The sequence below is a fragment of the Kogia breviceps genome, chromosome 4 (assembly GCF_026419965.1).
Source record: "Kogia breviceps isolate mKogBre1 chromosome 4, mKogBre1 haplotype 1, whole genome shotgun sequence".
Lineage (NCBI taxonomy): Eukaryota > Metazoa > Chordata > Mammalia > Artiodactyla > Physeteridae > Kogia > Kogia breviceps.
Genome location: NC_081313.1, coordinates 112261951 through 112372678, shown reverse-complemented (window position 1 = coordinate 112372678; position 110728 = coordinate 112261951). Strand labels below are relative to the sequence as shown.

Sequence of the window (110728 nt, the reverse complement as noted above, 5' to 3'; positions counted from 1 at the left end):
CGGCAATCGGGGCCGGGCGGCCAGCAGCACACCCTGCGCCCGCCCAGCGCTTCGTTCCCGGTTCAAAAAGGCCCGGAAGCGTCCTCCTGGAGTGCCCCATCCAGTGTCAGATCCCTTTCCTCACCCATATTATCCTTCCCAGGTTGCCAGATAAAACACAGGATGCCCAGTTAAATTTGAATTTCACATAAACAACGAATAATTTTTACTATAAGAGACCGACCGAGGCTAGGCTGCGGTAGTTTTGCTATAGTAAATTTTCTAGTGGTTCCAGGAGGATCTGACACAGTGGACAACATGGGTGGAAGAGCCCACGTTCTTGATCACTACATTCATCTTTTGGCCAACAACCTCCCTCTCCCCCAACAGTGTAGTAGCAAATATTTTCTTCTTTAAATTATTCTCTCCCATACCCTCCATACTGGTTTTGAAGTTCATGATAAAGCCAATGGGACAGAGGATTAAGGGGATTTAGGCTTAATGTAAAGGAGGCTGATTTGACTCACCTGCACACTCTAACGTGGATGCTCTGTGGTTACAACTCCTTTCTTTTAGTTATGTCCTTTTCCCTCTCTGTGTTTGTGTTTTGGTTGCTTGTTTGGACAGATGCACTTACAGATAGATGTTAGACTTGTTGCCTTTCGATAAATACTATATATACACTCTCTGATGGAAACTCAATAAATACAGCCAACAGGATAGAATGCGAATTTGAATGTCTCGCCACCAGATGGCACATGGACTTATTTGCAGTGAGAAAATTGCATTCAGGTTTGAAACTGATTTTACTTTCGTTTCTGGGGGTAAAAAAGTTGACATCATCCTCTTCCTTTGGCTGAGATGAACTCTAGGCACCAACACCATACAGCCTGGGGATTGTTCATACAAGAATCTGATAATAATTGGAATTGTTCTTCACAGCTACACATCTGCACTCCTGGTGTTTTGTCCCCCTTGATAGGTTTGCCTAAATTTTTTTAATCTATTGAGTCATGAGGACCTCTTTGTCTCTCTCCCTCCCTCTCTCTCTCAGCAACAGACAAGTATTTACTTTCATTTAGATCACTGTGGCAAAGTGTATTTTCCAAAGCTTGCCACGAAAATATTCCCTATCCCATATGCTGCTGTGCAACGTAATTTTGCCACTGCCCCATCAATAGGTAGAATCTAATTCCCCTCCCCTTGAAGCTGGGTGGTCCCGTGATTCACATATAACCAAGAGAATGTGGCAGTGTATGAAATGATCCTGTATGACTTCTGAGGCGACACAGCTTTATCCTTTTTTGCTGGAAGGTTTGCACAGGCGTTCTGAGCCACGAGATGGGCTGTCCTGAGGAGGTATGCTCTGAGGAAGTTCAAACTAGCTTGCATAGGGAAGCCGTGACACTTCAAGAAGAGAGATGCCCACCATCACCAGCTGAGCCTGGCCCCATTCAGTTGCAGCTTCGGCAACCATTGGACTACTACTGCCTGAGAGACCATAGCCAGAGATGCACAGCTTGAGCTCTTTCCAAATTCCTGACCCACAGAAACAAATTTTTTAAATGTCATTTAAAAAATGGTTCTGGGGCTTCCCTGGTGGTGCAGTGGTTGACAGTCCGCCTGCTGATGCAGGGGACACGGGTTCGTGCCCCGGTCCGGGAAGATCCCACATGCCACGGAGCGGCTAGGCCCGTGAGCCATGGCCGCTGAGCCTGCGCGTCTGGAGCCTTGTGCTCCACAATGGGAGAGGCCACAAGAGTGAGAGGCCCGCGTACCGCAACAACAACAACAAAATGGTTCTGAAGAACCTAGGAGCAGGACAGGAATAAAGATGCAGACGTAGAGAATGGACTTGAGGACAAAGGGAGGGGGAAGGGTAAGCTGGGATGAAGTGAGAGAGTGGCATGGACTTACATATACTACCAAATGTAAAATAGATAGCTAGTGGGAAGCAGCCGCATAGCACAGGGAGATCAGCTCAGTGCTCTGTGTCCACCTAGAGGGGTGGGAGGGAGACACAACAGAGAAGGGGATATGGTGATATGTGTATACGTATGGCTGATTCAGTTTGTTATAAAGCAGAAGCTAACGCACCATTGTAGAGCAATTATACTACAATAAAGATGTTGAAAAAAATTGTTATTTTAAGTCACAAAGTTTTTGGTGATTTTTTAAATAGAATAGATAACTGGATTGTGTTATTTTGTAATGTAATACCTTTAATCTGGAGAGGATATTTAATTAATTTAATAAACCAAAACTTTGGGCATGTATTCACATAGTTATTCTTCCAAGCTCCTTTCCTGTCTTTATCATTTTAATTTTGTATTTTGATGGACTTAAGATGACCCAATGTACTCATTATTATTTCATCAATACTGGATATGCTTTGCAGTTATAACAAAAGGAGATTAAACTAAGCTCCTTCAATAATTAAGTAGCCTCCCAAGATATTAAGAGACTTGTGTCCTGAAGCACAAGGTAGATCAGGCAATATATAATAGTTAAGAAAACTCTAAAAAAAAAAAATCACAGGCCATACCCTAAGTTTCATTCCTAATCAAAACCATGCTTTACTTTGATGTACATGAGATGCTACCTGGCATAATCACAAGTATAAACCTCAACTGTAAAACAAGGAGACCTCTGCATTTCTTTTTGTTTGTTTGTTTTCTTTTTTAAAAAAATTATTTATTTTATTTATTTATGGCTGCGTTGGGTCTTCGTTGCTGTGCGCGGGCTTCTCATTGCGGTGGCTTCTTGTGTTGCAGAGCACAGGCTCTAGAGCGCAGGCTCACTAGTTGTGGCGCACGGGCTTAGTTGCTCAGCAGCAAGTGGGATCTTCCCGGACCAGGGCTCAAACCCCTGTCCCCTGCATTGGCAGGTAGATTCTTAACCACTGCTCCACCAGGGAAGCCCCGACCTCTGTATTTCTGAGCTGGGTATTAAGCCCTTGGCATTTATGATTTCACTCAGATGGCTTTCTCCCAGAGATATCATTCTTATTTGACTCATTAGGAAACTAAAGCCAGAGAAAATGGCTCAGTGTCACATAGGGAGTTTCTGACAGAGCTGAAGCTAGAATATCAATCTGAATTCAAAACTTTTTACACTGATATACAACCAGTAACCCATTTCAAATGTTATCACACTGTTAACCAATACTTCATAATAGCTTGTGTAATAAATATTAGATTTAACTAAATTGATTGTGTTTAAAAGCAAATGAGAAGGATCCTACTGAGAGAGGTTTCAGATACAGGAGAGAGGATAATTTCTGAGGAAAAAGTACGGTGGGATCCAAAGAGGGATAAACTAGAGACAGTAAGAGGAATATTTCCTCCATTGTAATAGGAGGAAAGGATGAATGCAGATAAGCTATTTTCTCTGTCAAAAAGAAAGGTGGTCTGCTGAGAGAGAGCATGTGGTTATCTAAGTATCTAAGGAGAGTGGAGAGTGGAAATCTGAAATAACCTAAATAAAGAATGGCATGAGAGCTGACTAAGGATACTACTAAGACAGTGTTGGGGATCCAGCTGTGGTTGCAAAGCAGGAATTTATAGTGGCAAATGGCACAGTTAAGCATTTTTCTCCAATAGCATTTAGCAGCTCTGGAGTGAAAGGGAGCCAAAATTAGCCCAGAGTTAGTGTTTTGCCAGGCTTGCATGATGGAAAGTCCGCGGCGGGGTCTAGGGGGGAGTTAGTTGAAGATAATGATAGTTGCTAATGTCCTTATCGGTATAGTTGTGTCTTAACAACATTTTGAAAGGGAAATCTTATGAGTTGGTTATTCCTTAGGTACATGAGTACTTAGTATCACCTAACAATCATGTACAATCAGTGTATTGATTATCTAGTGTTGCATAACAAATTACCCAAAACTTTGTCTTAAAATAGTAATAATCATTTATTATCTCACACCATTTATGTGGGTAAGGAATTCAGAAATGGCTTAGCTGGGTGGTTCTAGCTCAGGATGTCTCATGCGATTGCAATCAAGATGTTGGCTTGGGCTGCAGTTATTTGTAGGCTTGACTGGGACTGGAAGATCTGCTTCCAAGATGGCAAGTTGACACTGACTGTTGGGAGGATGGCTCAGTTCTTAACCATGTGGATCTCTCCATAGGGGAGTTTCTATGTTCTAATGATATAACAGATGGCTTCCCCCAGACCAAGTGATCCAAGGGAGCAATGCTAAATGCAGTCTATTATGTCCTAGACTCAAAAATCACACATCGGGACTTCCCTGGTGGTGCAGTGGTTAAGAATCCGCCTGCCAATGCAGGGAACATGGGTTCGATCCCTGGTCCAGGAAGATCCCACATGCCACAGAGCAACTAATCCCGTGTGCCACAACTACTGAGTCCGTGAGCCACAACTACTGAGCCCGCATGCCACAACTACTGAAGCCCATGTGCCTAGAGCCTGTGCTCCACAACGAGAGAAGCCACTGCAATGAGAAGCCCATGCACCACAACTAGAGAAAGCCCGCACACAGCAACAAAGACCCAACGCAGCCAAAAATAAATAAATAAAATAAATCTTAAAAAAGAAATCACACATCATCATTTCTGCAATATCTTATTGGCTATACATTTTACCATGTACAATGTAGGAGGGGACAACACAAGGACACAATACGGGAGGTGAGGATCACTAGGAGCCATATGAGAGGCTGGCTTACCACAACTGAGTAATAAGATGTGAATACCTATAGTATTAATACTTGATGATGTTATAATAAGAAGAAAATAATGTAAAAAATACTTATCCAAGCCATTACCTAATGGTCAATTACCTACTTACCTAATATGTTCTTCCTCCCCCTTTCAATTCATTGAATCTGATTTTTTTTTGAGATGTACTTGAGCTTACAACAGATTTGAGAAGTTCTGTTTAGGAAATGCCAAATCCTCAAGCAACAAAGAAATCCATAAATTATGATTCAACTTACTGTGTTTGATAGTATACCCAACATAGCATTTGGAGATACTGATTCACTAATCCCACCTTCAAAATATTAAAACTGACATCAAAATGGTGACTATAAAAAAGGACAGGGAGTTCCCTGGTGATCCAGGGGTTAGGACTCAGGGCTTTCACTACCATGGCCTGGGGTTCAATCCCTGGTCATGGAACTAAGATTCCACAAGCCCCACGGCATGGCCAAAAAAACCTAAAAGGACAATAAGCTATATATCTTTTGTTTTAAAAACAAAAACATGCTTTCTAGCACATGTTAGAATACTCTTTGACATAAATTATAGCAATATTTTTGGGGGGTCTATTTCTTAAAGCAAAGGAAATAAAAGCAAAATAAACAAGTGGGGCTAATCAGACTTAAAAGCTTTTGCAGAGCAAAGGAAATCATTAACAACCTACTGAATGGGAGAAAATATTTGCGTATGATATGATTGATAAGGGATTAATATCCAAAATATATAAACAGCTCATAGAACTCAACATCAAGAAACAAACAACCTAATTTAAAAATGAGCAGAAGACATGAATAGACATTTCAGAGAAGACATACTGATGACCAACAGGCACATGAAAAGATGCTCAACATCATTAATCATCAGAGAATTGCAAATTAAAACTACAATGAGATATCACCTCACACCGGACAGGATGGCTGTCACAAAAAGACCACAAATAACACATGTTGGCAAGGATATGAAGAAAAAAAGAACTCTCATACACTGTTGGTGGGAATGTATACTGGAGCAACCACTGTGGAAAACAGTATGTTTCCCAAAAAAACTAAAAACAGAACTACCGTATGACCCAGCACTTCCACTCCTGGGTATATATCTGAAAAAAACAAAACCACTAATTTGAAAAGATACATGCACCTCAACGTTTACAGCAGCATTACTTACAGTTGCCAAGATATGGAAGCAGCCTAAGTGTCCATCAGCAGACAAATGGGTAAAGAAGATGTGGTGTATATATATACAATGGAATACTACTCAGCCATAAAAAAGAATTTTGCCATTTGCAACAACATGGATGGACTTGGAGGGTATTATGGTAAGTGAAATATGTCATACAGAGAAAGACAAATACTGTATAATATCACTTATAAGTGGAATCTAAAAAATACAACAAACTAGTGAATATAACAAAAAGGAAACAGATTCACAGACATAGAGAACAAACTAGTGGGGAGAGGTAAGGGGGAGGGGCATGACAGGGGTAGGGCATTAAGAGGTACAAACTATTATGTATAAAATAAACAAGCTACAAGGACATATTGTACAATACAGGGAAGATAGCCAATATTTTATAACTATACATGGAATATAACCTTTAAAAATTGTGAATTAGGGCTTCCCTGGTGGCGCAGTGGTTGAGAATCCGCCTGTCAATGCAGGGGACACGGGTTCGTGCCCCGGTCTGGGAAGATCCCACATGCCGCGGAGCGGCTGGGCCCGTGAGCCATGGCCGCTGAGCCTGCGCGTCCGGAGCCTGTGCTCCGCAACGGGAGAGGCCACAACAGTGAGGCCCGCATACCACAAACAAAAAAAAAAAAAAAAAAAAAATTGTGAATTAGTGTCATACACCTGTAACTTATATAATACTGTACATCAACTATATCTCAATCTTTTGACAAGTAAACAAAAAAAGAGTACATGCAATTCTTAAGAAGGAAAATAAAATCATTCAAGTCTCGGAAATATCCTTACAGTCAAGTCTTCCAAGCAAGAATAACTGTGCAGGGACTACCCTGGTGGTCCAGTGGCTAGGACTCCGAGCTCCCAATGCAGGAGGCTCAGGTTCAATCCCTGGTCAGGGAATTAGATCCCACATGCCACAACTAAGATCCAGCATGCCACAACTAAAGATCCTGCATACCGCAACTAAAAAAGATCCCAGAGACTTCCCTGGGAAATCTGGTGGCACAGTGGTTAAGAAGTGGTTAAGTGGTTAAGAATCCGCCTGCCAATGCAGGGTACACGGGTTCGAGCCCTGGTCCGGGAAGATCCCACATGCTGCAGTGCAACTAAGCCCATGCGCCACAACTACTGAGTCTGCACTCTAGAGCCCACAAGCCACAACTACTGAGCCTGCCTGTCTCGAGCCCGTGCTCTGCAACAAGAGAAGCCACTGCAATAAGAAGCCCGTGCACCACAACGAAGAGTAGCCCCCACTCGCTACAACTAAAGAAAGACCTCATGCAGCAATGAAGACCCAATGCAACCAAAAAGAAATAAATAAAATAAAATAAATAAATTTATTATTTTTTTAAAAAAGATCCCAGGTGCTGCAACTAAAACATATCCCTCATGCCACAACTAAGACCCGGCACTGCCAAATAAATAAATATTAAAAAATACAATAATAACTGTGCAGAGAATTCCCTGGTGGTCCAGAGGTTGGGACTCCGCACTTTCATTGCTGAGGGCGCGGGTTCGATCACTGGTTGGGGAACTAAGATCCCACAAGCCTCAAGTCGCAGCCAAAGGAAAAAAAAAAGAACAACTCAGCATCAATTGATGTTCCTCTTCTTTCTCTTGTCCATTCCCCACTCCAGATAATCTTCAGATAATGTGAAGGTTAAAGGAATATCTTGTGATATTCCCTGATGTACTGCTAATACAGATAACAAAACGCCCAAATCAATGGGCATGTTTTACAAATTTGAAAATTCAGCTTCTGCTTTCATTTTATTAAGATACTTTTATGTTAAAAGACCTTTTAGAATGTATAACAAAAGTTAAAATTATCATACTAAAATATGTCAGGTGATGGGTTAAGTATTTTAGTTTGGTTATATATCCCATATAATTCTTGCTATATCTCTGGCATAGACATTATATACATTTTTTAATGAAGAAAATAAAAGAGTAAGTAATTTGCCTAAGGTCCCACATTAAATGGCAGAGCCTGAATTTGAACCCGAAACTAAACTCTGTCAGTATGCCAAATTGCCCAAATGCATTAGTAAGTCCCCTACATATGAAGGAGTTCCATTCCGAGAGCACGTTCGTAAGTCCAATTTGTTCCGAAGTCCAACAAATTAGCCTAGGTACTCAACTAACACAATCGGCTATGTAGTACTGTACTGTAATAGGTTTATAATAATTTTCACACAAATAATACACAAAAAACAAACAAAAAATACAGAAAACATTTAAAATCTTACAGTACAGTACCTTGAAAAGTACAGTAGTACAGTACAACAGCTGGCATACAGGGGCTGGCATTGAGTGAACAGGCAAGAAGAGTTACTGACTGATGGAGGAAGAGGACGTGGGAGGTGGTAGAGCTGAAGGATCGTCAGCAACAGGAGATGGAGGGCAAGCTGCAATTTCACTCACGCCTGACGCTGATGGCACAGGTTCTGGTTCCTTGCTACATTCAATTCTATCTACCCGATCCAGTGATGTCTGGTTAGTACTGTACCAGCTACAACACCGCTGCTTTTACGCTTGCTTCCAGACATCCCGGGCTTGAAATAAAGATGCTGTACTACTGTACTCTATACAGTATTGTACAGTATATGAAAACACAACCACTTGTAGAGGATGCACGCATGTGACAATGTACACCAGACATGTGAACTAACTTAAGTGATTCAACATGCGAATACACGTTTGCATCGTTGAAAGTTTGCAACTTGAAGGTTCGTATGTAAGGGACTTACTGTATTCTCATTTAATTCTCACTACAAACCCATCTCTGAGGCTTAGAAAGATTAAGCAACAACTTGAGAAAGGTCATAAACTACTGAGTGGCTGTGCAGGGACTCAAATCCAGGTCCATCTCTAAATCCAATGTGTTTTGCTATAAACATAGAAATTAAAAGTAACACATATTATAAATATCAAATTAGGAATATGAAACAAATAATTTACTGAAATAGGCAGTGAGTGCCCTAGAACAACACTTTACCAGTAGTCAATATATCTATTCCAAATCAGGGTTCAAACTTTTCACAAACACCAGATCAATAATATCTAACTTCGGGCTTCCCTGGTGGCGCAGTGGTTGGGAGTCCGCCTGCCGATGCAGGGGACGCGGGTTCGTGCCCCGGTCTGGGAGGATCCCACGTGCCGCGGAGCGGCTGGGCCCGTGGGCCATGGCCGCTGGGCCTGTGCGTCCGGAGCTTGTGCTCCGCAACGGGAGAGGCCGCGGCAGTGAGAGGCCCGCGTACCACACACACACAAAAAAATCTAACTTCATATAAGCTAACTGCAACAAAAGTATTACTTTGTCAAATGCCATGAAGAGAACAAATCTTTATTCAAATACCTCTGTTCTCATTGGGAAGCTGCTGTGTAGGGTGCTATGGCAGGGGTGAAGGGGAGAGAGAAAAAGGTTTAGAGGATGCTTTAGAAGAGCAGGAAACTGGCCATTGGTATGACATCCGTGTGCAGAGAAGGACTATAATTTGAAAACAAAAGTAATATGTTTAACCATATTTCATTCACACTTCTAAAGTCTGCTCAAAAGGATACCCAAGAATCTGAAATTTACTTGAAACAGATCTCAGGCCAGTTGTACTTCAAACTAATGCCTTTTTGTTCTCTTTGCTTTCCTTCCTCATCCCACCTTTCTTTAAATATCCTTTGTTTATAAAAATCTTTTCAAAGATAATAGTGTCATTGTAAGGATTCTTTCAAACAGTTTAAATATTTTGTAAAATAGCAATTTTAGAAAATAAAGAAAATTCTTCTAAAACTCATACACCCTAAAATTCAAAGTAGAGCACATTGCTTCCCTAAATTGCCTTGCTAAGTCAAAAGAACCTTTTTTGTGAGTCTGGGACATCTTGTCATACTAAAATGCAAGGAAGCAGACAAAGAATACTAGGGCTATGCCAGAATGATTGAGGAGCCAAACTGGCTCCTACAAGCCAAAGATGGAACAATTTGAGCATAAAAATAAATAATTTCAATAGAAGGAGATGTATCATATATGTTAGAATCCATGATTTCATATTGAAAAATATTTTTTAAACCTTTAATGAACCAAAATTATGTCAGTGGTTCTCAGTTTCTGTTTGGAAGTAGAGAAATAATGATTATTTGACTGGTTTCCCTATCATTTCATGAACTAGGTGTTCTCACCTACACTGTCAGCCAGGTTAGGTCCTGCTGTCTCTTGAGTGAGGCTCATTTAGGTCAAAGCAGCCAACCTATACTGAGAATGTGGGGCTCAGAAGTCTCCAGCACCCTCAGCTAGTGACCGGTGAAGACAGCATGCTCACTGTTGCTGAAAATGGAATGAAGGAACTTCTAGGACTTAATAACTCCTTTAAAGAGAAACACCTGTATCCATGTCTGGAACAGAGCTCACACTTCAATACTGATCTGCAAATGAGTATGGTTTTTTGGTTTGTTTGTTTTTGTTTTTAATTGAAGTGTAGTTGGTTTACAGTATTATGTTAGTTTCATGTGTACAACATAGGGATTCAACATTTTATAGATTATACTCCATTTAAAGTTATTACAGGACTTTCCTGGTGGTCCAGTGGTTAGGACTCCATGCTTCCACTGCAGGGGGCTCGGATTCGATCCCTGATCAGGGAACTAAAATCCCACGTGCTGCAGTGCAGCCAAAAAATTAAAATAAAATAAAAAATAAAGCTATTACAAACAAAGCAGAACACTCTGATGTAAATCACAGCAAGATCTTTTTTGATCCACCTCCTGGAGTAATGAAAATAAAAATAAACAAATGGGACCTAATTAAACGTAAAAGCTTTTGCACAGCAAAGGAAACCATAAACAAAACAAAAAGACAACCCACAGAATGGGAGAAAATATTTGCAAATGAAGCGACCGACAAGGGATTAATTTCCAAAATATACAAACAGCTCATGCAGCTCAATATAAAAAAAAAAAAAAACCCAATCCAAAAATTGGCAGAGGATCTAAATAGACATTTCTCCAAAGAAGAGAGACAGATGGCCAAAAAGCACATGAAAAGATGCTCAATGTCACTAATTACTAGAGAAATGCAAATCAAAACTACAATGAGGTATCACCTCACACAGGTCAGAATGGCCATCATCAAAAAATCTATAAACAATAAATGCTGGAGAGGGTGTGGAGAAAAGGGAACCCTTCTACACTGTTGGTGGGAATGTAAATTGGTACAGCCATTATGGAGAACAGTATGGAGGTTCCTTAAAAAACTAAAAATAGAACTACCATATGACCCAGCAATCCCACTACTGGGCATATACCTGGAGAAAACCATAATTCGAAAAAATACATGCACACCAACGTTCATTGCAGAACTATTCACAATAGCCAGGATATGGAAGCAACTTAGATGTCCATCAACTGAGGAATGGATAAAGAAGATGTGGTATGTATATAGAGTGGAATATTACTCAGTCATAAAGAGAACAAAATAATGCCATTTGCAGCAATGTGGGTGGACTTAGAGATTGTCATACTGAGTGAAGTAAGTCAGTCACAGAAAGACAAATATCATATGACATCGCTTATATGTGGAACCTAAAAAAAAAGGGTACAACTGAACTTATTTACAAAACAGAAGTAGAGTCACGGATGTAGAAAACAAACTTATGGTTACCAGGAGGTAAGGGGAGGGATGGCGGGGAGGATAAATTGGGAGACTGGGATTGGTGCATACACACTACTATATATAAAACAGATAACTAATAAGAACCTGCTGTATAGCACAGGGAACTCTATTCAATAGTCTGTAATGGCCTATATGGGAAAAGAATCTAAAAAAAAAAAAAAGAGTGGAGATATATATATATATATATATATATATATGTATAACTGATTCACTTTGCTGTACACCTGAAACTAACACAACATTGTAAATGAACTATACTCCAATAAAAATTTTAAAAAATAGTCATTACAAAATAATGGCTATATTTCCATGTGCTATACAATATAACCTTGTTTATTTATTTTATACATAGTAGTTTGTATCTCTTAACCCCATACCCTTATTTGCCTCTCCCACCTTCCCTTTCCCCACTGGTAAAAAAGAAATTTTAACTAACTAATCACCTTTGGAAGATGCTAGAGAACTCATTATTCTGAAAACTGACACGTAAAAGGAAAGAATTAGGTGCTTATGTGTCCTTCCCACACAAAGTTTATTTAAGGGTAACCAAATATTTGACAAGGGGAAGCTTATTTGTATAGAAATATTTGAGCCAATTAAAGAAACAATAGAATTTTAAATTGCCATTTAGCAGCCCCTAATGAAATAATGAAGCTAGGCCATCATCAAAGGCTACTATGATGGTTAATTTTACATGTCAACTTGTCTGGGCTAAGGGATGCCCAGATAGCAGGTAAAACATTATTTCTGGGTGTGGCTGCAAGGATATCTCTGGAAGAGATTAGCATTTGACTAGGTAGACTGAGAAAAGATCACCCTCACCAGTGCAGGTGGGCATCGTCCAGTCTGCTGAGGATTTGAATAGAAGAAAATGATAGAAATAGGGCAAATTTTCTTTTTAACTTGAGCTGGGACATCCATTTTTTCTTGTCCTCAGACATTGGCGCTCCTGGTTTTCAGGTCTTTGGACTTGGAGCGGGACTTGCATCATTGGCCCCCTGATTCTTGAGCCTTTGGACTGGGACTAAAACCACTGGCTCCCTGGTTTTCAGGCCTTTAGAATCAGACTGAATTACACCACCAGCTTCCTGGTTCTCTAGCTTGCAGATGGCAGATCATGGAACTTCTTGGCCTCCTTAATCTCATGAGCCAATTCCTGTAATGTATCTTTATCTATCTATCTATAGCTATTAAAACCATTAAGTGAAAAGCTGAAGAGGAATTTTTAAATGGATGAATCAGGCTAAGAACACTTCAATATCACTATAAAAGACAATCAGTTATTATGGACAAACTAATATGATGAAATAGGAAGTGCAAAACACTACCTAAGATGGACAAAAAATCAACATGGAATCTCATCACACCTCTAGAGCTCACTACCAATTTACAGAAAATACAGGAGTTAGAGAACTTCAAATAACACCATGGGAGGGACTTCCTGGTTGGCACAGTGGTTAGGAATCCACCTGCCAATGCAGGGGACAGGGGTTTGATCCCTGGTCCAGGAAGATCCCACATGCCGTGGAGCAACTAAGCCCATGCACCACAACTACTTAACCTGCGCTCTAGAGACCATGAGCCACAACTACTGAGCCCACATGCTGCAACTACTGAAGCCCACATGCCTAGAGCCCATGCTCCACAACAAGAGAAGCCACTGCAATGAGAAGCCCGCACACTGCAACAAAGAATAGCCCCCGCTCACCGCAACTAGAGAAAGCTCGCATGCAGCAACGAAGACCCAATACAGCCAAAAAATAAATTAAAATTTTTTGAAAAAAATAATAAATAAATAACACCATGAAAATGCAATCAACAAATAAATTACAAGAGGGGGAAAAGAGAAATGGAATCCATAAGAGAGACTTAAGAGACATAGAGATTGAATGCAGCTGGGCACCTTGTTTAGATGGTAGTTCTAACACTTAAGTGACAAAAATTATTAAGAAAATATTAGCAAAAATAATCCAGCAATATATAAAAGGAATTATAAACCATGGGTCCCAGGAATACAAAAATGGTTTAACATCCAAAAAATCTATTAATGTAATATACCACATTGAATAAAATAGAACTATTTGTAGAATAAACCACATGATCAATGGATGCAGAAAAAGCATTTACAAAATTCCACACCCAATCATGATTAAAAAAAAAAAAACTTTCAAAAAACTAGGAACAAAGGGAACTTCCTCTTAAAGGATATCTACCATAAACATACAGCTAACATTACACTTAATGACGAAAGACTGAATGTTTTCCTGCTAACAACAGGAATAAGGCAATGATGTCCACTCTATTTCTATTCAACACCGTATTGAAGGTTCTAGCCAGTGCAGTAAGCAATGAAAAGAAATTAAAGGTATAGAGTTTGGAAAGTAAGAACAACTGTCCTTATTCAGAGATGGCATGATTTTGTATGTAGAAAATCCTATGGAAGCTCCCCAGAAAACTATCAGAAATACTATGTAAGTTTAGCAAGGTTACCAGATACAAGATCAATATAGAAAATGGACTGTATTTCTGCATACCAGCAACAAACAATACTTAAAGTGAAATAAAGAAAACAATTCCATTTATAATATCATCAAAAATAATAAAATATCAGGACTTTCCTGGTGGTCCAGCAGTTAAGACTCCGCGCTCCCAAAGCAGGGGGTCCGGGATCTGATCCCTGGTTAGGGAACTAGATCCCGCATGCTGCAACTAAGAGCCCGCGTGCTGCAACTAAAAAAAAAAAAGGATCCCGCATGCCGCCACATAGGATCCCGCGTGCTGAAACTAAGACCCAGCTCAGCCAAATAAATAAATATATTTTTTAAAAATAATAAAATATCTAGGAATAAATTTAACAAAATAAGTGGAAGTTTTATACACTGAAATCTATAAAACACTGCTGAGAGAAATCAAGGAATACCTAAGCCAATGGAGAGATATACCATGTTCTTAAATTGGAATATTGTTATGACGGCACATCTTTCCAAATTAATCTATAGATACAATATAATCCCTAACAAAATAATGGGGATTTGTAGAAACTGACAAATGTATCCTAAAATCTATAAGGAAACATAAAGACCAAAAGAGCCAAAACAATTTTAAGGAAGAAAAACAAAGTACGAAGACTTACACTATCTGATTTCAAAACTTATTATAAAACTATATAAATCAAGGAAGTGTAGTGTTGGCATAAGTACTAGCATATAAATCAATGGGATGGACAAGAAAGGCCAGATATAAACTTATACATTTGTGGTCAACTGATTCTCAATAAACATGCCAAAGTAATTCAATGGGGGAAAGGATAGTCTTATGGTGCTGGAATAATTGGTTAGACATACCAAATACAATGAACTGTATACTTACAATGGGTGAATTTTTTATATGTAAATTATACTTCAATAAAGAGACAGCAATTAAATAATTTTTTCTTACAATCATCAGAAAATTAGGACATTTTTTTTGTTTTTGTCCACACCATCTAGCTTGTGGGATCTTAGTTCCCTCACCAGGGATTGAACCGGGGTCCCCGGCAGTGGAAGCGCTGAGTCCTAACCACTGGGCCACTAGGGAATTCCCAAATTAGGACAATTTTAACACTGTCTGGATACTTGGTGATATCTAGGAATTATTATTTTTAAAAGTGTAATAATGGTATCACGCTTATGTGTTTTAGAAAGTCTTTAGTTTTAGATTTATGTATTGAAATATTTTAGGATGACATGATATGATTTGGAGAATTTGCTTCAAAATAATTGAGAGGAAAAGAGAGTGGGTAGGGATATAGATGAAAAAACAAAAGACAGGTCTTGAATTTTTAGTTACTAAAGCTTGGTGATGGCCTCCTGGAGGGTCATTAAACTCTTATTTTTACTAGTTTTGTGAAAGTTTGTAATTTCCAAACCTAAAGTTAAACAGAATTTTTACAAAGACTTCTTCTGTATGTGCTGTTTTTGTTAGTCCTACAGTTACTCCAAAAAAATCATGATCAGTTTCAGTCATCAACCATTCTGCACCTGGCACATTGAGGGTGCATAACACTTTGCAGTTATTATTTGTTTCTTTATGTGACAGAGGGAGCACAACAGCCATAGAAGTAGCTCCCAACATGATCTAAAAGCCAGCATCATCACGATTTATGAATGATCTCTCATCTGATACTTCCTTTCTTAATTTACTTTTTACTGAAGTATAGTTGATGTACAATGTTGTGTTAGTTTCTAGTGTATAGCAAAGTGATTCAGTTATACATATACACTTTTTCAAATTCTCTTCCATTATGGTTTGTTACAGGATTATCTGATACTTCTGAGCTTATAAGAGAATAAGCACAATAACCAGTTTTTCTGCGGAAATTCATCTAAAAACAAGCCTAAAGCTTAGGACTAAGCAGATGGGCTGGAGTTTCACTGGCTCTGTGCTAAAATTAATTAGCTAGTTTGAGAGATAAAGCATGTTAAAATATCAATTCAGAACAAATAAAACTTGCACTACATGGTTTAAGTTCTACATATTAAGACATCTGTTTTCTAGTATGCATTCCTAGAGGTTAGGGACTTGTGTCTTGTTCAGTATGTGAGCTGCTGCATTGTACAGGAGATGCTCAACAGTTACTAAGGTTGTTGAATTTATTAGGTCAGTTGAAAGCTTGGGAAAATTACCAATTAAAGTGCGGTCTTTTTACCTAAAATATAACAAATTCTTTATTTTCAGAAGTGGTCCCCACATCGTTAGAATGGCTATTATCAAAAAGACAAGTAACAAGCATTGGAGAGGATGTGGAGAAAAGGGAACACTTCTGCACTGTCAGTGGGAACGTAAACTGCTGCAGCCACTGTGGAAAACAGTATGGAGGTTCCTCAAAAAATTAAAAATAGAACTACCACGTGATCTCGTAATTCCACTCTGGCTATTTATCCAAAGAAAATGAAAACATTAACACGAAAAGATATATGCACTCCCATGTTCACTGCAGCATTATTTACAATGGCCAAGATATGGAAACAACCTAAGAGTCCATTGACAGAAGAATGGATAAAGAAAATGTGACATCTAGAAATAGAAATCTATATATCACATTTATCTATACACCAAAATATTATTCAGTCATAAAATAGAATAAAATCTTGCCATTTGCGACAACATGGATGGACCCTTAGGGTATTAAGCTGAGTGAAATAAGTCAGACAGAGAAAGACAAATACTGTAAGATCTCACTTTTATGTGGAACTTAAGAAACAAAAATCAAAACCAAGCTTACAGAGAACAGACTGTTGTGTGACAGATTGGTAGGGGGTGGGGTGTGGTCTAAAGGGGTGAGTGAAGTCAAAAGGTACCAACTTCCAGTTATAAAATAAATAAGTCATGGGGAGGTAATGTGTAGCATGGTGACCATAGTTAATAATATTATGTTGCATATTTGAAAGTTGCTAGATCTTAAAAGTTCTCATCACAAGAAAAAAAGAATTCTGCAACTATGGATGGTGATGGATGTTAACTAGTCTTACTGTGATCATATCACAATATATACAAATAGTAAATCATTATGTTGTACACCTGAAACTAATGTGTAAAAAAAAAAAGAGTAGCTCCTTTTGGCCCCACACCCTCTACCAGCAATAAAAACAGTATTTGCTTTCATTTACAAAGGGATAGATCTTGAGCTATACCAGGAGAAATGTAACCCCTCGATATAGGCAGGGGCATCTTAATCCATCGTATGTATTTGGCTTGGATATACTCTTATCTAAACAACTCCCCCTACCATGTGCGCATGTGCATGCACACACTCACACGCTCCATAGCCTACTTAATACTATGTCACCACTCACTGACTCCTCTCTTTCCATTACTGACACCAAGTTTTATTAACTACCTATTTCAGATCACAGTCTGTCCACTTCTCTCTTCCTCACTGCCTGATCTTAATCTGAATATCTCACTCAAATGAGACTTTACCACTGTGCCTGCCTCTGATTTTCCTCCTCCAAGCCAACCTAAACTACAACTGCAAAGTGTCATTCCCTTATTTAAAACCTTCCAATGGCTTGCCATTGTCCTCAAAAGGAAACAGAAACTCTTTAAATTGATTTTCAGGGCTCTTCTATGATCTGGTCCATTTCATCTCCACTTCTCAACCCTTGTTCACCACCACCACTTACCATACACAATAATTTGTTTAAAGAATTTCATATACACAATTCTTCCAGGTTTGCGTATATGTGTATGTTGTTTTTCCTGTCCCTAATACTCTCCCCCTCCTCCACACACCAATCCATACTCATCTTTCAGCTCCTAGCTTAAATGTCATTTTGAGCACTCTCATGGCCCCCCATCATTTACCCCAGAAACAGTATTCATCATATTGTATAATTTTCTTTTTTTAATATAATTTTCTAATTACTTGTCCAAATCTTTCATTAGACTACAAACCAATAGGCTAGTGCACCCAGAAGAGTGTTTGGCTCAATGATGGTATGCAACTCTTCAGTAAATTAATAACTTTTTTAAATGACACCTAATAATGACTTAAATTAGCTTCAAAACCCTCAATTTGGTTTCACATAATCTGTAGGATTTTGCTTCTTCATTCTACCCCCAACTTCAGCCCACAACCATTACTTACCTATAGAGATGTGGGAGAGATTGCCACTAAAATCCATTCTCTCCTGGCATAACTAGACCTGGCTGCCCAAGTAGAGACTACACTTCCCAGTGCCTCTTGCAGCTATATGTATTCATGTGACCAACCTACTGTCAAAAGAATGTGAGAAGTTATATAACTTATTTACTTAAAACGACTTAGACTTCCAAAGCCCATCAATTCAGGGGCTAAAATGAAAACAACTGAGTAATCTCAGAAGCCATATTTTGAAAACGGCAAAGTCAGTTAGAGACCAGGTCCTTGAAAAACTCCATGGAGGACAGCACAGGACACTTAAGTGGTGAGAAATGTGCTAGCCTTATCAGAGCCATCACATTTTGGGGTCTCTTTGCTACAACTATAACTACTATAAGGCCTAATACACAGGATACAGAAAGGCAGATGAAACGGGAGATTTGAGATTTTCAGAAAAACTACATAGACCTAATAAAGATTAAAATTTCCAATATCAAAAACAGATTACAAACCAAAAGTCATATAAACATAGAAACTAATAATTTTTGAAACTAGTTAAAAATATCTTCCTTAATGAGAAATAATTGATATGTTGGGACTTCCCTGGTGGCGCAGTGGTTAAGAATCCTCCTGCCAATGCAGGGGACACGGGTTCGAGCCCTGGTCCGGGAAGATCCCACATGCCGCAGAGCAACTAAGCCTGTGCGCCACAACTACTGAGCCTGCAATCTAGAGCCCACATGCCACAACTACTGAAGCTCACGTGCTTAGAGCCCATGCTCTGCAACAAGAGAAGCCACTGCAATGAGAAGCCCGTGCACCGCAACAAAGAGTGGCCCCCACTCACTGCAACTAGAGAAAGCCTGGGCGCGGCAACAAAGACCCAACGCAGCCAAAAATAAATAAATAAATGTGTGTGTGTGTGTGTGTGTGTGTGTGTGTATACACACACCCGTGTGTGTATACACACACACACACACACATATATATATAAAACAATTGATATGTTATCTGAGGCAAATTAACAAAATCAGCAAGTAAAAACAATACGAAAGAGACAAGGAAAAAGAACTTATGTGTCTGTGGTGCCCACAGGTCATGTGCAGCTGCTACAAGTCAGCAACTAGGGTGACTGCCATTCTACATGCAACTTCTTATCCCAAGAAAAGCTAGCTCAAGGATAATGGGACAAATGATAGACAACAGATCACAAACCAACTTCAAAGGTCACAGACCAGCACCCAGCAGCTCAAAGACAAAATGGGCAGATTCTGTACTTAAAAACATGCCCTGCTCACATGGAAATAAATGCCTAACAGAATGAAGATTTTGAAAGATCTCTGAAGATTTAAAAACTTTAAAGATTTTATGGGGGACTTCCCTAGTGGGCCAATGGTTAAGAATCCGCCTTCCAATGCAGGGGAAGCGGGTTCGATCCCTGGTCGGGGCACTAAGATCCCACATGCTGCGGAGCAACTAAGCCCGTGCACTGCAGCTACTGAGCCTGTGGCGCTACAACTAGAGAGAAGTCCACACGCTGCAGCATGGAGCCCGCGCACTGCATTGAAAGATCCAGTATGCCGCAACGAAGGTCCTGGGTGCCGCAACTAAGACCCAATGAAGCGAAATAAATTTTAAAAGCAAACAAACAAAACCTTTAAAGATTTTAAAAGAGTAATGAGAAACATGACCGAGAAAACTTTAAAAAAAAGGCTCTGTCACCCTCCTTACAAAGAAGCTACCTCGAGATCCCTTAGGTTCTCAGAAAAGAATGGCCACTGGCAAGGAGACAAATCAAATTAGAATTCCATGGCCACATTTATCTATTTCAGGGCCAGCACAAAAATATTTACTAAAAGGAGAATCTCTTTTTTAAATTTTTCCAATGCTGAGTAGAAGCTTAAGAGCCCCAGTTTTGCATGGGTTCAGATGCTGACTCTTACCACTTACTGGGTGTCATGACTCTGGGTAAATTATTTAACTTCTCTGGGGTTCAAGTTTTCTTACCAGTAAAGGGATATTCCAACTCCTTTGACACCATTCAATAAAACTGCAATGGTTTAACAAAATAAATCATGTAAAGTATTTATTATTTATGGCAAGCACTGTACTAAGAAGCCATTATTACTGTACCTGTTTATACTTTCACTCCAATGGGGTTTTGTACTTTGTTTTTTAGATAACATTTATAGTTGACACTGATTTTGAAGCAGCTACAAGTTTCCTTTAAGTCAGGAACCTAACTTAAACCTGAGTTTAAGACTCAACTACTAGAGCCACGGAGGAGAGCGCAGTAACAGGGGTGTGGAGGGCAAAGCAGACAGATTCCCACACAGAGGATCGGTGCCGACCGGCACTCACCAGCCCGTGAGGTTTTGTCTCCTCACCTGCCAGGACGGGTCGGGGTTGGGAGCTGAGGCTCGGGCTTCGGTCGGATCACAGGGAGAGGACTGGGGTTGGCGGCGTGAACACGGCCTGAAGGGGTTAGTGCAACACAGCTAGCCCAGAGGGAGTCCGGGAAAAAGTCTGGAGCTGCCGAAAAGACAAGAGACTTTTTCTTCCCTCTTTGTTTCCTGGTGCGCGAGGAGAGGGGATTAAGCGCGCCGCTTACGAAGCTCCAGAAACAGGCGCGAGCCGCGGCTATCAGCGCGGACCGCAGAGATGCGCATGAGACATTAAGGCCGCTGCTGCAGCCACCAAGAAGCCTGTGTGCGAGCACAAGTCTCTATCCCCACCTCGCCTCCCGGGAGCCTGTGCAGCCTGCCACTGCCAGGGTCCCATGATCCAGGGACAACTTCCCCGGGAGAACACACGGCGTGCCTCAGGTTGGTGCAACGACACGCCGGCTTCTGCCACCGTAGTTTTGCCCTGCACTCCGTGCCCCTCCCTCCCCCCAGCCTGAGTGAGCCAGAGCCCCCGAATCAGCTGATCCTTTAACCCCGTCCTGTCTGAGCGAAGAGCAGACGCCCTCAGGCGACCTACACGCAGAGGCGGGGCCAAATCCAAAGCTGAATCCCAAGAGCTGTGCGAACAAAGAAGAGGAAGGGAAATCTCTCCCAGCAGCCTCAGGAGCAGAGGATTAAATCTCCACAATCAACTTGATGTACTACCCTGCATCTGTGGAATACCTGAATAGACAACGAATCATCCCAAATTGAGGAGGTGGACGTTGGGAGCAAGATACATTATTTTTTCCCCTTTTTCTCTTTCTGTGAGTGTGTATGTGTATGCTTCTGTGTGAGATTTTGTCTGTATAGCTTTGCTTTCACCATTTGTCCTAGGGTTCTGACCATCCCTTTAAAAAAAAAATTTTTTTTTCTTCTTAATAACTATTTTTTTATTTTAATAACTTTATTTTATCCTACTTTTCCCTTCCTTCCTTCCTTCTTTCCTTTCTTTCTTTTCCTCCCTCCCTTCCTTCCTTCCTTTCTTTCTACAGTGCTGGACACCCTATGCCAAACAACTAGCAAGACAGGAACACAACCCCATCCATTAGCAGAGAGGCTGCCTAAAATCATAATAAGGCTACAGACACCCCAAAACACACCACCAGACGTGGACCTGCCCACCAGAAAGACAAGATCCAGCCTCATCCACCAGAGCACAGGCACTAGCCCCCTCAACCAGGAAACCTACTCAACCCACAGAACCAACCTTAGCCACTAGGGACAGACACCAAAAACAATGGGAACTATGAACCTGCAGCCTGCAAAAAGGAGACCCCAAACACAAGATAAGCAAAATGAAAAGACAGAAAAACACAGCAGATGAAGGAGCAAGGTAAAAACCCACAAGACCTAACAAATGAAGAGGAAATAGGCAGTCTACCTGAAAAAGAATTCAGAATAATGATAGTAAAGATGATCCAAAATCTTGGAAATAGAATAGAGAAAATGCAAGAAACATTTAACAAGGACCTAGAAGAACTAAAGAGGAAGCAAGCAACAATGAACAACACAATAAATGAAATTAAAAATACTCTAGATGGCATCAATAGCAGAATAACTGAGGTAGAAGAACGGATAAGTGACCTGGAAGATAAAATAGTGGAAATATCTACTGCAGAGCAGAATAAAGAAAAAAGAATGAAAAGAACTGAGGACAGTCTCAGAGACCTCTGGGACAACACTAAACACACCAACATTCGAATTATAGGGGTCCCAGAAGAAGAAGAGAAAAAGAAAGGGACTGAGAAAATATTTGAAGAGATTATAGTTGAAAACTTCCCTAATATGGGAAAGGAAATAGTTAATCAAGTGCAGGAAGCACAGAGATTCCCAAATAGGATAAATCCAAGGAGAAACACACCTTGGATTTAACATATTAATAATGCCTTGGATTTAACATATTAAAATATATTAATTAACATATTAAACAGATTAATCAAACTATCAAAAATTAAATACAAAGAAAACATATTAAAAGCAGCAAGGGAAAAACAACAAATAACACACAAGGGAATCCCCATAATGTTAAGAGCTGATCTTTCAGCAGAAACTCTACAAACCAGAAGGGAGTGGCAGGACATATTTAAAGTGATGAAAGAGAAAAACCTACAAACAAGATTACTCTACCCAGCAAGGATCTCATTCAGATTTGATGGAGAAATTAAAACCTTTACAGACAAGCAAAAGCTGAGAGAGTTCAGCACCACCAAACCAGCTTTACAACAAATGCTAAAGGAACTTCTCTAGGCAAGAAACACAAGAGAAGGAAAAGACCTACAAGAAAAAACTCAAAACAATTAAGTAAATGGTAATAGGAACATACATATCAATAATTACCTTAAATGTAAATGGATTAAATGCTCCCACCAAGACACAGACTGGCTGAATGGATACAAAAACAAGACCCGCATATATGCTGTCTACAAGAGACCCACTTCAGACCCAGGGACACATACAGACTGAAAGTGAGGGGATGGAAAAACATATTCCATGCAAATGGAAATCAGAAGAAATCTGGAGCAGCAATTCTCATATCAGACAAAATAGACTTTAAAATAAAGACTATTACAAGAGACAAAGAAGAACACTACATAATGATCAAGGGATCGATCCATGAAGAAGATATAACAATTGTTAATATTTATGCACCCAACATAGGAGCACGTCAATACATAAGGCAAATACTAACAGCCATAAAAGGGGAAATCGACAGTAACACAATCATAGTAGGGGACTTTAACACCCCACTTTCACCAATGGACAGATCATCCAAAATGAAAATAAATAAGGAAACACAAGTTTTAAATGATACATTAAACAAGATGGACTTAATTGATATTTATAGGACATTCCATCCAAAAACAACAGAATACACATTTTTTCTCAAGTGCTCATGAACATTCTCCAGGATAGATCATATCTTGGGTCACAAATCTAGCCTTGGTAAATTTAAGAAAATTGAAATCGTATCAAGTATTTTTTCTGACCAGAACGCTATGAGACTAGATATCAATTACAGGAAAACATCTGTAAAAAATACAAACACATGGAGGCTAAACAATACACTACTTAATAACGAAGTGATCACTTTAGAAATCAAAGAGGAAATTTAAAAATATTTAGAAACAAATCACAATTGAGACACGACGACCTAAAACCTATGGGATGCAGCAAAAGCAGTTCTAAGAGGGAAGTTTATAGCAATACAATCTTACCTTAAGAAATAGGAAACATTTCGAATAAACAACCTAACCTTGCACCTAAAGCAATTAGAGAAAGAAGAACAAACCCCCCCCCAAATTTAGCAAAAGGAAAAAAATCATAAAGAACAGATCAGAAATAAATGAAAAAGCAATGAAGGAAACGATAGCAAAGATCAATAAAACTAAAAGCTGGTTCTTTGAGAAGATAAACAAAATTGATAAACCATTAGCCAGACTCATCAAGAAAAAAAGGGAGAAGACTCAAATCAATAGAATTAGAAATGAAAAAGGAGAACAACTGACACTGCAGAAATACAAAAGATTATGAGAGATAACTACAAGCAACTCTATGTCAGTAAAATGGACAACCTGGAAGAAATGGACAAATTCTTAGAAATGTGCAACCTGCCAAGACTGAACCAGGAAGAAATAGAAAATATGAATGAAAAGACTCAACTACTGAGCCTGCACTCTAGAGCCCGTGAGTCACAACTACTGAGCCCGCATGCCACAACTACTGAAGCCTGTGCACCTAGAGCCTGTGCTCCGCAACGAGAGGCTACTGCAATGAGAGGCCCACGTGCCACAATGAAGAGTAGCCCCCACTCACCACAACTAGACAGAAAGCCCATGCGCAGCAACGAAGACCCAATGCAGCCAATAAATAAATAATAAAATTAATATTTTTTTAAAAAGCCATCACTAGACTTCCCTGGTGGTCCAGCGGTTAAGATTCTGCACTTCCACTGCAGGGAGTGTGGGTTCGACCCCTGGTCAGTGAAGTTCCACATGCCGTGTGGTGTGGCCAGAAAAAAAACAAACCCCAAAACCATCACTTGCTCAGGTTTTGAAATTCAATTTCAAATTGTATTTGCTGTTTCCTACTCCAATTTATCCTTCTAGATAAGGGGGGTCAGCAAACTTTTCTGTAAGGAAAGGAATAATCAGTAAATATTTTAGGCTTTGCAGAACTTACGTCACAACTACTCAAGTCTGCCACTGTAGTGCAAAAGCAGCCAGAGATAATATGTAAACAAATGGGAATGGCTAATCCAATAAAACTACAAAACAGGCGGTGGGTCTTAGTTTGCCAACCTCTGTTCCAGATGATATGCAGGATTCAGAGAAAATGGAAAAGGTAATTAGATATTCAAATAATTAGGAGAAAGTATTTTTCTTTTTATATCTCCAATATTTGACAGTTACAAAATATGCACATGCTGCTATTCCTAAGGTTAACACTAAAGAAGTTAGCCACGTTTAATATCTAAACTTTTCAAACTAAAAGGATCTATCACATTTAAATGTAAACCTTTAGGGCTTCCCTGGTGGTGCAGTGGTTAAGAATCCGCCTGCCAATGCAGGGGACACAGATTCAAGCTCTGGTCTAGGAAGATCCCACATGCTGTGGAGCAACTAAGCCCGTGAGCCACAACTACTGAGCCCACATGCCACAACTACTGAAGCCTGTGTGCCTAGAGCCCATGCTCCACAATGAGAAGCCACCACAATGAGAAGCCAGGGTACTGCAACGAAGAGTAGCCCCCGCTCGCCGCAACTAGAGAAAGCCCGTGCGTAGCAACAAAGACCCAATGCAGCCAAAAATAAATAAATAAATTTATTTTTAAAAAATAATAATTTAAGCCTTTAGTAGAACGAATAGCCTGAAGTATTTTAATAATTGGAAGAAAATGAGATTCACTTATAAGTTAGGAGTTTAAATTACAAACATATAAATAATTACTATTTTGAGAAAAACAAGTAGAGAGAGGCAGATTTCAGAAAGCACAACCCAAGGAAAATACAAGACCACCAATCATGAAAGAGGTTTTACCATTTACAATTACCCTACTTGGAAAATACTTTGCTAAGAAATAAAGTAGTAAACATAGTTGGTTTTAAAGTAATGACTTTATTAATAAATATACATCCATATGATGATGTAGATACAAATCATGAACACTACTCCATTCCCATACACATAATTGCACACGAGTAGCTCAAGTTCATGGACATAAAAACATACACAGTATCTATTCAGACTTTTTACAGCAGAGAACAGCGTGCTTATATCAGTTAACTGGTAATTATTTTCTCCATAATTATCTGTGGAAAAAGGAAACTGTGAAACTCAAAAAATCAAAGTGGTCTGATTACTATAAATCACACGCTTGATTTACTATAGCATTAAATTTTCCAAAAATTAAATACATTATTTGTGAGAGCACAGATTTATCTACTTGGGAGTAGGGAGGAAAAGCAAAGGAAAGATTTAGATACATCCTAGAGTTTAATAGCATGTAGTTAAGCTATAATAAAAACAAAAACATAATAGCATCAAAATATCTTACGTTCAAGGGAAAAAACATTTTGAACAACTGTTGTGAATTCTTATATCGATATTTTACTATAAAGGGATCATAAAATTTTACTGCATATATAGACAATGACTGGCGGAGTAGCAGTTATTGTCAATATCCCCTGAATTGTTGTTTTAAAGCTTCTTAGAATATAAAAGAGAAATTTTTTTTTCTTTAGCTCATACACTGGTTTTTCTTACATTGGATGAATCACCTTTAACCTAATAGAAGGATCCAGATAATTTTTTTTCCTCCTTAATTCAAAGAAACGCTATTCTTATTTCATGAAAATATACATGTAAATTCACACAAACATTAGTTTGGAATGAATATTACTTTTACTACTTTAACAGATGTTTCTTTTAAAAAGTAAATTAAAAATATAAAGAATTTTTTAGTCTAACTGAAATACTGATTTTTAAAACATCCCCAAATATTAAAAATTAATCATTTATTTTCTTCCAATACACTGTGCTAGCATTTTTTTAAATATCCAGTGCAAAACTCCAAAGATAGTATCAAAATCATCCCACGCTAAAGATTAGTTATGCAAGGTTATAGCTGTCAAAAAATGAAAGTTTCACCTGTATTAGCTCCTAATTTATTAATATAAGAATAAATAAGGCATGTTAAAATATTTTTTAAAGAAAAAGGTAAAGCAAACTTACTTGAAGAGCAGATCATTTTCTGACCAAAGTTTTAATATAGAATAGTGAAGCCTATTTTGTGAAGAACAGAATTACACAATATAAAATTACTAATTTACCTTTCAAGGAACAATCATACAGTGGGAGGAAAAGGCCAGTTTTCCCCAACTGATTATATTAAAGTATAGGCAATTGTTTAACATGCTATTTCAGTGTTTATCATGACAAGAGACAGTGTTACAAAAGATGCACAATGTAGTCTTTATAGAGAAGTAAAAATATGTTGTATTTTAAGACTTCATTCATGTTATCATTTAGATGTCTTTCTCTTCACCATGGCACCAACAAACTGTTCACAAGGAGAAAAGGAAGTGGAATCAGGAGATGCTCATCAGCATACAGATCTAATACTCCAGGTAACGACTCACATGAACACAGAAAATTCAGCTTTTTAAATGATGTTATCCATTCACAAAAGTAGCCATTAGCCCCCCTTTTTTTCCTGGGACATAGCTCCTGATGTTAATAAACACTGTTATGAACATACTTCCTTTAGTTGATCTCACTATTTCATTAACTTGTATATAAGAACACACCTGCTTTATCTTCTGACACACAGCACAGCACCACTGAGTACATGTGCTGTAGGATGGAGAAAGGGGGAGGGGAATGAATGTAGAAAAAGGCAGGGAAGAAAGAGCATGTGTAACAAAATCAGGAAAACAAATAAACTGAAAGGGAAATGTCAAACGGGCATACTATAAAACACAACCTGCAACCAAACCCTTAACAGTGATATATATAATTACATGGAAGAACATTTAATTAAACAACTGTTTTCAGGAATTCAAAAGAGGATTTCTAAGCAGCCAACTGCTGAACATCATCTTGAGAAACAACTAAATGACAGATACATAATAAAAGTGGATGGATGAACATATGAATAAAGACGTAAGCATCTGTGTGTGTGTCAGAAGTTATACTGTTCTAAGTTTTATATTTTAAGCTTCTGCAAGAAGAAACTCTTGTAGCAATTTAGCTGCCAGAATGTTACAACTGATTATGTAGTCATCCAACATTGTTCTCTATGGTTTGTGCAAAGCTAAAATTGTTGAGGTCACTGTCTTAGATGCCAGTGCACACACAGTCCCCACATACAATGCAACACCTCTTACTGTAAAGAGCAGCATAAAGTCCAACTCATTGTGTCAGGCATCACTGGAACACCTGAAGGCTTGCTGCTTTTTTCCTGATAAAAAAGGTATGAAACATGACATCCATTTGCAGTCAGTTTGCAGTAACTGAGAGCAAGCCCAAACAACACAGTATGTGCCCTTTTAAAATTTTAATTATTTTAAAAGTTTTGGGGTCCTGCAAATCTATATTATAATCTCAAAGGCATTTAAGCTCACAAAGACATACACTGTAACTTTAAAGTTCAGTGGAATTTTTTTTTCCAAATCCAAAGTTTATAATAGTTTATTTTATTTAGAACAAACTCAGAATAAATAAAATGTATATTAACAAAGAATATTACTTTCAGAAAGAGGGAAGAGAGATATCCTCCTGCCCCTTCTATACGTATCTACCCAATACGTTTTTTTCTTTCCTATCTATTTTGCTTCTAAAGCAAACACTGTCAGAAAAAAATTTATTTTGAACGAAGTGGTCTCACTAGAGCCACCATGAGATTTTTAATTAAACTAACCAACATATTTCTTACATGTTTCATGCATAGATGGATTCCTATATACTTCTTAATATTTGGGTTCTGACAGTCAGAAAACTACATTTTGTTTATACCAGTTTTACAGTCTACCATTCAATTCTTGTCCTTTGGTAGATACAGACCTGAAACCACAGTAACTGCTAATGCAATGGGACAATTTATCAGAAAAAACTAAAAAATATTCTTAATAAATGAACATTAATAAATGTTTTAAGCATAATGCTTTAAAACTAAGTATATGAAAGACAAAATGTAGTAACTATAGCAACATGCAGACCTTAAGAATGTTTCTTTTCCTATTATATTAAGTATGCTATTCTCAGAATGCACTGTATTCAATATTTCACCAAAAATGTAATGTGCAGTTTTTATAAAAAAGTTTATTTTTTCTGTAAATATGAACTGTTTGTAGTGTTTGGTATACATGCTCTTAGGCAATTAAAAAATACACAACCTAACATGGCTGAAAGGCAAACACTAAAGAATTTTTAAAGGAATAATAGTTAAATCAATTAATGCCATGTAGATCAATAAATAGGAAGCTGCTTAAACCTAGAACATTAAAAATAAGATTTTTAACATATGAAATCTAAGTAAATGCCAAAGCATACAAATATCTGTGTCTTGTCTCATGAACATGTTACAAAAAACCTCACAGTCACTACCTCAAGTAATCCTGAATCATTAGTTTGCTTTGTTCCATCAGTTAAAAATACCTTAGATATTATCTTTATTATATTGTAAGCTTACTTCACAAACTAATAGGTATAATGTTTTCAGTTGTTTAGCACATGAAGCATCTATTTAGAATGACCCAAAAGTAGTAATGAAATGAGACACAACCATAACTCTAAAGGAAAAGCAAAAATGATTTAGATAGGTGTTACACTTGAACCTATGTACAAATACAATGCCACTGCTATGCCCTGAGTGCATCTGTCAGCATATGACAGTTTCTGAGCAAAAGCAGGAAAATAAAAAATCAAATGGGCAAACAAATTTGGAAAGCCCAGGCCATAAAATCATGTCAAAATAAAACCAAGAAGCTTTGGGATTATTCACAATCTTCCTTCTAAACCTCGCCCTCCTTTCCTGCCTCATTCACTCATTGGGCGGCTTGATTTCGCTGCTGGTTTCCTCTACGCCATGAACTGCTCTACCATGCATCATAGGGTAAGGAAAAGCAGCAGTCCCACAGCCATAACCAAGATCGGCAAGACGGGATAGAGCTTTAATGCTACCTGGAGGTCTCCCTGGGCTGACTTTGTATCCCGCAGCTTTAGTTGTACCCAAAGGTCTGCCTGGACTTGTCTTAAATCCAGCTGCTTTGGTGGTTCCCAGGGGTCTGCCCGTGCTGGTCCGGTATCCTGCTGATTTGGTGGTTCCTGAAGGCCGGCCACGCTTACCAGATCGGTTGAGATTTTTCTTTTTCTTTAGTTCATCTTTTATCTCTATGCTTCTGCCACTTGTAGTCTGCAAGTGTGTTTCATTTAATGGGTCTTGCCTCTGACAAGCCATTGGTTTGTGGCTGACTGTGTGGCTGTATTTGTTTTGCTGGGAGGAATATATGTCAAACTGATCAGCAGCTCTCATGGCATCTTCACTGAGGCAGGAAGGTTTGCCAGGCCCACAAAAAGCTGGATTACTGCTGGCAACAGGATGCATCATTTTCTACCAAAAATAAAAGACAAATATGCATAAATACACATATACAAATATATATCTGTATGACAGCATTTAGTGGGAAAACAGTCTGTCTTCCAACAACTATGCAGGCTCTCTAAAATTAGCTGACAGGCAAGACTCCAGACCACTTATAAACAAACACACATCAGCAGATTCAGATACTTTTTTTTCTCAATTTAATCACTAGCAGGCACAAATGCCATGCAAGATAACTCTAGTACTGATTTTGTAGTTATAATGTTCTCTGCTTAGGAATTAGCAAAGTGTGTACATGAAATCTGTTACATTTTGTAGGCTCTTCTCTTCTATACTACTAAATCCTAAAAAGATAATAATAAAGACAAGAATTGTTATTAACATGATTCTTTTTTTTTTGGCCTCTCCCGTTGCGGAGCACAGGCTCCGGACATGCAGGCTCAGCGGCCATGGCTCACGGGCCCAGCCGTTCCGTGGCATGTGGGATCTTCCCGGACTGGGGCACGAACCCGTGTCCCCTGCATCGGCAGGCGGACTCTCAACCACTGCGCCACCAGGGAAGCCCTCCCTAGCATTCTTAGAATGTCTTCCTTTGGCCTTTCATTATATTTCCCACATGTATACTTCTGATCTGGCCAGTTTTCACAAGGTGGACACTTCCTTATCATTATCATCATTTATTATTTATACAGAATCCTGAGTGTATGTTACACTTTACAAAAGATAGAATGTACCAAGGAAAGAACACAATCTGTTGGTCAAGGGTACTGACTCCCTTTAAACTCTTCTTTCCAAACAGGAGGCAATAACAACAAAAAGGGTAAACAAAGGTTTCCATTAGCTGAAATAAGTGAACATTTATACAAACAACAGAGACTTATACTACAAAAATACGTGTAACAATCATAATAAAATACTTTCTATTTTTAAAGTGTGGTTATCAAGACAAAAAGTTGAATGTGCAACACTGCTTTCTCCCTTGACCATAAATAATGATGTGGATCTTCTTCCCTTACAAGAGCTCTGTGGCTTATTAACAAACAGTCCAAACTCTCTATCTGTGAAGACATCCTTGTGAATTGTTTCTCTATTTAGCCATATCGTTTAGACACACAGAAAATGAGAGTCTATATAGACTACAGTATTATATTTCAATAAGGTAAAAAACAAAAAAAACCACATGGGTTCCAATTCATATTTTGAAAGAGTCACAAATGTATATGAAAGTCCAGCCCCAAGTTGTTAGATGTTCACCTGCACCTTTCATAAACGTAAAATTGTATCAAAACCTCAGTTATGAAAATAGTTACGCCCAGAGGCTAAGAATAGATAATCAATGTGAGCCAAAACCACTGCAAATTTATTTCAGTTATAAAGGTAAAAGGAAATGGAAATGAAGTCAAAGAACTGAATTCAGTTACATTACTAAATATTTGCTGAGAATCAAGAGATATAGAGCCACTGGCCAGCTAGCTTAAAGTCTTAACTATGAAGGAAAAACATTTACAACGAGAAGCTACTTGTTTATGGCAGAAGCCTTATAGACTTGAAAACATAAAACAAGAGTGAGCTAAACACAAATATTAAATGGAGTGATTCTTCACTTATTCCCCAAGGATAGAGAATGAGAATGAGTTTATTATCCCTTCATTTGCTCAAATTCTAATTTCAGATGAGAAATAAGAAAAGATCATCAAGATGTGTTCCAAATGTAACGATATTAGCTGAAAGTTTTTTGAGATTTTTCTACGTGCCAGGTAATGTTTGGCACTTTGCACATTATCTGACTTAATCATCACTACAATTCAACTCTATGGGGAACATACTGTTAGCTCTGTTTTACAGAAACTGAGGCAGGAACTTTAAGCAACTTGCCAGGGTCACACATTAGGAAATGGCGAAGCCAAATACAAATTCAGATAATCTGACTTCAGAACCAACCGGTGTTCTCAACAGCACCAGTATTATTTGAGTCAGATAATTCTTTTGGGTGGAGGCGGGTGGAGGATGGGGTTGTCCTGTACATTTTAAGATGCTTAGCAGCATCCCTGGTGTCTACCCACTCCACCCTCTTGCTGTCAGTAGCTACACCCTCCTCTTTACCCTCCCAATCTGTAACAACCAAAATATTCTCCAGGCATTGCCAAATATTCCTTGGGGGGCAAAATCTGCCACCTATCATGATAATCACCCAGCTATACTAAAATGAAAACAGAAAACTCAATTTCAAATACTCTTGTTGGTCTTCCCTGGTGGCACAGTGGTTAAGAATCCACCTGCCAATGCAGGGGACATAGGTTCGAGCCCTGGACCGGGAAGATCCCACATGCCGCGGAGCAACTAAGCTCAGGCGCCACAACTACTGAGCCTGCGCTCTAGAGCCCGTGAGCCACAACTACTGAAGCCCGTGTGCCTAGAGCCTGTGCTCTGCAACAAGAGAAGCCACGGCAATGAGAAGCCTGTGCACCACACCGAAGAGTAGCCCCCGCTTGCCGCAACTAGAGAAAGCCCGCGCACAGCAACGAAGACCTAACTCAGCCAAAAATAAATAAATAAATAAATTTATAAAAAAATAAAATAAAACACTCCTGTTGAAGTTTTTATTCACCTCTTAAGCTCCTACCTCTCCAAATATCCATAAAATCTGTTGATAACTTCTCCAAATAATCATAAAACCGTTCTGTTGATAACCTCTCCAAATACCCACAGAACCTTTCTGTTGATAACATCTACAACATCCAAATCAGATAGATTTGTTTTCCAAATTGAAGAAAAGCCAACGTAGGGATTTGTGAAGGGACCAACCACATTCCTCTCCCCTACAAGTTATAAACTAACTGAGAAATATACACAGGAATTAGATAGGAATCAAAATACTAGTTTATTGCCAATAAAACTAGAGACCACATGCAAATACAAAGAGAAACACACTCAGACCTTTGAGCAGATTATAAGACAAAAAGTGATCACTTTTTCTTTCTTTCTTTTGGCCGTGCCCTGAGGCTTGGACCACACAGTGAAAGTGCTGAGAGTCTTAACCACTGGACTGTCAGGGAATTCCCAAAGTGATCCCTTTTTCAATTTTATTATTCAGAAATCACCCTGCTGGAAAGTTCTAGTATAAAGAGATCGAAAGGTACCAGTTCTCTTCCACTAGTAGCACTGCCAGTAAAGGGAGAAAATGTTTTTTCCTATAATCTGTTTCAATGGTTTATAGCTCATGCCTTTTAAGTTCCTATCACTAACTTACCAAAACCTTCCCTCTGGACCTTATTCCTTTAACTTCATTTTCTCTTAATATATCAGAACATTCACCATCTATTATCACTCAGGATATACAGTCTCAGCTTACATTATGTTAGGCTTTCAGAAGCAAGATTCTGCCATGTATCCTTTACTCAGACAACCAACACTGAAGAAAAATACACCATTTAAACAGCAGACCTGCAATTAAAAAAAAAAAATCCACCCATCTTCAACTACTTTAATCTTCTCCAGGAATTTATGAATTTGGTTTGTATTACGTTAATTTACTTCTGACACTGCTCACGTTTATTGAGGGCCAACTCCATGCAAAACACTATTCTAAGCCATCAGGACACAAAATAGACAGGAGTAAAGCTGTTTATCCCAGGGAAGACAGTAAGATACTACTGACTTAAAGAATATTTCTAAAGGGCAAGTCTTCTATATGTTATATATTTTCCTTCCCTCTACCACCAAGAAATCAGTACAGTATTCTGCTTACTCAATTACTGATTAAGAGGCTGGACAAGAAATTTACTATGACTGTTACTCATGTAAATAGTTAAATAAAGGAGCTTCCCTGGTGGCGCAGTGGTTAAGAATCTGCCTGCCAATGCAGGGGACATGGGTTCGAGCCCTGGTCCAGGAAGATCCCACATGCCATGGAGCAACTAAGCCCGTGCTCCGCAACTACTGAGCCCATGCTCTAGAGCCGGCGTGCCACAAATACTGAAGCCCGCGCGCCTAGAGCCCCTGCTCTGCAACGAGAAGACACCGCAATGAGAAGCCCGCGCACTGCAATGAAGAGTAGACCCCGCTTGCCGCAACTAGAGAAAGCCCACACGCAGCAACAAAGACCCAACACAGCCAAAAATAAATAAATAAATTATTTTTTTTAAGTTAACTGAAACAAGAAACAGAGCTAAAACCAATCCCTTTCTACTTTCAAGTGTCAACTTTTTAAGATGGGAGTCAGCACCATTAGATCCTTGTGTGCATAACCATCATACATAAACACACGTGCACACACAGGTGGGCGCATGCAGAATTTGTACGTTTGTATGCACTATGTGCATATACAAGCATTATTCCTACATTTAATAACGCCTCCCTGGTTCCACCTCAGGGCTCGCCAGCTAACTGTTCTTTCTTGAAAGACTCTTCCCATACTATAGTACAGAGTTCATTGAAAGCATGCAGGCCACATTTCTTAATAGAGTCATAATGAATACTACATTTCTAGAAAGTTTGGGCTGAACGAAATCCAAGAATACAGAACTAACAGGTTAATAATCTTTTAAAATAATTCACTAAATATAAGGGAATCAACTAAGAGCTTCGATATATTTTAACTATGACTAAATTAGAATTCTTAAAAGCATATGCTAAAACTTGCCATCCCTGAAGCTGTTTTACTGTGTGTTTAATTCCTGAAGTCTTTCCGTGAGCTGTTCTTTACGAAATAATTCCTTTTGCTTCTCCTGAATGTGGCAGTCACCACTGTCAATATAAAGAACTATAACTATTTTTAGTAACTTCACAACGCATTCATTTTTAAACATGGAGAAAATCTTCCTTTCAAGAAAACCAAGTTCTGCTCTCTTCCGAGGAGCGAACACCACATAATTCTCAGACGTTAATTTCAGGTCATTTGACTTGTAACAACTAGCTAAAATCATACGCGATTTTATAATTCTAAATGAAAGTCCATTGGTGATCGACCTCAATCACTCAGAAAGTCTATTCAGCAAAGGCTAAAACAAATGCCAGTAGCGACGCATCCTGCCCCACCACGTAAAGTTCTGATACTAGGAGAGAACATAAATAACGGTCTTCTTTGTCTTCTTTCTACTCTTTAATTGTGCCTCCACGGCGCAATCTCCCCAGTGCCGGAATCCTTATTTGACAAGAGGCGTTTAAAAATGCATTACCTGTTGTGCCCGAAAGCGATTATTAATGTATCAGCAATAAGAACTTTGCAGCAAATACACGCCCACACTAGAGAGAGGGTTGTGAACCCTCTCCGATAATCATAACTGATAGCCCGCTGTCGTGCACCGGAGTTCTGCAAGCTGGTCAAGTCCACAGGCCACTCCATCTAGACGTCCATCTCGAAGCCAGCAAGCATTAATTTAAAGTGATGGCGGGGAGGAATGAGGATTCTGACCTCGCAAAGAAAGGGTGACCCCTCCCCCCGCCGCAGGAGAAATTTCCCCCAAATAATGGCTTCAAGCCCGGAGAAGAGCAGGCTACGACCGGGGCCCCTCCTCTCGCTCCGGGCTAGGCCAGAGCCCCTTCTCAGGCGCGGGTCGCAGACCTCTTCTCACCAGCTGGCTAGGCCCTCATTTTGGCCCCCTCCTTGCCTTCTCCACGAGCACCCGCCGCCCCGACTCTGCTCCCGGCCAGTCTGACAAACCCCCGCGCGCCCACCTACCTCAGCCGCCAGTAGCCCGGCCCCTCAGCGCGCCCAGGGGCTGCCCATCGGCTGGGAACCTCACGCTGGTGCCGCTCTTTCCAGCCCGGCGCCTCTACACTGCGCGGAGAGTCCAAAGCAGGCAGGGCGGCGGCAGCGGCGAAGCGGACGCTGGTTCCCAGCTCCGACCTCAGCCACTGCTCACAGTGCAGCACCGGACCGAGCAGGAAGAGGCCACCACAGCCCCGTGGAGCAAGGAGCGGCGTGCGCGAGCTCGCGAGTACCGCGCACGCACACGCACACGCACACGTACACGCACACGCACGTCGCGAGACCCAATCTCCCGCCGACGACCAGCACGCAAGCCTGGCAAGAGTAGCATAGAGAGACGGGCTGCGCTTGCGCGGCACGGGGACGACAGGACGTGGGGTTTAGGAAGGAGCTACTTAGGCTCTCGTGCAGATCGCGCGCCCAAAGGGATAATAACTTCCTAACGTGGATTTTTCAACCCAATCCTGTGATGCTGGATCTACTACCGACCCCATTTTTCAGATTACAGGACTAATAAATGGTGGAGTCAGGATTTGAACCCAGCATTCTTGTTCCAGAAACTGTGCTTTTAATCACCGTTGGCAAAAAGATTTATTAATCCCTTATTGTGCTAGGTGCTACCCAAAGCATATTAAAAGGATTCAGCCTCTGACTTAGGAATGGGTGGGGTGAGATCTCCACCTGCAAATAAAATGGGGAATATTCAAATAATGAGGTGTTTGGGCCCTCAGTCCTAGCACCATGTAATAATGAAAAGCCTCATTTTGTAAAGCTAATATTAAAACTTTAACAAGTTTTTATATCCATGACCTCCTCTGAATTACCATATTCTTCATTCCACCATCACAGGAAGGGATGGGACAAGAATTAGCTTGCTTACAAAATCTCCCTTTATGTAGCTGTTGTGAGATTTCTGGCATATGGGTCACCCCATACAAGCCACTTAGCAGAAGGGATTAGTTTCCCCGGTTCTTCGGTCCGTTAATTCTAAAATGTCAGAAAGGAGAGGATCCAGAATTAGCAAGGCTGTCGAGAGGAAGACACTTAAAAATAAATAAATAAATAAAGCATGGTTGTTGTTTTATTTTAAATTTTTGAACTTTTTTTTTTCCGGCCAGGCTCTGCTGCTTGCAGAGCCCTAGTTCCCAGCCCCAGCAGTGAAAGCGCAGAGTCCTAACCACTGGACCACCAGGGGATTCCCAGGAAGACACTTCTTTGACAGCATGAAGAGGCCAGAGGCAGGTGCTTATCCCTTTTGCCCATGCAATGAAGACTGTTTGAGGAGATAATTCTTAACACTGAATTGCACCATGAGCACAGCACTTGGCCCGGTGCTGCTGTCAGCAGGAAATAAAGAGCAACAACTTTTCTGGGTGAGTACACAAGCCAGGAGGCAAACCAAATATAGTACATAGAACAGGCAAGCTCATTTTCTGGCAAGCAGGGTTTTGTAAAATGATTCTAAGAATCATTCTAACTCCTACAGAATACTAGAAAACAGGACTGATCATACTAGTATTGTTCATATATAAAAGGAGAATACCAATATAGAAAACAGCTAAAATATGTACACAGATTTTAGGGGATATTAAGTAGCCTTCCAAAAAACTTTCTGAAAACAAGTTTTCTCTAAGGAAGGTTTCTTTTTTATTCTTGAAGGGAAATGTGAGAATGCACTGCTGTGCTGCCATACCATGACTATTCCAGATCCATAACTTTATAAACTTTCAACTGAAATTGCATTTGTACATAAAACCACTAAAGAAGAAAACTTCTGTGAATTCCCTAGTGGTCTAGTGGTTAGGACTCCCCGCTTTCACCACCAAGGGGCCAGGGTTCAATCCCTGGTCCGGGAACTAAGATCCCCGCAAGCTGCAAGGCACAGCCAAAAAAAACCTTTCACACTAACAAGGTCAAATGATTTGCAGGCCCAATGGAGAAGTAGCCAGAGTAATAAAGGAAGTCAGACATTCCCGGGTTTGAATGTCTTTCTGCCATTCACCTCCTATGGTACCTCAGACAAGTCACTGCTTTTTCCAGAAGTTTCCATGTGTGAAATGAAGATAATGTCTTTCTTGTAGGGCTGTGAAATAAAATGAGCTAATAGGTAAAGAAAGATGTGGATTTAAATCCTCAGTCTACCACTTACTAGCTGTGTGACTATGGACAAGTAACTCGTTAATTCAACATATTTATTGAATTCAAAGTACAAGCGATGTAGGACAGACAAGGTCCCTAACATCAGGAAGTTTACATTCTGGTGCGGTGGGCAAAAACTCATATAAAATAATCAAAATACAGTGTTAAATGCAATGATCTGGTGTTTTCAGATAATTATCTCAGGTTGGTCTTCATGAGGTGCTATAGTACACATAACACGGGTAGATAAATGCATATGCTTTTTCAAGAGCATATCAATTTATCATCACTTCATTTGCAAAAAGAGCACACTTTTAATTAAGTGTCACACTATTTGACTTACCTCCAAACATTTCTTCTTCTAAAGTGTATACCTGTGAAATACGATTTGGACTCAATTCGACATTTTTCATTCCTTCTCCGAAAGCCTCAGCCTAGCCCAGAGTAGGCCAGATAATATAGACAAACCACTAGTTAGTAAGACTTTTGCATGATAAGCGGTGATTGTATACATGTGAAAGGAAGGCCATAAAAGGAATATTCGACTAGAGTGGAAAACTGGCTGCCTCTAAAGACCTTGCAATTAAGGCAACAAGTGTTCTTAAATGCTATTCATTTGAACTGAAAGATATCCACAGGAAAAATGAATCTCACTTTCTAGATTTTAGTTTATCAGTAGCCACTGACTGTCCTTGCTAGATATGCAGCTTATAGCAATAATGAAAGATACAGCAATATTGAAAGATAGCCTAAGAAAATACACTCCCATTCACCCATTGTAATAAGAGTACTAATATTTATTGAATGCTTACCATATGCCAGGCAGTTTTTATATGCTTTAATGCTTTGCATGTATTATTTCATCTTATCCTCACAAAAACAGATAGGTATTATCTCTATTTTATGTATGAAAAAAGTGAGACATTTTAAAGCATTTAAGTAACTTGCCTAAGGTTGTCCAAGTATCACCCAATATGTGAATTTATTTATATATATATGAACTGTTATTCTAAACTGTAATAATACTATACATGATATATCATGTAACAACATATTATAAAATCTACTCAAAAAATTTAAAGGATGAGATTTAATGTGGATTATTATTTTTTTTTTTTGGCTGCGTCGGGTCTTAGTTGCAGCACGCAACGCAGGCTCTGTGTTGCAGCGCTCAGGCTTCTCTCTTGTTGTGACGTGTGGGTTTTCTCTTCTCTAGTTGCGGTGCGCAGGCTCCAGAGCGCATAGGCTCTGTAGTTTGCGGCCCGTGGGCTCGGTAGCTGTGGTGCCCGGGCTTAGCTGCCCCAAGGCATGTGGGAACATAAAAGATGAGATTTTAAAGAAGAAATACAAATGGAGGATCCAGTGTTTTCTCTCTTTTTCCAATGGCTTACTATACATGTGCCCCACTTTGAAGACCACTGCTTTAGATAATAGGCAGCCAAAATCCAAGAACAAAACAAAGTGAAGATTATCAGTGGCTTTCAAACTTGAATATGTATCACAGAATTAGTACCATCCCAAACACACTTATAATATCAACTCTAGACTGTAAAAAGTTACAGGGGAACTTGTGCTCTCTTTAAAGACATCCACTCCCCTGCTATTTCCATGGAGCTTTCCAGATCTGAGACTTGGGCCATGGGCTGGCTTGGGGGATGGGGAGGACTCTTTTTCAAAAGTCTACAGTAGAGTTCCAGGAACCTCATCTCCCAGAAGCCTCCCTCAGGCAAAGGCATGGAAAGAAAATATTACCTTCGATATTACCTTGCACTGGCTGGACACAGGCACCTGAGAGCCTCCTAGGAATTCAGGAATAAAGGCCAAGGACACTTTTAACACCCAAGGCTGCTAGAACTGCTGGGAGTAGACAGGCTGCAAAAAAATCCACCTACTACCAAGTGCCAAGTTCAAATACATGCTTTTCCTGTGGTCAAAGAGCACACTTTTCGTACTGAATCCTCACATTTTCTTTATTCTATAATACGCAAAATTGTGAAAAGGGACTAATACTCAAAACATGAAGTATCACGTATTTCCATTTATTAAAAATAATTAGGATTTTCTTAAATTCTGAAACTCTATAGCTTTTACAGTAATCCTAAATGATATCTGAGAGAGTAACTCTGAGTTCCAGTTTTCCAAAGGGGTTAAAACTTTTTTTATTTCACATTTTTACCCCCTCTAGAAGAACAAGGTTAACACAAATACAGAATTTTTAAAGGCTTGAGCTTCAAAATCATGAACTTCTATAAGCTTATGCCATATTTGGAAGAGAACAAGGTCAAGAAAAATAATCAAAAGTAAATTCCTCACTAGTCATGTGATTTGATGGTATGCACTTACATTTGGCCATACAGACCCAGAAAGGTGAGACCACTGATGTTGGGATATTGCAAAGAATTCATTTGCTTACACTTTTTCTTCATGTCTCTACTTGGACTCCTGCTCAAGTAAAATTATAAGTTGATACAGGAAAAAAAGGACTTTCAAATATCTGCAATTGGTAATACACCAGGGAATCTTTACCTAGTGACGGAAATGTAGCCACCTTTAGCTCCAGAGAGCTGGCCTAAGAACACAGCATATGTTTCACTAAGCAACATGTAAGATGTTGCTATACTCCAAGTCAAATGCCTCACTCCAGTGAGATTTTATTAAGGTTTTCTGGTGCTTACAACACCTAAACTGAATAAAATGTTAAGACATCCCCTCTACCTATCCACACACATTCATCCGTTCTCTTTCTCTCTTTGTATTTACATACACACTTTTTTTAAAGATTAACTTCAGCTTTTCATGCCAGAAGCAGAAGGCATAAGAAAATGTCAATAGATTCCAATTCTTACATAAAACTATATACCACAATGTGAAGAAATGGTAGCTCCAGACTCAGTTCTAAGAGGAAGAGTATTCTCATTGACCACATTGGGCTAGCTACTCAGAATTCACATGAATTATGAACTTAGTATTCATCATCTAAAAAGGACCAGAATGGGGCATTTTACTAAACAAAATATAGTTTTTTACCCTGGACTTCACTTCAACTACCATTTTCCCCCCAGCCCCTTTTTATTTTTAAATTTTTAAAAACATCTTTATTGGAGTATAACTGCTTTACAATGGTGTTAGTTTCTGCTGTATAACAAAGCAAATCAGCTATATGTATACATATACCCCCATATCCCCTCCCTCTTGTGCCTGCCTCCCACCCTCCCTATCCTACCCCTCTAGGTGGTCACAAAGCACCGAGGTGATCTCCCTGTGCTATGTGGCTGCTTCCCACTAGCTATCTATTTTACATTTGGTAGTATATATATGTCAATGCTACTCTCACTTTGTCCCAGCTTATCCTTCCCCCTCCCCGTGTCCTCAAGTCCATTCTCTACATCTGCGTCTTTATTCCTGTCCTGCCCCTAGGTTCATCAGAACCATTTTTTTTTAAGAGTCCATATATATGCATACAGTTATGTTTTTCTCTTACTTACTTCCCTCTTTGTGACAGACTCGAGGTACATCCTCCTCCCTACAAATAACTCAATTTCATTTCTTTTTATGGCTGAGTAATATTTCATTGTATATATGTGCCACACCTTCTTTTTCCATTCATCCATTGATGGACACTTGAGTTGGTTCCATGTCCTGGCTATTGTAAATAGTGCTGCAGTGAACACTGTGGTACATGTCTCTTTTTGAATTATGGTTTTCTCAGGGTATATGCCCAGTAGTGGGATTGCTGGGTCATATGGTAGTTCTATTTTTGGTTTGTTAAGGAACCTCCATACTGTTCTCCATAGTGGCTGTATTAATTTACATTCCCACCAACAGTGCAAGCGAGTTCCCTTTTCTCCACACCCTCTCTCGCATTTATTGTTTGTAGATTTTAAAAATTTCTTTATTTTTTGGCTGCGTTGGGTTTTTGTTGCTGGGCACAGGCTTTCTCTAGTTGTGGCGAGCAGGGGCTACTCTTCCTTGCGGCTCACGGGTTTCTCATTGCGGTGGCTTTTCTTGTTGCGGAGCACGGGCTCTAGGCACGTGGGCTTCAGTAGTTGTGGCTTGCAGGCTCTAGAGAGCAGGCTCAGTAGTTGTGGCGCACAGACTTAGTTGCTTCACGGCATTTTGGATCTTCCTGGACCAGGGCTCGAACCCGTGTCCCCTGCATTGGCAGGCAGATTCTTAACCACTGTGCCACCAGGGAAGTCCCTGTAGATTTTTTGATGATGGCCATTCTGACCAGTGTGAGGTGATACCTCACTGTGGTTTGATTTGCATTTCTCTAATGATTAGTGATGTTGAGCGTCCTTTCATGTGTTTGTTGCCAATCTGTATATCTTCTTTGGAGAAATGTCTATTTAGGTCTTCTACCCATTTTTAGATTGGGTTGGTTTTTTTTTTATATCGACCCTCAGCTCTTATCTTAAACAAGTGCTATGTTATCTGCCACTAAAGGACTTTAGCTGATGGTTTTATAAAGCAAAGCAAGGCATCACAGGAAAAGAGCTCACACACAGACAAGTTATAACTTTGGAGGCTTTGCTCTCTAGAATGTGATGCTTAAGGTGCTGATGAATTATTTAGAAGTGGGCTCCACAGCTGGCTTCGTAGGATTTATAAATCCCAGGTACTCAAAAGCTGGTTCTGCTCAAACAAAAACTTCTTTGCACATAGGGACTGCCTCCCTCAAAAGAAGGACTGCAGTCACAAGTATACTGTGACTACCAGTTCAATACCATGTGCATACCAACAAGGCTAGTAAGGTATGAAATATATTAGATAATCAACTGTCTAAAAGGAGTTGGAGAGAATCTAGCCATTATCATTTCATTCTATACTTCCATTTTCTAAGAATGAGTGTCACTGTGATAAAACACCAACTGGCACATGAACCCATTATTTCACCTACAGCCTATCTTATGCCAAATACAAACACCATTAAAGACTAAAAGCCTTCTTCAGGAAGATATTTTTAGATAGAACTATATATTTTGTGTTGCTAGAATTTTTTAATAAAGATACAGAGAGTATAATACCTCTCTCACATGCCAAGAATGTAAACAAAATTAGATAAACAGCAGGAAACATTTCAGCAAAGATAATTTTAGGAAAACTCACACTAAATTAACTTTATTTTATAAGGAATTTAGAAAACATGAGCAAATATTGATATTGCATTAAAAAAACAAATTTTTAACGTGTATGTCATTCAAATCTTAAAAATCAAAGAGTGTGACACTAAAAAAATATAATAACAGAGAAATGTGCTTCATTTTAACAAAATACTATCAGTGGCTTATTACAACTAGATATACAAACATAAAGGTAATAATGCTAAAATGATGTAAAACTCTCAATCTCCAAGTGATGGAGCAGGCTGAAGGGAGCACCAATTGCCATCAATGTGGGACCGCAACATATTCTATCAAAAGAAACAAACTATCACTAGGTAACAAAAATAAGGATATAAATAAAATGGGGGGGAGAGGGGCCCAAGATGCCTGAAATCTTATAGTAAATGGTTTATTTGGTTCTGTTGTTAACTGTGTTGTGTCTGTTTTCTTCCTCTAAGAAAAAAAAGAGGATATGCAGGGATCCAAGAATATTTCCAAGTTATACCTTAGATTTTCATTAGGGATAACTTTATATTGAAGAAATCATGACTGATACTCCTTGTCACTTTAACCACCTAACGTACTATTAAAATAATTTAACAGCTATAATATTCTTTGGTTTTTTTTTTTTTTTTTAACTCTAAGTCAAGAATACTCAAAGGAACTTCTGTATCTTTTAATTTAAGAACTACATCTATTTAATTCCTGAAAATTTTATTTTTTCAAGGAGTGACAACAATATGAAGTTCTAATACACCAGGAGTCTTGAAAAAAATTAGGTGATCCAATTATAACAATTTAAATTAGAATATTCAGGAAATATATCTGAAGGCTCAAAAATATAATTTATGACTCTTTGTGAACTAAATTTCACTGAGAAATGCTTAAAGTCTAAGTTTAAAATGTGAGTGCCATTATGCTTTTTTTAAGAAAGAAAATTCACAACCTATTCAATAATCCTGAAGAAAAATCAGATTGGTGTGGTGTTTGTATGTACAGATGCATAAATGAACAATTCCAGGGGGAAAAAACAATCATATTAATATTTATAGGCTACAAATCACTTTCTTTTAAGGAAGATTAGAAAAGAGTTAGTAGCTAGGCATAGAGCCAGAGGTTGTGAGGGGAACCTGAAAGTAGTAAATACTAAAACTCTTAGCAGTGTAAAGGAATGCAAAAAATTCTTATACTACAAATTTTTAATTTTACAAAACCAAAAACCAGTCCAACTATGGCCCATACATGATAATAAAAATTGAAACAAAAACTGTGAACCCATTTTGTAAAAATTCTATTATAATATTCTTAAATATAGTTCATATTGTTCCACTGAGTCAAGTAAGATTTAAGCTCAAGGTGGTCACAAAATTAGAGAATTTTACCTTTTCTGAGGAGATTATCACAATTTCATTGCAAGAAGATAAGGTGAACAGCCCCTTAGCGACTTATATACTTTATTTCCTTCAATGGAAAGTCCAAATATTTTAATTTTCTTATGCTTCTGGAATATTATCCAGATTTACATTAAAGGGCACTTTAATGAAAACTTTAAATATAGTTTGATAATTCTGGGGATACTTACTGAAAGAAGATTCGTTAGCAAATACTGGTTTCTTGTATTAAAAAAAAAAAAATCAGCAAGACAGAATTTTTAAAATCTTAACTTAAAATACATTGTAAACTGTAGACAACAATTGCCACATGTATCACAGACCAGCACAGGTAAAAAGTTTTTTCCAGATGTTTTATAAGACTTTGTATCTTCCTTTATTTGTTGGTTGGTATGAATTTTGCTACAAGAGAAAGTAAAAGGCATATGATCAGTAAAAGGGAGAAAAAAAATATGTTAAGTAATTTCCTTTACAAACATAAAACTATCAGATATTTAAAATAAAAAATATTAATATTATATTGAAGAAGAAAGAACTATTCAACAATCATCTCCCTGTGTTCACTCGACTGCTATTTAACAACGGTTCTGAACCAACTTAATGGTGGTGGCATTCTTTTTCTATCACTCCTTGATGAAAGTCACTTGATTTAAACATTGTTTTTATTCTTCCCTCTTGTTTTGTGTACCTTCTATTCTTTAAATTTTTTATCCACCTGAAAGAATGTTCTGTAAGGGAAATTTTAGAAAAGCCCTCAAAAACACATTCTTAGAGAAAGGTTAAAGTTTCCTTTCAAAGGGTCCTCATCCCAATGTACACACTGTAGGGAGAGTTTACAGGGATATGTCTGCCTCCTTTGGAAAGGTGGTCTATAAAAGGCCGCTTTATCCAAAATCAAATTAAGTCCTCATCTAAGTTTAAAAACACTCAAGACACCTAAGTTTAAAAACACTGGCAAAAATGTAGAGAAACTGGAATTTTCATACACTGCTGAAGGTAATGTAAACTGGTATAACTATTCTGCTAAACTACACATACCCTATAACTAGCAATTCTACTCCAAGGTATATACTCAAGAAAAAAATATACTAACGTGTACCAAAGAGACATGGAAGAATGTTCATAGAAACATTATTCATAAAAACCAAAAACTAAAATGACCTCAAAGTCTAAAACATAAATTAACTGTGGTATATTCACATGCTTAAATACTATACTATTTAATACTACTGATTTCATCAAAGTAATGTTGAGTGAAAGAAATCAGATATAAAAGAGTACACAGCATTTGATTCCACTTATATGGAGTTCAAAAATAGGCGAAACTAATCTTCAATGTTGAAAGTCAGAATAACGTTACATTTGGGGGCAATGAATAGTGACAAGGAGGGGCATGAGCGGGGCTTCTGGGATACTGGTGATGTTCTATATTTCTTCAACTGGGTAGTGATCACATCAGTGTGCTTATTTTGTGAAAATTCATCAAACTATATGTATATCATTTGTCTACTTTTCTTGTTTATATTATAGTTCAATAAAACATTTATTAAAACAAATAAATAAGTCCTTGAGGTTTTCACTCACCAGCCGGATCAGTTCTTCTTTTATAAGCCTGGTGATTTCTGCCTTTGCTTTCTGCACAGCCAGTTCATTGGCACCTGGTGAATGAGTGGAAAATATTATTTATATTACTAGAATTATGCTGGATGTTTATCTACTTCATAGAGATCGGTAGGTGACTTTCAGCAACATTGTACTACTTGCCAAGACAGTCTTTCAATACCTGGTGGAACATCATCTACATTGTATCATGGCTGCTTATTATTATGATTACTTTTACAGTTTCAAATGTAGCCAGTGAGGTTAGTGTTAAGAGTGTTAAGGTTAGTGAGGTACTAGTGTTACAAGTTCTTGGTATGTTGGTATGCAAAGAAAAGATAATTCGCAATTTGTCCAGAAGAGAAGAAGAAAAAGTAAAAGGAAAATATAACTTCCTAGGTTCATTTATTTAGCAAATACTTATTGGATGTTTATTATGCTCTTTAAAGTCAGCAAATGTTTTGGAAAAGTGTCACCTGAGCAAAGTCTTAAAGATGAATGGAGGACTAGCAAAGCTGGAGGAGGAGAGATGACATAAAAAGTATTTTACAAAGGGAATCATGTGTGTAATGGTACAGATTAAGAAAGTCATGCTTAACTACTGAAAAGTAAGAGAAGTACAGCATGGTTGAAAAATTTTAAAAATGTGTGAAAGAACACAGCAAGATAGCCAAGTAGATGAGGTAGGCTGGAGACATTTGTATAGTTATAAATTCAAGAAACATTAAGCACCCACCATGTATGCTATACTATAAGAGATTCATTATACAAAGTACTCATTCATCTCTTTATGATCTTGTAGGCTACTAGAAAAACAAACTTGTAAAGATATTATAGCAAGATGAGTAGGTAGTAAGTAGTCTACGAGAGCAACTTTTTTTTTTAAAAATAAAGTTTTTATTTATTTTTCGCTACATTGGGTCTTCATTGCTGCGCACAGGCTTTCTCTAGTTATGGCAAGCGGGGGCTACTCTTCATTGCAGTGCACGGGCTTCTCATTGTGGTGGCTTCTCTTGTTGCAGAGCACAGGCTCTAGGTGCACAGGCTTCAGTAGTTGTGGCATGCGGGCTCAGTAGTTTTGGCTCGCGGGCTCTAGAGTGCAGGCTTGGTAGTTGTGGCACACAGGCTTAGTTGCTCCACAGCACGTGGGATCTTCCCAGACCAGGACTCGAACCTGTGTCCCCTGCACTGGCAGGTGGATTCTTAACCACTGCACCACCAGGGAAGTCCCCAGAGCAACTTTTAAATATCACTTCTTCCAAGAATCTTTCCCTAACTTCTCCAGGTGGTGTTAAGTGTTTTTTCCCTCAGGGCTCTCACAGGATTGTGTTCATACCATCATGAAAGCACATTTTTTTTTTTTGGCCATGCGTGCGGCATGCGGAATCTTAGTTCCCTGAGAAGGAACTGAACCCCTGCCCCCAGCAGTGGAAGCGTGGAGTCTTAACCACTGGACCGCCAGGGATGTCCCTGAAAGCGCATTTTTAAGGTAGAAAGGACAAGACGTTTTTTCTGACTAGATGTGAACAGTGAAGAAGAGGAACAAAGATGCTAAGAGTTGAGTAGCAAGTAAAGAAAATAACAGGTAATAAAGGAGATACTGAATCCAAGAGGAAGAACAGGTGCTACTATTAGCAGTGATAGTGGATGAAATTCGATTCTGAGATCCTTGTGGCTAAGGTGTTCAGGGGACACCAAGTTGGAAATTTCAGTAAGGCCAATGGAAACAAGGAGCAGAAGTAGAGGAGAGATGGAGATTAGAAAGCCAACAAGGGTAAGTGTGGAGGGATTTGAAGCCAGAGGACAATGCCAGGAAGTACGTACATCTAGAGAGGTAACACGGTACACACCTATAAAAGGAATAGAGCTGGACCAAAGAAGCAGACTAGAGATTAAGGACTAGGAGTGAAATGTCAAAGAATAAAAGAACTGGGGTTGTAGAGAACTATGTTTTTATCATTAAAAAAAAAAAAAATTTTTTTTTTGGTTGCCCCACATGGCATGTGGAACTTCCCTGGCCAGAGATCGAACCCATGTCCCCTGCAGTAGAAGCTCGAAGTCTTAACCATTGAACCACTGGGGAAGTCCTGTTTTTATCATTTTATATAAGAAAATCAGATAAGGAAAACAATTCACAAGAAATGGGAAAATTTCCCCCCTTATTAGATACGCTAACTTTTTCAAACCCATAGAGAGGAGAGGAGAGGAAAGGAGGAAGGGAGGTGCGGGAGGGAGAAGAGGAGGAAAAGAAATGGGAGGGGGGAGGGGAGGAGGAGGATGTGGAGAAAGAAGAGGAGGACAAGGAGGAAGAAAAAGAAACAGTTTAACAACAGGAAGGAAAGGGTCATGAGTATGGCTGTGAAGTCATAGCAATATATCTAATCTAATTTAAGTCCTACACCTGGACCAGCCACTGACCACAACATTTTAAAGCTGTGGGTGCTGGAAGGCAAGAGAGGTGGATGAATGTGAAGCCTAGGGTATAATCAAGAGCCAAGCCAGAATGAAAATTATTTTAGAAATGAAATTCAGGAGGAAAATATGCTACTTGGCATGAGTTGATGTATAGCCTGTTGACATTCTCTGCTGTTTTAAAAGAAGAAAAATGATACTCCCACCCAGCTCCAAGTGAAGAGCAATTTTCCTGCGTTAGTTAGAGCCTGACCATTTGGACCAGTTTAAATTTTTGACTGACACAGCTTCTTTAGGTAATAGGTTACATATGTTTATAAACTGTCATGAAAAAGTGGCATTTCCTTTCATTGGTCCCAAAACAACTCTGGCTGCTTTTAAGGGATTCTCCACTAGTAAAAACAGAGGGTCACAAAACAGGCTATAAATTATACAGGCTGGCTAGGCACATACGTCCTTCCTGTTCTCCTTCGCACTGCTGGGAGCTGCTGAGCCACACAGAGCCTCTAAGGAGCCAGGCAGTGGGGTCCCTCCAATTACAGAACTAGAAACAGATGACACTAGGCTCCTTCCAACACCTGTTTTCATCCTATTAGTGTTCAGTTGATTTGGTTGGAGTTTCAAAAACTAAAAGATCCTTTAAATCTAATCATCTATGAAAATTTTCAAAGCTTTAGGTCATTTTAATTACCAATCTCCAGCTCTTATTTAGCATATTTATGTCACCAGAATTCTCAAGATTCATTTCTGACAAGGTTATCTTTTTACTGGGGGAGAAAAACCTTGCTTAGATTATAAAAATTAGATGTTACTTCCAAGTACAAGTTGACAGTGGAAAGAAGCACCCAGAACCATTTTAGGTGGATGGAAAAGTCAGCAGAAGCTGTGGGCTTCTCATTTCACTTCACTTGGTAGTACAGAAGATGTGTTCTGATAAAGTTATACACAAATTAAACCTGGCATACATTAATTATACTACACTAAATAAGTATAATTACTTTTAAATTAATAAATTATATATGGGATCCTTTTTCAAAGCAAACAATCATCTGTTTTACCTCTTTAAAAGGCAGTCATTTAAAATACTGGCTTTGAAATCTTAGAGATATTCAGAATAAACTACAGTTATGTTATTGCAAAAAATAATAATAAAAATAAAATACAATACTGGTTTTGCTTAAATGACACCTATGACATTCAAGCTGAAATATACAAGGATGACTCCATGTTTACCAAAGGTTTTATCATCAGATTCTACCGAATGACATTCTGTATGGCCTAATGAACACAGTAGTAAGAGAGAGCTGTCCAGTTCCAAGTGCAGAAAGATGTCAGTGTAATTTTCTCTCCTTGAACGCTGAGGTGCCAGCAACCCACATTTTGCCTCACAATAAGGAACAGTGTCACATGATTCAGAAACACTGAGTCACTGGCAGAGCAAGAGTCTTTCAGGATACATAAAAGGGTGCCATTTAAAAACCTGACTTGAAATAGATATGATCCAGTTTCTCAAAGTCACAATCACAAACAAAAAAATACAACTTGCCTAGTTCTGGACCCACATTCTTTGCACACCATTTAACATATGTATGAATCTTACTGTACTATAAAGGCAGAATTTCAATAATATGGAAAACATAAAGGCTATATCTGATTTTTACCTTTGCCACAATTCATCGTTATTCATTTTAAAAAGTCCGAAAGTGACAGTGATATCAGTGAAAATGGCACAGGAGGGAACTTCAAAAGCCTGTCCCTCCACAAAAGCAGTGAATAAACTTGCAAAAACTGTTAAAATCAATTTTATCAGAACTCAGAAACTAATAAAAACCTTCCATCAACCAGGCAAACCCTTATTAAAGGAGAAAACAAACAAACAAAAAACCCAGCTCAATCCTGGTAACAAAACTTTTCTGTTTTTTAACTTAACTCTGATCCTATCAAGCATTTTGACCAGGAAACAACTTCTACTTAGGGTAAATGGGATGCACACTGCACGTGCATTTCTCTTCTTGTAGTCTTTATGTTAAGAAGTCACACAAAAACAATTTGAGGTCACCAGTTAAAAGTAAAGTAAATAGGCACAGTACTAATTTACTTTCACTCTGTGAAATTCTCTTTGTTTTGGCCAGGAAGGAATCAAACCCTAAAAATAAGTCCTCATATATATTTAAATCATTTTTAGTTTATATTTATTTCAGTAAGGAACTTACCTACAGTTATAAAGTCTTCACAAAAATCAAAGGAATGCCAAAATATAACAAGAAAATACTAACTAGTGATAAACCTTATTTACAATATACTTTCAGTTTATACTTCCATTGATCTTTCCAGCAACAAACTTTAGAGCTGAGCTAGCCAATTCAGTAGCCATCAGCTATGTGGCTATTTAGATTTAAGTTAATAAAAATTAAATTAAATTTAAAATTTCTTGGTCACACTGGCCGTATTTCAAGTGCTCCATAGCCATCAGAGATTTTATTGAACAGTGCGGCTTTAGAGAGATCACATGGTTATGCCTGTCAAATAATATTTTGTGTGCAGAAGAGAAGTGGTTCTAGAGCATGATCAGACGAATTACTCAGAAAATTTATCAAGTGCCTACCATGTGTCAGACACTGGGAATACAGCAGATGATAAAGTCACTGCATTCAAAGAGCCCTAGTAGGGGAGACAGAAACAAGTAAAAATATACTATAATTTCTATGTAATGAGTACTGTGAAGAAAAACAAAGCAAGTAAAGAGCTACAGAGTGGTGAAATGAGATCAAGTAAGGCTTCCTTGTTAGAAGTGATGTGTACTAACTTGAAGGACTAGACTGGTGTTTAAGATTATACAAGGTGTGGGAGAGCTCCTTTGCAGCCAGCTAAGCCATTTAAGCAGTAATGCTGACTCTGGATTTACATGACACATGGAGTAAAACCTCTTCACAGCTCCAACACGAGTGTTCAAAAAATATTTAGTTCATTAAATAGATGAAATGGATCTGTGGCCGGTCTATACTTAAAAATCTATTATAAAAATGATCAAATTAAATATAAATGAAGGGAGACACGTTATCTACCATGCAGTAGATAACAAAGTAGGAAAAAAAATCAAACTGGAAACTGTCTTTTGAATTCATTCATGAATGTATAAAATAAGGTTAAAAAACACACCTGATCACTCTTAGATAATGCATTACTTATACCCTTTGAGGGACTTCCTTGGTGGTGCAGTGGTTAAGAATCCGCCTGCCAATGCAGGGGAAATGGGTTCAAGCCCTGGTCTGGGAAGATCCCACATGTTGCGGAGCAACTAAGCCCGTGCACCACAACTACTGAGCCTGTGCTCTACAACCCGCGTGCTGCAACTACTGAAGCCCACCCACCTAGAGCCCATGCTCCACAACAAGAGAAACCACCGCAATGAGAAGCCTGCACACCGCAACAAAGAGTAGCCCCCGTTGGCCACAACTAGAGAAAGCCCACGCACAGCAATTAAGACCCAACTCAGCCAAAAATAAAAAAATAAATATACCCTGTTATGGTATTAATGGTCCTATCCTATTTTTAAAAAAAACTATGTATGAACTTTTAGGCATAAAATCACAGGCAATATTGGCTTGGATAAACAAGCATTAAGTGGACGATTATATATAGTTGATTTACTTTCTAACCTAAACTATGGCCTGAATGTTCTACTTACTGGAAGCATAAACAGACCAGTCCTGAAAATACGCGTTTTCTTATAAAGTGATTTTCAATTTGACCAAATTGTCAAAACTGAAAGAGTCCCAAACACAGATCATTCACCTCTATATATGTACTAAACTTCTAAATAAAGACCACAATGATAGATGAAACTATTTTTTTTTCTTATAGGTGTTCCTCATTTTCAGTCCTCTCTAGAACTGACCTCATAATTCTTTCTGTGTCTATTACATCTATATCAACTGTGATCTAACTCAAGATTGAAACAGAATGAACAATACATACTTTCAATTGCCAAGTAAATTTTCCGCTCTCCTTCCTTGGGTTCTTTGCCAGGTGGGAAGTATGTTCCTCTGATTGTAATTGCAGCTTCAGAATATTCACTGATTCTCTGCAGAGCTTCCTTAGAGGTAACTTTCCACCTAGCAGTCTGTGAAATAAGGAGTGGGGGGACAATTACACTCCAATAAAGATGTTTAAAAAATGAAATAAAATAAAACAAAAAAGAATGGGGAGAAAAAAATCACTTTACAACAGAATAAAGAAACCTGATGTACTGACAAAGAACAGGTTAACTAAATCATATTATGGTCAATATTAAGATTATAATTAACACCTACATCATAAATTCATTTAGATTCTAATGTAACTACAACATAATCATAAAAGTGGAATTTCTAGTGTTGTCTCCCCATCTAGATAAAAAGTAAAGCAGCTATTTAAATGTTCATGGGTTTTAAACAAGGCATTTTCACTCCTAAAAAAGGAGTTTCTACTCTACAAAAAAAAAAAAAGTTGGGCTTCCCGGGTGGCGCAGTGGTTGAGAGTCCACCTGCCTATGCAGGGGACGCGGGTTCATGTCCCGGTCCGGGAAGATCCCACATGCCATGGAGCGGCTGGGCCCGTGAGCCATGGTCGCTGGGCCTGCGCGTCCGGAGCCTGTGCTCCAAAATAGGAGAGGCCACAACAGTGAGAGGCCCGCGTACCGAAAAAAAAAAAAAAAAAAAAAGTTTAAATCTGTTACTTGCCTGTGGGAAGTCATTGATCTCTAATTCTTCTTCATATCTCTTAAAAGATTCATTCTGTCCACCATCCTGTCTCTCCTCTTCTTGTTTCTCCAAAGGCACATAATTAAGCTTGGCATTGATCTTTTCAGCAAGTTGCTCTGCAATGGTTTTTGCAGAGACAGTGGGAGCCAGGATGGTTCCACCTCTGAGAATTGCATTGGTGGCCTGCTGCATCACATCCTGCAGTTAAAGAAGACCTACAGTCAAATCTCAAATGAGGGCAGAGACAAGACCAAAGACCCCACCACAAAGTATTCTCTGGAAAGCCACTAACTAAGAGCATCTTTCTAATGTAGAGTGCTACCCGTAAGTGCAATTTAACAGCATATATTTATAATAGACAGTTTAATATATCTCCCTTACTTGATGAGAAAACAAGAATATTCAATTCTACATTAAAAATTCTACTGAATCATAGATAATTAGGTAACTCTTGATATCAAATATAGTGTATTATTTCTAAAATCATTTACATACTTTGTGGCTACTAGGAGTTTCCTCTGAATCAGAATCTTTGCCCACTACCACCACTGAGCTCTTCCTCCCTCCATGGACCAACCCAACATTCTATAAGTTACAGTAAATGACTTTACTCAACACATTTTTTAAAATTTGAACTTAATTTTACTATGTGCCTAATGCAGAGATAATTCTTCTGTGGGTAACAGACAACTCACATCTCAAGCTCTTCCAACAACAGCGACAAGTTAGAGCCATTTGCTTTCACAATAAAGAGTTATTAGTAGCAATAATCCAAAAGAATATTAGGTGAGGTGCTGTGTCCCTGTTGTCAGAAGAGGCACAGGCTTGAGTACAGTAAACACTTCATAGTAACTCACTGGCTAAATAAAACAGATGCAGAGACCCAAGGCTCTGAGCCTTGATTGTGGCTGCCTCACTGGGTCAGCCCACTGGCCTCTAGCTTGTTCATCCCACTTGGACACTACATACCTAAACCTATACAGGCTACTGGACACAGAGCCCTGCAGGTCCCCAAACTCTCAAAATCTTAAAAATACTGTCAAAATTAACAAATTGTCAGGAATGCTATGAAAATTTAACCTTAGTTAAAAATTAAGTTAACCAAAATGCTGGAGAGGGTGTGGAGAAAAGGGAACCCTCCTACACTGTTGGTGGGAATGTAAACTGGTGCAGCAACTATGGAGAAGAGTATGGAGGTTCCTCAAAAAACTAAAAGTAGAGTTGCCATATGATCCAGCAATCCCACTCCTGGGCATATATCTGGACAAAACTATAATTCAAAAAGATACATGCACCCTTATGTTTATAGCAGCACTATTTACAATAGCCAAGACATGGAAAAAACCTAAATGTCCATGAATGGATTAAGAAGATGTGGTATGTGTATTCACACACACACACGTACATAAATGTACATATATACATACACACAATGGAATACTACTCAGCCATAAAAAAGAATTAAATAATGCCATGTGCAGCAACATGATGAAGCTAGAGATTATCATACTAAGCAAAGTAAGTCAGGAAGAGAAAGACAAATACCATATGATATTACTTATATGTGGAATCTAAAATACGACACAAATGAACCTATCTACAAAACAAACAGACTCAGACATAGAGAACAGACTTGTTTGTGGTTGCCAAGGGGGAGGGATGGATTGGGAGTTTGGGATTAGCAGATGCAAACTATTATATAGAGAATGGGTGAAGAAGGTCCTATTGTATAGCAGAGGGAACTATATTCAATATCCTGTAATAAACCATAACAGAAAAGAGTAAGAATATATATATATGTACAACTGAATCACTTTGCTGTACAGCAGAAACTATCACAACACTATAAATCAACTATACTTAAAAAAAAAAAAAATTAAGTTAACCAAAAAACTCCCAAGAGAAACAAGGCAAGTGAAATATTTAACACATTTTCCCACTGTTGAAACCCATGTTAGTTTCAGTTATGTAACTGGATATTCGTACTTCCAAGGTATTGTTTGTGTGCCCAATAACCCACCTAATATAAACAGAAAAGAAAGAAGAGAGTTATTTCTTTAGGATTTTGGTAAGATCAATCAGAATACTACTTTATAAAATTACCCATGGTCAACATGCTTAACAGTTAGGCCTTCCAGAATAGGCATTAAGACCTCAGTTAACCACACTAGAGAAATCACCCAAATATAATAATTAAAGAATTCTGTATTGAGAATAATGTTAAATGCTTACTACCTCAATGTCTAAAATAACTTCTTGTTCACTTGTGCTAACATAATTCCTGAAAAGCATTTAAATCAAAGAACTTATAAAAAGTACTAAGACTTGGAACAAATTACTTAATACCTGAGACTCAATGCCCAAATTCTTCTGAGCATTGATTCTAAGAGCCAATCTCTTTGCAATTTCTAACTTCTCAGCATTTCCTGCAGTTGGAGCAGGAACACTAGATGTTCCAGGAGCAGCCATATCCTTCACTCTCTTCTTTGAATTAAACATGCTTTCAATTTGCTCATCAATCTAAACAAGAAGAAAAGGATTAGTAAAAATCTAATTTAAAATACAAATTTATAGAGGGAGAAGAGGAGGGGAAGGGGAAAGGAAAGGGAGGAGAGGGGAGGGAGGGAGGGAGGAAGGAAGGAAGGAAAGGAAGAAACAGAGATACAAGGCTGCAAGAACCACTTCAGCAGACTCCTGAGTGGTACAGATACATCCCAATTCAGTAAATGAAGAACATGTGCTGTCAAGACAGAGCAGACCATTTGATGCAGCTGAGTTGCTCCAGGGCCAAGGCCTTAAGGCCAAATTACATACACTGCAATGAAAGAGACTGGACGAAGGGCAATAACTCAAGACCAGTGGACATCTAAAAATACAGTCAGTGGTTCCCAGGGGAAATGCTGCAACAGGGTTCCTAAAATTCTTCCCAACTCCAAAAATGCAATTGGATCCACCTAAAAAACTGGGTAAGAGAATCAGGAAAAAAAGCCTTTATTGTTTTTTTCCTTCAAGGAAAGAAATGAAGGTTGGTTTCCCCATCAAAGCAAGAGCAATGCTGAAAATTAGGCTAATATTTTAAATCTCAAATGAGGAGCAAGCTTTTGTCAGGGTTTAAAATTAATTAGGTTAATTTAGAAAGATCTTTTACTGAAATGGAAACAGACAACTTATCTTCTTTTTAAAATATTTGTTATCTAATAAGGGGTTTGAGTTACCAACTACTTTTAAACTAACATTTAATTAACCCTTTTAAATTAAAACAGCATACATAGCATTAAAATCCAAAACAAATGCATAAATCAGGAATGGGGAAGGTATATGGAGCTAGTTGACAGGGGTAACTTTACTTTTAACTTTATTCACTTTAGTATTCCTCTATTTTTTTACAAAACTTATATAAAGAAAGAAAAAAATCAACATATTTCATTATGAGATTTAAAAAAAATGTTTTAAGTAACATAAAAAAAACTGAGGTGGTTTTAAAAACAAAGCCACATATTCTTTAATACTCTTCCCTCCAAGAGGTGAAGCCTCTCCTTAAATGTGGGCTGGACTTAGTGACTTGCTTCCAACAGACAAAAAAAAGTGGAAAAGCCAGTATGTAACTTCAGAGACTAGTCATAAAAGGTACTAAGGCTTCCTCTTTGCTCTCTCTTGGATCACTCATTCTGGGGGAGCCAGCTGCCATGGTGTAAGGACACAAATGCAGAGTGAAGAACAGAGGCATCCTACCAACATTAAAGTGACTGAGCCATCGTGGAAGAAGATGGTCCTGCATCAGTGAAGCCTTCAGATAACTGCAACCTGGGACAACAGCTTGACTGCAACCTCATAAGACCCTAGGTAAGAACTACTTGGCTAAACTGCTCCTGATTTCCTAACCCTCAGGAATCATGAGATAATAAATGTTTATTGTTTTAACCTACTAAGTTTTGGATTGATTTGTTACATGGTAACAAATAACTAAAATATTGACTTAATTGAATTTTAAGCTAGTATGGTATGCTAGTAAGAAATGGCCTAGAGTTAACAGGAGACCTTGGTTCTGGTCCTGGCTGTGCTTAACAGCTAGTGTGGTCATTTCCTGAAATGACAAGATCAGATTGAATTCCTGATTTCCTAAATTGTGTTCTGAACTAAGGTTTAACAGGGTATGTTTCAAAATAAAAAAAAAAAACTTCTATGATCAAATATCAAATATGCTGGAAAACTTCTGGGTCAAATAAAGTTAAATAAGATTATTTTATTAATGACTTTTCACATCCTTTGATAGGATACCACTAATAGTGGTATATACTAGGCAGATTTTCCAAAATTATTTTATAATGAAAACATCTAAAGCTCAAGCTCCTGGGATTAGGGCTCCAAAGAATACTCTGTGAAACCCTTAACTTGCTGAGTCCTCAGGGTCCCTTTTCACTGGCTTACAAATAATTCCGTAAGGTAAGAACATGGGCTTTGAAGTAAGAACAGAAAGGGTATAGATCCCAGCTCCTCCCCATAACAGCTATGCAAATCTAAAAAGGTTATTATTTCTTTCTAAGCCTCAGTCTCCTCAATTATAAAATGGGAATACTCTGAGTATCCACTCATCTGGCTATTGTGAGTAAGTAAATGAAATAATCCCTGTAAAGCACTTTGCACAGGACATGGCACTTAGTAGAACTCAATAAATGTTGACTATTATTATTAATAAGGATGCTGTATAACAATTAAATTGTAAAAGATTAAAAAACAATATTAGTACCAATGATGTTAAAGATACAGGGAGCCAGGCACTCTTAATATAACACTATTATGAGTGCAAACTGGTACTCACCTTGCAGGAGAACAAACTGACAATGTTTTAAGACCAAATTAGATATACCCTTTGGCCTAGCAATTCCATTTATACATTCATCCTCAAGACTTAATGCGACGAATGTGCAAAGTTTAAAGTTCAAGAATGAGAGATGAAGTAAAGTATATTCCAGATAAAGAATATATGGAAACAAACATGTTTGTTTCCATATATTCAAAGATAGGGATTTGATTCATTAAACAGTGGAACATCCATAAAATGAAATATGTAACCAAAGAATAGCATAAGAGTGAATTTACTACAAGGGAAGATTTCAACATAGGACTATTGTAAAGAAGATTATTAAGCAGTATGATCTCATTTTTATGAAAATACAGAAATACGGGCATATGTGAATACGTCTGTACACATAGAAAAAAACTGAGAAGGGTACACAACGAAAAGTTTCCAACAACCTGCTAACTAAACAAGGCTATGGTAAAACCTCCAGTACAAAAGGAATAATTGCTTCAACTGGTAAGAATAAGGCTCAGAACAACAATACTTACATCAACTGCAGCATCCTCATCATCTGAATCTTGAAGACCAAGAGCAGCTTTTTGTAACTTCTTTCTCTCATTTGCCAAAGCTTGTTCTGTTTCATCAAACTTGAATCCCTTACCAGAGAACCCACTACTCTTTTTAATTATTTTCCCTTCCTTTCAAGGAAAAACAAGAAAGTTAATTTCATAATAAAAAACTTTAATGTTCAGGAATTTATGGCAATTAAATATTTTTCAAGGCGGTGTATGACAATGTAACAAAAACATTTCAACTAGCATGTGAGAAAAAAGAACTCTATGTAGACTACAAAAAATACTAAGTTGGGGCTTCCCTGGTGGCACAGTGGTTGAGAGTCTGCCTGCTGATGCAGGGGACAAGGGTTCGTGCCCCGGTCCAGGAGGATCCCACATGCCACGGAGAGGCTGGGCCCGTGAGCCATGGCCGCTGAGCCTGTGCGTCTGGAGCCTGTGCTCCGCAAGGGGAGAGGCCACAACAGTGAGAGGCCCATGTACCAAAAAACAACAACAACAACAAAATACTAAGTTGAAGCAAAAGGGAGCATTTTGTTTTCACTCCTTTCCCTTCCTCTCTAAAGAGATAAATGAAAATAATCCTATCAAGATTTACAGGTATTAAATATTCAAGATTTAGAACACAATGACTTGCATAAAAATGAGACTTAAAAAACTCACAGCTTTCTGTTGATCTTTGAAATCACTCCAAAGTTTCTCTAGATCAGGTGGCACTGCAGTCCCTGACAATTCAAGGGCTTTAATTATGTCACCAGCATACCGAGCCTGATCTTCTGTGATGAAAGTATAGGCGTAGCCCTAGTGAATGATGAAAAAGTGGTACTATTAAACACTAACAAGGTGAATCCTCCTTAGATCACAAATAAGATAAAATCTGAGTCACCTAATATACCCTCTTTAAGATGACTCCATTATTAAAGAATTTCAAAGACCACAAAAGAGTACTACTAAATTCTTTAATGGTTCAAAGTGAAATACCTAAGAGTTTAATATTTAAAAAAAAGCAAACCCAGAAAATTTCTAATCTCTTTATGCATAAAGGGAAATACATGTGATTTTTACATAAAGGCACAACTCCACTGTCATAAGTATTAACTTTAATATATCCTATTTCTCCCTTTTTGCTTGCATTCCCTTCCTCCACTACCTACTGCACCTCTCTACTGCAGCTAACCTGTATTAACGTCCTAGAATACAGCTTCTCATATTTTTTAAAGACCAATTAAAAGATATAAAAACATATACACATGTATATCTGATATGTTTTTAACATATACAAAAATGAAGTCAGCTACATCACTTCCCTGGGACTCTCTAAAGCACAAGGATGCAGATGTCCCCAGCAGCTTTTTGGTTCAGGCAAGAGAAAGACTGGAGTTGTAAGTAGAGGAATAACAAACTACAATTAGATTGCCATCTTCACAAAATGCTCTACTCTACCAGTGAACTGTTATAAATTTTAAAACATGATTTAATATTTTATTTCATGAGTACCTAGTTACCAGATTTGACCCGTGGCCTACTTTTATACGACCCATGAACTAAAAGTGGTATTACATTTTTTAGGGTTGTGTACACACACACACACACATTATGTGACAGAGGCTGTGTGTGGCCCCAAAAGGCTACAATTTTAACTACCTGGCCCTTTACACAAAAAGTTTCCCAAACCCACAGAATAACTCAGGTTAAAATAAATGCCAGGCTTCCCTGGTGGTGCAGTGGTTGAGAGTCTGCCCGCCGATGCAGGGGACATGGGTTTGTGCCCTGGTCCGGGAGGATCCCACATGCCGCGGAGCGGCTGGGCCCGTGAGCCACGGCCGCTGACCCTGCGCGTCCAGAGCCTGTGCTCCGCAACAGGAGAGGCCACAACAATGAGAGGCCCACGCACCGCAAAAAAAAAAAAAAAAAAAAAAGAAAAAAGAATAAATGCCATTACTGCTTATTAGCTATATAAATTTGGCAAGTAACAATGTCAGTGTGCCTCAACTTTTCTCATCTTTTAAAAGGGGTAATATTATCCACCTCAAAGGGAATTTGTGAGAATAAAATGAAATGATATATGTAAAGCACTCAGAACAGTGGTGGGCATTTAATAAATATAACCTATATAACCTATTAAAATTATTATTGCTTCAGTATGTAGAAATGTCCATGGTTGTAATATCAAATATATCACCATCAGTGCTTCCAACAATGGAATATTCTGCTGCCTTCAAAAAGAATGAGTTAGAACTATGTACTTAGAATACAGATAAGTGAAAAAAGCAAATAATATTCATGTGTATGGGGTGGTGAGAACAGGGGTGATAGGTGTGGGCTGAGTGTATTTCATGATCCCTTATTTTAAAAAAAGCAATGAAAGATCTTGAACTATATGCACGTATGTATATACAGAAATTTTTAAGTGGGGAAAAATACCTTTTGGGGACACAAATGGTTAACACTATCTGCCTACAGAGAACAACACTTAAGACATGTATAAGTATATAAATGATGAACATCAACTATTCCCCATACTCTGATGATGAAGGATTTTCAGAATGTCCTCATAACTCCTATTATCTCCTCTTTATAATCATAAAGAAACACTTGTATTTTAACATAATAGAAATCAACTTTAAAAACAATTATTTTTACTTTGTTGCCTGCTCTTCCAGTCCGTCCTGCTCTGTGCACATAATCCTCATAATGGTTGGGGCAGCTATAATTTACTACAAGAATCAGATGTTTCACATCTAGGCCTCGGGCAGCAACAGACGTAGCAACAAGAAGTTTGCAGGTCCCATTCTTAAAATCATTTATGATGCTATCTCTGTCATATTGATCAATGCCTGCAAGTAAATTAAACAGTTGTAAAACCCCATATTCAAATTACATTTTCCATTTCCTCTGACATTCAGACAAAGAAGTTAAACATGGGGTAAAGAACAAATCCAACTTATATTGACCACATGTCCAACAACTACCATATAGAAAGTAAAAGACTTGGTGGGGGGTGGGTGGTGAGGAGTGATAAATTAGGAGTTTGGGGTTAAAATATACACACTACCATATATAAAATAGATAAACAACAAGGATCTACAGTACAGCATAGGAAACTATACTCAACATCTTATAATAACCTATAATTGAAAAGAATCTAAAAGAGAATAGATATAATATATAACTGAATCATTTTGCTGTGCACCTGAAACACAACACTGTAAATCAACCACATTTCAATAAAAAATTAAAAAAAAAAAAGACTAGGGAAATTTAATGGCAAGATCAAAAGTTATTGCTATTTACGAATTCCAAATCTGCCATTTTGCCCCCTTTCTTATATATAAGGCTTATCACTCCAGAAGCCCAACCTCAAAATCACTAACCTATATCTCTTATGGGGGCAAATGGGAAAAAGGCAGGTACATTCAGCCTACATTGACAGGATTCACATCTTTCTAATTCTCTCATAGGTTATTTACAGCCTTGCTACTCACAGTTTTGTCCCAGGGACCAGGAGCAGCATCACATGAGAGCTTGTTAGAAATGCAGAATGTCAGATCCTACCCCAAACTACTGAGTCAGATTCTGCATTTTAACAAGATCCATAGGTGATTACATATGCACATTAAAGTTTATGGTACACTGCTTAAAAAGTACCCAACTGGATCTCCCTTAAAATTTGTTACTCAGAGAGCCTCAGGATGAGTGACAAAGCAGAGCATAAAATACCAAAATGTCCAGGCCACAAATATACTTTATGATGGGGTACCTGGGAATCTCTAGTAATCAGAGAAGGGAATGGGATAAATTCTCAAACCTTGAAATTCACTTTTGCAGCAAAAGATATTCTAACATTCCGTATAAAATCTGTGTTTAACATATACAGAACATTTAGCATCTAAATATTTATCAATATTAATTTATATTACCTAAAGTTTTAAATGTACTCTTCAAAGATTGAATTATGGAAAATATTTGGATCTTATCACAAAGAAACTAGGATCCAACACTGTAACCAAAAACCTCATAAGAAAAATTAGTGGAATCAGTAATGATATACATTACATTTATAATTTTAAAATACCACAACTTTTACTGTAGACTGAGGTATCCTGACACATATGTGCAGTAGAGTTAGTAGTTAATGGCAGCAACCATTAACCCTCTTCCTTTTCAACATAACCTCAATTTTGTTATCCACCCAACACATGGTCACATATATCAAACCAGAGATGAGCGTAATTCTCAGTCTCAGGAGGTGAGTAATGATTAGTGTAAATTAGCCCTTCTCAAACTTTCTGTGCTCTCAGGTTGTCTGTGCACTCTTAAAATTAATAAGAACCAGACCCAGAGAGCTTTAGTTTATCTAGGTCATCTGTATCAATATTTAATGTATTAGAAACTAGAACTGAGGAAAACTTTAAATATTTATTAACATTTTTAAAAATAATAAAACAATTACACGCTAAAAAATATATTTTTGTGAAAAGTAACTTTTCCAAAACAATAAAAATAAGGCGCTTCACATTTCTGCAAATCTCTTTGATGTCTGGCTTAATAGAAGATAGTTGGAGTCTCATATCTTCTACATTCAACCTGTTGCAATTTAACACACTGTGCAACCTCTAGAAAGCTATACTACATATACACTGATGAAAGTATGAAAGTGAAACAGTCAAATAACTTGGTGGGGTTATTATGGAAATATTTTTGACCTCATGAAACCCCTGAAAATCTCAGAAACCTCAGAGGTGCAAGGATAATTCATTAAGAACCATTTGTCATTCACTTGTCTTTGAATGAATTAGGCATAAGCATGTGAAGCAATTCTGACCAAAAAGATAAAAGAAGTACCGACAGGGGATCATGGGGGAAATTTTCCTTACATATATAAAAAAATACACATTTACATCAAGGTAGGGAAAAATCTTATAGACTAACCCTCCTGTGGGTAACAACTATGAATTCTGGACAAGATATAAAGAACTAACTACCTGAAGGCACCAGACGGTGACTAAAAGAAGGCAGAAACTGGAAGGGAGTTGACACCTGGAAGAATGCAATGGCACTGGTTGAGTTTATAGGATTTTATCTCTTTGTTTTAAACTTTCTGTTTGGGAGGGGGCCCTGAGCAGCCCAGGTAGGGAAGTCAAAACATGAATAGAAACAGTCTTACTGACAAGAAGAAACAAGAAGAAAGCATTCAGAATAAACTCAGGACCAGAAAAGAGGGGCTAAATCCCAGAAAGAACAACAGAGCAGGCACGTCCAACAGTGCATAAAAACACTGTCCAAGGACTTCCCTGGTGGCACGGTGGTTAAGAATGTGCCTGTTAACGTAGGGGACATGGGTTCGAGTCCAGGTCCAGGAAGATCCCACATGCCGTGGAGCAACTAAGCCCATGCACCACAACTACTAAAGCCCATGAGCCCTAGAGTCGCAAGTACTGAAGCTCATGCGTCTAGAGCCCGTGCTCCGCAACAAGAGAAGCCACTGTACCACAACAAAGCCCCTGCTCATTGCAACTAGAGAAAGCCCGGGTGCAGAAACGAGGAAGGGAGGGAGGGAGGAAGGAATAAAAACGCTGCCCAAATATCTGACACCTGAACTATACACACATGGGGCAGAATCCAAGTAGCCCAGCTCTGGCTGAAAGAAATTATTAGAAATTTCAGAGGTTGCCCATTACAAGAAAGACAGTTTCAAATATGGATCCAGCTAAGTTAATACCCTATTAAAAAAACAAAACAAAACAAAACTTAAATAAAACATAAGAGAATTCAGACTCTACAAGGTATCATTCACAAAGGCCAGTATACAAACCAAAATTACTATACATACAAAGCAACAGAAAACTATAAAACAAAATCAAAAGAAAAGATAATAGAAACTGACTTCAGATGACCAAGACATTATAATTAATAGTCAAAGATTTTAAAGCAACTATTATAATTGTGATCAAGGAAAAAAACTTTTTAAATGCTTATAATGAATGGCTAGGAAATTAAATTAGAGAATCAGTAAAATATAAGAGAGCCAACTGGAAATTCTAGAACTAAAAAAAATATAATAATTGAATTTTAAAATTCACTGAATGGGCTTCTTATTAGCAGATAAGAGATGGCCAAAAACACACAGTGAACTTGAAGACAGAGTCAAAGAAATTATTCAGTCTTAGAGAGAAAAAAGATTGAAAAACAAAGACTGAAGATAGCATCAGTGATATGTGAGACAGAATCAAAAGGCTGAACATATACACAATTGGAGTCCCCAAAAGAGAGGAGAAAATAGGGCAGTAAAACAATCAATCAATCAATAAATCAAGAAATAACAGTCAAGGGACTTCTGTGGTGGCACAGTGGATAAGACTCCACACTCCCAGTGAAGGGGGCCCAGGTTCAATCCCTGGTAAGGGAACTAGATCCCACATGCATGCCACGACTAACAGTTTGCACACCACAACTAAGGAGCCTGCCTTCCGCAACTAAGACCTGGTGCAACCAAATTAATTAATTAATTAATTAATTTAAAAAGAAATAACAGTCAAGAATTTCCCGAATTAGATACAAGACATAAATTTACAGATTCTAGAAGGCGGTAAACCCCAAGGAGAATGAATACAAAGAAAATCATCTAAATCAACTTACCATATGACCCAGCTATCCCACTCCTGGTTATCTACCCTTGAGAAATGAAATGTTCACACAAAAATCTGTACTTACATATTTAATAGGAGCTCTATTCATAATTGTCTAAAACTGGAAACAACCCAAATGTCCTTCAACAGATAAAGAAATACAAACAGTGGTACATCCACACAAAATATACTATTAGATAATAAAAAGAAATGAACAATGCAACAACTTGAATGGATCTCAAAGCCATGATGCTGAGTGAAAAAAAAGCCAACTGCAAAAAGCTGTAAAATGTATGACTGCATTTATAAACATTCTTATAAGAGCACATCAGTGGTTTCCAGGGGCTATGTAGAAGAGGAAAGAAAACCTTAGAGTTACTCTGCATAGGGATAGGACAAGGGAGTCTTGCGGGGTGAGGGAACTATTCTGTATCCTGATTATGGTGAATCCTTTGGGATGGTTAAAACAGCCAAAAAATTGGAAGCAGCCCAGGTGACCAACAGAAATGACTAAACAAACTATGATATATTTATACACTGGAGTATTACTCAGCAATAAAAGGGAAGAGCTGTTACATCCAACATGGATGAACACTCAAAACTATATGCAGAGTCAAAGATACCTGACACAAAACAGTCCATAATGTATGGTTCAATTTTTCTGAAATTCTAAAACAGGTAAAGTTGGGAAAAAAACATAAAAAGTGGTGGCAGGGACTGAGGGAAATTTCTGAGGTTATATCTTAACAGAGGTTTGGGTTTCACAACTTACATGCATTTGTCAAAACTCATCAAATGGTACACTCAGAATCTGTACATTTCACTATAGTTTACTTACAGATTTTTTATTTAAAAAAATTTTGAACTAGTGTTAATCATGTGCACACTGAAGTGAAATGTGCTGACGCTGCAACGTATTCTGAAATGTATCAAAAAACTAAGAAAGGGCTTCCCTGGTGGCGCAGTGGTTAAGAATCCCCCTGCCAATGCAGGGGACACGGGTTCCAGCCCTGGTCTGGGAAGATCCCACATGCCACGGAGCAACTAAGCCCGTGCATCACAACTACTGAGCCTGCACTCTAGAGCCCACAAGCCACAACTACTGAGCCTGCCTGTCTCAAGCCCGTGCTCTGCAACAAGAGAAGCCACTGCAATAAGAAGCCCGTGTACCACAACGAAGCGTAGCCCCCACTCGCTGCAACTGGAGAAAGCCCACACGCAGCAACAAAGACCCAACACACCAAAAATAAATAAATAAATAATTTATTTTGAAAAAAAATGTAACTCACAACTTTAAAAATAAATTAATTAATTAATTAAAAGAAAAGGAAAACACAACGAGTCATTTTCAAACATTAAAAGTTAACCAAGGGCTTCCCTGATGGCGCAGTGGTTGAGAGTCCGCCTGCCACTGCAGGGGACACGGGTTCGTGCCCCGGTCCGGGAAGATCCCACGTGCAGTGGAGCGGCTAGGCCCGTGAGCCATGGCCAGTGAGCCTGCGGGTCTGGAGCCTATGCTCCGCAACGGGAGAGGCCACAACAGAGAGAGGCCCGTAAGCCGCAAAAAAAAAAAAAAAAAAGTTAACTAAATACATATCCTCAAAGCCCTTTTAATTGCATTCCACATGAAGCCTGTGTGGTAGATTGTATTTTCCAAAGACGGCAGCAAAAGCATGTCCTATCCTACATGCTCTTCTGCATATCGAATGACATTTTCCCATAAGGCGGTGGAGTCTATGCCTCCATTCCCTTGAATGTGGGCCAGTCTAGTGACTATTTTGACCTATAGAATATTGTGGAAATAAAATTTCTACCACTTCCCAGTATCCTCCTTAACTGTCTTGGCAGCTTCTGGTTCTTGCCTTCTGGCCAAGCAGCCTCACAGAGAGGCTCACAAGGGAAAGAGTCAGAACTCCTGGCCAACAGCCTGACTGAGCTCTCAGTCAAGTGCCAGTACCAACTCGTCAGCTGCCTAAGTAAGACAAATTGGAAATGGATCCCCTACCCCAACTGAGCCATCTGAGTAGACAGAGCATGAAAGAGAGACTAGTTATGTGTGCTAACAACTATACAAATGGCAGATTCATTAAAAAAGAAAAAAAAAAGACTGTTGCCACTAAATTTGGGGGTGGTTTGTCACAAAGCCATATTGCCAGAACACTTGGTTAGTGAGTTTAATTCAAACTGTCTCTGCTCCATATGTTTAGTGTTCTGAGTCCCACATATATATAACAATAGCAATATTACACAGAAATTAATTAAAGCTCTAATGTGAATCATAATAAAAACCCTCTAGGTAGCATGGTACAATGGAAAGAATAGAACATAAATCAAAAATTTTAAGTTCATAGAAACCAAGCCTATCAATCTGTGCCTGCGTGACCAGCTGAGATGGCCTCTGGAGACTGTGGATAAGCCGACCTTGCCTAGACAACAGAGTGACAGGTACCCCGGTGGTTAGTGATTTCCTGCTGCCTCCTCACACAGTACCTGGGATTCTCATGACAGCAGTGATTGGTGAGGGACTTGACCAAGGGAGCCCCCCTCACCTCCCTCCAGTAGCAGTTAAGCTCATGGAGTGTGGACCCACCCAGGGTGGGTTCCAGTTCTGGCTCCACCATTTCTGTGTCACCCTGGCAAAGTTTCTTAACCTCACTATGCCTTGGTTCCAACTTAAGATAAAAATATCTTAAAAGACAATAATGGTACGTATAGCATAGGGTTGCTTTGGGAATTAAATGAGTTATACTAAAGCACTGAGGCATTTCCTGGCACGTGGAAAGCGCTCTAAGGCAATTGCAGTTCTTTGATGTCTCAGTCTGTTTTTAGTTTGCGGATTTGGGAAAGTCATCAGAGACCATGCCCCTCCTCTGTTTCAGAAACTCCAAAGGCTCCCTTTGATTACAGCAGGGGCTCCGAAGTATGGTGGAGGGTGAGGGGGTTGGGGGGCAGAGGTAACATAGGGTGTGTGTGATATGGTATGTTGGAGGAGTGGGAAGAAAATATTAGAATATTTCTAATTTTTGTGTTTTTTAATTTCTTGTTTATGTGTTAATGTTTATAAAGAGCATAATATTACATTAGCTGTACATATAAATAACTTGCAAATAAATATTGGGGGTTTGGGCTGAAAGAAAAATTTTAAGTTCAATTCCTCCTTAGCTGATTAATGGTTATGGAATTTGATCAAACCAATGTGTTGTCTTATTTTCTTTATTGCTAAGATGAAATAAAATAATGCTTACCCCCCACAGAACTGTTGTGAATGAAAACTGACATGGATGACATAAAATTTACTGTTAAATTAGAGACAAAGGAAATACACAGCACAGTGCTTGGCTAAGTTAAGTACTTAACAGAGACTTCATTAAACATTACCTCCATGAAGAGACATGCAAGGGTAAGAAGCTCTCATTAAATCTTTCAGAAGACCATCAGCATGTTCCTGCTTATCCACAAATATAATGACAGATCCTGATTCTTGATAATGGCCTAGAAGTTCAAGTAGCTTCAAGAATTTCTTTTCTTCTTCAATCACAATCTGAAAACAACACATTGTACCAAGTTAATGGAGTAAAAATCCAAATACCTTTCATGAACAAAAATATTCATTTTATTTGTGGCAAATAAATAAACAAACATCTTCCTATAACTTTAGGAAGGGGTAGGAAAATGTTGATTTTAATTGATAAACCACTAAGACAAAAAAAATTGTAACTTTCAGAGACTAAGAGGCTTACAAATGTGGACAGATGATCATCTGTTCTCTCTCTGACTCTTAATTTCACATCCTATTAACCAAAGAATAACATAGGTATGTGACATTTTATCACCAGCCTACCACTTCCGGTGAAAAAAACTAAAAGAGCATTTAAACAGTTCCATGGAAGAGCAAATTCAAATATATTTGGTAGGGCTTTCCTGGTGGCACAGTGGTTAAGAATCTGCCTGCCAATGCAGCGGAGACAGGTTCGAGCCCTGGTCCAGGAAGATCCCACATGCTGTGGAGCAACTAAGCTCGTGTGCCACAACTACTGAGCCTGCGCTCTAGAGCACGTGAGCCACAACTACTGAAGCCCGTGCGCCTAGAGCCCGTGCTCCACGAGAAACTACCACAATGAGAAGCCCACGCACTGCAACAAAGAGTAGCCCCCACTCACCACAACTAGAGAAAGCCTGCATGCAGCAATGAAGACCCAATGCAGAAAAAAATGAATAAATAAATAAAATTAAAATATATATTTGGTAAAATGTTAAAGGCTGCAGTTGATGTGTACTATTTAATTAATTATAGAAATTATCTGCCTACATCACAACGATCCCAAAAGGATGACACAGTGCCTAAACATACAGGGAACTGGGGGTTTCCTAAGGACTGTACGCACCACTTGTTGCTCCACATCTGAGCAAACCACACTTCTGCCTCCAACCTGCACTTCAATGGGTTTACTCAGGATTCTGCGAGCCAAGGCCTCCATAGCTCTGGGGAAAGTAGCTGAAAACATAACTGTCTGTCGGTCAGGACGAACATTATCCACAATGCGCATGACCTGAGAAAACATTACAAATAAGCATGGTGAGTGTAGTCTCCAAAAATTGTAGGACGGTAAAACCAAGTAGAAGGAACTTTTGCGAACACCTATTCAGTAACTTTTAAATGTGTTACCTTAGAATATTATAATTGATTTTACCCTAAAATTTGCTCCTCTTATAGTTTCCCCCTCTCAAGAAATGGCAACTCTGGTCATTTGGTTTATGCCAAAAATCTAGGAGCCATCTGTAACTACTCTCTCTCTTACTCATCTTACACCTAATCCATCAACAAATTCAGTAGTCTTGATCTTCAAACTAAACCTACAATGCAACTATTCCTCATTGCCATTTCTGTTTTCCTTCATTTATTCAACACATTTTTACTGAGCAACCATTATGTGCCAGGCATTGTTCTAAGTGCTTGGAATATGCAATAAAAATAGAGAAAAACTTGTCTTAATAGAGCTTATATTCTAATGAGGATGGATAAACAAATATATTATGTTACAAATGGTGATAAGAGCTACAGGAAAAAAAAGAACAATGATGGTGGACATACTGTTGAGGGAGTGGGATACAGGTACCAATTAACTACCTCAGTGTCAAAAGAGCCCTGGCGGAATCAGGGAGTTCTAGGATTCTTATGGCATAAACAAGAAAAAAAAGATATAATGAATAAAATTATTAATGATGGTTTCAAGAGAGACGGGTGAGTGGCTGGAAACTGGAAAGGGTAAAGGTATTGCCAGGAATACACAGGACCACATTTTTACTCCAATCAAAGATGATGTGATATCTGTGAAAGGGGCTGCCCTACCTAAGGCATGTGGAAATCCTGGGCTCCTGGTCCAAACCTCAACCATCCCTCATCTGGATTATTTCAATTGTCTCCTACCAGGTTTTCCTGCCTTTACTCCTGCCCAATCTAAAATCTATTCTCCACCCAGCAGCCAAAATGGTGGCTTTAAAACTTATGCCAGTATTTTCAGTTAAAAATGTTTCAGTGTTGACCACACACACTTACTTCTCTTCCCCTTAAAAACCTGTAAAATGTAAAAATACAGGGATTGTTTTAAAAAATTACACAAACCAACAAAGACAAAGAAAATAAGATAGGACACGATAGTAACAACATTTTGATTAAGTGGTACCTGACTTAGCAGACCCAAGAAAACTAAATCCTAAAATGGGAATGAACTAGACTTTCAAGAAGTGGCTTCTCTTACACCCTATCCTGTTTCTCTTCTTCAGGAGGATTGTCTTTACCACTTGATCTTTACATAAATTTCAGAGTTAAGTTCTCTTTAATGTTTTCCAGTAAAGTTTCAGTTTTCTCCAGATACATATTACACATCTTTGTCAAGTTTATTTTTTCAAGCTTTTGTGACTTATATGATTTCTAAAGTACATTTTCTAACTTATTGGGAAAAGAACTGCAAATGACTTTTCTTTACTGACTTTGTGTCCAGAAATTTTACTATTCTCTTTATCAACTCTAATAATTTATCTGTAGATTATTTTGAGTCTTCTACAAAGATAGTGATATCATCTGCAGATAACACTTGTTTCTTCCTTTCTAAATACTATACCTTTTTCTTGCTTACTGTGCTAGGACCTCCAGCGAAGTGTTGAGTGAGTGTTCACTACTTAATTTTCTTTCTTATGTTAAAAGCTTCAAAGTTGCACCATTAGGTGTAAGGTTTGCTATACGCTTATTCTGGTAGCTCGCTACTAGTCCTAGTGTGCTGAATTTTTAAACCATCAGTGAAATTTTATCAAATGCTTTTCTACATTATTTGAGATAATAGTATGGTTTTTCCCTCTATTCTGGTAACAGGGTAGATTACATTACTTGATTTTTCTAATGTTAAACCAGCCTTGCATCCAAAGGATACTAACCTCGATATGATTATCTATTTTAAACATTGCTATATTTGGTTCCTTAATATATTTTTTAGGGGTTTTGCACCATTGTACGTAAAACTGTAACATAACGTTTGATTTCTGTATCAATATTATATTGGCCTATAAAATGGAATAGCTACTATGAAAAAGTTTGACAGTTTCTTAGAAAGTTAAACATAAATTACCATACAATCAGGAATTCTACTCTTAGGTAATCTATTCAAAATATACGAAGAAGTATGTCCATACAAAGACTTGTATACAAATGTTCCCAGCAGCATTATTCCTAATCATAGAAGTAATCCAAATGTTCATCAGCTGGCTAATGGAGAAACAAAATATGATATATATTCATATGACGGAATATTAATTACTCAGCAATTAAAGGAATAAAGTACTGACAAATGCTAGGACATGAATGAAGCTCAAAGACATATGATAAGTGAAATAAATACAAGCTAGATGTATACTGTATGATTCTCCACCCCCTCCATCCCCCACAGCACGGCTTGCGGGATCTTACTTCCCTGACCAGGGACTGAACATGGACTACAGCAGTGAAAGCACTGAGTCCTAACCACTGGACCACTAGGGAACTCCCTGTATGATTCCATTTATATGAAATGTCCAGAAAAGGCAAATCTTTTAAGACAGAAAGCAAATTACTGGCTGCATCGGGCTGAGGTGGAAATAGGAAATGAATGCAGACAGGCACAAGACATTTTTCTGGTGGAAGAAATCTTCTAAAACTGAATTGTGGTGATGTCTGAACAAACCTGTATGTGTACTAAAACCCATTTTATTACACACTTTAATTAAGTGAGTTCTATGGTATATAATTAGACCTTAACAGAGTTCTTTTAAAAGTAAAAGATTATAATGACCTTATAAATTGATGAGTATTCCCTCTTTTTTAAAACTTTGAAATAAAGGATGATTAGGAACATAATTATTTACTTTTTGAATGTCTGGTACAACTTGCTAGTAAAAAATAGTCAGGAACTGGTGTTTTCCTTGTAGGAAAATTAAAAGTTGATTTCTTTAACAAATGTAAGACTATTTTAGTGTTCTTGAATCTGTTTAACCTAAAGCTTTCAAATGTACTGGCAAACAGAAAGAAAAAAAGCAAGAAGGGAGAAAGAGACTATGCAAGGAGATGAAAATTTCAAAAAACTATCAATATCCAGGGAAACAAGAAATTTCTGTATCTATGAGACAAGAACAGGATGCCATTTAAGATAAAAATTCAGAGAAAAGAACGTTTAGAAATTAAAACTATGAAAGCACAATTTTAAAATTCAACAGAAAGGTTGAAAGCTTAGAGTTTAGGAAATCTCCTAGTACGGCAAAATGACAGAGATGCAAAATACTTAAGAAAAATTAAGAAAATTAAAGGATGAGTCCAAAAGGTCCAACATTCACATAATAAGAGTTCCGGGGCTTCCCTGGTGGCACAGTGGTTGAGAGTCCGCCTGCTGATGCAGGGGACAGGGGTTCGTGCCCCGGTCCAGGAAGACCCCACATGCCGCGGAGCTGCTGGGCCTGTGAGCTATGGCCGCTGAGCCTGCGCGTCCAGAGCTTGTGCGCCGCAACAAGAGAGGCCGCAACAGTGAGAGGCCCGCGTACAGCAAAAAAAAAAAAAAAAAAAAAAAGAGTTCCAGGGCTTCCCCAGTGATGCAGTGGTTAGGAATCCTCCTGCCAATGCAGGGGATATGGGTTCGGGCCCTGGTCCGGGAGGATCCCACATGCCACAGAGCAACTAAGCCCATGTGCCACGGCTGCTGAGCCTGCACTCTGGAGCCCGCAAGCAACAACTACTGAAGCCCGCGTGCCTGGAGCCCGTGCTCTGCAACAAGAGAAACCACCGCAATGAAGAGTAGTCCCCGCTCGCCGCAACTAGAGAAAGCCCGCACGTAGCAACGACAGCCCAATGCAGCCAAAAATAAATAAATAAAACAATTTTTAAAAAAAAGAAGAAGAAGAGTTCCAGAAAACAAAGAGAAGGAAATCATCAAAAAGTAATTCAAGAAAATTTCTCAAAAGGGAAGGACTTGAGTTTCTAACAGAAAGAACCCACCAAGTAGTCAGGACACTAGTTGAAGAAAACAAGCTTAAATGACATAGAACATTAGGATAAAGATCCAAAAAGTTTCAAGACAAAAAGTACAAATTAAATACAAAAGGTTAATAACTGAGTAATATTGAATTTCTCAAGAAAACCAATGGAGGGACTTCCCTGGTGGTCCAGTGGCTAAGACTCCACACTCCAATGCAGCGGGCCCGGGTTCAATCCCTGGTCAGGGAACTAGATCCCACATGCCACAACTAAAGATCCTGTATGCCGAAACTAAGACCCAGTGCAGCCAAATAAATAAATAAATAAATATTTTTTAAAAAAGAAAAGAAAAAGAAGAAAGAAAACCAATAGAGACAAAAAGAAATTCTGAGGGAAAATAATCCTCACCTAATATCTGGCTAAATGTCAAATAAATGTGAGGGTAGACCAAAGACTTTCCAGACATGCAAAGACTCAAAGAATGTACCTCCAAGCACTACTGAAAAAGCAGTCCATAAACAAAGGAATATACCAAGAAAAAGCCATGATATCAATTTCTGGTTAAAAATGAAAGATTGAACACATACACCTTTTTTTCTTCTTTTTTTCACATGCATCTATTTTTACACCCTCCAGAATGACAAGACAAGACATTATAGAAAGGAGAATTTTTAAAATTCACAATGATATGACTCAAAACAAAAGCAACTAATTAGGACAGAGTTTTGGTGAGGGGGCATGAAAATGTTCTGATATTGGATAGTGGTGATGGTTGTAAAGTTCCAAGAATATGATAAAAACCACTGAACTGACTGGGAAAGGGCACCTAGCTCCATATTCCATCTGACTTCTTCAACTCTCTCTACTCTTTCTACAAATGGACCTGCTGTCTCTACTAGAACACAAAGATAAAAAGCATATTCAATATCTCCCTCCTACAAAGTAACCTGTTTAATCTCCCCAAAACGCTTATCCAGTCCTTTTTCACATTTCTCTCAGATCAAGCTCCCTATAGCTTCCCCACTATCCGAGTCCAACTCGTTGGGACCCAAAGGATAAATTTAATGCTTCTTTCATGTGATAGACTTTATTCAAAGAGTTAAAGGATGCTACCAAATCCCCTACTTCAAGCTAAATATTCCTCATTCCTTTAACTGTTTCTCACATGGCTCAAGTGTTACCATAGTCCTGTTTATTCTTATATGCTCCTCTGTATCTCATTTAGAATGTGGTCCCTAAATCTAAACACAATACATGCACTATCATACGACAGGTAATACATTTTTGGAGAATACATGAATAAACGGAAAAGAATGAACACTTTAACCATATCCCTTCCCAATATTCCATTTCCATTACTACAGTTTGTCATTTAAAAGCATTTTTTTGACATCCATAGCACACTGACTACTCATACAGCTCCTCTTGCTAAGAAAAATTTCTACTGCCTTTTTAAAAAATTAATTAATTAATTAATTATTGACTGGTTGATTGATTGATTGTTGCACCGGGTCTTAGTTGTGGCATGCCAGCTCTTAGTTGCAGCATGCATGCGGGATCTAGTTCCCCAACCAGGGATCGAAACTGGGCACCATGCATTGGAAGCATGGAGGCTTACCCACTGGACCACCAAGGAAGTCCCTCTACCACCGTTTAACATGTTTTTCTTTAGGCTTTTTTTTTTTGGTAGCCTTTAGGCTTTTATCACTAAAATTTTGTATTGAAGGAAACATATGAAGAATATAAAATCTAAGCTAGACAAATGCTTTGGGCCTTAGATTTTAGATTTGGAGAATGTAAACAACCTGTGCTATCTAGATCATGAGGTAGTGAAAAGCATGAATTAAAGCAATTTATTTGGAAGTACAATGAAAATTATAAAATATGAAAGCTAAGTGTCTATTAGGACTCCACTTCTAATTTTACCAATGATGGTTTTACATGGCTTAGGAAAGCCTACACAAATACCTCCTGAATAAGTTTACTGAAGAATCTAAAACATAAATATCTACTTCAATTCCCTATGTCCTCAATCCACTGCATCACCACACAACAGAAATGTGTGAGAATTTCAGAAACCATACAAATATTTCATGCTCATGGCAGTTACAAGGTTTACTTTATAGTTCAAAACACTAAGAAATTTAATAAATACCTGTGGTTCAAAACCCATGTCAAACATTCTGTCTGCTTCATCTAAAACAACATAAGTCACTCTTCGAAGATTTGTAACGCGACCTAACATGAGGAAAAAAAATAAAGACAAAAAGAAAACTAAAAATCAGTCACAATTCATTTTATGACTACCAAAATCTTTAAAAAACTGTAAAGGGAACTAAAATGCCTGACTTAACCAGAGGGGAGAGTTAGGTATCTTTAAACAGTGAAAAGAAATTTTGGTTTACAATATCTTAATCTACTGGCAAATACTTTCTGACAATGGGTATATGAGGCCCTTTATTTTGTCAAACTCGTCTCTTGCATACCATCATAGGGCCTGAAGAACCTGTAAAATTCAGAAAACAGCCCTCTCCAAAACACATCATAAAACTAAGACTGAGATGGAGCATCGAGCCACATCAGCCATTATCTGACAGCATCACCTAGGAAAAAACATATTAGAGATTACAGCGTATGTGTGGAAAGCAAGTTCCAGTGCTAACTACTTCAGACGCAGAAAATCTCTCTTTACAATACTTTATGTAGTACATAACCTACTTATATACAGTTAGAAGCTTCAAACGGGCATGTCAAAACAAATAAGAAGCTATTCAGTATCACTAGGTAACTAACATTACACAAAAATTTTAAAAATCAATGTATTACATAGATACATTTTTCTACACAAAGATGCAAATCCTATTTTACACAGTGCTCCCACTGGTTTAAATAAATGCAACTGGCTTCTTAGCCAGAAAAAACTAAATACACAGACAGGAAACCCTTTCTAAAGGATTAACACAAGCATTTCTATCAATTGTTGATTCAATCACCTGGCAAAAACATGTATAAAACAGTTATTAAATATAAACCAAAAGGACAGATAAAGGGAAAAGATAAAATTAATCAAGATGAATTTCAGGAGGAGACAATCAATGCAGCATTGAGAAAAAACAAGGAATTATTTCATCAGCATTCAACCCAAAACTTTTCATATGCTATACAAGCACAATGACTTATCAATACCAGTGTCACTTTACCAACTTCATGTAGAATTAGAATTAAGTGTACACAGAAATCCAAGCAAAATGCTATTAGAAACATGCATTACTCAAAGTTTTAAATACTCTACGATATATATATACTGAATACTACAATGGAAACCTTTGAAAGCATTTTCTTCAAAAAACAGAAATGTGCCAAAATAAATGCTTCCTAATATTTAAGTATTCCATACTAACATGTGCAGCCCCAATTAGTTTTGCAAGATTGGGAACAGCATTAAATTACCTACCTTTGATGGTTTAAGTCTCGGAAGCCCAGTTCTATAAATCTTGAAGGGCCTTTCTCCACAGAAGTTAAATAATGTCAACAGTTTAGTAACAGTTTTGATAGGGAATAATTTAACAAAGCACAATATTTCAGCTAAAAACATGCAAATTTACAAAAGATAAATTTTCTTGAAGCTGCAAGATCTTAACTTATCTAGTATTGTAAGAAAGTACTAGCTCCTATGGAGAAAATGTCTAAATTGTACAATTAAAAAAAAAAATAGTCCCCCACACTTTTAAAAGCAAAGCTAGGCCAAAATTGAATTAAGAATCCACATTAAGTGCTAAAAAAAAAAAATCAGATGGAGTAGTTGTGAAAAAAAATTTTTAATTAAATTGCAAAAATATTATGAATACTTGCAACAAAAGCTTGTTACAATACAAATTTCAAGATATTACAGCTTCAAGAAGAAATGTAGAAACCCTTTGGTGGTTTCTTGTTTCTTGTATCTGCTTTAACAAAAATGTACAGAATTCAAAAAGGAGAAAAGAGAACAAAAAACCAAACAAAAACAACAAAAAAACCCCAACACCCCTGACTTACCACTGTTAGCTGCTAACATGTCAATCATTCGACCAGGTGTGCAAACAATAATTTCAGCACCTCTTTTCAGCTCAGCAATCTAATAAGAAAAGATGAAATCTTATAGTGTATTTATCACTAATTCTTCTTTACAGACTTGAAAATACTGACTGAGGTCCTTGCAGAGCTCCATAAGGTAAGACAGCCAGGTCTGATTAGAAGACACCAAAGCCTCCTGCTTAATTCTTTGGAATGCTGGAGCACTACTAAAGGAATAGGAAGCAGCAGAAAGACCACATGATGCTGTAACTTCGAAATCAATGAAAACCAGAGGTTTTTACCAATTTTAACTTGACACAACTCCGCAAAACCAAGAAAAAAATATGAGAGAGTAAATAAAGAAATTTGATAGATCAATGTTTTTCAAATTCAGATTTGTTTCCATTAGTGAATCACAAAATCAGTTAAGTCACAACCTGCATTTTAAAAATGAAATAGAATGGAAAACATCAGACTTTGTTAGACATCATAAAACTTTGTTTGACTTCCATATAAATATGCATGCATGTACCAGCTTATTTTGTAACTGTATTTACTATAGGCTACGGCCAAAAAAAGTGACACAGATATACTTAGAAAACTAAGTTCCAGTGTTTAAAATAGCATTGGGATAACAAAAGCAAATATTCCCAAGATGTGTCTAAAATCTGAGAAGACAAGTCCTCAGAGAGGGTTTTGGGGTTAAATATGTTCAGAAAATGCCACTTAATTTATTCCGTTTTTTTAAGCATCACAATATACATTAGCTTATTAACAACTAAGAAGTCTTGCAGGAAAGAAAATTTTAACTTTGCATAGTCCAACATTTCCAAAATTTATTTGACCACAGAACCCAGTATTTTTCCTTCTTCTAGTTAAAGCAAAATATCTGATGACTAGCATTCTTTAGAAGACACATGGAGAAATGCCAATCTAAAGAGAGTGAATGAAGGTATATTTAAATAATTCTCACTAAAATCATTTAAGAATGCAGATGAGAAACTCTGATATTAATACATCCCACTCAAAACCACCTTTTAAAGATATCATTTAGATTAGAGAAAATAAATGTTGGTCCAGGAATCATAGACCTAGATTCTAGGACAAACTCTTACTAAGCTAAAGACTCTGGTCAACTTAATCTTTCTGAACATCTGTAAAATGGAAAAAATAATCTGCTTCCTCGAGTGGGGAAAGACAAGCACAGGAAAGCTAAGATATGAAAATGACTCAAAAATTCTAAAATATAACTTTAACGTAATCCATTCTTACTATTATTTTCACACCTCATTTTAAAGATTTTAGAAGCAATCAATACAGAAAACACTAAAGCAAAAAATCACTTTTACATTATTGTCATTCAATTTTTAAAAAGACTGGAAAAACTGAATGTTCCTTTTATAACTACCTGCTCACTGATTCCTGTTCCTCCATAAACACAGACCACTCTAAGGCCCAAGGTCTTCGAAAACTTCTTGCATTCTTTAGTAATTTGTAAAGCCAGTTCTCGAGTTGGAGTCATGATGACAGCTGAAAAGATAAATATGTCAAAAGCCTAACCACCAAAATTCTTGAGAGGCTAAGCTTTATAGTGTTAAATTTAACCTCTGCAATCAAGTTCAGATCTTAGTCTAATTTTTGTTTTCATTTGTTTTATGCACCTTTGAAAATCCTATTTCAAAAGTTTTGTAATAGCAGAGATTGTGGTGAAGGATAATTTTAAGAAGGTTTTAAGAACATGCTATAGGAAAATAAGTGAGAGTTAAATACCTTACTCAACCATCAGGAAAATACTTGGTTGAAAAGAATGCAAATCATTCTCAACTGCAAATCACAGAGCAAAGATAATCAAGTGACTCACTGTGCTGAAGAGCCATGCCGTGGCTTCCGGAAACAACCTTGGTCTGAGGGGCACAGACAGAGGAGAAATATACTGTGCCCTCTGTTGCCAAGACAGGAGTTGAACAACTTTCCAAAACCCTACTCAAATTTGGAGAAGAGATCTCTGCCAAATGAATCAAGAAAACTGAATCTAAAGACCTAATCCTGAATGAAATGTTGGCACTACAGCCTTTTAAGGCCAAAAAAAAAAAAGAAAAGAAAAATACACTTCCCTACAATCTTCTATGTTGAGTTTATAGATCCACTGATATGGGCTAAGAACAAACCTCAACATAAATAAACAGATAGATGCACGAGGAGTCTACCTGCCGAGTCAGAGTTTAAAAACTGAGCTGTGCCAGGAGAGGCTGTTTTTGTACTTCTGAGATGTCACTCCAGAGCTCTGAAGATTCTCACTCCACCTGCTGGTAAGGGGAAATCAGCCCCAAAGTGCCAAATTTATAAAGGAAATGTACATAAAGACATCTTTATTGTTATAATTAACATTATAAAGCATCAGGTCTTTCTGATTAACTGACAACAAAGTTGTTAACTGAAAAAATAGTTTAATGAAAGGAACTGTACCTATTGGCCCCTCTCCTTCTTCTAAGGACCTCTGATCCATGATGTGTCTAAACATGGGCAACAGGAAGGCAATGGTCTTTCCACTTCCTGTCTTGGCAATACCAATCAAATCTCGTCCAGACATTATAGCAGGAATCGCCTGGGTTTGGATTGGCGTAGGCTTTTCATAACCATGCCTTAAAAAGCAAACCAAAGGAAGACAAGGTAAGAACTGTGATCTCTGGGTCCCTCAAACTGTAAAAGTTTTCCAAAATGTATATCCATACAATGAAAAGGAATGAAGTACTGAGACATTCTACATCATGGATGATGTAGAAATATTTGAAAATATTACGCTAATTGAAAGAAGCCAGTCACAAAAGACTATATTAGTATGATCTTATTTATATGAAATGTCCAGAATAGAAAAATCTATAAAAATAGTAGATGAGAGGTTGCCTAATGTGGAGGAGAAAGGAGAAACTGACTACTAATGGATCCAGGCCTCTTTTGGGGATAATGAAAATATTCTAAAATTAGATTATGGTAATGACTGCACAACTCCATAAATATACTAAAAATCATCAAATTGTAAACTTAAAGGGTAAATTTTATGGTATGTAAATTATATCTCAATAAAGCTGTTTAAGAAAAAATAATCAAGTTTTTCCATTAGAGTAAAAATGTAAGCAAAGGAATTATTTGTGTAAAGGGCTATTTTTAGTAGCAAGATATTGAAAAATGTGGACAACCACTGAACACTTACTTTTTGAGAGAATTTAAGATCTTCATAGAAATCCCACACTGAACCCAAGATTTAATTGGTTTGGGGCAACCTTTTCCCTTGACAGTAATGCCCTCCATTTCCAACCGAAATACATTCACCTCTACAAAACAAAATCCAGATTAAAAACTCTTAAATATTGTTCTATTAGTGCCTTCTACTTTTCAATGAGGCATGGTAAGATTAAGAATTTTCAATTCTTTTCTAGTGCTCCTGAAGATAATTCCATAGAAAAGCTACATGACAAAGCAATAAACAGCTCAGAGAGACAACTAAAGTGATTACTGTTGCAACCAATCGGGAACAAAAGAAACACTCCAATTTCTACAATTTGGCTTTCATTTTGACTTAAATTGTACCAGCAATAAAAGAACAATGATTGACAAGTAATATAACCACTTGTTCTTTAAGCAAGGGTTGCCCAGATTACCCTTATTCTATCAATATCACACAGGTTCACATTGGTTCCTAACTCTCAAATATAAGAAAAGGTTAACAATATTTTATTTGCTAACTTCACATGAAGAATATTTTCAATGCTAAAGATCTCAACTACATGAGCCCAACTAATTTTTGCTCATTTTTAAAAATGCTTCCAAAAACACACTAATTCCTCACTGCTCCAAATCTTTGCTGATGTTGTCCTACTCTCTAGAATGACTTCTCGCCTTCTAGTTCCCTCTCATTTCTCCAGGTAAGCCAGGCAAATTCCTCCTACTCATGCATCAACTCACAGGCCTATAAACATTCCTCCCAGACAAGGTGAAGTGCACTCCCTCTGTTCCCACAATAACCAATAAATGAATAAAAAATTCTACCCTCTTGAGACATTTTTGCCAGTTCTGGAACTTCAACATAAAAGTTTTTTCTGAATTGTTCATATTCAATTTTTCCATGATCCACTGGTTCTAGAAGCTTTCTCTGCTTTGTCTGATAACCTGTAAGGGCAGTCTGAAGATCAACTTCTTCCTCCTCTGAAGAATACTATAATTAAAAAAGAAAAATTAAGAGTTAAATGCATTACTACTTTCTCCTATGGGAAGAAATATTCCTAGTTTTAAAGATCCTCCTCTCCTAGAAAATATTCTTTGGCTTTTGCTTTATTTTCTGAATTTTCCAACTTAGTTTATTTTTTTCTTTGCCCTTATAGAAAGCTATAATACAATATAAAGCTAAAATTAAAAAATAATTTTAACATGGCTTTAAAAAAGTTTGCCTATAGTTTTCTCTATATAAATCTTTACAATGAGTGCTAATAGGAAAAAAATTTAATTTATTCTGTCACTTCATTTCTTCTCTCCCTATTCTATGTCTGGGATGAGCTGATGAGGGACAAGGGGGAATCAAAAAGTGGACATACACTTGTGCAGCAACACAGATGAACCTAGAGTATATCATACTATGTGAATTTAGTTAGAGAAAGACAAATATTATATGAGATCACTTATATGCGGAATCTAAAAAATAATACAAATGAATTTATTTGCAAAACAGAAACAGACTCACAGACACAGAAAACAAACTTAGGGCTATCAAAAGGGAAAGGGGAAGGGGAGGGATAAATTAGGAGTATGGGACTAACAGACACAAACTGCTATACATAAAATAAACAACAAGGATTCACTGTATAGCACAGGGAACTATACACAATATCATGTAATAACCTAAAATGGAAAAGAATCTAAAAAAAAACACATATATATACAGGTGTGTATATGTGTATGTGTATATATGTGTATATATACCTATAGATAGATATATCTGAATCACTTTGCTGTATACCTGAAACTAACACTGTATTATAAACCAACTATACTTCAATTTAAAAAAAAAAAAGTGGGCATACAGCAAGAGGTCAAAGATGTTAGAATGTTCTACCAATTTGAATATGCGGCTACAATACTGTTGAGAATAGCAAGAATTTCTCCTAAGAGTAACTGAAAAGCACACTTCCATCAATGCTTTCTTATAAATACTTCTAGGACAGTATCGTGAACAAAGTCAAAAATTAATGAAGGGGGCTTCCCTGGTGACGCAGTGGTTGAGAGTCCATCTGCCAATGCAGGGGACACGGTTTCGAGCCCTGGTCCAGGAGGATCCCACATGCCGCACAGCAACTAAGCCCGTGTGCCACAACTACTGAGCCTGTGCTCCAGAGCCTGCAAGCCACAACTCCTGAGGCCTGGGCGCCTAGAGCCCGTGCTCTGCAGCAAGAGAAGCCACTGCAGTGAGAGGCCCGTGCACCACAGCGGGGAGTAGCCCCCACTCACCGCAACTGGAGAAGGCCCGCGCACAGCAACAAAGACCCAATGCAGCCATAAATAAATAAATAAAAATTAATGAAGAATTACCTCCATGGCATCCTGGTCATTCTCCATTAGCTCACCTTTCTTCTTATCAGAATCTACGACTGCTTTTTTGGTTGTGACAACAGTGACAACTTTTGTGACTGTTGGCCCAGACTTCTAAAAAAAGAATATAAAACACTGTAAAGTTGAAACACAAATTATACACCAAATGAAACACAATGATAATTGTCACAACTTATAATTTGAATTAACTTAGTTGTTAGTGACAACCTAATGAAAAAACAAAAAGTAGTCTGCTTTCTCCTTACTGACTTGCTTGAATTAAAAAATGTAGGTACTTCCCTGGTGGTCCAGTGGTTAAGAATCCACCTTCCAATGCAGGGGATGTGGGTTTGATCCCTGGTTGGGGAACTAAGATCCCACATGCCGCAACTACTGAGCCCACGTGCCACAACTAGAGGAGCCCACACGCCGCAACAAAGATCCTGCATGCCAAAACTAAGACCCGACGCAACCAAATAAATATTTTTTAAAACTTAAAAAAAAAAAATGTAATACAATTCCATTATATTTTGTAACACATTAATATATAGATAATACAGTATATAATATATAATTGTATATAATATTATATAATATAATTTATTTTAAAAATACTACTAAATGGTACTTTTCACTCATTCAACAAGCCAAATACTATTCTGGGACCTCAGGATAAATCAATAAACAAGACAGGTATGGTAAAGATCACTGTTCTTGGGAAGTTTTTAGAAGAAGGAACAAACAATAAACACAACAAAAAATTAATTTATGTAATTTTTCAAAAGGTAATAAATGCTATTAAGAAAAAGAAAAACTAGAGTAAAGAGGATCAGGAGTATAAAAGATGGCAGTGCTGGAGAAGGACCTATTTAGGGCTTATTGAAGAGGACCTACTGAGAAGGCAGCAAGTAAGAAAAAATACTAAACAAAGATGATGGTAGTTAACAGTGACTTCTAAAAGAACATTTGCAGTTAAAGTTCACTAGTATCTCTGCTATTTAGAAAAGTATTGACACTTCTGAGATGGGGAAGGAAACAAAATCATTAACTTTATAAAGCCATGCATGTCAGTAGTAGGTCAATGCAACAATGAATTCAAGTTACCCAATTAGGAATGTAAATCTTTAAAAAGAGGAGAAAATTCCATACCTTTTCATTTCCCCCACCACCTTTCACACTTCTCATATTAAACTTTTTTACTTCCTCTTTCACTTCTTCCATGTAGGCATCTAATGGATCTAACTCCTCACCCTCCATTTCATTTCCTTCCTTTTCAGCCTCTGCAGGATCATCTTCATCATCTAAAATATTAGAATACACTTTCTTTGAATTTGTGTTTCAAAAGGAAATACTTCACAATGAGACCACACAACCCCCATTAAAGCCTTTTCTCTAACTATCCAAACACCTTCCTTACCAATTAACCCAGGCACAACGCAGTTCAAATACTCACACTGGCAAGGTTTTAAAGCCAGCAGGTATTAGTTTTGAATAATACTAATAATAAAAGAAATAAATTATAAATTATTAAACTGAAAAGAGGAAGAAAGACTAATATGTCTAAAAAATGGATCTCCAGTATTGCTTTACAACTACACTAGCAGAAGCAGAACTCTGCCTGCTAAAATGGTATGTTTATTTCTTGCAGTTATCTTTCTTTAAATCACACAAAGAAAACATAATAGCACATTCTTAATTAAAGACAATCTAATGTTCTTTATGTAACTAAGTTATCATCACCACTTAAAGGTAGAATCCATTCATCTATTTAGTTCAACTTTCACAGAAAATGAAAAATTCACAGGAATTTCCACAGAAAATGGAGCAAAATTCCCTTTTCCTATAATATCTCATACTCTTCCACTTTACTAAAATCTTAAACATCAATATCAGATGTGGAGGGGAAATATTTCTCTTATAATTTATGAAAAAACCAGAGGGACTTGAAAACATGCCCTTAACTTACCCTCATTACTAACATTTGAAGTAAAAAATTAAAGAGCTATTTACTGACTATGCCCATAAGCACCTAACTCTCCACTCTAAGGTAAAATCAGTGATCCTTACCGAACACTACTATACAATTTAAAATTTAATGCAAACATTAAAAGGGGCATTTAAAAATCTCAAAATGAACTTAGTGATTCCACTTCTAGGTATATACCCAAAAGAAGTGAAAGTTGGGACTCAATCAGATATTTGCACACCAATTCTCATAGAAGCATTATTCACAATACCCAAAAGATGGAAACTTATATATGCAGCAACAGATGAATACGTAAACAAAATGCAGTATATATGTACCATGTAATACCATCCAGCCTTAAAAAAGAAGGAAATTCTGATACATGGTACAACATGGATGAAACTTGAAGACACTCTGCTAAGTGAAATAAGCCAGACACAAAAAGACAAATATTGTATGATTCCACTTATATGAGGTACCTAAAACAGGCAATTCACAGAATCAGAAAGTGGATTAGAAGTTACCAGAAATGGGGGGGAGGGGGACAGGATGGAGAATTATTGTTGAATGAGGTACAGAATTTTTGTTTAGTTCTGGAAATGGACAGTGGTGATGGTTGCACAACACTGTGAATGTGCTTAATTGTCACTGAATTGTACACTTAAAAACAGTTAAAATAGTAAACATTATGTATATTTTTCCACAATAAAAATGGCCTATTACTCATAATTCTAGAATATTCTACATGAATTGTTATATAGTCTATTAGTCTAACAACTCAATATACCATCATCATCTTCTAAACTCCATTTTTTCCCTTGTTTCATCTCTTCAATTTCCTTTTTCAGTTCCCCTATGTTTTCCATGGCCTTTTTACGTTGCTCTTCCCGCCATTTCTCTACCCTTTCTTTTCGCTTTCTCATTTCTTCTTCTAGCTTATTCTGGTCAAAGTTCTTGGGAGAAAAATAAAAAGAAATAGAGAGAGGGAAATAAGGATCAACAATTTTACTCCAAGTGACATTCCAGGTAACTTCTCCAAAGTATAAAAAAAGGAAAAATAGATGTACACAAAACTCCTAAATTTAGACCAGATTTAGATCACACATCTTTTAAATATATTCAGGAATAAATTAGCAAAATGAAATCACAATAAAAAGCATCTTCAACTAAGAAAGCAGACAGACTTCAAACACCATAAATTAATCTCATTTTAGTTACAAGCAATATGCACATATGAATTCAATTTCTCCAAGTGGAAACTAAATGAACTAGCAAGCAAAGTTCCCTAGTTATTAGTTATTCTCAATTTTAAATCCTCCAAACTCCTCCAAGATTGCCTCCATTTTAAGCAATTTTCTATTACAAATTACTGAGTAAATGAAAGCTATTTATCAACATGATTAAGGAGTTTTGATCTTTTAGCCTTTAGGTCTAGGTTTCCCAGGAACAGCCATTCTAAAGCCTGTATCAAGATTATTAATAATACTCTTAAAAGGAGAGAGCAAATCATTTGCACAGTCATAATCAGGGACTTAAAGATTAAGCATTATAGAAATCAAAATTTTAGACACGCTACCTTACAGGTAGGTATGGAAATACACATGTATAAAAGTCAAAGAAAATATTAATAAATTATAATGATGATGGCATTTTGGGCACCTGGGATTACAGAGAATTATTTCTGACTTTCCAAGTATTTTACAATACGGTTATATTATGTTTGTATTTTTAAAATAAGTTTCTTTCTTAAACAAACAAAAAGCTTTGCTCCTGAATTTATATCCTTTATAAATTTATCCTTTATAGATCCTTTATAATAATTCCATCCTCTCTGAAGATGAGCCCCAGAAAGCTTATGTTTTTCTCAAGATCACTGACTCATTCAAGACTAGTAAAAACTAGATCAGAAACCAGACTCCCAGACTTCTTGTGTTATAACTTTTCTTAGATACACTGCTCAGAAAGCAGGTCCCTTAAAAAAAAAAAAACACTAAACAAATAGAACTCACACACACAAAAAAAGAAAAACAAGTGAAGCTATAATATATTCTAAAACGGGTAAAAGATATGACTAGGCATTCAAAGAAAAGTGCAAATAGTAAATAAACTGAAAATACCTTATTTAATTATTAGTTTACATTATGTTCATAGCATTTAAAAATATTTACTCATATTTAAAGATATGCAACTCAAAATAACAAGAAACCAATTACACTGGCAAAAATTAAATTTTGAAATACCCATGTTAGCAAGAATGTGAAGAAACAGACATTTTCATACGTCTAAAATCCTAAAATTTATACAACTTTTTTGGAGAGCAATTTGATACTATTCATCAAAATGTTAAATGTATACAGACAGCCCTCTGTGTCTGTGAGATCACATCCTCAGAATTCAACAAACTGTGGATCAGAAGTATTTAGGAAAAAAAATTCCAGAAAGTTTCAAAAATCAAAACTTGAATTTGCCCCATGCTGGCAACTGTTCACATAGCATTTACATTATGTTTACAACTACTCACACAGCATTTACGTCATATTAGGTATCATAAGTACTCTAGAGATGACAATGTATGCGGGGAGGATATGCGTAAGTTATACTACATCATTTTATATAAGGGACTTGAACATCTGAAGACTTTGGTATCTGCAGGGATCCTGTAACCAATCCCCCTAGGATACTGAGGGAAAGCTATATACATATACCCATTGACAAAGTCATTTATTTTACTGATACCAATTTACCCTATACTATATTCACAAAACACATGAGTACAAGGATTAATATACCACTGTTTATAACTACAGACTGGAGACAGCCTAAATATCCATCTACCTTTTTTCAACAAAACACTATGCAGGCATTACAAACAACAAGCTCTACCTCTGTAAGCAGCTATAGAAAGATATCCAATATTTAACAAATGAAAACAGAAAGGCATTCTACTTCTTAAGTTAGATAGTTCATATATAGCTATTTATTACCTTAAGACCTTATATATTGATAAAATAATTCATAATTTAAAAGTGACAAAAAGCAAGGCACAGAATAGTGCATATAGTATGATCACATTTTGCACATAAAATTAGATAATTTGTATAGATATGCAACTTTTTTCTGAAAAATTTTCTCATGGGACAACTATTATTTTACCTGTTTATTTCACAAATCTATTATCATTTACTTAAAAATAAAACACACAGCATTAAAAAACAAGAATTTGTCACTATAGAAACAAATTTGATATTACACGATTACTTATGTTAGAAAACATACACCGGCATCCTTTTCTTTTTCATCCTCTTTGTCATCTTTGTCTTTTTTCTTCTCTTTAGAACTTTCCCCACTATCTGTTTTCTCTTTGGACCTAGACCTACCAAAAAAGAGACAGAAAGAGAGGGACATCATCTATTTGTTTTTGGAAACATTAATTTTAGAATACTTAGACTTATATTTTACTTTTTATGTAAGAAATAAACTTCCAAGGGTCAACTGAATTTTTATATACCATTAATAAACACTTTGGAAATAAAATGAAGAATTAATCCCATGACACTAACTGCAAATATTATTAGATATCTGGAAATTGACCAAAGGAAAACTGGACACAGCATATAAAAATAATTACAAAATTTAAATAACAAAGTTAAAATTTAACAAATGGAGAAATACACGAAGACACTAATAGTCTACAAGCCAATTGATATATGTAATAATATTTAAAATCCCAACAGGCTTGCATTTTGACCCTACTTAGGGCATCTAATAATGAATAAAATCCCATAATTGTAATGTAATCAAATTAGTTGACCTTTTTCCCTCCTTTATGATTGGTGCTTTTTAAAGCATCTTAGAAATTTTTCCAACTTTGATGAAGATACTCAAGAGGTAAAGAAGATATTCTCGGGCTTCCCTAGTGGCCCAGTGGTTGAGAATCCGCCTGCCGATGCAGGGGACGCGGGTTCGTGCCCTGGTCCGGGAAGATCCCACATGCCGCGGAGCGGCTGGGCCCGTGAGCCATGGCCGCTGAGCCTGCGCGTCCGGAGCCTGTGCTCCGCAACAGGAAAGGCCACAACAGTGAGAGGCCCGCGTACCACAAAAAAAAAAAAAAACAAAAGAAGATATTCTCTAGTACAAGCTCCTAAAAAGTTTATAGCTTTGCCATCTAATTTGGTTTTTAATCTGTTTGGAAATGCTTTTTGCACACAGAATGAGGTAGCTAGTCCTATTTTATTAAAGGATAGCAAATGTCCCTAATACCATTTATTGGAAAAACTTTTTCCTACTATTTATAATGTCACCCCTGTCATTTATCAAATGACCTTATATGCGTGGATCTGATTCTGAGTTCTTTATATGGTTCCAGTGATCTACTTGTCTCTCCTTACAATAAAGCAACACTCTTAATTTCTATAACTTTATGACAAGTCTTGATACCTGGTAGTGCAAGCCCTCATAACTTGTGCTTCAAAAGTGTTTATGCCCTTTGCATTCCTAATTTTATAATCAGTTTATCAAATACTTTTCTATTCATGTCTGCTATGAACTTTTAAACATCAATGTATGTTGAAGTTAATAAGATGCTTTTCCTGAATCTACTTAGATAACCAAGACTTTTCTACTTGAATCTTATTAATGTAAAGGATCATACTGATTGATTTTCCAATGTTAAACCAACCTTCCATTCCTGGAATACATCCAACTAGTTTATGATTGTATTATCTTTTTTATATACTGTTAAAAACAGCATGCTAATCCTTTATGTTTAGACTGAGTATAGCCTATAATCTTCTTTTTTCATACTGCCCTTGTCAGGTTTTCCTCAATCATCTTATTAATTTTCTTCATTTTATGAATGTTTCTTCTTTCTTAAGTCTTTGTTCCTCAAAAGTATCATTACAGAGTAAAGACAAACCAGAGTAATATATCTGCCCCTCACATAAATGATAAAAACTATCCAGAATATTTAAAAACAAAAACCCCCTATAAATTAATTTTTTTTTTTTTTTTTTTTGCAGTACACGGGCCTGTCACTGTCGTGGCCTCTCCCATTGTGGAGCACAGGCTCCGGACGCGCAGGCTCAGCGGCCATGGCTCACGGGCCCAGCGGCTCCCCGGCATGTGGGATCTTCCCAGACCGGGCACAAACCCGTGTCCCCTGCATCGGCAGGCAGACCTCAACCACTGCGCCACCAGGGAAGCCCTATAAATCAATTTTTAATGACAGAAACAACCCAATAGGAAAATGAGCAAAACATTTAAACATGTACTTTAGAAAAGAGGAAATCTGAATGACCAAGAAACACATGAAAAAGTGTTCAACTTCATTAGTAATCAAGGAAATGCAAATTAAAACCACAATGATATTGCTATTACATGTCTAACAAATAAACAAAAATTAAAAGGACTGACAATACCTAATACTGGCAAGGGTATGGAGGGATACAATTCTCATATACTGCTGGAAGTATAATTAGTACGAACTCCTTGGAAAGCATTTTGGATTACTTAGTTGAAATGAAGCTACGTTTATTCTATGACCATGTAACTTCACTCCTAGACATATACCCAAGGGAAACTCATACACATGTATACTAGGATATATATACAAATATGTTCATAATAGCCCCAAAGTTAAAACAACCCAAACATCCATCTCAGTAGAATGGGTAAATAAATAGTGGTATATTTATACCACAGAATAGTGTTCAGCAATAAAAATAAACTACTGTTATGAGCAACACAGATAACTCTCAAGGCTGAGCAAAAACGCAAAAGAAGACAAGACTCATTCATGTAAAGTTAAAAAACATATAAATCTAGACCATTCTTTTTCCAGTTATACACACAGGTGGTATAACTATAAGGAAACAATAAGGACACAAATTACTAGCACAAAAGTCAGGAGTGATTTTATATACGGAAGGAGGGAGCTGGGTTAGAGAAAGGACATGGAGGGCTTCCAGGGGTACTGAAAATGTTCTATTTCTTGACTTTGGTGGCGGTTACATGGATCTTGCTTTATAGTTATTTAATAAGCTGCATGTTTATATTTCCCTCATTTCTCTGAATTTATATTTTAAAATTTAAAATAATCCCAATGGGCATTATTACACTGATCTTGACAAAATAAAAGTAAAATTTATAAAGTAAAATAAATGACATGGCAAAAATCCTCATTAAGTAATATGGAGAAAACAGAGAAAACAGAACAAATCCATACATCCCATGACACCACTTTAGAAACAATAGGCAAAGAACAAACCACTAACAAGAGAAACAAAAAGAGTAAACATATTATGTCTAATAGACATAAATAATATCTCAAAATTGAATGGTACTAACATCTTAAGGAAACAGGTACATTTAACTTACAAAAGCAAAGTTCACCCATTATGAATAGCAATTCAGCAATACATACCATGAGTAAAAAAGTTATTTGTCAATCAACATCGGAAATGCCAAGAAAGTAATTTCAAAGGAAAAAACATAGTTCCCACAAAGATGTATATAAAATGCATTTCTGACCATTAATAGCAGATATTAAATTTAAAAAATGCATTATGAGTGTTAAAACTAATAGAATCTAGCATTTTCTAAAAGCATTACAAGCTTTATAACCTATTGAAATAATTCAGCTAACAGCTCATGGCAGCAGCCAAATTCAGTATTTATAAAGATTTTTTTAAAAAACTGTAGGAAAGGGAGTCAGTTCCCAACCTACCTATTCTCAGCTTTCTTGCTTTTATTGCCAGGACTGGAGGATCTGGATCTCCGGCCCCGGCTTCTACTCCTCGAACGTCTCCTGTCTCGACTTCGAGATCTTCTTCGCTCTCGACTTCGATCTCTCTCTCTGCTTCTGGAACGCCTGAAAGGGGACACTTTATTTATTCTATGACCAAGTGGAACGTCTACTTTAGACCATGGTTCTGCCTCATGTTGAAAGAAGCTCCTTAATTATTACCATTATTAAAGACAGATTTCAATTAAGTATCAAATCAGCTAAACAGGGAACAAGTAAAGCCAGTCCTTACAAGTGGTCAATGAAATAAATGATACTAATTTCAAAGTGATGTTTGTGGAAAAACAGGAAATATGTAACAAGAGCTGTTTGAAATTTATGACCTATAGCAGAAAACCTAAATTTCAAACACAGCCGAAACCTAAGTATAAGGATGGGCAGAATGGGGCTATGGAAAGATCACAGATATGAAAATTAGGAGACAAGAATTTCTACCCTGGTACTACTAATTAGTGACATACATAGGGCAGATCAACTCTCTGGGTCTCAGTTTCCTCATCTGTAAAATATGGAGACTTCACCAAATAATCGCAAAATCCTTCTTGCTCTAAAATCTTGTGATTTTTTCACACCAAAAAGTCAAAGACCAAATCTTAAATGACCAATTTCACTTAACAAGTACTTGACTGAATTGTATGAAACTGTTCCTGGTACCACATAATATAAAATTGAATAAGTTAGCATTATCCACATTGTTACGGGTGAGTATTTTCCCTAAGTACCAGGTGACACTTTTGCAATCTCTCCTTCCAATGCCTGAAAAAGATAAAGTCAAAGTTCTTTCTGTGATCAGTTCACAGCACCTGTATAACCTTGTCTTCTTTCCCATTTTAATGAGAAACTTTATTAGAAATCTTTTTTTGGTGTGGGGAAGATTATTTTTATTTAGAGACTGTTTTCTACCTCCAGAAAAGTTATGGCTGCTTGGGTGGTACCATGGAATATTTAATCAAGTTTTAAAAAATTAGGATGTTCTTTGGTTAAATCTAAAAAAGTTCTTTAAAATAGTTTCAAACAGAGTATGGAGATGGCTCTGCCCTGTTTCCTTCTCCTGTCAGCTCTAGCGGTTGCTCTGAACACAGGGGTCAGCTTTCTAGGGACAGGATTAGACTAGAACCCCCCTGATGGCATATTACCTTAGCTTTTACTTCACTGTTTGAAAATGACAGTGGAAGGGGGGGGGGAAATACCGTTTGAAAGTTTTTGTTCTAGGCAAATCACTTCTGTACCTAATCAAACAAGCTGGGGTTAAAGCAGAGGGCCTGCAAAGGGGTCACTAAATTCTAGTCCAGAATTTTTGAAGAAACCTGATTGAGCTGAGAAGGTCCAATTTATCAAGAGTCCTGTGGAGATTAATGTCTTACCTCAGACGCTTTCTGTCTCTTGACCGAGATCTTCTTTTATCCCTGCTACGAGACCTCTCTCTCCTTCTATCTCTATCCCTGCTTCTAGACCTTCTGTCATCTCCACGTTTACTTCTTTTGTCTGAGGGTGAGCGACTTCTAGATCGACTTCCAGAGCGTCCCCGTGATGCTGATCGCTTCCGATAGTGGCTAGATTATTAAGTTAAAGATCAAGCTTAGCAAACACAGCTTCTATTACATTTTATTTATTTTATTATTTTCTTTAAAAAATCTCAGCAGATAAATTAAACATTGAAAGAACTTCTTATATGTAAACTTTTTTTAAATTAGGGGGAAAGAATAAACTCTTCTGCTACAGCACACTGTCCTGAAAAAGAAGGAAGGACAGTAAGCCAAAGAGACCAAGTTCCTGCCTTTGGGCCTCAAGCAGCTTGCATTCTGGTAAAGGAAGAGAGGACTGGCAAGTAAAGAAATAAGTATATGTATTTGGTGCTACGGAGAAAAACAGATGAAAGTAAAAGGAAAAAGAGAGACAGTGGGAGGTAGGAAGTTTGCTCCTTTACACCAAGTGATTCGAGAAGGCCTCACTAATAAAGTGCCATTTCAGAGGTTTGAAGGAAGTAAAGGAAGGAACCATGGAGATATGTGAGGGAGAAACTTTCCAGGCAAAAGGCACAGTAAGTGCAAAGACCCTGAAGACGAACCTTGATTGGTTTGTTTAAGGAACAGCAAGGAACCAGATGTGACTGGAGTTGAATGAGTGAGAGAAAGTGTCATGAGATGAGGTCAGAGGTACAGCATGGTAGCCAAATGTGGAGAGCCTTATAGGCCATTATAAGGACTTTCTCTTTTACTTTGAGAAAAGATGAGAAGCTATTGGAAGATTTTAAGCAGAGGAGTGACATAACCTCCCTACTATTTTTAAAGCATTACTCTGGCTGCTGAGGGGAGAACAAACCAAAGAAAGGCAAGGACGGAAGCAGGGAAAACAGGTAGAATGCTACAGCAATCGTCCAAGTAAGAGACAGCGTTGGCTTGGATCAGAATGTCACATGTAGAGTTGCTGAGAAGTGTCAAAATCTGGATATTTTAATGACTAATTAAATGTCAAGTGCAACAGCAAATCTAGTACACAAGCCAGGAAAGGCAGAGAAGTGGGGGAGAAGGCTGAAGAGATGGAAAGGACCTTCTTGGGAAGGGCCCTGAAGGTTGTGCTGAAGAGTCTCACTTCATCTTGGAAGCAGTAAGAACCAACAGACATGAAAGCAAGGAAATGACATAATCTTATGTTAATTTCAGAAGTGTCACTCTGGCTGCAGTGCGGAATCAACTGGGAGAGCAAGATCGGAGGAAGGTAACTTGAGGCAGGTGTAACAGTCTGAGTAATAAATGATTAGGGCCTGAATTAAGTCAGGGAGAGCAGGAATGGTGACAGGGTGCAGTATCTAACTGGATGTAGGCGGCAAGAGAGAAGAATCAGTCAAATAAATATCACTTCCAGGTTTCTGGTCTGGGTGGCCAGGTGAACAGCAATGCTTTCACAGAGATTTAAAAGACCTTTACACGAATTTTCTGTAGTTATGGAAATACTCGTTATCCAGGTGATGTTTACGCGGTTCATATATGAGCTAAATTTCACCAAGCTCTACCCTTAAGCGTTGACCATTTCCCTGAATATTAATTATACCTCAGTAAACTACTATTACCTTACTTATTTATTATCTATATCCTATATATAAATGATCTTTCAATCACAGCTAAACATTAAGCAAATACGCACATTTAAGATTAAAACTCAAGGTCCCAAACCATGTAACAATCTGAAATGTTGAAGAGCTATCAGAGTTCTAATAAGACCTCCCAGTTCTCAGTTTAAAAAGGATAAAAAACACATAATAAAGAAATTTTAAATCTATGTGCGAAATAAATGCCCAGGCAACAAGCATTTATTGTAGCCCAAAACAAACCTAGTCACGTAGTATTTATTGTAGGAGATGTAAAAATGTTTGGCCACACGCTCCTTTCAATTTAAGAAAATACCACACGCGCACAAAAAACTAAAGTAGAGAGCGACGGGGGCCAAAGAAATGTTGCAAATGCGAAGTGGTGAGAAATTCAACTGGGATCGCTATTGACTAAGGCGATCCGGGTAACCTCCGCGGAAATGGCGGGATGTAGTTGACGTCCCGGAGGTGTGTTCCCGCTCCAAGGGCTCGAACCGGCCGATGGCCGTGCAAGGAAACCCTGTGCCCGCCGCCGACCCAAGAACACCCACTGCCTCAGCCGAGGTCCCCTTGCCCCTCTAGTAGCCGCGGGCAGCGCTGGCCGCACGTGGGGCCGCACCGGGCCAGGCCCGGCCCCGCGGCCACCTCGACTCCCGCCTGAGGAAGGGACTCGCCCGCCCAGCGCGCCGGCTCACCGTGACTCCCGGCCCATGCCGCAGGCCGCGGGAAAGCAGCGCCCTTCGGGACCACGCTCAGGAAAACCGGACAAAGTAGGAGGCCGCACAGCCCTCAGCACGCCGGGCGAGGAGCAGCACTAACAAGCCGCAGCAGCCAGAGCAGCAGCCACTATCCGAACGCGGCCAACAAAAACAGGACGTGCTGGCGCCAGCGGCAGGAGGAAGGAAAAAGCGGGCCGGAAGCAGCTATCGCTCCACAACGCCCCCTCTCGGCTGGAGGCCGCACAGTGCCGGCTGCGCCTAAAGAGGTTGCCTCGGCCGGGTTTTCCCAGCACAGCCGCGGAAGCCCCCGCGCCCTGGGGCGCTAGAGGGTGGTGCCTCAGCCATGAAAGCCCTGAGAGGGTCTTTCCTACAGCGGGCACTGAAACGCCATAAGCAACCCCGAGCTGTCCCAGGAAGTGTACTGACATCTAAGGGATGCTACAAACATCTCCATTCACTCTCATCATTTCTACATGCATTCATTTAAACATATTGTTAACGTGTCAGGCATGTTCTACCTTTCAACGAGCTTTCAATCTCGTGGCAGATATAAGCATTAACAAAAACACAAGCAGATGTAATATAACAGAAAAGAGATTCTACCATAGGAAAGGGGTTCAGAAAAAGAGTTCCCTAAGGAAGTGACCTTTGAGGTATGATTTGAAGACTGAGTAGGAGTTAACTTGGTGAAGAGGACGAAGAGCTAAAAATACGTTACATAAGATTATGGTTCTCAACATTGCCTGCGCTTGGGAAATACACATATAATAAAATAAAAATACATATACGGATGCGTGTGTCCCATTCTGGTACTCTGATTTGATTGGCCAGGAGTGCTTCCAGTGCACTGGGAATTTTAAAGCTTCCCAGGTGATTCTGAACTACAGTCCGGTCAAGGCGAAGAACGACTCACCTAGTGGAACTTACGCTGCAATGTTGAGTTGTTTTAGCAGAAAGCTGTAAAGGAGTTGGGGACAGGCTCTCACTTACTTTACGTGCCTCTGTACTATTTTATGTTCTTACACATAAGAATGATAGAAAAGTTCCATATTTTGACTGTGGCAGTCATTGCATGGATGTTTGTCAAGATTCATTGAACTGTACGTTTTATCTTTATTGTTATTTTTTTTGGCCGTGCCCCACAGCCTGCGGGATCTTGGCTCCCCAACCCGGGGCCCCTGCAGTGGAAGCGTGGAGTCCTAACCACTGGACGGCCAGTGAGTTCCCTAACTGTATGCTTTAAATTGGTGTGTTTTATTGTATGTAAATCTTACCTCGATAAATTTGAATTTTTTTAAAATGAAACAAACAAGTTTAAGACTCTAAGACTGGCTTCTACTCTTCCTCTGTGATTTATTGCCCACCTGTGGCTGCAGGGCAGACCATGCCAAGGGTAAGGAAGGCCTGAGCCAATATATGACAGAATGGACACCAATGAGGGTCAGGTATGAGAGCCATTGTAAATTGCTTGTATGTGGGCTGAAGGTAAGGAGTGTGCAGACACTGACAAGTGGTCAGATTCTGGATGCATTCCACAGGCAGCTTTCCAAACACTAATTGATAAAATGGATGTGAACTGCAAGGGTAAGAGATGAATAAAGATGACTCCCAGGTTTTGAACAGAGCTACTCTGGATTGTGGTGAATTTGTGGAGATGAAAAAGGCCTGGGTGCAGCAAATTTGGTGGGAAAAGGAGAAAATCAGTGTTTCTGCCTACTAGATATCCAGGAGATAATGGCTGAAAGGAAATATATGAGTCTGGAGTTCAAAGGAGAAATAGAGATTGGAGAGATAAGGGTCATAAGCACTTTATAGAATGTATAATACAGATCTTCCTCAACTTAGGATGGGATTACATCCTGATAAACCCATCGTAAGTTTAAAATACTGCAAGTGGAAAATGAATTTTAATATACCTAACCTACCCATCATAACTTAGCCTAGCCTACCTTAAACGTGTCAGAACACACACATTAGCCTGCAGTTGTGCAGAATCATCTAACACAAAGCCTATTTTATAATAAAGTGTTGAATATCTCATGTAATTTATTGAATACTATACTGAAAGTGAAAAGCAGAACGGTTTTAAGTGGATCATCATGGACTGGGATCTGCAGCTCTCTGCATCATGGACTGGGAGCTGCAGCTCTCTGACACTGCCCAGCGTCAGTAGGGAGTATCATACTGAAGATGGCTAGCCCAGGAAGAGATCAAAATTCGAAATTCAAAGCACGGTTTCTAACGAATGTGTCACTTTGACACCACCATAAAGTCAAAAAATTGTAAGTCAAACCACTCTAACTCAGGGACTTTCTGTATATGGTATTTGAAGCCAAGGAACTGGATGAGGCCATGCAAAAATTGATATAGTTGGAACAGTTTTAAATCACTTACTCAAATTTCTTGATTTTAAGGGAGAATACTGACACATGGGAAACAAATTCAATCCCAGATCACTAATCTTCTTGGAATCTAGACTGGATCCAGAACCCAGGCATCTGATACCCAGGTCAGAGCTCTTTCCAAGATACTTCATTTCTAACTTCTTTTTTTAAAATAGTTTTATTTTCTTTTTTAATATTCATTTATTTAGTGGATGCCCCAGGTCTTTAGTTGCAGCATGCAGGATCTTCAGTTGCAGCATGCATGCAGGATCTAGTTCCCTGACCAGGGATCAAACCCTGGCCCCCCACACTGAGAGTGCAGAGTCTTAACCACTGGACCACCAGGGAAGTACCTCTAACTCCCTTTTAAGAGAACATATTCACGTGACAATTCTAACTGGCTTTTTCTGCCCACAGCATATTTACGGTAAGTTCACAGCATTTCTATGTCCTTGAAGAAACTACTTTTATCTATTAGCAGAGGTGAAAGAAGTAATTATAGTCTACTATGTCTCCAATACATCACTTATTTAGCAAACTGCCCTGGCTTCCAAAGCAGATTTTGATTCTAACTAACCTAGTTCTGAATCTCATAACCCTCTTGCTGTTTTTAACACCAACTGTGTGTATACACATCCGTTTATACAGCTAATAAGACTAAAAATCTACTGGTCAAAGATGTCACCTCTCAACAGCCATCCTTTGTTGTTGTTGTTGTGATTTTTTTTGGCTGCACCTCACAGCATGAGAAACTTCCCAGACCAGGGACAGAACCCACGCCCTCTGCAGTGGAAGCGCAGAGTCTTAACCACTGGACCACCAGGGAAGTCCTCAACAACCATCCTTCTCAATCTAGTTTTAACTCATAAACATTTCAAATCCCTGAAATTTCTAAGTAAAAAAAATTCTTCTTAATTATTCCGAACACTAATAAACCTGCATTTCCATTTGATATTATTCAACATGCTTAAGCAAATACTCATGTCTTCTCTTTGAAATAAATTTGATAATGACCTACAATTACTAAACCTTTGCATGTGTAAAGTGACAAAATGGAAGAAATAAAATGTGCAACTGAAAACCCCTAGTGTCTTTCCAGGGATTGGGGAGAGTGTGACAAATTCAAGAATACTATCCAATCCTCTGCATATTAGATTTGTATGGAATTAGGAAAAATGTGTGCTCGTAATCTTACCCTAAGTCAAACGAATAGACTTAAATTGTTATACTTATTCTCCATCACTGTGGTTCAACATAAAAAAACTTTGTGAGTAATAAAAAAAAAAGTCTATATCACAAGAATTAATCAAACAGACGATACAAAAAAACTAGGGAAATGTAATACCAAGTGATAGAACACTTATGCTTTATACTCTTTTAAGTCAAACTTTCCAAATATGACAGTGTTACCACGTTAGTTAAAAAGGTATTTATGCTATTGGGTTGAATACTTCAGTCAATTCTTCAAATTCCATTTTTATATCTAATCATTCTATGCTTATTGCTTAAAAAACATACTTCTGAAAATCTAAAACTCAAAAGTAAAAATTCCCAATTCTGAGTTTGGTAATAAAATTTTTCATAAATTAAAATTAATAAAGATTTCATAAATACCTTTTAATTTCACATGTATGAATCTTAATCATTTCCTCCATTAAATATTTATGCTGGAATAAAAATTAAGGTACTGACTCAACGAGAAAAGATAAAATTGGCTACCTTATTCAGCCCTTATAAGTTAAAATGTGCAAACTTAACACTAGACAATTCAATTTCTTTCATTTTATTGTTAAGATGGCTCCATTTCTCAGGACAGAACAATACAAATACAAGATTCAGTCCTTGGGACTGGCTGAGACAACATTCATCTGCTCTCCTAAAAGCACTAGCTCAGCTCTCAAAGAGGAATTACAAATCTGAGAAGTTAGGGAAAGGTGTAGAATAGGAATTCTAATTAAACAAGAAAAATCGATTACTGACATTAGTACTCTAATCTTCACATCAATATTAACACAAACTCAACCCTTTCCAGTCAGGGAACCTGCCATTCCATTCCTAATCAAGTGGTTTTACAACCTCAAAAAGTAAAAGAATTTCATAAAGGTGTAAACCAATATGCTTCCTTTAGAGTCACTGCAATATAGAAGAGAAATTTTTTTTGTAAGCTTCTCTGAGTTCTGCAGGCTTCATGGTACTTCAGAACCCCAATAATCAAGCACTTCATGACAAAAGATAAAAGTGAAAAAGTAGACACAGAGATCTGTGAAAACTTCGCCCATTTTACTGTAAGTATCCATTGATCGATTTATCACTTCAGCAGGAATTCCGGATAACAGAAGCGCAGCTGTTAGTACTGTTGTCTTTATCTTCTTTTCACCCTGCATAGAGAAAGACTTCAGTAAATCTTACAGCTTTCAGAAGACTACTTAAGCGCTATAAAAACATCAGTGCTGCTATTTTTGCCTAATTGATTTCAAAAACTGTTAATGAAGTTTCAAAATATCAATCAATAATATATGAAGAAACATTTACTGAGCATATAATATGTAAAGCAGCAAACTGCTAGGCAATAGGGAAAAGACACCATTCTTGCTATCATAAGTTTTTTAAAAAGTCTTATCTTGGAGGCAAGATATAAATAATAATTTAAGATACATACAAAAGCTCAAGACAAAAACAGGAAAAGCATTACCAGACAGGACATAAATAATTGCTAAATGAGTAATATGGATGACGTGTGCTATAGTGACTCAAAGGAGACAGAAATTACTCCAGGGTTTTATGTATAAGTAAAGCACAGGGAAGGATTTCAGAAGGAAGTGGAATTAAAAACAGGCCTTTAAGAATGAGCACGATTAAGATGAGCAAAAGTGAGAGGATAAATCTTATTGTAAGGTTAAGTCTTATGACAACAAAAGTCAGAAGAGTGATAGGTGTACTGTAGGACAGTGAATAATTTGTAACAGAATAGTAATTTGTAACAGAAAGGAACATTCTGTAGAGTCAGCCCTAATTGCCATCCAAAGGAATGCACATTTGTTTACATATGCAGCAGAATATCACTGAACATTTATTTCCTAATATAATTTTCTAGTCTCATTCTTTAAGAGATTCAAGGCTGAATTTTCATTTAATTTATTGATTTGGTATCACCAAATCCAATCACATGGTTCAAAACATTTTAAATATAAAAAGCTATAGTTACCCAAGAGAAATCAAAGCCTATGTCCACAAAAAAACCCACTCAGGAAAGTTCTTTGTTGCTTTAGACATATTAACCAAAACCTGGAAACAACCAAGACATCCAGCAATAGGTAATTAGACAAATTAATGGCTATATTCACTCAATGGAGTATTACTCAGGGAAAAAAAAAAGAGAGAGAGAGAGAGAGAGATAGAAAGAGAATGAACTACTTATGCACTCAACAATATGGATGAATATCAAAAATATGATGCAGAATGAAAGAAGCCTTGCACAAAGACGTACATACAGGAACGATCCCATTTAAAATAAGTACTGAAACAACCAAAACTAATCTACAGTGGGAAAAAGAAAATCAGACCTTCATGGTGCCGGGGTTGGGAATGCCTGGAAAAGGACATGATGGAACTTCCTGACAGTAATGTTCTAAATCTTAAAGGATTTGGGTTTCACAGGTTGTCAAAACTCATCACATGGTATAATAAAGACTTGAGCATTTCACTGTATGAAAATTTTACCTCAAAATAACGAAAAATAACCATAAAGAAACACTGAATTGTAGTTGATATATAAACTGAAATGTGTAGGGGTAAAATATACTGATGTCTTCATCTACAACATACTTTGAAATGCATCAAGAAAAAAAAGATGTATTAAAAAAAGATGTACTGAAAATGGATAGAAAATTGGGTGAATATATGATAAATATAATGAAATGTTCACTACAGAATCTAGGTGGTAAGCATAAATGGGTGTTCACTGCACAATTCTTTCAACTTTTCTGTTGAAACCTGTTAACAACAAAATGTTTTGTTGAAAGAAAATTATACAGTAATCTCCCTTCCTTTTCTCTCCCCATTTACCTAGTAACCGATACACACTCTATCACAAATAACCACTGTTAAAAATTTCATGTAATATTCTTCCAAAGTTTCTTTACACATATATAAGCAAAATCAAATACATAGGATTTTCTTCCTTTTTTACAAAAAAAAGTATACTATAGATGCTATTCTGTATTTTTATATCTTAATACTTCTTGGCGAGCTTAACATTATCAGTAGGTGGAGACCTTTAGTATTCTGAATGGATAGGTCATAATTTTTTTTAACTAGTCACTTATCAGTAGACATTTAGGTTGTTTCCAAACTTTTGCTAATGCAAAACTAAAATCAATGTTTCAAGGGTAAATTTCTAAACAAATGCTTTAATTAAAATTACATTTTTAAGGGAATCAATGAATATACATCTATATCATAAAAAAACTTTTAATTAAAAAATAAAATTACAGGGCTTCCCTGGTGGCACAGTGCCTGCCAGTGCAGGGCACATGGGTTTGAGCCCTGGTCCAGGAAGATCCCACATGCTGCGGGGCAACTAAGCCCGTGCGCCACAACTACTGAGCCTGTGCTCTAGAGCCCACGAGCCACAGCTACTGAGCCTACGTGCCACAACTACTGAAGCCCATGCGCCTAGAGCTGGTGCTCTGCAACAAGAGAAGCCATCGCAATGAGAGGCCCACGAACCGCAACAAAGAGTAGCCCCCACCCACCGCAACTAAAGAAAGCCCACGCACAGTAAAGACCCAATGCAGCCAGAACTAAACTAAATAAATAAACTTATTTAAAAAATTAAATAAAATAATAAATAAGTAAATAAATAAATAAAATTACATATCTTTCTTTACTCTTTTACTTTGTGGATTTGACTATTTAACCTCTCAAAAATATGTTTCAAACCCATGAAACACACACATGAGGTCTATCAGTGCATTACAAATGACTAAGCAAACAGTCAAGTAGCCATTTTTCAGCAAAAATCTCACACAAAAACTCAATTACACAAGTAAGGTTATCTTCTCTACTGGCAAGGCAAGTTCCATAAAACTGTATAGTATAATTGGAGTCAAGCTGACCAGATAAACACTGATACTCCCCATGTTTCTGTTCTGTAAGTATGGCCAAATATTTCTTACAAATATCAGACCCTTGGCATTAAAGTGCACTGTCATTAAGTGTTCAGTAAGGAGCACAGTAAGATAACTGAACCCATTTTAAAAATAACTTCCTTTGTTAAAAACAAAATGTATTACTAAATTTACTAAGTAACTAAGTTGAACACTTTCTTAGACAAGTACTATTCAAACTCTGTCATGAGGCTTTTCCCCTATTCCATGGTGGACCAACATTTTTGTAAAATAAGATAAAAATGTTATGGCAATGTCATATTGCTATACAAGTTTCTAATTACTTACTTTCTGAACTGAACTTATTACAAACAGAAACAAATAGTTTGTGAGCCAATCACTGTTTGAATAGCACTGATTTAGACCGTAAGTATACATAATTTTAAGTTCTTAAAATCATCGAGTTGGGGCTTCCCTGGTGGCGCAGTGGTTGAGAATCTGCCTGCCAATGCAGGGGACACGGGTTCGAGCCCTGGTCTGGGAAGATCCCACATGCCACGGAGCAACTGGGCCCGTGAGCCACAATTACTGAGCCTGCGCATCTGGAGCCTGTGCTCCGCAATAAGAGAGGCTGCGACAGTGAGAGGCCTGCGCACCGCGATGAAGAGTGGCCCCTGCACCGCAATGAACAGTGGCCCCCGCTTGCCACAACTAGAGAAAGCCCTCGCACAGAAACGAAGACCCAACACAGCCATAAATAAATAAATAAATAAATTATTTTAAAAAATCATCTAGTTGTTAATCAATCTAAATATATCACCATAATTCAGAAAAAAAATTAATTTACCTTAGGAAAATATTTGTATAGTCCCATGTATGCAAGTTGTAAAGTAAGAAATGGAGCAAATATGGACTGTGAAGACAGAAGATAAAGTTACATATTTCCAACATAATCATTCAAATCACAATAATTCAAACTAATAGCAGTTATAAAATTCCAAGCAAAAAAACTGTAGTAAAATATCTAATTTTAGTGGCTGAAAGGATTCTTGTTTCTGCAAAAGAGTGACAAAATTAAAGAGATTTGATTTCCTTAACATAAAACATGTTTCTCAAGTCAAGTCACATTCTTTCAATGTCCCCCAAAATTCCCTCTCTCTTAAAAACTTATCTTTTAAATAATTTAAAAGGTAACTTCCCAGCGGTGATTGATGTATAATCATCATGCAGTAACATCTCTCTCATCTAGAGGTAATTAACTGACAATTTGTAAGCATACCTAAAAGGCTCAGTACTCAAAAGAGATGCCATACATACCTCACTCACACTTCCGAGCAAGAAGTGAATTCGTCTCTGGCCCTCAAATGACGAGGTGTTTTTATTATAGATAAAACGACTTGGTTATCTCACTTCTCACACAATAAACCAGAAAAGATCAAAATAATACCTAATTTACATTTATTTCTAAAGTTAAAATAGGGAGTGAAGGAGTAAATGTTACTAGATGGAAGAATAGTGAGAGCAGTGATTAATAGCTGAAAATCTGACAGCAAAAAGAAAACCCAGAAAGCCAAAAAACCTCACACAAAATGAGGCACAAAAATAGGACATAATTTTAAAAGCATGGAAGTACAGAGCCCTATAGATAAGACAAAAAAAGTAGCTACACATCTCACTAAACGCTGAAAGCTATGATGCCAATTTATCATCAGGAAAAAAAAAAAATCGACTCTGTTCAACAGATTCTCTTTAAAAAACTGGCATAAAAATAGACTTTTACAGACTTCCTTGGTGGTGCAGTGGTTAAGAATCGGCCTGCCAACACAGGGGACACGGGTTCGAGCCTTGGTCCAGGAAGATCCCACATGCCGTGGAGCAACTAAGCCTGTGTGCCACAACTACTGAGCCTGCGAGCCACAACTACTGAGCCCACGTGCCACAACTATTGAAGCCCGTTAGCCTAGATCCCATGCTCCGTAACAAGAGAAGCCACCACAATGAGAAGCATGCACACCACAAAGAAGAATAGCCCCCACTTGCCGCAACTAGAGAAAGGCTACGTGCAGTGGCAAAGACCCAATGCAGGCAAAAATAAATAAATAAATAATAATTTTTTATTTTTAAGATGGGAATTTCCATTAAAAAAATAGACTTTCAAAAACTTTTTTTCTGGTCTTCCCTGGTGGCACAGTGGTTAATCCGCCTGCCAATGCAGGGGACATGGGTTCGAGCCCTGGTCCAGGAAGATCCCACATGCCACGGAGCAACTAAGCCTATGCGCCACAACTACTGAGCCTGTGCTCTAGAGCCCATGAGCCACAACTACTGAGCCTGCATGCCACAATTAGTGAAGTCCACGTGCCTGGAGCCTGTGTTCCGCAGCAAGAGAAGCCACCACAATGAGAAGCCCATGCACCGCAACGAAGAGTAGCCCCCGATTGCCCTTGCTAGTTAGAAAGCCCGCGTGCAGCAACGAAGACCCAACGCAGCCAAAAATAAATAAAATTTTTTAAAAATAATAATAATAAAAACTTTTCTTCTTAATAACATAAACCTTAATTATCTGAAAATTTACTTATGTGGCTGGTACTTGGTAGGTATTCTTAAAATGTCTACTGAATGGAAACACCTCAAACAGCACGACACTGTTATGCTTTTCTTCTTTCCTCCACATACTATGAAACAAAAGGACCAATAAAACCCAACTTTCGGGCTTCCCTGGTGGCGCAGTGGTTGAGAATCCGCCTGCCGATGCAGGAGACACGGGTTCGTGCCCTGGTCCAGGAAGATCCCACATGCCGCGGAGCAACTAAGCCCGTGAGCCATGGCCGCTAGGCCTGCGCGTCCGGAGCCTGTGCTCCGCAACGGGAGAGGCCACAACAGTGAGAGGCCCGCATACCGCAAAAAAAAAAAAAAAAAAAAAAAAAAAAAAAAACCCAACTTTCACTGAACAGCCATGGCATATGAAGATACAACAAAAATGGACTGCTCCTATGATAATACTACACTATAATATGCAGAATGCCTTCTGAACCATAAAAAAATTATATCACATTCAGGACCATAGGAACTGCATTTTAATATTTCAAATTTGAAAAGTGGTAATTAATATATGGTATATATAGGTAAGTTACCCTTTGGTTTTAGAATCAAAGTGCCTGGGTTTAATCCCAGCTGTCACTTAGTAGTGTGACCCTGGACAAATGATTTCACCTCTCTGAGTCTTCATTCCCTCCCCTATAAAACATATTCAAATGATACCTGGTTCACTAGGGGCAGGACAGGAATAAAGATGCAGACATAGAGAATAGACTTGAGGACACGGGGAGGGGGAAGGGTAAGCTGGGACGAAGTGAGAGAGTGGCACGGACTTATATATACTACCAAATTTAAAACAGATAGCTAGTGGGAAGCAGCTGCATAGCACAGGGAAATCAGCTCGGTGCTCTGTGACCACCTAGAGGGGTGGGATAGGGAGGGTGGGAGGGAGACCTGAGAGGGAGGAGATATGGGGATATATGTATATGTATAGCTGATTCACTTTGTTGTAAAGCAGAAACTAACACACCATTATAAAGCAATTATACTCCAATAAAGATGTTAAAAAAAAATGATACCTGGTTCATAAGGATGAGGTTAAATGAATTAATATATGTAAAGCACTTAGAATATTACTTAGCATGTAGAAAGATTTTAGCAATTATTATCAGGCTCTGTATTTAACCAGAACACCTCATTCTATACATAAGGCGAATAGCAGTTTATAACACATCTCCAAACATCCACATGAATCTGGTAAATATTAAGTTACTGTTGGCAATGAATCTTACAAGAGCACTCATTATTATAATCAATTTGCATTTTCCACTGTTTCTTACCAAATACTTGCAAACAAAAGCTCTGACTCCAAAGGCAAGAAGAGCACATCCCACCAATCTAAATATTCGAAAAGAGTCAAATTCTTCAGTTGTATTTCCATCCTCTTGGTTGGGTTTTTCACTAATCAACTGTTTCCTTAGCTTCATTGCTTCTTCAAATCTGGAGAGGTACTGTTCTAGGCCATGGCGAGAACCCCTCTGGACAGTGTCTGCTGTCAGGTCTCCTCTGTTGCGCTGCCGGAGCTCAAGGCTTACATCAATACTGCACTCAGGAGGTTTAATGAAAGAGTCCAATTTGTCTCCCAGCTGAGTCCCCTTTACCTCGGCCACACCACTCTGCTGGTCAGTCGTTCCTGTACTGACCGAATCACCCAGCACTACTCGCTTTGAAACTGAAGGAATGGTGAGGGAGTTCAGTTTATCACTGTCCTGCTGCTTTGATTTTGTCTGACTTTCTTCTTCTGAGAAAAGAAATTTAGAAGCCTTAAGTATTACATACTAGCAAACACCTTTCTTACTAGTATTTAAAAATATGCCACTAGAGCTAGAACTTCACAGCCTCTGAATTTAATTAATACTAATTCTTCATAAGACAAACTAGTTCCTTCCTCTAACACTCAAAATGTCAAAAAGAGCATTCCTTCAGAGGATACACCCCAAACTTTGGGGGTAGAAGATAACGCTATTAGACAAATTGGGAAAGACAGTTAGGGATGGAGAATTTTTTTAATCTGTATTTTTTTAATCTGTATTTTTAATAATACATTTCTGAATCCAGAGTCCTGTGAGCATAGGGTGTGGCATATACTACAGCTACGGTTTATGTAATCCTTCTACTGTAATCTGGCAGCCATTAGCAAGTATTTAAGCAGTTTTAGGATGCTGTTCTGGTTTAAAACAAAACAAAGGGGAAAAAAACCTTTAATGACAGATAAAATAAAATTTCAAAGCAAAATAACAAAGTAGACGCTTTAGGAAAGAATAAATATTCTACTATTAATCATTAAAGGGGAAAATGTGTCTTCTAACGATTGTTCTAGAATTTGAAATAGGGCTCTTACTTCTCTTGGCAGTTTTCAGTCGCAAACCTGTATACTGTCTAAAAGTTCAGAGCTATATATCTAAAGCCCCACAGAGCAGAAGTCACAAGGATCTAAGGAACATGCAATCAGTGACTAAAGGCCAAATATTAAAGGCAACGCTCAATGGAAATTTAGAGAACACTAGCTCATACTGAGTGGTCAGTAAATATTCACATGGAAAAAAAATTTTAAGAAACTCACTGTACATGTCATTGGGGGAGAAATGAAGAACTCTCTTCAGTGTTAAATGCAGTTCCTGACATCACTCACATCAATCTCAACACACTAGGAGATAAGGCCTCAGATGGGCACGTCCCACTTGTTGGGTTTCTAAAGAATGGTCCCTCCAATTTTTTTTCACCTGTTTAAGAAGGCCTGTAGATGACAGTGTGGAGAGCACCGAACACAGACACTAGGATTTGACCGTAAGAGTCTCTAATCCACGTAGGAAGAACCAGGGGGCAGTTCAGTAAAGACAAGCTCATGCAGGCCGACAGAGTTACAGCAAAAGGCAAAAGAAGGTACAAGCCAGGGAAGGCACTGGAAGGGAAAGCATTTGGAAAGGAAATAAAGGCAGGCAATCTTTCCGACGGGCACAATAGACAGAGCAGTCTGGGGATAAAATGTGCGCCCTTCAAGAGAGGCGAGGGAGTGGGTAAGGAGGACGGGGGCCGTCTCAGGGTAACTGGGCAGAGGGCACCACGGCAGAGGGTCTCAGGACCGAGAGTTTCCCAGCCCGCGGCGGAGGTGGAGACAACCTAAGGGCGGAGCCCCCGGAAAACTAAGGAAAGAGACTAGAAACTTCGTGGGGTTAAGAAGTGAGAACTGGGGATATCATCAAAGGGACGGGGCCAGAGGGGAGGTCAGAGAGCAGGGTTTGGTCAAAAAGGTCAGCACGGTGGAGGAGGGAAAGGAAAAATGATCCCGAAGACTCAAAAGGGATGGGCAGGAGACTGTGGGGAAACGGAGGTTCTCACCGGCGCCGCTCCCCGGCCTGTGAAAGCCCATGATTCGGTTGATGCGCTGTTCCGAGTTCATGAGCAGCTTTCTCCGCCGCAGCTCGGCCCGACGCTGGGAAGCCGACAGGCCTGAGCCCGCCGGAGCCCCCGGCCGGTCCCCGCTGTCGGTAGCGATGGTGACCGGCTCCATCTTCCCCTCCACAATCCGGGAGTGGTAACAGTGACAGAAGCGGGAGCCGCGGCGACGAAGACTCGTGGCCGGGCCGCAGGGCGAGCGTCCCTCTACCACTGTGGACCCGCCCCCTTCCCTAGCGCTTGGCCGCATATGCAGCTTAAGCACGCGCGCCGCCTGACGGGACCAAGCGCGAGCCTTGCGCCGCCATCTTGAGTGAGGGCATCGCTGGAAGCTTCAGTTTCTCCTGCCAGGGCTGGCCCTCGTTGTTCCTCTCCCACTGCCAGAGGGACCCGGTGGCGTTCCCTCGGAAGTGAAGAAAACCGGCACCTAGCCTGAAGCACGGAAAACGTATGGGAGCGAGGAATGAACTCCTCCTACCTGGTACCAGGAAGCAAAATGGAGATTGCAGCGACAGGCACTGGTTTCCAGTGATCTTCTTCGGCCTCGCTTATAGGCTTCGGGAGAATGCGTAACTCCGAGAGCGACGCTTTAGAGACCCTTGCGGCTGGGATTTGTTCCTGGTGCTGATTCCTCACCAAATATACACATGGTTCGTTTCAGGCTTTCCTCATGTTTTTGTTCAAGACTTTCCCAGTGAAGCCTTCCCTTTCCGTTCTATTTAAATTGCCACTCCCTCTCAACACTCCTTATTCTCCTTATGTGCCTTTTCTCCTTAACAGTTATAACCGACTCGAAAACTGAATGTACTTCTTGTGTTTATTATCTGCTTCTTACTAAAATGTAAGTTCCATGAAGACAAGTAATGTGTTTTGTTCACGGCTGCAACTCCTAGAACAGTGTGAGCGCTGAACAGGGTTGCCTTATCCATTAGGCCATAGTGAGGGCCCACAATAGGGGCCCAAGAAGATGTTTTATTTTGAATTTTTTTAAATGGAAGTATAGTTGATTTACAATATTGTGTTAGTTTCAGGTGTACAGCAAAGTGATCTGGTTATACATATTGACATATATATGTACATGTCTATGTTCTTTTTTATTTATTTATTTTAATTTTTTTTTGCGGTACGCGGGCCTCTCACTGTTGTGGCCTCTCCCGTTGAGGAGCACAGGCTCCGGACGCACAGGCTCAGCCGCCATGGCTCACGGGCCCAGCCACTCCGCG

The 110728-nt window shown here is 38.1% G+C and overlaps 4 protein-coding genes across 10 annotated transcripts in view; all 4 read right to left on the bottom strand.

Moving 5' to 3' along the window:
* The window catches only part of TXNDC15 (thioredoxin domain containing 15), a 23186-nt gene extending 22906 nt beyond the window's left edge, over window positions 1-280 (bottom strand). The window contains exon 1 of the mRNA XM_059059946.2: window positions 1-280. This exon is cut by the window's left edge and continues 388 nt beyond it. The gene's annotated coding sequence lies outside the window, so the exon portion shown is untranslated.
* Window positions 281-25711: 25431 nt separating this feature from the next.
* On the bottom strand, window positions 25712-36197 carry C4H5orf24 (chromosome 4 C5orf24 homolog). 3 transcript variants are annotated; one of them, XM_059059969.2, is made up of 4 exons: window positions 35898-36197; window positions 29797-30226; window positions 28002-28075; window positions 25712-27175 (listed from the first exon to the last, which is right to left on the bottom strand). In XM_059059969.2, exons 2-3 carry the CDS (start codon window positions 30221-30223, stop codon window positions 28035-28037), a joined length of 468 nt encoding a protein of 155 aa, XP_058915952.1. In that variant the 5' UTR covers window positions 30224-30226; window positions 35898-36197; the 3' UTR covers window positions 25712-27175; window positions 28002-28034. The 3 variants fall into 3 exon arrangements, with proteins under 3 accessions (XP_058915952.1, XP_058915951.1, XP_058915950.1); XM_059059968.2 differs by having other exon boundaries at window positions 25712-28075; XM_059059967.2 differs by having other exon boundaries at window positions 25712-30226.
* A 6959-nt stretch (window positions 36198-43156) lies between these two features.
* Window positions 43157-96209, bottom strand: DDX46 (DEAD-box helicase 46). Of its 5 annotated transcripts, none has more exons than XR_010840242.1 (24): window positions 95996-96209; window positions 93577-93765; window positions 92135-92278; window positions 88687-88783; window positions 86198-86363; window positions 84594-84745; window positions 83445-83558; window positions 81912-82077; window positions 81076-81196; window positions 80331-80506; window positions 79273-79394; window positions 77847-77925; window positions 75967-76049; window positions 69703-69867; window positions 68696-68858; window positions 61332-61525; window positions 59352-59489; window positions 58665-58814; window positions 55655-55835; window positions 53295-53513; window positions 52552-52696; window positions 46147-46220; window positions 44754-44964; window positions 43157-43479 (listed from the first exon to the last, which is right to left on the bottom strand). XR_010840242.1 is itself a non-coding variant. In XM_059059913.2 (23 exons), the coding sequence occupies exons 1-23, from the start codon at window positions 96010-96012 to the stop codon at window positions 44917-44919; spliced, it is 3099 nt and encodes a 1032-aa protein (XP_058915896.1). In that variant the 5' UTR covers window positions 96013-96209; the 3' UTR covers window positions 43157-44916. The 5 variants fall into 5 exon arrangements, 2 of the variants coding, with proteins under 2 accessions (XP_058915896.1, XP_058915897.1); XR_009335264.2 differs by having other exon boundaries at window positions 55659-55835; XR_010840241.1 differs by having other exon boundaries at window positions 43157-44964.
* A 3961-nt stretch (window positions 96210-100170) lies between these two features.
* CAMLG (calcium modulating ligand) lies at window positions 100171-110201 on the bottom strand. The gene is made up of 4 exons (XM_059059947.2): window positions 109449-110201; window positions 107390-107850; window positions 104359-104424; window positions 100171-100781 (listed from the first exon to the last, which is right to left on the bottom strand). Exons 1-4 carry the CDS (start codon window positions 109753-109755, stop codon window positions 100590-100592), a joined length of 1026 nt encoding a protein of 341 aa, XP_058915930.1. The 5' UTR covers window positions 109756-110201; the 3' UTR covers window positions 100171-100589.
* Between the last annotated feature and the right edge of the window lie 527 nt (window positions 110202-110728).

Coding starts and splice junctions, on each gene's coding strand:
- C4H5orf24 (XM_059059967.2), bottom strand. CDS start 30,223: ATGATGCATCCTGTTGCCAGCAGTAATCCAGCTTTTTGTGGGCCTGGC.
- DDX46 (XM_059059913.2), bottom strand. Junction 68,859..69,702: donor CAGATGTGGAGCAACAAGTG/GTGCGTACAGTC, acceptor TGTTGTTTTCAG/ATTGTGATTGAAGAAGAAAA. Junction 52,697..53,294: donor AGATCAATGACTTCCCACAG/GCAAGTAACAGA, acceptor CTTATTTCACAG/ACTGCTAGGTGGAAAGTTAC.
- CAMLG (XM_059059947.2), bottom strand. CDS start 109,755: ATGCGGCCAAGCGCTAGGGAAGGGGGCGGGTCCACAGTGGTAGAGGGA. Junction 104,425..107,389: donor CTTTTGTTTGCAAGTATTTG/GTAAGAAACAGT, acceptor CTGTCTTCACAG/TCCATATTTGCTCCATTTCT. Junction 100,782..104,358: donor TATACAAATATTTTCCTAAG/GTAAATTAATTT, acceptor TTCTCTATGCAG/GGTGAAAAGAAGATAAAGAC.